The 144,179-nt window shown below is 33.5% G+C and overlaps 3 protein-coding genes and 1 long non-coding RNA gene across 4 annotated transcripts; 3 read left to right on the top strand and 1 right to left on the bottom strand.

The window, feature by feature from the left end:
- The first annotated feature begins 13,645 nt into the window (after positions 1–13,645).
- Positions 13,646–33,023, top strand: LOC124364083. Its single transcript, XM_046819265.1, has 2 exons — positions 13,646–13,907; positions 29,539–33,023. Exon 2 carries the CDS (start codon positions 29,550–29,552, stop codon positions 30,966–30,968), a length of 1,419 nt encoding a protein of 472 aa, XP_046675221.1. The 5' UTR covers positions 13,646–13,907; positions 29,539–29,549; the 3' UTR covers positions 30,969–33,023.
- A 7,244-nt stretch (positions 33,024–40,267) lies between these two features.
- LOC124364085 lies at positions 40,268–44,874 on the bottom strand. The gene is made up of 2 exons (XR_006922575.1): positions 44,748–44,874; positions 40,268–42,289 (listed from the first exon to the last, which is right to left on the bottom strand). It is a non-coding gene; the product is annotated as an uncharacterized LOC124364085 (long non-coding RNA).
- Positions 44,875–62,272: 17,398 nt separating this feature from the next.
- On the top strand, positions 62,273–102,154 carry LOC124364084. The gene is made up of 2 exons (XM_046819266.1): positions 62,273–62,415; positions 100,924–102,154. The coding sequence occupies exon 2, from the start codon at positions 100,935–100,937 to the stop codon at positions 101,940–101,942; it is 1,008 nt and encodes a 335-aa protein (XP_046675222.1). The 5' UTR covers positions 62,273–62,415; positions 100,924–100,934; the 3' UTR covers positions 101,943–102,154.
- On the top strand, positions 83,452–120,776 carry LOC124365136. Its single transcript, XM_046821088.1, has 2 exons — positions 83,452–83,706; positions 119,923–120,776. Exon 2 carries the CDS (start codon positions 119,934–119,936, stop codon positions 120,774–120,776), a length of 843 nt encoding a protein of 280 aa, XP_046677044.1. The 5' UTR covers positions 83,452–83,706; positions 119,923–119,933.
- Positions 120,777–144,179: the final 23,403 nt, after the last annotated feature.

Here is a 144,179-nt window from a genome sequence, read left to right as displayed (position 1 = left end):
TATTGTTCCCTGGTAGCATATTATCTTGCAATTGATTAGAATTACAAACTTGGGGGTTCAGCCGCTGCTTGAAAGCATTATCATAGCCATTTGCCCTTACTTGGCCCTGCCTAGAATTATTGGGTTTGAGAATGAAAGTTCTGGTAAGGTCTACTATTATTGTAAGGCCCGCTTCCTTGCCTTTGGTTACCTCCAAAACGAATGGTTTGGATAAAATGTGCTATAGGGGGTTCTCTTAGCGGCGTCTCGGTCGAAGTTTGTACCCGAACCACGGTAAAATGTTCTGTTATTATAACGATTATTTTGGAAAAGATGTCCAGCGTATTGTAAATTAGTATTATCATAAGTGACATTTTTATTAGAATCTATTGCAGCTTCCTGAGATTCAGAATTGCCATACCCCTAACGGAGCTTGAACAGTGTTGACCGTCAAACTCTCAATCATGGAAACCATGTTTTTTCAGTTGTTGTACTGTGGTAGGGGGTTGAAGACCTGCAAAAGCTGCCCTAGTATGAGGGTTGAGACCGGTAAAAATAGTTGTAAAAATCTCGCCATCACTTATTTCTGGTCCAAGAATTTGGAAAATGCTAACAATGTCAGTAAGATAATCAGCATAAGGTTTCTGACAGTCGTTGTTGTCTATACATGAGTTTAGACTGAATGTCTCTAATGGCCCTAGATGAGAAAAAAGGTAAACCTAATTGTCTGCAGAGCATTCGGCCAGGTAGAGTCAGCACTCACGAGACCCATCCACACATCACGAAGTCTGCCTTCAGTGCGTGCCACAGCGTTTTAATAGAATAGTTTTATCTGAACCTAAATTTAACTCTACTATTTTTTGGATTTTTACGAGAAATTCTGTTAGCTGAAATAAATCTGTACCCAGAAGTAATGGGTACCTCTCTAAGCATATCCCGCAAAATGTTAGGAATGAGACATCGTCCCCTGTTATATGGCCTATTTTGGGTTGCAATTTCTTGGGCTACCGTCTTAGCAGTCGCTTCAATAGCATTTAAGGTCATTGTATGCAGACTCTTCACTAAACCACCAAGATCCACCGGCACTACAGGGGGCAGCACAGTACAAGTTCCTACTTCGTCTCCTGTTTTAAAGTGGGATTATCCACTAAATCATCCGTTACGGGTACCCTTGGTTCATCCGCAGATTCCTCCAAGTCACTCACGACCCCTTCGCTAGACCGAGCCACAAATTCACTTAGCTGCACACGCATGGCATCAAGCTTATCCTTGGGTTTAATTCCCCATAGCTTGCATTGTTCGCGGGCTTCCTCAATAGTCAACTTTTTAATCCAAGACACAGTCTTTGGAACATTATTTAAATCGAAGAACTTCATCTCGTAAAAGGTTCAATAATCAACAATAAATAAACACAAATCACAACAAACAAGTTAAACAATAAATTAATCAAAGACACATGAGAGCGGTGGACAGATATTCCACACAAACTAGAGAGCAGTAAAAAAAATTCAGAAAAACATTAGGGCAATTTTACTGGTGGTGTGTGAAAAAGTACAAGTTGTAAAAAAAACTATTATAAATTTATAGTATTACAAATAAATAAAAGCATAAGTACATTTCCTTATTATTACCATGAAACCAACTTCCAGTATCACTGACAGGTGTAGGCAGAAAAAAAAATCAAAAGTTTGGCTTTCAGAGCAAAAAAAAAAGTCGGTTGCCATCAGTCGGGGTAGACTCAATTTGTTTCCTCTCAAAAGGTTGAGAAAGTTCAAAGTATTCAAAAAAACCTAACAACACCTTTCAAAACCTAAAAGAATAAGAGAGGGAAACAAAGTAAACAAAAATTAATCAAAAGCAAGAGCAACTGTACCGTAGAAGAGCAAAAAAAAATATATATGTGGAGCGAGTCGTAAAGTAGCGCTACCGGTAACTACTACATAAAGTTCAACAAGGCCCAAGTGAACAAGACACAAGCCTAAATAGTAAACTCTCCCTTAAAACTGTAAAAAATTTAGAACACCCCCAAAAAAAAAATCTCTTTTGAGGCCAAGAATCCAAAAAAAAAACCCCAGTGAAAAATTAAAAATTAAGAAATTAAAGACCAAAGGAAAAAAAAATTATTTAACCACTTAAGGCTTAAATTAGGCTAAACTGAAATTTAGGTAAGTTAAACACCCGAAGCTGAATCAAGCAAGCTGACATATCAATCAATCCAAAAGAGTCCACTAGGGTTGGTATATTATAAAATAGTGAACCCTCAAGGTGGCAAACTATAGTTTTAAAAGTTTGTAAAAGAAAGGATGTTTCAACATTTTGGAAAGAAAGTTTAGTTTTGTAAGTAATTAAATCACTTATATGTATGTCAGCACGTCAAATCCAACCCCAAGCTGCAACTTCATAAAAATTACAAAACAAGCCTAGGCCTATGTTACTTTCAATACTAGTTGAAACTAAAGGTGTACTCCATATTAACTTTAACTGTTTTAATTTAAACAGGCACTAGTCAAAAGAAACAAAGGGCTTTTAATAATAGACTATGAAAGAATCATTATTTTTTACAATAACATTAAAGTTTTGAAGAAGGTTTTAGAAAAAAAATTGCAAACTGTTAGACTAAATCAACCCTTAAGCTTGAACTGGCCCCGAACAATCAAATAGCATAGGCCTACATAAAAAGTTTGACATGTTTCTAAGTAGAAAAAATATCAGATAAATTTAACAGTAACACTTCACTTACCTTGTGTATAGACTAAGATTAATTAACAAAATTGTGTAAGACTCGAATAAATTCAACGCAGTAAGACAAAATCATCAAATTAGAGCTATTAAAAATTTAAACTCTTATCAACTTAAAACAAGTACAAGTGGAGTAAATCCGCTGGAAGAATAAATAAATAACTAAATAAAATAATTAAATCCTAGAATAACAACAATTAATTGCATTTGGAACTAAAGGTAGGTGTGGAAGGTTAAAAATTTTAATTAAATCAGAAGTAGAGATGAAATATCAGAAGGAAAGCAAGTTATATAAAAAAGAACACTTTTAATTATAAGCCAAACCCAAAGTAAATAATTCTGGTGAAACTGAATGGGGGTTTTCAAATATTAACCAGAAAGCTAAGAACTTTAAAAACAAAAGGTAGGCTATACATAGGCGGCAGTACAATACGCAGTCACCAACAGCATCTATGAAATCCTTCGACTTTACTTGCACAGATCTGAGCCAAAGTTTAAATTTAAAATACTAAAAGGTGCTAATTAAAGTTTAGAAAGCACAAGTAATTAAGTACCAGGTATGTTTAAGGCAACAGGCTACACTGTAGGTGAAAGTAAAAGTTAGGTTAAAGTTAACTTGGTGAGAGAAAAAAAAAAATTTATTAAAATTGGTTTAAAGTAAAATTTTTAAGCTAGAAAAAAATCAACCAAATACCTATGCCTAAATAATTAGTGAGAATAAGTTACTAAAGTTTAAGAAATACTGCCACTCACATGTTCAATTATTACACAACTAGGCTTAGGTAGCAGTTGGTTGCAAGAACTGCTTGCTCAGACTTGCACATTAAAAACAAGCTACTTCGAAAAAGTTTAACATTTTGAGTAAAAAGAAAAGGCAGTGTAAGGAAAATTTAGAAAAACTAAAAAAAATTTAGAAAAACGTCTACTCCTTTAAAAAAACTTAAAACTAGGACTTAGCTCTCATAGCTGTGTAGAATTCCTCCGCTCCCACCGGCAAGCCTAGCCTTCCATTTCAAACCACGCTCTGCTACAATATGCGACGATATTCGAAAACTGAATTTGGAAAGACTGGGTCCTAAATATTAAACGAGGTCGTGAAACGTTGATTGGAAGGTAGGCATACGATATTAACACCAAAACACCGTGCCGGTTCGTAGAGGGAGGAGCGGGCAGCCAGCTTTGATTTTGTAACTCCGACCACAGAAAACTCCAAGATGTCCTTGCCCTATGGAAGTCAGAAGAGAAGAGGACAAGAAACCTAATTCCAGATATCTAGAAAACCTGAAAAAACTAGAACCAATCAAAAAGCCAGAAAGCCACAGAAACATCTAGAAAGAGAACAACCATCTGTAAAACAGATGGCTCGACCAGCTGTAAGGAAACAGCTCCCGGTCCGTCCAAAGACCAACAAAATAAAGTGGCAAACGCCACAAGGTTCTCAGGGAAGTATTCTAGATGTGAGTGGAGAAAATGAACTTTAATGCTCATGTTGCAGCCCAGCTTCTTAAAGTTGTCAATCATGTCTGCGACGATTGTCTTGTATTTTGGATCTTTTTTGTTTCCTAAGAAACCAGTAACAACTAATTTAAAAGATGTCCATGCTGCCTTCTCTTTTGTTTCCATTTTGTCACCAAAATTGGGATCTCTCATGAGTTTTCTAATATCTGGTCAGACAAAGATTCCTTCTTTTAGCTTTGCCTCGGATAAACCAGGAAACTGCTCACAAAGATGTTTAAACACTTCCCTTCTTTTGGCAGTGCCTTAACGAATTGTTTCATCACTGCCTACTTAATGTGAAGTGGTGGGAGTAACACCTTTTTGGGATCCACAAGGTTTTTTCTCTCAACATTTTTAACCCCTACCTGTAAGGTTTTTCTTAGTGGCCAAACTTTTTTTTAAGTAGTGTTGTTTTCTGTCCCATTCACAGAGAAAGCAAGGGAACTTTGTATAGCCACTTTGTTGACTAAGTAGCATTGAAATCACTTTTAAATCACCACATAGTGTCCATTTATGGTCCGGATAGCAGAGTTTATTTAAAACCAGTTTAAGGTTTACATAACATTCTTTTAAGTGCACCGAGTGTCCAACTGGCACAGACGCATACTTATAGCCATTGTGTACAAGTACTGCTTTAAGGCTTCTTTTTGAAGAATCAATTAAAAGTCTCCACTCATCAGGAGCATATTCTATTTTGAAACATGCCATGAGGCATGTAGTTTTCGTTTGAAAGCTACAAAATTAATAAATTTCATACCAAGTTACTTTTTAAATGTCTATACCATATCCAGTATTTGCTTAAAATTGTCGCCTTTAGGTAATATGTGGCGATAATTTTAAATACATTATAGCCATTCACTTTAATTTTCTATTGTTTTTACATATTTAAATGTAAACATTGCAAAAGTATGCTCACTTTTAGGAATACTCAACTACGTATCTTTACATATGATGGTAAAACACTGGTCAACACATCATCCATTACATTTTAATACTACAATTAGTCTGTATTTCTAATTTATGGGTCATATGTGACTTGGAGAACGTAGGAGGAAAAGGGATGTTCAATGCATCTCCAGGGGTGATCTGAGAGGTAGATCAAGGAAAGAACTAATTTTGTTCGCATTATCCCTCATCTTACGGGAATGGGAATCGTCTGGAATGGAGACTCTTTAGAACCAGCTCCTACTATTCCAACGGTATACCTTTATATATAATAGTGATTTTAGATTATAACAGTGGATATTCTTTTATAAATAAATATACCCAATACTCTGTTTTTTGTACTTTATGCTATATTCAGTACTATATGCTCTTCAATGCTATATTCAGTATTTATTTATTTCGCATAGTTTGAATTGTGTTTATAGTTATATACTAATAAAAAAACATGTTACAAATACTAAATGATGCCATACTTTGTATAGTCAGTATACATCCTTGTATCGTTGCAATGTTATACATATACAAATGTGGGTGTATTTGCAGATATTGCTCTTGAGAACTTGTAATATTTTGCAGATATTGCTTAATTGTTTAACGGCAAGAGATAAAGGAATTAGCCATTAGATTAAAACTTTCTAAGGTAGTAAGCCCCTTCAAAAATGATGAAATATTTATCCATGAATTAGTTGGTTAAAAAAAATAAAATCATTTATATTGTAACACAAATTTCGTTTATTATAAAAACACAGCTGAAAATACGTAATGTTGATTAAATATGAAAAACTGTAAACAGTCAAATTTGTTAGACCACTGGCTTGACACCTAGACTACAGTAGATAAGGAAATACCACGTGGTTTTTAAAATACATGACATAATTATTAACAACATCTCTAAATAAAATAATAGCATATCGTTTCAGAACTAGGTATATTTATTTCACTTCATTTATTGCATAGTTACCCAAGAATAATAAGGAGTTATTTTAATTCCAATTATTATACAATACATTACGAGATTCTTCAAAAAATAAATCAACACACAACATCTTCCAATGGATTATTTTGACGATTTCGCCTGGCAAAATAACACATACCTTATTTAGTTTTTATTTTATATTACCTTACCTTACTTTACTTTGTTTTAATCTCCTTTGCTTTAATTTACATTTCTTTTTACATTTTTACGTGTGATGTTCTGACTGACTGATTCTTCGATTCCCAGCATAAACCATAGATGAAGGATGTATACAGTAGATTTAGTACATTGGTCTATCTTGTGTCCTGAAGGCGGACGAAAGAATGATTTTTCTGACCTCAGACCACTAGCCCACTAGCTTTTTAGGTTGCAAAAATTTCCATAAGAAAGAAATGTATTGCAACAAACATATGGTATTAAATGAAATTCCCTGTTAAACATAATTATTATAATTAAACGTTTTATTATGGCAGCTCAACCATGTGTTTAACAATTATAATTACTGTTGTTGAGCACGGAGTTTATCCAGAAACGTTAAAAAAAGCGTTGGTAAAATTGTACATTTCACTCTATTTTACTTTTAGTAAATATTCAGTATGCAATGCTTGATTAGTACTGTAATGAAGATATAAAAGATAAAGTTACTGTCGCAATTGTACAAGAGATTTAAAAACTTTTTTCTTTTTTTTTTGACAGAAGTAAACCCGAAACGGACATATACTTTCTTTACCGTTGAGACAAGGCAAACAACTACGGTACCAGATATACAAAGACCGGAATACATTATAATGACCATAAATACACACTGTGTGATATATTCTTGGCCAGAGTAACGAAGCAAACTAATTTTGGTGTCGGAGGTATGTTACAAGTAGCGCCTATACACGTTCAAAGCCTAACATTATAATCATCGCCCCACGTCTGAAGCTGTTGACCACGAGCACTGATAACACGTACCTAAAATATACGTACTTTTCTTTCCAAACTACTTAGAGCCCCATAATATATTACAACAAAATCACACTAACTGAAACGCTAATAACTGAGTCATTATAATTCCTCCAGTGGTCTGAATAATTAAAATTTTCTGTAATCATTGGAGCTATTCAATAAAATAACATGGAATGCTAGAGAGAAATTCAAGTTATTCCACAGGTACTTATCTCCAACTTCTTTCAACTTAAATCTAAAATGGATGAGGAGATTAAAATATCCTACAGTGACTATCACTTATCTCTGGAGTGTTTAGAATGTTTTTTTATTTGCTTTTGTTAACTCTTTTTTATAACAAGAAATTTCGCGGGAAGCCGCACGTAATAATAAATAACATCTTTGATAATTATTATGGGTCCATTAACCAGAAGTAACAAATAATCAAACTCGCTAATCACTGCTTGGTATATAATCGTAACGTAATCAAAATAATGGTAATAAACATTTTATTTGTATTTGTTATTGTAATGCTATAATTCGTTATTTACTTTAATTATTATCAGTACTTAACAATGTCGTAATTTATATATATATTATATATTTCAAAAACTTAATAGTACTAAGTAAAATTTATTGCAAATAACATTCACAAATTATGCGCATAGCGTAAATAGCAAAATATTGTCATACAGTTATAATTCAATGCACTTCTACACAATATTTAATTTTTTCACCTCATAATTTCCAGTGGCATAGTTGACAACTCTGAAGCTTTGGAGTGAGTTACATCGCCCCACGCACACGACACAGTCTTTTGAACACTTTTGTTTCATCGAGTGTGCTTTTGGTAGTTGAACTGCTCAGATAGGTTATCTAATCCTAGTTAAACTTCTGCGTGTTTCAGCTTTCAGCCATACTATTTTTCTTGTGGTAACTTAAATTAGTTGTAATGTAGTCTATGTGCACATTTGTATTTTAAAATTAATTTTAATTACACTAAGAAGATAAATTTAACTTAACTTTTGAATTAACACGTAAAATATCCATACAGTTAATTGTAATACAAACATGTTCAGGCTGGACCTGTCATGTCAACGACAGGTTTAGCCATAGAAACTAACGATGTGAGTGAGATTGAAATACAACAAGCGATACGTTCAATACTTCCTCCAAATATGGATCATGACTATTCCAAACATAAACCAACCAGTAGTGAAATAGATAATAAAAGAAAATACCTCGAAGATGACACTCATAATAATTTACTGACATTTGAAACAAACCACCACTACTAAAAAATCCACATTCAAAGACTGTGCACAGCAGAAAATTCAGGACCCTTTGAGGTGATCATACAGGACAAAGAAAGAAATAAAATCAACCCTTTCTCAGTAGGAAAAATACTAAAACAACACTATTCAGACATAGATCATATTACTCGAGCTGGTAGATATCTATCGGTTATTTGTAAAAACTATTCATCTGCCAACATTTAGTTAACTCACAACATCTCCTTGGATTCAACGTATTCATCCCCTCCATTCAAATGCATACCATAGGTGTTGTATATGCGGAACCTGAGGTAAGTGAACTTGATTTACTATCGGAAGCATTATCTAACTACCCTATTATCCAGGCTGAAAGAATTAAGCGTAGAGTTAATGATCAATAATTGATAAACACTCATTTTGTTAAGGTTACATTTGAATCTAAAAAATGCCTAACTATATCTATTTAAACTATTTATGCATGCAGGTTGACCCCTACATGATAAGGGTCAAACAATGTTATCGATGTTTTGCTTATGGTCACGTGGCAGGTTCATCCTGCAATAAGGAAATAATTTGTAGGGATTGTACTGGCCCGTATTATACTGATGCTTGACAATCTCTCCGTTAATGTGTTCACTGTGGTGACCAACATAGCAGTAATTCCAAATATTGCCCGGAATACATAAGACAAAAAAACATTGAAGACCGTATGAGTCTTATGAAAGAAAGCTATCATGTCGCATCGCAATACTTCTCTACAACATATAAAAAACGTAGTAAGTATGGTTTAAAAAAAATAACTTACTCTCAGGCCACTAAATTTGACGCAGACAATGAGGACATTTATCCAAGCCTGCCGAGCTCACAAGTCTCAACACCTAGCAACCAGGTAAATATAAGTAACAGATACACTCCACTTCAAACTGTCACAGAACCAAACTCAATTCACTACTCAACACCCATAGAGAGAAAAACCAGCGGAACTAGCTACCGTAAGCCTAGCATGGATGCTTAATCCAACACAAAACATCAGAGAAGTAAGTAGACCTATTATAATAAACCTAAACCTACGTCTAAGCCAAATTAGGTAGACAGACTTAGTACTCAGGAAAAAGCTCACCTGTCCACACTCCTTAAGATAAAGCTTGAGGAGATTCGAGGTAGGTTGCATTCTGCAAATGTAACGTCACTTAGTGAAATAGATGACATTATAATTAGGTACATGAATGAAGGTACAACTGTTCAACAAAAACTTAATTCTCCTAGTAACAGTATTAAATCAAACCTAGGTAAATCGTCAGCCAGCAAACAATCGTTGAATAAAACTAAACCAATTATAAGAAATGTCAACAAATAAACTAAATATAATACAAGATGCTAGATCTCTAAAACCTAAATGGCCGGAGATCATGCATTTATTTGCTATTAAAGATATTCACATAGGCATTATACAGGAAACATGGCCACAATAAAGTGATATATTACTAGATAATAACTATGAAATACATCATCTAGACAGATCTGATACTTATGGTGGAACCGCTTTTATTATCCATAAATAAATTGCCTTTAATACTATTTTAGAATACAATAATAATGTAATCCAACTACAAGGAATACAGGTAACTAATTTTAGTTGACCTATCAACATTTATAATATATATTGTACAGTTAAAAAAGTAGAAAATAGTTTTTGGCGAAATAAATTATTTAGCAAAGACCAAGGCTATACTTTGTTATGTGGTGATTTGAATGCTCACCATCCTTTTTGAAATTCTAACAAGGCAGATCGTAGAGGAAATGTAATATTTAAAGAATATAATGATTCTCAATTTATATTATTGAATAACAACAAATGTACGACCTTACCTTCCCTGTATCACCAAGCATCAACCCTAGATCTTACCTTTGCCACGCCCAGTCTACACGATCTACTAGAGAAATGGGAGGTAGGTAACACATTAGGCAGTAACCACTTACCAATCTACATGCAATTTAATAATAATTGTTTATCAAAAAATTATAACATTAATGATAAGATTAACAATATAAGTAACATACCTACATGGAACTTCAAGAAAGCAGATTGGTCACTATTTACTAAAAATATTGTCAAATATATCAATATCATACCAATAATCTGCCAGATTTACCATTGGAGGAACAGTGGGAAAAGATATACAACATTATTATTCTAGCAGCTGATAAATCAATACCAAGGTATAAGTTTGCAAGTAACTGTACAAAATTTACACCTAAAAGTTGTGGAATGAAGCATGGGGAAAAAATATGTCAGGAAATAAGTGACAAGAATAATTCCACATTTGCATGGAAGATAATTAAAAAGCTTAAATCAATCAAACACTAGAGTTAACACATCATCTACAATCTTAAATAATGAAGAATTATGCGAAAAATTCATGTGTCACATCCATAATACCAGACCAAGTTCCTATGGAATATGAGATTAATATTTCAACTAACATTTATTGTAACAATATAGTTGTAGGCTCAACTATAGAAAATAACTATAGCATTAAAGAGTTAAATATAGCCATAGAGAGTAAAAGTAAGGATACCACTCCAGGTTTAGATGGGATATCTTACAGCATGCTATTTCACCTACCAGAGAATGCACGTTTATGTATACTTAATATATATATATATATAATAATATATGGAACGGGAACATATATATACCAAGTAAGTGGAAAAATTTTAGAATAATAGTCTTATTAAAACCAGAAAGAGATAAGTTGTTGCAAATCTCATACAGACATATAGCATTGATACCATGTATATTAAAAATATTCAATACTATGGTCAAAAATATGCTAGAATGGTTCATTGAAAAATCAAACATGTCACCGAACACCCAATATGGGTTTAGGAAAGGAAGAGGCTGTAACAATTATTTAATAAACTTGTTGCTGAAATGTATACATCATTAACATACAATGAGACAACTATTGCAACTTCCTTAGATTTATCCAATGCAACTCATGGTTAATTAATAGACAGTTAACATTAGTTGGTTCTAGGTTCAACATAACTAGACACACTAATACAGGATTACCACACGGAAGTGTGTTGAGCCCTTTATTATTTGCTCTATACATAGCACACATTAACTCTCTTATTCCAAATAACGTCAAATCTCTGCAGTTTGCTGATGATATTATGATATATGCATCAGGTAAGCATATCGAGACAACTCAATCCATTATACAGGAGACCCTCAACAATGTATGCAACGATTTTACCAAACTCCACTTGGTGTTCAACGCATCGAAAAGTAAGGTAATAATATTTTCACGAAAAAGAAACATTAACATTCAAAGACAAATAACCATTGATGATCATCAAGATCCTGTGGCAAGCTACATCAAACTATTAGGTGTAGTTATAGACAGTAAGTTAGATTTCAAAAACCATATTAACAATATTAGCTTAAAATGTCAAAGAGACATAGGAATAATAAAAGCAATAGTTTGTGGGTCAAAGGGCCCTACTCCTGAATTCACACTCAAGATTTATAAAGTTTTAATAAGATCAAAACTGGATTATGGTTCCTTTTTATACGGACATGTCAGTAAAAAAAGAACTAAAAAAATTAGACTCTATACAAAACCAAGCACTTAGATTATCATTGGGAGCTTTTAAAACTACTCCTATTACAGCTCTACAAACTGAAGGCAACATAATGCCCCTTAGTAGTAGAAGGCAGTTACTAACTGACAAGCTTATTTATAAAATTATCACAGATAAAAACCATCCAGCATTTCAATGCTTGATATTCCTCAAAATGCTCACTGAATGTCATCCATACTGGACAAACGAAAACAAATCAATTAATACACATCAAATCATTGACAAAAATTAACAATCTGGATCCTAATATCTCAATAAAAGAAAATAATAAAACCTTTTGGGATTTTAATATACCAATACTAATGACTGAAAATGACATAAAGTTTAGTTACAATTTAGAGAGCCTAAGTTGTCCAAAAAATGCATGCAATAGTACAGTTATAAAACAACATTTTTTACATTTACTAAATACTAACTACAGTAACTCATTACACAGCTATACAGATGGATCTAGATCCAGATCTGGTACAGGTGCTGCCTACTATATCCCAGAACTGAACATCACTGGTAAGTTTTCACTGGATAAACATTTCTCAAGCTACACAACAGAACTTCTGGCTATTTTAAAAGTAACACAAATATTTCACCTCATAAAACAACAAGATAGGCCTATAGTAATTTTTACGGACTCGCAAGCAGCAATACAAGCACTCAGCAAGGTCTACAATAAATGCAGTGGAAACGGAATTCCTGTGAGTATTATCAATGAATTATTAAAAAGTGATACAAAGGTAACCTTTCATTGGATTCCAGGTCACACAAATATTAACTACAATGAGTACGTAGATAACCTAGCAAAGGAAGCAGTAAACAACGGGAGTGAGGTAACAGATATTTACATCCCATCAGCTGCAAATGAACAGGTATACCAACGCACAGAGAAAGGTAAATGGTATAAACAAATTTAGACTACAAGCATCCACAACAAATAGTATGAAATGACAAACTTCAAGAGATGGGAAATAGTTAATATAATTATTAGATTAAGATTTGGACACGCCAGGGTGAACTCTAGACTATTTAATATTAAGCAATATTTTACTCCACTATGTTTAAGTTGTACTCGGGCTCAGCGAGAGACGCTCGATCACGTTATTCTACATTGTCCAGCTTACGAATTCGCGAGAAATAATCACTTCAAAATCATAAAAAACTTAATCACACCTACTCAGACGCCAAATTTAATAAAATTTTTGAAACTTGAAGACATAGAAATATATAAAGAAATAAACAAGTTTCTAGTTAATATTAAGAAACACATATAATAAAATATAGCATCAACCAGCACATAAAACATATATGTATTCCTGGTGTTGGGCTGTATATCCGTGGTCCATATTTCGGATTAGGAATTCCTGATGGACCCCTGGCGGGAAGACCAACTGATACCCCTAAATTTCAATTATTAGAATCCATGATCGATCAGTCTGAAAACTAACCAACACAAACAGATTAGATTTTACAAACATATTTGTTTATCCCACTAATAATATATAAAGATATATTAAACAATATAATTTACATAAATAGTATGGTTGAAGGTTAATTAAACCAGTGAACAATGAGATTGCATAGGAATGTACCTAAGCCTGTTTTTTTAATAAACGAATAGAAAAAAGAGTAAAAAAATAGAAAAAAGAGCAGGCTCCGCCGACCGCCCTACTCACGACAGTCTTTTGGTCTCCTTGTTGATGCAGTAGACATTATTGTAGTGGGTGGGTTTGTTTGAGTAGTACGTTCTAGTGTTTGGAGAATGTCCACATTAACATCCTATTGCATTTCGTTTTGTTATCTTTGCGACGTCTGAGTGTAAACTTATTGAAGTATAACAACTAAGTGTTCTTTCTCGTCGGTGCTGTTGTCTGTTGTCATCTACAAATGTATCTATAAAGTCGGAGTTGACATCTTCAAGTACGGTATGTATAACTGTATACGTACCACTTTATTAAATGTCAAATTGTATAATCAATTGATTAGGGAAAACCTCATCTAGGTAGTTTTATTCTCACACTCGCACATAACCTCACCCACACTGGTTTGAAACCGCCCGTACATTCCATCGAGAGAAAGAGCTCCTCTGACACAAATCCTAACCTAGTTCATGAACTAATCCGGACCTAGTTCCTTGGCTATCATTAACCTAGTTCCTGAACCAGTTCAGTTAACTAAAGTAAATTAATTTCATTATTTGAAACAAAATTAAAAAAACAATCTATAAAATCTAATTCATTGGCATTATAAAACTAAAATTACCGCTTTCCTACAGTATAAAATCCTAAAATACTTCCTACTTGTTAGCTATCTAGTGCACCTTCAAAATCAAACCAAAATGTTTTGTATTTGTAATTTTAGGCTAATGATATATAGTATGGTCACACATGATCTCCACCTTGGTGTGAGTGCCGACGTGAAACTGGCTATAGATTCCATAAAAAGAACGAGTACCCGGATATAGTTCATCACTGTATCCTAACCTAGTTCATCAACTTAAACCATACAAAATAGCCTAAGAATGAGGTTTATATGTATGTGTATGTATATATATATATATACATATTTTTATATACAATATTTTATATAGACTAAATAAAACTTGAATTAAAATGTTAGCAATTAAGGTATAAAATAAAAGAAATGTAAACGAAACACAACAGTATTGTTTGTGGGTGTATATGTGATAATCAAGCTGAGTTCACTTATTTCACGTTATATGTATGTTTACGAATTTTCCAGGTGTTTGCCTAGGTATTTTAAATAAAAGGTGGCATATTTTATCTTACTCCGCTCCTGATTTAGACATTATCTATTTATTTAATCATTTGTCTGATTCCAAATTAATTGTTTCTATGTAAATTCTTTCATTTTCAACACATTTTATAGTTACGTGTAATAGTTAAGTTAACTGACGGCCCAGCAAATACGGGTTTCCGGTTATTAACCTATTGCTATTGTCCTCATGAACTAAACAATTATAGGTTTCTATGGGCGGAAATGACAAACAACAAAGTTAGAGTACATAAAATGAAGAACTACTTTTCCTGCTCGGAGTAATATTTTATTGTTATACTGGCATCAAGTGGTTTGTGATGATTGTAATACAACCTCCTATTGGTTGATGCTGACGTCATCCTTTATACCATCCTTGGATGCGTAGAATGACTATAATTTTGAAATTGGGGAGTTTTACTCAAATAAAAACGTTTTTCTTAATTTACACCTTCTAAGAATAAATCTTCATATAAGCATGACATGAGTGCCTCCAGCCATCAGCGCTGGATGCGACATACGATAAATAACCCTCGACGTTGTACTTATCAGTAAAAAATAAAATTCTAAATGGTATGATCGCGAATGTCTCCAGCCATAGCTGAGTTAGAGTAAAATGCTACTTTAAAAAAATAATAATAATGTAAATTCACCTAACCGTAACTTCCTGCTATCTAGAAAGAAAGTTAGTTTCACTTTGAATGTTCTAAAATTCATTATTTGTCTTTTTATCGACCTAAAACCTTTTATTTTTTCAAAACGTCAATAGCAATAGGTTAATAACGCGATCTCGTTTCTAGTGTGATAAAAATAAAGTTAATAAAGTAAAAAAATGCATACAAATTGAATCAAACTTTGAACAAATCAATAAGTAGTGTTATAAACTAACATAAGTTTAATAAATAAACAAAGCTAATGTAACTATAACTTCGGACAGCAGTATAATATCAGTGACTTTGGACTTTAAGACAGTGATTGATATCAGAGAAATTAGGCCTTCTTCAAGACCATTGTGTTCTTGATGTAGGCTTTGAAACCGTATTTCAGAGTTTTATTCCAAAAGAATAAAATAATCCGGCGTTCAAATCGTAACAATCATTTTTGCATTTAGTTCTTTGTATTTCGTAGTATATGACAACAACCCTAGAACAATTATTGAAATCAAGGTTATGCGCATGCGCTAGATCAGGCCGTGAATGTTATTCACAATGTACGGCGCCACGCCGCCGCCAGTCCACGATACGCTGTGTGGACTAGACATATGGCCGGCGCGACATACAAATCGAGGACATTACCGGCGCGCGTGGTCTTTAGTGTGTGGTATTGGCGGGAGGGTGGCATGGTAGACTTATGCGCTCCGTCTCTGAACATTGCCATTCCCTATGACTAATCATTAGGAGGCGATAGTCTCCTTCTCGGAATCGTATTGACGTAAATATCTTATCTCACTTTTCAGGGAACCTTTTGATTAGCCTTACAACAACTTGAGATAGCAAGTATTCAAAAACAGTAGTTCCGTATTAGTGTACGTCGTTACCTTGAAGTGAGACACACTTAAATGGGCATTTTAGCACGACGTCGAGAATATAGAGTCTAGGCAAAGTCAGCAATCCAAGTTCCCCGAAGGCCACTTTACACGATTCTTTTTTATTTGATTTGTAAATGATTCTGACATTTTCTTTTGCATTCTAAACAATCTAATTAATTTGTATCTAGAACAGCCACCCCATGATCTCAGTCCATAAGCTAAATTTAGATATATTAGGTTATATATTAGCTTCAAAGTAAGCTGTCTTTAGAATGTCCTATGAACAGAATTTTGACAAATTGCGTGAGAAATAAATGCTTGAACCATCCTTTGAACAGACACTATCAATATGATCGTTCCATGTCAGCCCTCGATGAAGGTATTCCAAGAAAATTGGTGGATTATTCTTCTTAAAAAGATTTTAGCCCCTTCATATCAGTGGCGAGAGGGTAAACGCAACCCGTAGAACAGATAGCGTTTATTTGGTGAAAGGGTAGTATTTAGTATCCGTGCGCGCAGCTAAATTCATCCATCAGTACCATGGCGGCGGCACGCACCAGTCGGTCAAGGTCAAGGTCACTGAACCGCGCTGTGATAGTGCACATACGCAGACGAACGCACAGTAAAACGGGGAACCTCCTCAAAAGTTGCGGTAGTTTTGGCTGCAGCCAGACAACGGTTGCAAAGAACCGTTGCGCTGCAACTGTTCCACAATCGCAACTGTCCCGTCAAAAAGCCCAAAATGTTACCATGTTATTTAATCAGCCAAAACACCCCAAATAATTACAACTCGTTATTCAACAATCATTTGAGTTTTTTCCAACATATATTCTTTTTTTACATAAAATATCTCTTAACAGGGTGTCTCGTTCAAACTGCCCAAATTATGACTATATTATTTAATAGCCCAAAACAAATCATTTATGCAATTTATATTCCTATCTTGCTTAGTTGTCCGTCTGTCTCTCTTTTTGTTGTTTTCATGATTTTTTATCTGTCTAACGGTTTGAGATATTAAATTAAAAATTCGTAGGTTTGTTTATGTTATTTTACGAATTTGAATAAAGTTGCAGAATGTTTGTATTGAAAGGGCTATATTTTATGTACTTTTTCAGTTTTAAAAACATATGCTGACGTATATCGATACGACTGCTGTGCGTCAGTGGAAGTCGGATATGCGTACGTGTATGCGTGTACAGGGACAAGGATGTAAGGATGCTTCCAAGTATCACGATAAGATCTGACCTGCTATTTCCCGCCATGCCACGTCAGCTTTGCCGCTAAAGCGACCGGTATTACGTCCACACATTGTGTGGAATAACAATATTTCTAGGAATGCCTTTATATTGCGTCAACGTCCTGCGGTGCAAGATTATAGGTTATTTAACAGACGACATATTTGGAGTGATTAGTTGGACTTCAATCCAGGCTTAGTTTTAACAGCTCTTAAGAAATTTACATTAGTATTGTAATTGGTTGTAAAGTTACTAATTTAACTTAATCACTACATTTAGAACAGACACGCCAATACTTAATAAAGTTTGTGTATTTCCTTAAAGCTCAGTAATAATTAATTGATCATGTATAGCTTAGTATAGATAATTTTATATTTTATTTTCCAATTATACAGCATGGAGCTGTCATGGTTGATCTTGTTTTCTGTTATTTCTCTAAGTTTAAACTGAAGTAGAAAAGAGATAATAATATTCTTGGAGCGTTATATTATGTCCGTAACATTCATACTTAAAGTCACGTTAACTACAACTAGACGGTAGGGCTCACGCGCATCTGGCTATGAGGCCGTGATGTCACCTGCACCAAGTCGGCCGTGCCGTCCACTATGTATGCCTAGCTTCTCTGCTCTAATCCTAACAGGAAGCGATTTTATCAAGCTTATGGTTGGCTTTTCGTGTTGCCTTACTTTAACACTGACTCGCATGTCAAGAAATTTGTTTTTGTGAAATTAATTATTATATTTTATTTAAGTTTTGTAGGCTAAGGTAGTTACTACTGAAGAACTACTTAGGGTAATTGATTTTAAAATCTTTATGAATTTTACAAGTACAATCAAACTTTAATTAATTTTCATTTCAAATTTTCCGAAAAGGTTCAGGGGTTAAATAATAATTTCGTTAAATGAGATTTTTTCATATGCAGTATTTTATTATTGAAAAAAATCTTCTACATAGGCTACACTATAAAACATTGAATAAAAAAAAAGTCAAAACAGTTGTAAAGACCAATTTCATAAATAGAATTTTAAAAGGATTCTGTATAAGCAAACGTAATTAATATATATTTAAGTTAATCATTTAGAAATGTTACAAAACTAAAATTATTGAACAATAGTGCCTTGTGTTTGGCGTAAATCATTACATAAATTCTTTATTTTGTTCATCTTCTTAGACTTTTTTCTCGCAGTGTCAGAAATTTCGTCTTTCTTCATTGCTCTTTTGAGTTCTTTCTTCTTGTTCAGTTCTTTCATTCTTATAAAAGATCGCGTTCTTATACTTTACCTGTACGTCTCTCAATTGCTGTTATTTTTATATTGTGCTTGTTAATTTTTGTCTATTCTTGTTTATTCATGGTTTTATTCTCATTGTTTCGTGCTAATTTATTGCTGTTATTGTTCGTTGTTTTCCATAGTTCAAATCACGGTACACTAATAATTTATTAATTACGTTATTGTCATTCATAGTTTGTATCCGTTTCGTCACTTAAATAGTTTATTAATCGTTATTGCTCTATTTGTCACTGTGGTTGTTTACTTTCATTATTTAATTATTGTTAAAAACTGTAAAAATGGAGATGTTCGTTGAAATGTAAAATAAAATAAAAATAGCAAAAACGTCCACATCACAGAACTTTCCTTTGATTATATCAATCAGCTTCTTCATCTCTTGAGGACTTTTATTTAAGTTATCACCGTGAAATCGTTGGAAATCGTTTTTAAATTCTAAAACAATGCTTAACTATTTTGGTGACGGATTTATTAGAGCACCCTTTGACAAAACCGAAACCCAGTCAGAATTGTTTGAGTTTCCAGTCCTTTCTCCATATTGAAAATCACTCTTAAGGCCTTTTTTATTAACACGGTATGCTACATAACCAGCTAACATTTTGATTAAATCATGTGTTCTCTTCAGGGTAAACTAGTTTATTATTAGTTATTTCAGTCAACTTTTCAATCAGTGATTCTGCAATGGAAATAAATTCTTCATTATAAATATCGTTCGCTTCCAACTTGCCTTCTGTCAAGACTGTATTTTCACAATCTAGTACTGGTTCTACCAAGTCTATATTTTTAAGAACGTCCACACTTAAAGTTTCACACTGCTCAGCAATACAATTGTCTGTTTTTAATATGTCACACGTACTTTTGCTGAATAACGGGTATTTTATTCTATGTGTCACCGCTGAGGAGAGAGGGTAGTCGTAAAATTTCCCAAATCCTCTAATTAGTGAAAAATACGACTCAAGAACATCTTGATTACACTTTACTGATAGTAAATATTTATAACCTTCGGTTACGTATACGAAACCCTGACTCTTCAATCAACTTGACACATTCAAAAAATGTTTCAACCGTTACACTTTGGTTGAATTTCCCATTAATACTTAGGCTTCTAATAATAATTACTTGAACACTTACATGTGGCCCTCTAAACATGTCTTGAGCGGCGTCGTAGTAAACATCGGATTTACCTTCATCTCGTCAAAGCTCATAACAACGTCTTTGTGAAAAATCATCGCTCAAAACTGCCGATTGCCCTTTGAGTAAATTTTTTAACTTATATCTAAAAATCCAGGAGGAGTAGAGAACTGTGACAACCTTCTTCCTATAGTAGCCTCGCTTGGTAAGGGGTATTTTAAAGTATCTTTAACATACGCAAAGGCTTTTATTGAAATACACCTAATCACGACAGCTTTTGCAACATCTTCACTAGACCAATTTGTATATTTTGCTTTTAAAAGTTTTTGGTGTTGACTTTTAGAAAATAACTGTTCAAATTTCATTAAATCATGTTTTGATTTAGTTATAACTTGTTGGGCACATTTTAGTTATTCTGTTTAAAAATGATTTTTTTTCTTTTAGTTCTTTGTTTTCGTTTATTAATTGGACGTTCTGCACGTCATTATTACATAAATGTTGATTTTCAGACTCTAGGTCGTCCAAGGCTCCTGTAATTTCGCTGCTTCTTTCTTCTGCCAAATTTTCTATTAACGATTTTAAAGTTTTCTTACAATTACGTTTATCTGCACGAATTTGTCTTTCAATGGATCCCAAAGTGTCGGTTGAAGTTGGAACTGTTGGTATTTTTTGTGTTGGTACAGAGGATTCTTTCAGTTTACGTCTGGGTGGTAGGCCTATCCGAATGGTTACGCATTATCCGAATGGTTTGTACAACCGGTAACGGCACAACACAGCATTTTAAAGAGAGATAAATTCTCAGTCTATCAATAAAACTCAGTAAAAACAGTCCAAAACTACAAACACAACCGTCGTGGCGAAAGACTGCACTACAAACAACTAACAACACTAGAGCGCTGTATCTAGTGCAAGGCGGTCGGTCCTCGTGACGTCATCTGCCCGCTGAGCGCTACCATCTTGTTCCATTTACCGTGCTTAAAAGTCCTTTCAAACCATCCATCGTCAATATCCTGAATTTAACCCATTATAAATTGCGAATTGTTAGAAAACAAAGTAAATTATATACGGGGCCTAACTGTAAATAGTAGCGCAATTCCCGGGGTTTTTCTGTTTACTACAATTCTGTAGTATTTACTTAATTGGCCTCAGTGATTGAAATGATTTCATCTATGTAAAGTTTTAATCCCTTTTTTTCAATTGCTGAGTTTTATTCATTCAAGGGTCATATTTAGTATTTTTTTAAGTTTGAGGTTACCTTCGACTAAAAAAGAAAGAACATATAAATATGCTCAGAACTGTATGTTTAGGCTATTTTAATAACATTGAAAATGATAAATATCGGTAAAATTCATCTCTAAAGTCCATGTCTGTTCTGTACACTTTCAACACAAAAGGCACTGTAAAGATGGGCCTAAAAAGTAAATAACACTCTAAGGTCACGTGACCTTGAAACATTCAGTCTGGGACACAAAGTCGTTGAGGTAGTTAGTTAATATTACACCATAACTCATGACTTTTCATTTCTTTCTGATCATATAAATAATGTCTTATCACTTCTGGTTTTCCCACACTTTTATTTGAGTATTTTTAAACCAGCCGGGTACATTCTTGATGTAGGAATGTTTATAATTTAATCGTCTTAGTTTAGCACTATGAAATAAATCATTTCCCGAAATTTAATAGAAACTATGCAATGTTAATGGTGTTCATTTATGTATATTTCTTTACAATTTTTATAATTGGGGAAGTTTTTGGTAGTGCAATGGTAAAACTAATATAGTGAAAGGGGAATGTTTTGTTTTGGTGGATATATTTTACAATTAGGACTACAAAGCTAGATGACTTCTCTCGCAAAAATAAACGTCCCCTAGAACTTCTGGTCATATAGCATTATAATTAAATTCAGTACATGTTGATCATGTTGATGATGATTTCTACAAAGAGCTTTATACATTTCAAGGCATTTTATACCATCTTATATTAGGCCAATGGTGTCAATCTAAACTTGACTTCATCTTCACAAAAAAAATGCGTTTCTTATAAAAAGCAGAATGAAAATTTTAGCTTAATCCATTTCAATGCTCGGAGTATTTGTAATAAAATTGATCAAATAAATGTTTTTTTGGACGACACGAATCCCGATATAGTTTGCATCTCTGAAACATGGTTACATGATGATAACTTAAATAATGCTTTTTTTCATAGTTATAAATTAGTTTCTTTTGAAAATAGAAGGAACCATGTACGTGGAGGCGTTGCAATTTTTTCAAAAAACTTTCTGTGCACAGAAATCATGGAAAATGTAAAAAGCTTGAGTATGGAATCACATATAGAGTTGACAGGTGTATCAATCTCTTTTCTTAGAATTAATGTAGTTGTTATCTACTGACCTCCAACTGGTAATTTTTCAATTTTTATAAATAGACTAAATGAATTATTTCTTTATCTTGAGTCTTCTAGTTATAGCACAATTTTATGTGGAAATTTTAATACACCCTTTCACAATCTGACTAATCAAGAGTGTGTAACTGTTAATGACCTGTTTCATTTATATAGATTTGTAGCTCTTATAAAAGATTTCACAAGAATAACATCCACTGGTAGCAGTATTATTGACAATATTGTGACTAATATGGACTCTAATCAAATCTTGCTGATAAAAAATCTTGACATATCTTTTTCAGACCATAGAGCTCAAGTAGTATATTTTAATATTTCACCAGGTGTGCCATTTAAAAAACACATTCTAATAAAAAAACGTTATTTTACAGACAATGCTTTTGCTACATTTACAAATTTAATGCAGACGGAGAGATGGGACAAAGTTTATAATGCTACTGACACAAATGAAAAATTTGCTACATTCTCAAGAATTTTTAAGTATTATTTTGATATAGCTTTCCCGCTTAAAACAAAAAAAATCAATGTTAGAAAGAAACAGCCACAGAGATGGATAACTCCGGATTTAAAACGTGACCATGAGAACATTCGTTTTTTACTCTCCTTATCACGGACACCTGAAATCGAACAAACAATTAATGAGAGGAAACGTGAGTACAAAATTGAGGTTGACAAAGCAAAGCGATCTTTTCATGATAATCGAATCATAGATCATAGATTCAAAAAATCGTTCAAAATCAATTTGGAAAACAGTCAATGATACCTTGAAATTGAGGCCACAAAAAGATAAGAAAAATATTGAACTAAGTGTCAATGACAAACAAATAAGGAATTGCAATGATGTTGCAGAGTATTTTAACAGTTTTTTTTTCAGGTCTGGGGCGGCAATCCCTATCACAGCCCAGTGGGGCTTACAACCCTGTGGATGGTATCACCGCACGCTTGAATAGTATGTATCTTTCTGAGGTGTCAGTTTCAGAGGTTGAGACGGCGGTGAGACGGCTGAGGAGTACAAATGCCACTGGAGTGGATGAGATTCCTTGCACAGTGTTAAAGAAAACTTTTCCTTCTATAAGTGTTGTATTCTCTCACATTTGTAATTCCAGTTTATCTTCAGGTATATTTCCAAACCTCTTAAAAATCAGTAAAATCATTCCAGTCTACAAATCTCACAGTAAACAACTACCAGAAAACTATAGACCGATTTCAATTCTATCGTCCTTCTCAAAAATTCTTGAATCAATAGTCTGTCAAAAACTTGTGGCTTTCCTAGAAATCAACAACATTCTCTCTACTCAGCAGCATGGCTTCCGCCAAGGGAAATCCACTACATCAGCCATCTTCAATTTTATAAACGAACTATCGCTTTCTTTGGACAATAGACTTCATTCCCTTGGTGTTTTCTGTGATTTAAGCAAAGCGTTTGATTCCGTTGATCATAATATTCTCCTTGGAAAACTAGAAAAATATGGAGTTAGAGGTCACTCTCTTCAATTCATGAAGTCGTATTTGTCTGATAGGAATCAAACCGTCCAAATCCATGATGGCCAAAATAAAGTTTTCTCATCATATAGAGCCGTTACTTGTGGTGTTCCTTAAGGCTCATATTCTTGGTCCTGTATTATTTCTCATTTATGTAAACGATCTTCCAAAAATTTCAACAGACCTCAAAGTTACGATGTTTGCTGATGAATGTTCTTTTCTTGTTTCCAATAAATCCCCACATTTGGCTATATCGAATTCAAACATCCAGTTGCAAAGTTTAAATCAGTGGTTCAATTTAAATAAACTTAAATTAAACATCAGCAAAACTAATATCATCCAGTTTCATCTAGGGAACACAAACCAGTTTAACATCCAGGGTCTTATCAAACTAGGATGCGAGGAAGCCAAGCAAGAAATCTCAGTTAAATTTCTGGGTTTATATATCGATAATAGGCTCACATGGGGCGGCCACGTGGAACATGTCTGCAAAAGGCTTCGAACCATGGGATTTGCTCTCAGCCGTCTCGCCAAGGTCTGTAGCCAAGAGGTTCTACGAACAGTATATTTTTCTCACGTTCAATCGATTTTGGGGTACGGGTTAATGTTCTGGGGTCCATCCAGTGTAGTAAATTTTAATAGAGTATTTGTCCTCCAGAAATGGTGTTTGCGAATCATCTCAGGACGTAGGAGATTCGAAACATGTAAACCTCTTTTCGATGAATTAAAAATACTTACTCTGGCGGGTCTGGTGGGGTACGAGCTATGCTCTTTTGTTAAGGGCAATCCAAAGCTTTTTGTAAGCAATGGACACTACCATCAGTATCCGACCAGATCAAGAGGGCTGATATCTGTGGCTGCACATAGTACTACCGCATTTGAGAGGGGTCCATACCACTTGGGTGCAAAAGCTTTCAATGCATTGCCATTAAATACTAAAAATTAGCAAAATCTACGTTTATTTAAAAAAAAACTAAAGACACACTTTCTTGATAAATGGTTTTACTGTGTAAGAGATTTGTTAAGTTAGATATAGTTTTAGTATTTTGACGTGTAATGTAAAAATGTATTTTGCATTTACGAATAAAGATCTTCAATCTTGAGTCAATGTATTTAAACCTCTTTCGGGGTTTACAAGTATTTGCTCAACAATAATTTTAACCAATGCCTCCTATTTTGGTATTTTATCCTTTGAGTCCTGACAGTTCTAAACTATAAGGGAAACAGTGATAGTACAGATGTTTTCTCGTTACCTTTGGCATTTCGGACGCTCCGCAACTAGCTTAACGTGATTTAAATGTGTTATTAATATGTTATAAAATGATTGACTATGTTAACAAACCACCAGGGTATTTGATTTTGATGTTCCTTGTGCCTCCACCGACGTATTCTACAATGTGTATTGTAGGTTCTATCTAATAGCACTTTGTAAGTTGAATTCGTTTTCCGTAGCCAAGGCCAAATACTTTGATAGATTATAATGAACCTTAAGCCTGACTTCCAAGGTCGTGTATAATCCAGAGTCTGCCTATAAATGAAATCTTCTCACCAATGTCTCCCTTCTGGAATGAATGTTTAAGAAGGACAGCCATTGTTAGATCTCCACTGATAGCGACAAGAAAGTCCTTAACGATTTGCACGGCGTAGTAATTAATAAAAAGATTTCACGAAGAGTGGAACCACATATGGTAAAAATATTAAATAGCAGTCTATATAATTGTTGTTAAACTTATACTTTCAGAAATTCCTCGGAGAATACTTAAATCTGTATTCTCATACAAAAAACTGTTTCTTCTGCCAAAAGAAATGAACCAAATAAACTAAGTTCTACCATTGTGGACAAGAGTGGGCCCAGGCCTAATGTATCAAATAGGCCTAGGCCTAATGTGTCTAATAGGCCTAGGCCTATAATTGGTAAAAGAACTGACTGCTTAATTAAAACTGTGCCTTGTAAAAAATGGCTCTTTGTGTCTCGGCTTTCCGTAGAAGTAGGTAAAGAGGATCTTTCGTCCTATCTGAAAGATATATTTGAGTGTGAAATTGAATGTGAAGAATGGAAAACTAAGTATGACTCTTACAGATCTTTTAAAGTGTGTGTGCCAGAAAACAAAATTGATATTGCACTGGAAGCTGACACTTGGCCAGATGGTGTCCTTGTCAAAATGTTTCGAGTTCCTCGAAGACCAGTTGGCGATGAGTCTTTTTTGCCCAAGACCTCCTTGGAAAAGAACCCAACATAAGATTACCCGTGTCGTGTGGTGTAGATGATTCGTATAGTAGTGATCTGACTGGGCCTATTGATAGTTTAAATAATGTATCTAGACGTTGTAAAATATTGTCGGTCAATGCTCAATCTCTTGCGGATAAACAGTTTGAAGTCGAAATTTTACTTTCACAAAATGGTTGTTCTGTCTTTTGCGTTTGTGAACACTGGTTAAATGAAGATAATAAGAACTGCGTCAATATAAATGGCTATTTGTGTGCAACAATGTACTGTCGGAACACTAAGTCAAGAGGTGGTGTTGCAGTGTATGTTAAAGAAGGTGTCAGTTTCCAAAAAATAGACGTTAGCCACATGTGCCAGGAAAGTGACCTTGAGATTGTGTGTGCAAAGGTAAGGTTGGATAACTTAGAAGTCCTCTTAGTCTCTCTTTATCGTGTTCCTGATGGAAACCATGAATCATTCCTTGAAGGACTGGATAGGCTAATGATCCATTTACTAGATTGTTATAGCCTACCAATTATTGTGTGCGGGGACTTGAACATTGATATAAGGTTACCTCGAAACTTTTCGTTACAGTTTTTGGATATGCTTCGTTCGCACAACTGTTACTGCCTTAACCTCGAACCTACAAGAGGTACAGCATGTATTGACAATGTTTTTTCAAATTTGCCAAAGCTAACAATTAAAACAGTGGTGCTTTACCCACCACTATCAGATCACAGTGCTCTTTTGACTACTGTACTCTTGCCTGACTCCTGCACCAGTGCGCAGAATGTGCGTTTGTTGAGAAATTTTAATAACCATAACCTTGAAATTTTTGAACAGTCTCTTGGAGGCATAAACTGGGAGGAAGAATTTCAGCAAAATTTCAGTAAGTTTGATATTTTTTTCTACTTATTCATAGAAAAAATGGACAAATGTTTTCCTTTTAAGACTGTTAAATTCAGTGGTCATACGCATAAGAAATCGGTTCCTAAAAATTGGTATACGGTTGACCTCTTTATGAAGAAAAGACATGTTGAAATGTGCTATGACATCTACTTATGGGCCCAACGTTACAATATTTACATTGAAGCTACAAGACGTTCGTATCTCAATGCGAAGAATGACTATAAAAAATGTGTTCTTCAGATAAAGTTTAAGGCAAACGCAGATTCTATCGCTGCTGCTCCAAATCAGTGTAAAAGAGCTTGGGAATTAATATCCAATTCTCTACAGAGAAGAAAGCCAATGTCGCCTGAAGTCGACCAGCTAACTCCTGAGATCTTCAGCAATTTCTTTGCGTCTTCGGTGGAAGAGATCCGCAGCTCCACTGGTTCATCTGTTACAACTGCTATGCTCTACCTACAAAATATGCCTCGAACTGTTTCAGCTAATTTCAAGCTAAAGAAAGTGTCTTATGATGATGTGAGTGATAAAAATAGTAAAAAATCTTAAGCCTAGCAAGTGTAGAGATATCTTTGATATCAGCTGTGATCTTGTAAAAAAAGTACTGTTAGTAATAGTACAGCCTTTGACAGTCTGTATAAACGAGTGTCTAGATAAGGGATTATTCCCCGATGTACTTAAGTTATCCAGAGTTGTCCCCATTTTTAAGAAAGGTGACCCGTCTAGTCCTTCCAGTTATCGACCGATCTCTGTGGTGCCTGTTTTCTCCAAAATTATTGAGAAAGTGGTGATACACCAGGTTAGTCACTATTTTGAGTCTAACCGATTGTTTTCAGAATCTCAATTTGGCTTCAGGGGTGGCTTGTCGACAGTGGATGCGGTCGGGGGTCTGGTGGAGGCCGTCCTTGGTGGATTTGAAAATCGCGCGGGTACGGTCGCCACCATGTGTGATCTGACAAAGGCCTTCGATTGTGTTCCGCATGACATTCTTCTCATGAAGCTAGAACATTATGGCGTTGATGGTGCCGAGCTTAACTTATTTCGTAGCTACCTTAAAAATCGCACTCAGCAAGTTAGCTTTGGAAACAAACTTTCTGAGGTGGCAGGGGTAGAGAGTGGAGTACCACAGGGCTCGGTCCTTGGCCCTTTTCTCTTTCTAGTCATGATAAACGACCTCCCAAAAAACATTTCTATATGTAAGTCAATTATGTATGCTGACGATACAACATTGTTTTGTAGTAATTCTAATGTAAGTACTCTTTTTAACCAAATTGACAACAGTCTTAAGGAATGTGAAAACTGGTTTGATAATAATGGCCTTTTGTTAAATGGTAATAAAACGCAATCTGTTCTTTTCACTCTTAGCTCTCTAGAACTTGGATCACTAGATATAAGCTTTAGCAATAATGTCAAGCTATTAGGAATCAACATTGATTCAAAACTCTCATGGGTTCCTCACATTCAGGGTGTGTGTAGCAGGCTTTCTAGAGTAATATATCTTTTGCGTAATTTGAAAAAGTGTATCCCAAAAATATATTTAAGAATGGCCTATTTTTCCTTTTTTCATTGTATAATCTCTTATGGTATACTGCTCTGGGGTTGTAGTACCAGTACAAAAAACATTTTGTTACTCCAAAAAAAAGCAATCAGAATAATTACTTACTCTAATTATAGAGCTCACTGTAGACCATTGTTTATAAGTGAACAAATACCCACAGTTTTTAATTTGTACATATTTCATTGTCTAGTTAGAGTTAAGTTGAGGATTGATTCTTCCTTATTTAGGAGTGACATTCACAACTACAACACCAGATACAGAGATTTACTTGATTTACCACATGTTAGGCTTAGCAAGACACAAAACTCTTATTCTTACGTAGGCTTAAATATGTTCAACAAACTTCCTAGAAATGCTTGTGATATTGATTTTAAATGTTTTAAAACAAAACTGTACAGCTGGCTACTAAGGAATCCTTTTTACAGTGTAAATGAGTTTTTAGATCTTTCAACCATTGACATTAGCTTTAATTGATGACCTTGCCTTATCTGTGATATAACTGTTTTAACAATTTTGAATGTTTTGTATATAATGGAATTTTTACTTTTATTAACTGATGACCTTGCCTTATTTGACATATTAATCAACTATTTTAAATTTTGTGTATATCAAGGATCTTTTAAATGTATGTTTTTACTTTATATTATCATTGTGCATTACCTTAAATGGAATTTTAAGTCTTAATTAGTTTTGTCCATCAAATATTGACTAACTTTAATTGTTGTACTCCGCTTTATCTATGCTCCCATTTGTTAATTGTTAGTTTTAATTTTATATGAAGAATTGATTTCATTACTTGAACTCTATTTTAACACTAAGTGAAGATGTACCTGTAAAGACATAAGTAGTATTAACTATTATTTGTTTTGTAATGCCTTGTGGCAACTTGACGTCAACTGTATGAGTTACCAACTTGTTTTTTGTTGCAATAAAGACTTTGACTTTGACTTTGACTTCATACATTCTTATGCTGGCGTGGAACAGTGCCAAGAAACCTATACGTAACCAATAAAACTTTCTGTAATTTATAGAGAATTTATGATTTTCAGGAGAAACCGCAATGGACTCACTCCCACTAGAAGTTCTTGATAAAATTGCAGAGCACCTGACACCCTACGAGCTGGCAGCGTGTTCTGGCGTTAGTGTGGGATGGAGAGATGCCTTCAACCAGGACAGTCTGTGGAGGCCACACTGCAACAAGGACACGGCAGAGTACCTGGAGACTACGGAGAGTAGAGTGGAGCCAAGTTTTGAGTGTCCGGAGTTCGAGGACAGCACCCTGAGTCCTGTCTGTCGCTGGCGGATATGTTACATGCGTGAGACTCACCTGCACAACAACTGGAGACATGGCAGATCCGTCAAGGAAAATATAAGCATTGTAGAGAACTTCCGAGACAAGTTCTGCATGTTTGTCTCTGACGATTATGTGCTACTGTCAAGTGGAAAAACGTTAATGTTGTGGGACGTTAGAGGCTCTCCAGTTTATATAGGAGAACCAATACGTTTACTCTTTGTATCAGAAGAAAACATGTTCGGACAATTGATCAACTCCAACATGATGTTGATTCTTCAAGAATTATCTGTACAAGTTTACTGTTTTAAATCCATTTTAGACGAATCTTGGGAATTAAAACACGTTTTCTTTCTTGATGGAACTCAAAGTGTTTCTCCTAGTGAGGCGTTCAGTGTTATGGCCGTTACAACTGAAGATTCTTTTGTTAATGAAGATCCGATTGTCATAGGCAATCTTTTCGTTCATTACTCCTTAACGTACCTAACAGTTTTACACATTTGGAATGTTGAGGAAGGGAAAAAGTTAAAGACGGTTGAATGTAAGATTACATCAGGAAAGTGTTACAAGATATGTACCATTGTTAAATCTGACAAACCATCTCTAGACATTGTAGTGGTTTACTGGAATTGGAGAAATTTAAAAGATGAATTTCACGTATACATTTACAGTTTAAAACATTTGGACTTCCTCCCTTTCCACGAAACCTATGACATGAATAACTATGTACAAATTGGTTGTGTGTTACAAGACAGATTTCTCGGTGTTACAGTTAATGAACATCTCTACATCTATAATTATGTGACGTCACAGTTACTACATACAATACCAACTATAACCAACTCTGTTACGGTCGACAATCACATTTTGTTCTCTGAACAACAAATGTTTTACAAGAGTTTCAATACAACTACTCTAGAAATTAAAAACGTAAGAGTGACCAATAACACAGAAGTTCCTTCGGAATGTTATTTGGGAAAACATTTATTCGGCAATTTTTTTTACACTTCGGATAATCTCATACATGCAAAAGTATGGGAGATAGGAAGAAACCCAATGGCAGAAGAAGTAACATGGCTAGAACATTTAGACTATATCCCACATAGTGACATTAACAGATCAAATACTAAATTAATCGTAAAACCATATGTACATAAAAATGATTTTATTTGTGAATATTTTTGGTAATATCTTCAATTATAAAATACAGACTCAATTTCCCCGTAAATAGTCTTATTTTTAATAGACGTTAATGATTTAATCTAATCATGACAGTTCATTTTTCGAGAATATTTTGTCTTTAAAGTGTATAAAATATGTTGTTTTATAGTATTATGGTTGTATAATCTATCATACTTGAAGTTGTCTAAACAGTAATCCTGTGTTTTAACTGCTGTGTTACTTTGACCCAGTTCTTTAGTATAGGAGACCAAAATGTACAGTGGTCTAACGTTTTACCACATAAAACTTTTTAATTTATATGTCACGCTTTAACTAGACTTACTTGTTGCTCTTACTTATTGATTTACATTACGTTACTTAATTAAATATAATTCTTAACTTTAAAGAACACAACAAACTTATGAACTGATTCTTATGTTTATCTTAAGTATTTTAAACATCCCTAGAAATTTCGCCATTTCATAATAAGACAATAACAAGATACTACACATTGGTATTTTATTACGAATTCTCTTATTTTACTGATATGAGTTCTTTGGGTGAACATAGCTTAAACGCTAGTAGTACCATATCAGTAATGTGGTACTACCAACTGTCTCACGTTTCACTCATGGTTCCTCTGGGTGTTCTAAGCGTAAACGTTGTAAGTAATCAGGTACTACCATTACAGATTCCATCGATATCGGTTCTCTGGGTGACCATAGCCTAAACATTACCAGTAATGAGGTACTACCAACTGTCTCAAGTTTCACTCATATGGGTCCTCTGGGTGTTCTAAGCGTAAACGTTGTCAGTAACCGGGTACTACCATTACAGATTCCATCGATATCGGTTCTGTGGGTGACCATAGCCTAAGAATTACCAGTAATCAGGTACTACCAACTGTCTCACGTTTCACTCATATGGGTCCTCTGAGTGTTCTAAGCGTAGACGTTGTCAGTAATCAGGTACTACCATTACAGATTCCATCGATATCGGTTCACTGGGTGAACAAAGCCTAAACATTACCAGTAATTAGGTACTACCAACTGTCTCACGTTTCACTGAAATTTGTCCTCTGGGTGTTCTAAGCGTAGTGATTTGTGAAGAAGGGATAATGCAAGCAAATTTCGATTGTCGTACTTTAAAAGTAGAGCCATTACCAGTTACCGACTTAAATGAAAGCACGTCGAAGTATCAATTCGAGGAATTCTTGTTGGATAGGTTTCTCTATGCAATTAGTACAGGCAACATACTGGAGTTTTCGGAGGATGGAAAGAATTCTGTTCCGGAACATGTAATATGGATTTCAGGAGCAATGCATACGTTTGTAAGCTACAAATTTAATAACTCTCTTACTAAGTTTGTTTTTAAATGTTTTAGCAATAACCAGTACAAGCTTAAAGTTATCACCTTTTGGTAATTTGTAGCAATAATTTTAAATATAATATAGACATACACTTTCATTTTCGATAGTTTTCGCATATTTAAATGTAAACATTGTAACATTATGCTTACCCTCAGGAATACCCCACTAAGTATCTTTACATATGATGGTCAACACATCATCCATTACATTTTAATACTACAATTAGTCTGTATTTCTAATTTATAGCTTACGTTTGACTTGGAGAAAGTAGGAGGGAAAGGGATGTTCAAATCCGGAGGTTATCTGAGAGGTAGTTCAAGGAAAGAACTAATTTTGTTCGCATGATCCCTCATCTTACGCGAATGGGAATAATCTGGAATGGAGACTCTTTAGAACCAGTGAACATTCAAACTTATGATAGTGATTTTAGACTATGACAGTGGATATTCTTTTTATACATGAATATACTTAATACTACTGTTTTTTGTTCTTTATAAAAACAATAATTTACTGGATGTTGTCATCCTGTGCCATATTAATTCGTTTACAATTATTTATCATCGAAGCATTCTTTTTATTTTATCTTTTATTAGAAATGTAACATAAAATGTACATATATGTCTGTTATTTTACTTCATGTACTTCTTAATTTTATCTTTAAATAATGGTGTGTTGTACATTCTTTGATAATAAATCTTTTTACTTTACTGTTTTGTCTTTGTATTAGTCGTGTTTACTACCAAATCTATCTATGATAATTGTTTGAGTTTTACATAAATATGAAACTAATTTAAATTTAATTCACAAATTTCTTAGACCACTGGTTTGTTGAACACCTACAGTAGATAAGGAAATACCACGTGGTTTTTAAAATACCTGCTATGATTTCAGGACTAGGTATATTTTATTTAACTTTTTTGCATAGTTACCCTACAATAATAAGGATTTTCTTTTAGTTCTAATTGTTATACAATACATTACGAGATTATTTAACAAATAAATCAACACACATCTTCCAATTGATTATTTTGACGATTTCGCCTGGCAAAATAACACATACCTTACTTTGTTTTTATTTTACATTACCTTCCCTTACTTTATTTCGTTTTATCTGCTTTGCTTTATTTTACTTTGATTTGGTTTACTTTTCTTTGATTTGTTTTGCTTTAATTTACGTTTTTTTTACATTCTTACGTGTGATATTCTGACTGATTGATTCTTCGATTCCCAGCATAAATCATAGAAGAAAGATGTATACAGTAGATTTAGTAAATTGGTCTATCTTGTGTCCTGAAGGCGCACGAAAGAATGATTTTTCTGACCTCAGACTCCGACCACTAGCCCACTATCTTTTTAAGTTGCAAAATTCCCATAAGAAAGAAATGCATTACAAAAAACGGTACTTTGGGATTATACCGACCACACCCAGACATGAATCGTTATTTGACATTTTGCTTCTACTGATTACTAGATTAGTGTAGAACAATATTTCGTCAATATAAAACAGGAATTGTCTTATCGCAAACCCCTCCTTATTCTCAGACAGAGGTCAAAGTCGAGCGGTCTAGTAGATAACGTGATTGCAGAGTCTCGCCGCCCGTTCAGCTGGTGCGTCGCTTTGTTGTATTTCCGTGTTTTACCCCTACATTTCTCCAAACACAGAAATTCTACAGAAACAAACATTACCAAACAAAAACTAAACTCTTTCTTGAAAAAAAAAAAAACACTCAAAACTGGTTTTATTCTTGATCCCACTCTGCCACCCAAAATGCGAGTGCGGTGCTGCGCCGCACTGATGTCAATGGAAGAAAAACATCCCTCGAGATAGTACTATCAGTAAAATATCAAATTCTAGGTGGCTGATCAGAAATATAAATTGAATTGTAATGGAAAGGCAATTATGTACCGTGCAAAAAACTTAAATAATCACGTGATGCCGCGCGGCCTGCCGTAATCGGGATTCTCGAGAAAGATAAGATAAAAGCGACAACAATACCGATCACAATACCTGGAAATGCTTGTAATTTTGTAATTAAAGAGTTGTTTTTTCGTTCTATCATGTTTGTTTCTATAAATTGATATTTTTGTGTTCTTCATACTGGTGTGGTCGGTATAATCCCAAAGTACCCAAAAAACATATGGTATGAAATGGAACACTATGTTAAACATAACTGTTATAATTAAACGTTATATTATTACAGCTCAACTATTTGATTGATTAATTTAATTATTGCTGTAGAGCACAGAGTTTATCAGGATCAAACATTTTAAAAAGCGTTGGTAATGTCATACATTTAACTCCATTTTACTTTTAGCTAATATTAAGTATGCAATGCATGGTTAGTACTGTGACGAAGATATCAAAGATAAAGTTACTGTCGCAATTTTACAATATATTTAAAAACATAGCCTATAAATCCCGCATTAGATGTTTTTATGACAGAAGTAAGCCCGAAACGGACATATACTTGCTTTACTGTAGAGACAAGACGAACGCAACTACGGTACCAGATATACCAAGACCGGAATACATTATAATGACTATAAATACACACTGTTTGATATATTCTTGGCCAGAGTAACACAGGAAACTCAATTTTGGTGTCGGAGATTTGTTACAAGTAGCGCCTATACACGTGCAAAGCCTAACATTATAATCATCGCCCCACGTCTGAAGCTGTTGACCACGAGCACTGAAACACGTACCTAAAATATACGTACTTTTCTTTCCAAACTACTTAGAGCCCCATAATTTATTACAACATAAGCGCACTAACTGAAACTCTAATAGCTAAATCATTAGAATTCCTCCAGTGCTCTGAATAATTCAAATTGTCCTGTAATCATTGGAGCTATTCAATAAAATAACATAGAATGCTGAAGAGAAATTTAAGTGAATCCACAGGTACTTATCTCCAACTTAAATCTAAAATAGATGAGGAGATTAGAATATCCTACAGTGACTATCACTTATCTATGGAGTGTTTAGAATGTATTTTTTTATTTGTTTTTGTTGCCTCTTGTTTTAGAACAAGAAATTTCGCGGGAATCCGCACGTAACTAGTAGTTAAATTAATATAACAAATGTAAGGTTCTAATTATGTTTAAGTGTTTAAATTGTTCTTAAGAGGATAAATCAAGATTGAGCTTTAAGTCTATATAGTCAAGTTTAATACGAGTAGCTTCAGCTTTTGTTCAAAATTTCGTTAGTAGAAAACTAATTTTAACTATTGTATTATTAAAGTTAGGATTGTCTCCTATTACACCAACAACAAAACTTCTAATGCTTGTTTAAAATAACGGATTTCCATAAGGGATTTATATTTCAAAACTCGAAAGTATTTTGCTTTTTTTCATTTTGTTCAATAGTGAAATTCAACATGATGAGGGTAGACATCCAAATTTTTCATTACCATCTCGTTTTCGGTCATCACCAATTGATGGACGTAATAAAGCAATTGTAGACAGCGACTGCTGTATTTTACAGCGAGAGGTAATTTAATTCATGATCACGTTTTGCAAAACTTCTTCAAACAACGTGTATGGTCTTACTCCACCCTGTTCAACAAAGTAGTCTCCTATAGCCTTGAAAAACGTGATAAAATAAATGTTGCAGCAAGCGGATAAAAAGTGCCTGAACAAAACCTACTAGTGAATTGGCAAACTGCAGATACAACTTTTCAGGATTATGTCAAAGACACAAATGCCCGGCTCAGATCCGTTCCTCTTATTTTTCCAAACTGTTACTCGCGATACCGCCATAAACACAGCAAGACCCGCTTGGCATCTCTACTCGTGATTTAAATCTCTGTTGGGTCTTTATTATCACTTAAACGTGTCTCCTTGCAATGAATAAATAAATTTGATACGTTGCTTAAATCAAATAATATGTTTAGTCAATATTTCTAAAATTGGATTTTTGAAGATATTAGTTTGTGTGTTTTTTTACATAATGTAAATAAATAATAACATTAATCACTTATAAACATATTCTAACCCGGAATCATGTTTCTTACAAACTAATTGTCACTCCCGACAACGCACGCAATTTTCAAAGCGATTGTAAAAGTTGGAATAGGAATGGCATTTCGTGATAGTATCTAAACATAGTAAGACAATTAAACCATACAAGGAAATCAATTTAATTTTACTACAAGAGTGAGTTAAGTAGGTTAGCTATTACTAGAAAGAATAATGTCTTAGGACTCGTCAAGTTGCATCCCTGTATGAGATGGACTGTATGCAAACAAATGTGTTAATTTCGTTATCTTTACATGTATTAGACGTTAAAGGTCAAATAGATAGGTTCGGTGTTCCAATTTAATTACGGTGACAGCTGCTCAAATGTTGGTAAATTATGGGCTATTTTGTTTGCATGTTTAATGAGAGACCTACCTAATAAATTCTATTTCTTAACCGATTTTTACGAACGAGATATCCTTGAAGAGAAAATTCTCTTAAAAACTTTTTTGTGTAGTAAAAAATATTGGATGAAAACAAATTTATTTAATATTTTATAAAACAAATATTAAATTGCTTCCACTTTGAAAACACTAAAGCATTTTGTTCTGATATAGTCTAATACCTTCTGACATAGACGCTTTTACCAAGTCTTATGGAACATTTTTTGTATAGTTACTAAGCGATGTGGAGTTTTTTCTTAATTTTTGTTCCGAATTACACATAAAATCTTAATATACATAGTCAGTGCAAACGTTTTTTTACATCGTGTATAAATCTTCAGGTTCTACAACAGTTGATCATGTTACATTTGTAGCTATGACAACTCTTTAATAGTTTATTTAAATTCAACAAATACTAAAAAAATCTATAAAATAAACTTAACTGGCATTCTAAAACTAAAAATACCGGTTTTCATGAACAAAGTGTACTCAATTTTTAGGCCAAATAAAGAAAAAAACAAATCTATAAATGACCGTACCTCAAAAACGTACGTAAAATACAGTATTATATTAGTACCTCCATTCTTAGGCTGCGCTTATTTTCCGAAATTTACATGCCAAATACTGAACAACGGAATCTATGGATAGCTATACCTCAAAAACGTACTAGACGATTTTGACAAAAGTTTTTATACACATTCGAGACACAGTCTACTATACTACAATGTAAGCCTCATTCATACGCCGAGTCTATTTTTGGAGAACATTGATTTTATCTGTGAAATACTGGACAACGAAATCTATGGATAGATGTACCTCAAAAACGTACGAGCCCATTTTTATAGAACTTTCTATACACATTTGAGACACAGTCTTCTATAATACGATGTAAACCTCATTCATAGGCGGCTTCTGTTTTCGAAGATACATCGATTTTACACGTGGAATACTGGGAAAAAAATATGGATGGCCATACCTCAAGAAAGTACAAGCCGATTTAGATAGAGCTTTCTATAGGCCTACACATTAAATACATGGTCTACTATACTACAATATAAGCCTCATTCTTAGGCTAGGCCTATTTTTGTTATAAAATTATTATTGATTTTATATGGTTTAATATGATGAACTAGGTTAGGATTCAGTTGGGAACTAGGTCCGTTTCCATCTGCTCGTTCTTTTTACTGATGGAATCTATGGCCAGTTTCACGTCGGGAGTCACACCAAGGTGGAGATATGTCTTTATACTTCCTACTTGTTACATATAGTGCACTTTCCCAACTAAACCAAAATGTTTTATATTTGTAATTTTGGGCTTAGGTGAATAATATATACAGACTTTAAATAACAACGGAATAAAACTTATACCAATTAACGTATACAATATGAAATAAAGGAAACAAGATTATTGTTTGTGGGTGTATATATAATAATCAAGATGATTTCATGTTATATACGTTTAAGAATTTTACTGGTCTTGTCCTAGGTATTTTGAATAATAGATGGCATATTTCATCTTACATCTATCCCACTTTAAACATTATATATTTCTTTAATCATTTGTCTGATTTCAATTAAATTGTTTCTAAGTAATTTTTTTTCGTTCTCGACAAATTGTATAGTTATGTATAATAGTGAAGTTAACTGCCGGCCCAGCAAATACGAGTTTCGTGTTTCTATTGTCCTTCTGAACAAAACAATGAAAAGTTTCAATTAGCGGAAATGACAAATAACAAAGTTATTAAACATAAATTGTAGAACTACTTTTCTCGCGCGGAGTAATATTTCATTGTTCTACGTGCATCACGTGATAGGTGATGATCGTAAGTTAACCTACTATTGGTTGTTGCTGACGTCATCCTTTACACTGTCTATGGATGCGTATATTCACAATAATGTTGAAATTGAGGAATTGTAAAAAAATAAAAAGATTTTCTTAATTTAATTTATTTACACCATTTAAGAATAAAATTTCACATAAGCATGACATAAATTCCGACAAAAGATGCGAAATATCCCTCGAGGTAGTACCTATAAGTAAAAAATAAAATTCTAAATGGTCAGATCACGAATGTCAGCTGCGTTATAGGAAAATGCAAGTTGAAAAAATACAAATATTTTAAATTCACCTAACTATAACTTCATGCTTTATTGAAAGAAAATTAGTTCCACTTTGAATGTAATAAAAAAACGTTATTTGTCATTTTAATGACCTAAAAATCTTTTATTTTTTCAGAGAAACAATACAAATTGAATGAAACTTTGAACAAACCAATAACTAGTGTAAAAAACAAGTTTAATAACTAAGCAAAGCTAATGTAACTATAACTTCGGACTGTAGTGTTATAAGCTTTCAACAATACCGTCCAATCGAATATCTATAGTTTTGAATACAACATTTGAACTGACTTAAATATTGTAGAATATATCTTGTTTTCTCCACTTTAAGATAAGATCATAATTAATAAGCTCTGCTATCCACATCTCATCAACAACCGCCTCCCCACTATACAGCGTAATCTAATCTACACCTTAGTTTCTCCTTCTTCCTGGAATTTCATCTATAACCTTCCATTGTTTAGAAATGTCGTTGCCACCATTAATTAGTCTATTTGCCAAATAGTTGTTTTTTATTAAAAATTTAATTTTTCAATATTTTACAATATCTATGGTAATTTTTAAAAACATCGTCATAAGATCTTTTTTATAAATTTGTTTCTTAGTGTTAATTTTACTTAAGAGATCTTTAGTTATCCATGGACTAATCTGTTTAGCTTTATTTAAATAATTATTATCAATTATTTCCTTTATAACTAAATTATAATGCATTTTGTATTTACAACTTTCTATATATTTTGTACACTTTCTCTACTTTTATTACCTAGGCCTAGTATTACAAGTCCTAATAGGCAATGTTTCTTTAATTTAAATGATCCTAAAAAATGCAAACTTCGATTAAGAAACCTAGTGGTAAATATTTTTTCACTTCATAATTTCCGGCGGCATAGTTGGCAACACTGGAGCTTTGGAGTGAGTCATCCTTCGAACAGGAAACGCTCCGCCCCACACACACGTAACACGAAAGGTGTTTTGTTCACGTTGTAGATGCAATAGGCAGTATTGTAGTAGGTGGTTTGTTTGAGTAATACGTTCTTAGTACACATTCCCGCTCTGGTTGTTGAAGTGCTCAGATCGTTGACTTGTAATTTTAGGTTAAACCTCTGTGCATACGTCCAGATCAATTACTCTGGTAGTGGTAACTACTTTGTGTATAACTGTTTGTCTAACATCACACTGACCTCTAACTCAAACTAGAAATATTTAATACTTTATATATTTTGTAAATATCTTAACATATAAGCTATTAACTTTGAGCCTGTTCAGGCTGGACCTGTCATGTCGACAGGTTCAGCCTCGCCCATGGAAGCTCATGTCGAGAGCGACATGGAAATACAAAAGGCAGTAAGTACTATTTTGCCCACAGATCATGACTATTCTAACCTAAATCTAAATAACAGGGGAAACAAAAGGGTACAAGAAAATAATGACACAGATTGTTCAGAACAAATTCAATCTACCAATGATTTTAATCCACCACTTAAAAAGCCTCACATACAACGTCTCTATAAACCTGAAAATTCAGGACCTTTTGAGGTAATCATACAGGATAAAAAAAAGAACAAAATAAACCCATTTACAGTAGGAAAAATACTTAAAAAACATCATATGGACATTGACCACATTACACGAGCTGGTAAGAATATATCTGTTATTTGTAAAAACTATATAGCAGCCAATAATTTAGTAAATTCACCACATCTGTTAGAATTTAATGTATTTGTACCCTCAATTAGAGTACACACTCTCGGTGTAGTCTATGCAGAGCCCGAGGTAAGTGAATTAGAAATTTTATCTGAGGCATCGTCAATATACCCAATCATTCAGGCTGAAAGGATCAGACGTAGAGTGTATGGTAATGACCAACTCACTAACACTCATTTTGTTAAAATAACCTTCGAGGCTGAAAAATTACCAGATTTTGTGTACCTTAATTATGTTCGTATGAAGGTAGACCCCTACATGATCAGAGTGAAACAATGTTATCGTTGTTTTGCCTATGGACACGTAGCGAACTCACCTTGTAATAAACCTAGAATATGTAGGGACTGTGCTGGACCCTTCCACACAGATCCTTGTCAGGCTCCCCGCAAGTGTGTTCACTGCGGTGATTCACATAGCAGTAACTCTAAATATTGCCCAGAGTATATAAGGCAAAAAAATATTAAAGATCGGATGAGTCTCATGAAAGAAGGTTATCATGTGGCAGCACAGTATTTTCCTATTACTTATAAAAAACAAGGTAAACCATCTCGATTACTAGGCCTATCTTATTCACAGGTCGCCCAATTAGACTTCACTGATGATGAAATCTACCCAACACTACCAAGCTCACAGGCATCAACACCTATCAGTCAATTAAATGTAAGTAATAGGTATACACCACTGCTTGCAGTCTCAGAACCAAGTTCATCCAGCCAGCAACCGTTTTCTTCACAGTTTAAGGTTAGTAGAACTAGCTATCGTAGGCCCATCAGAAATAGTAGTTTATATAAACCTAAAGAAATAAGTAGGCCTATTGTAGATAAAACCAATCCGCCTACCAAACCAGTTCAGGATGATAGACTTAGTGTTCAGGATAAGTCCCACCTCACATCACTTCTGAAAATAAAAATTGAGGAAATTAGAAATAAATTGAACTCTACAAACATCACCAATCTCAAACAAGTTGATGAAATCTTACTAAGCTATTTAAAGACTGGTACAACAGTTCAACAGAAAATAAATTCACCAAATATCAAAATAAAATCTACTCCTGGAACATCGCCAGGTAACAAACAGTTAGGCCTATCTCAACAAACGAAATTAGTAAATAAGAATGGTAACAAATAAACTTAACATAGTACAGTGGAATGCAAGGTCTCTTAAGCCTAAATGGCCTGAGGTCATGCATTTATTTACAAAAAAGGAGATCCACATAGGTATTATCCAAGAATCTTGGTTACAAAATAATGATAACCTATTAGATAATAATTACATTGTACATAACCTTAACAGACCTGATGGATATGGAGGAACCTCCTTCATTATACATAAGTCAATTTCATATAATGTTGTTACAGAATACAACGATAACTATACACAAATGCAAGCAATACAGGTAAATAATTACAAGAGACCTATTATCATTTATAATATTTACTGCACAAATAATAAGATTAGGAATAGTTTTTGGCACGAACTATTTAACCAAGATGAAGGTTATACTTTGTTATGTGGTGATTTTAATGCCCATCACCCTTATTGGAATTCGAGCAAAGCAAATCACAGAGGTAATATAATTTTCAATGAGTATAATGAATCAAAATTCATACTATTAAATAATAAAAACCATACAACATTACCAACCCTTCACCACCAAGCATCTACAATAGATCTGACCTTCGCCACACCCAATCTTCATGCCTTAGTAGACGTATGGGAGGTAGGTAATGATTCGTTAGGCAGCAATCACCTGCCTATATTCATGCAATTTAATATTAATTCCCTATCTAATGACTCCAATGTACATACAAGTTATTTTAATACTAATAATAAATGGAACTTTAAAAAGGCAAATTGGTCTCTATATACAGAGACTGTTGAAAAATTGACTAATGAACTGCCAGACATCCCATTGGAAAAACAATGGGATGAAATGTTTAGTATAATTAAATTAGCAGCAGACAAAGCAATACCAAAGTACAATACAGCAATTAATAGGCCTAAATTTACACCAAAACAATGGTGGAATGAAGCTTGCTCTCAAGCTGTTGCCAGCAGAAGGCTTGCATTTAGTAAATTTAAAAACTGTATGACTGCTCTCAATTATCAAAACTATCAAGCTGCACAAATTAAAGCTAGGGAAGTAATTAGAATAGCTAAAAAACAAGGTTGGGAAAATTTATGTCAAAAAATTAATGACAAAAATAACTCCTCATTTGCATGGAAAATAATTAAAAAACTTAAAACTAATAATAAGGCAAATACAATTTCTTCAATCTTTGAAGACAACGATCTTTGTGACAAATTCATGTGCCATATAGTTCCGGATTCAGTTCCCATGGAAAGCGAGATAATTATTCCCAGGTACACCTTCTATGAAAATGCTTCTCCTATAGAAACTAATTTTAGTATTAAAGAACTAAATGTAGCCATAGATTTTAAGAGGAAAGATACAACACCTGGTTTAGATGGAGTATCTTACAGCATGTTAAGACATCTACCACTCGTTGCTCGATTATATATCCTAAATATATTCAATAATATATGGAATGGAAGTATAGAATTACCAAGTAAGTGGAAACAAAGCAGAATTATAGCCATCTTGAAACCGGAAAAAAATAAACATTTGGAGACTTCATATAGGCCTATATCGTTAATACCCTGCATACTAAAATTATTTAATAGAATTATTAAAAGTAGACTGGAATGGTTTGTTGAAAACTCTAACATTCTACCAAATACCCAATATGGATTTAGGAAAAGAATAGGATGTAATGATTATTTAATTAATTTTGTTTCAGAAATTCAAACTGCACTGACTTACAATGAAACTACTATTGCTGCCTCTTTAGATTTATCAAATGCTTATGATACAGTACACATACCAGAATTAATAGAAAAGCTGAAGTGTTATAATATTCCATGTAAATTTATTTCCCATATTAATTCATGGCTAATCAATAGACAATTAATTTTAATTAGCTCTAAGTCAACTATAACTAGGGTCACTAATAAAGGATTACCGCAAGGTAGTGTTCTAAGTCCCTTGTTGTTCGCACTGTACATAGCACACATTAATGATTATATTCCTAATTATGTAAAATCACTTCAATTTGCAGATGACATTGTGTTATACTCCTCTGGAAAACATATCGAGGCAGTCTACACAAACATGCAACACACCCTCAGCACTGTACAATCAAACTTCAGTCAACTCCATCTAGAATTCAATGCAACCAAAAGTAAGGTAATAATATTCACACGAAAAAAAAACATTAACACCGATAAACTAATTACAATTAATAATCAAATAATACCTGTAGTAAGTTCTATTAAACTATTAGGTATGATTATAGACAATAAGTTAGATTTCAAAATTCATATTAATAAATTGTTTGTAAAATGCCAAAAAGACATTGATATAATAAAGTCTGTAGTTTGTGGCATTAACGGTGCAACACCTGAGTTTGCACTAATTATATATAAAAGCTTAATAAGAGCAAAATTAGATTATGGAGCATTTCTTTATGGACATGCATGTAGAAAAGAATTAAAAAAACTAGATTCAATCCAAAACCAAGCCATAAGAATATCATTAGGCGCTTTTAAAACAACACCAATTATTGCTCTACAAGCAGAAGCCGGTATTCAATCCTTAAGCAACAGAAGAAAGTTTCTGTGTGATAAATTGATTTATAAAATCATAACTCATGAAAATCATCCAGCATACAGAAGTTTAATGTTTCTTAAAATGTTGACAGACTGTATGCCATACTGGAAGAAAAAAAATCAGCCACTGTACATACAATCTATATCAAAAATTCATTCCTTAGATTTAAATATATTAAAAAAGGAAAGTTACAAAACCTTTTGGGATTTCAACTATCCAATATTAATGATGACCAACAATATTAAATTTAAGCACAACATAGACAATCCACATACTTCAAAAAAGGTAAGCAATAGCACAATTACCAAACAAACCTTTTTGGAACTAATCAATACCAACTATGAACAACATTTGCACTTCTACACTGATGGATCAAAATCCACATTGGGGACAGGTGCAGCTTACTATGTCCCAGAGCTGGACATCATAGGTAAGTTTTCATTAGAAAATCAGGTTTCCAGTTACTCAGCTGAACTACTTGCTATTTTAAAAGCAACACAAACCTTTAATTCAATAGAACAACAAGATATAGTAATATTTACCGATTCACAAGCAGCTATACAAGCACTCGATAAAGTCTATAACAGCTATAAAGGAGAAGGCATACCAGTAAGTATTATCTATGAAGTTATTAAAAGTGGTAAAAATGTAACATTCCAATGGATCCCGGGACACTCAGGTATTTATTGTAATGAATACGTAGATAGCCTAGCCAAAGACTCAATAATAAACGGCAACAAGATAACAAATATTTACATTCCACCAGATGATTTCAAAGCCTACCAACGGAGAAAGTCTGCAGCAGAAAATGAACAGGAGTACCAACTATCACAAAAAGCGCAATGGTATAAGCAAATTCAGACAACGACTATTCATAATCGATGGTATAGTATTGCAGACTTCAACAGAAGAGAAGTGGTAAATATAATAAGATTAAGGTTTGGACATGCTAAGGTAAACGCTAGACTATATAATATAAAAAAATATTTCACACCATTGTGTCTAAGCTGCACTCAAGCTCAACGAGAAACACTAGACCATGTAATTTTACAATGCCCAGCCTACGAATATGCAAGAGATCGGTGCTTTAAGGTAATTAAAAATGTAACATCAATATCTAATATTAACTTAACGTATTTAATGAAATTAGAAGACACAAAAGTATATAAAGAAATAAATAACTTTCTCAGGACCATAAACAAATACATTTAATAACAAAACACAATACATATATGTATCCTGGTTTTGGCCTTTATATCCGTGGTCCATATTTCGGATTAGGAATGCCTGAAGGACCCCTGGCGGGAAGACTCCCCAAATCCATAATATCCATCTATAGAATCCCATAGTAATCCCGCTATGTATTAACAAACACAAACAGTATAGGTACACAAAACATATATGTCCAATACATTAAACCATAAACTTATAAAAATAACTAATTCTTCCCAATTAAATTACCACAGAGGTTTAACAACACAGTGAACCACGAGGCTGCATGGGAGTATACCCGAGCCTTTATTATAAACAGAAAAAAAAAAAAAAAAAAAAAAAAAAAAAAAAAAAAAAAAAAAAAAAAAAAAAAACGTTCTTAGTGTTTGAAGAATCTCTACAGTCACTTCACATTGCACTTCGGTTTAGTTATCTTTGTGACATTTGAGTGTAAACTTACTGAATTATAACAAATAAGTGATCTTTATCTTCGGTGTTGTCATCTATAAAGTCTGAGTTGAAATCTTCAAGTGCGTTATGTATAACTATAGATAGTACCACTTTATTAAATTTCAAATTGTATAATCAATTGATAAGGGAAAACCCCACTTAGGTAGTTTTATTGTCACACTCCCACATAACCTCACTCACACCAGCAGTTTAAAACCGGCCATAGATTCCATAGATAGAAGAGGTAATCCTCTGACACGAATCAAAACCTGGTTCATGAACTACTCCTGACCAAGTTCCTTAACTATCATTAACCTAGTTCCTGAACCAGTTCAGTAAAACTAAATTAAATTTTAAAAAATGAACAAATACAAAAATAATCAATAGAATCTACTTAACGGGAATTCTAAAACTAATAATCCACTTTTCATGAACAAACTGTACTTAATTTCACAGGCCTAATAAAGAAAAAACAAATTTATAATTAACCGTAGGCCTACCTCAAAAACGTAGCTGCAGAATTCGATAAAATATTCTATACAAATTTGTATATCATATTACATTACCAACCTCATTCTTAGGCCGCACCTATTTTTGGTATATCAATTTTACATACGTCATATACTGGGGGAAAAATTGATGGCTGGGGTAGGGTACAATAAGCGAACGACCCGGTTTTTTATATCGAAGAATATAATCATCGATACCTAATATTCGCATCTCAAATCCTAGACTATCAATCGATATAAAAGTATCTATAGTCCTCAACAACAATCATATGTTTTCAATTAGAATATGGATTTTATATTTACAGTGATGAAAAAAATTATTATAAGCAAAATTAGGAAAACTGAAGATGACAATATTTGCTCCTCTCACAGTTACAGTTGTTCTTTCCCACAAATTTCACATAATGGATTTTTTGGTACGAGTTAACGTTGGACAGACCAATTAATAGTGTTAAAAACAAACATAGGTTTAATAAACAAGCAGAGTTAACGTAACCATAACTTTGGGTATCAGTATAATAAGCGCCCACCAACACAATTGAATCGATTATAAATATCCATACTATTAAATACAACATTTGAACTGACTTGAGATATTTTAGAATATGTCTTGTTTCCTTCACATTAAGACAGTTGATGCGCATTCGCTAGATCAGGCCGTGACTGTTATTCACAATGTACTGCTACAGCGCCATGCCACCGACAGTCCAAGATGCAATGTGTGTGAACTAGACATATGGTTGGTGCGACACAAAAATCGAGGACTTTCCCGGCACATGTGGCATCGCTAACCATAACTTCGGGCTTCAGTATAATAAGCGCCCACCAACAAAATTGAATCGATTATAGCTATCCATACAATTGAATACAACAATCTTTAGTTATCCATTGACTAATTTTATTTAAATTTATTATCAATAATTTCTTATTAACTAAATTATAATACATTTTCAATTTACAACTGTGTTTATATTTTGTACACTTTCTCTACTTTCTTTACCTATTATTACAAGTCATAATAGACAATGAACCTTCAAACCAATATCAAAAGGGAAAATTCTGAATACATCTACACCGAATACACCCATATGTTTAATAAAATTTTGGTCGATACAAGTTTGCAAGTTTACACTACTTTTAGTAGGTGTATTTAAAAAGGATAAGACACTTTTGTTAATCATTACACTATTATAACTATTATTATTTTATTTAACAAATTAATTCACATCTTCAATGAATATTATGGGTCCGTTAATCAGAGGTAACAAATCATCTAACTCGCTAATCACTGCTTGGGATATAATCGTACCGTAATAAAAATAATGATAATAAACATTTTATTTTTATTTGATATTATAATGCTACAATTCATTATTTACTGTAATTATTATCAATACTTAACAATAACGCTATATATATATATATATATATATATATATATATATATATACATTCATTAAATTTGTATAAATGGCAATAGCCGAATTTAATTTATTTCAATAAACATTGAATCGCAAAAAGTACTTGCTCCGCCGGGACTCGAACCCGGATCTCTCACTTGCCGGGTGAATGTGCTACCATTACACCACAGAGCGCTTACCTTTTATGATTCAATTATTTTGTATTTGGCCGTTTCTTTCACATATGTGTTTAAATAACCAAACTAACATATGATCGGAAGACCAAATACGTGTCAAATGACTTCTATTTACATTCATTAAATTTGTATAAATGGCAATAGCCGAATTTAATTTATTTCAATAAACATTGAATCGCAAAAAGTACTTGCTCCGCCGGGACTCGAACCCGGATCTCTCACTTGCCGGGTGAATGTGCTACCATTACACCACAGAGCGCTTACCTTTTACGATTCAATTATTTTGTATTTGGCCGTTTCTTTCACATATGTGTTTAAATAACCAAACTAACATATGATCGGAAGACCAAATACGTGTCAAATGACTTCTATTTACATTCATTAAATTTGTATAAATGGCAATAGCCGAATTTAATTTATTTCAATAAACATTGAATCGCAAAAAGTACTTGCTCCGCCGGGACTCGAACCCGGATCTCTCACTTGCCGGGTGAATGTGCTACCATTACACCACAGAGCGCTTACCTTTTACGATTCAATTATTTTGTATTTGGCCGTTTCTTTCACATATGTGTTTAAATAACCAAACTAACATATGATCGGAAGACCAAATACGTGTCAAATGACTTCTATTTACATTCATTAAATTTGTATAAATGGCAATAGCCGAATTTAATTTATTTCAATAAACATTGAATCGCAAAAAGTACTTGCTCCGCCGGGACTCGAACCCGGATCTCTCACTTGCCGGGTGAATGTGCTACCATTACACCACAGAGCGCTTACCTTTTACGATTCAATTATTTTGTATTTGGCCGTTTCTTTCACATATGTGTTTAAATAACCAAACTAACATATGATCGGAAGACCAAATACGTGTCAAATGACTTCTATTTACATTCATTAAATTTGTATAAATGGCAATAGCCGAATTTAATTTATTTCAATAAACATTGAATCGCAAAAAGTACTTGCTCCGCCGGGACTCGAACCCGGATCTCTCACTTGCCGGGTGAATGTGCTACCATTACACCACAGAGCGCTTACCTTTTACGATTCAATTATTTTGTATTTGGCCGTTTCTTTCACATATGTGTTTAAATAACCAAACTAACATATGATCGGAAGACCAAATACGTGTTAAATGACTTCTATTTACATTCATTAAATTTGTATAAATGGCAATAGCCGAATTTAATTTATTTCAATAAACATTGAATCGCAAAAAGTACTTGCTCCGCCGGGACTCGAACCCGGATCTCTCACTTGCCGGGTGAATGTGCTACCATTACACCACAGAGCGCTTACCTTTTACGATTCAATTATTTTGTATTTGGCCGTTTCTTTCACATATGTGTTTAAATAACCAAACCAACATATGATCGGAAGACCAAATACGTGTCAAATGACTTCTATTTACATTCATTAAATTTGTATAAATGGCAATAGCCGAATTTAATTTATTTCAATAAACATTGAATCGCAAAAAGTACTTGCTCCGCCGGGACTCGAACCCGGATCTCTCACTTGCCGGGTGAATGTGCTACCATTACACCACAGAGCGCTTACCTTTTACGATTCAATTATTTTGTATTTGGCCGTTTCTTTCACATATGTGTTTAAATAACCAAACTAACATATGATCGGAAGACCAAATACGTGTCAAATGACTTCTATTTACATTCATTAAATTTGTATAAATGGCAATAGCCGAATTTAATTTATTTCAATAAACATTGAATCGCAAAAAGTACTTGCTCCGCCGGGACTCGAACCCGGATCTCTCACTTGCCGGGTGAATGTTTATATATATATGTTTACGAATTATCCAGGTGTTTACCTAGGGTATTTTAAATAAAGGATGGCATATTTTACCTTACACCTCTCCCGCTTGAGGCATCATCTATTTCTTTAATCTGTCGTATGATTTCAATTAAATGGTTTTTATGCAAATTCTTTTATTTTCTACAAATTGTATAGTTATGCGTAATAGTAAAGTTAACTGCCGGCCCAGCCAATACGAGTTTCGTGTTATGAACCTTTTGCTATCGTCCTCCTAAACGAAACAGTAAAAGATTTCAATGGGCGGAAATGACAAATAACGAAGTTATAGAACATAAATGTGGAACTACTTTTCTTGCGCGTAGTAATATTTGTTGTTTTACGGGCATCATGTGGTCTTGTGATGATTGTAAAGTAACCTCCTATTTGTTGCTGCTGGCGTCATCCTTTACGCCATCTTGGGATGCGTAGAATAACTATAATTTTGAAATTGGGGAGTTTGACTCAAATAAAAACGTATTTCTTAATTTACACCTTCTAAGAATAAAATTTCATACAAGCATGACATAACTGCCTCCAGCCATCAGCGCTGGATGTGACATACGATAAATATCACTCGACGTTTTGTACCTATCAGTAAAAATTGAAATTCTTAATGGTATGATCACAAATGTCTCTAGCCAGTGCTGCGTTGTAGGAAAATGCAACTTGAAAAATGCAAATATTGTAAATTCACCTAACCATAACGTCCTGCTATCTTGAAAAAAGTTAGTTCCCAATTGAATGTTCTAAAAATTTGTTATTTGTCATTTTAATGAGCTTAAACCTTTTATTTTTTTTGAGAAAGACAATAGCAATAGGTTAATAACGCGACCTCGTTTATAGTGTGGTACAAATAAAGTTGAAAATAATACATACAATTTTAATTAGACTTTGAATAACTGTAACTTCGGACAGCAGTATAATAAGCAGCCACTAACACAATCGAATTTTGTATAAATATCTCTATACTGTTGAATACAACACTTGAACTGACTGAAATATTGTAGTATATGTCTAGTTTTCCTCCTTTTAAGACAGTTATCAATATCGGGATAGTTAAGTCTTGTTCACCCACATCAATGTTTTGTGTAGGCTTTGAAGCCGTATTTCACAGTCTTATTCTAAAAGAGTAAATACTGGTGCGTTCAAATCGTAACAATCATTTTTACATTTAGTTCTTTGATTTCGTAGTATATTCGAACAACCCTGGAACAATAAAAAAAGGTTATGTGCATGCGCTAGATCAGGCCGTAACTGTTATTCACAATGTACGGCGCCACGCCACCGCCAGTCCACGATACGATGTATGTGAACTAGACATAGGGCTGGCGCGACATACTTCGTCTCTGAACATTTCCTATGCGCTATCGGCGACAGTCTCCTTTCTCAGAATCATATTGACGCAAATAAATTATCTTATTCTTTCAATCAATCTGTTTTGTGCTTTGGCTTTGTTTTTACTGATATCTGGTGAGTTAATGTCGTAGAATAGTCGGTCCCGCGAAATCATGAGTAACCTTTATAAATTTATGAAGGAAGAGGCAGACTGTTAACTGTTGATATTTGAAGTTTTGTGACTCGAAATAAACTGCATGTCTTATAATTAACTAAATATTGTTGAATTCACTCTGAAATAATTAATGAGAGAAACCCAAATAATATCAATAAAGGACACATACTTGTATTTTTTCTAATTGTTACAGTGCCGTTTGACGTGTTTTTTGTTCGAAACAACTTATTTGTCGATACTAATCAGCAAATCGAAATTGTTAGTTTAAACTGATAATGACAACAATAATCTTTATTGCAGGAAAAACTAACAATAATTGTATATCAAGCGTTACATAAAAATAAAAGTCATAATCTAATAACTACCTTATTTTAATTACAAGTAAATATAATGGAGAAATATCAAATTAAGATTAATTTTTGGGTACGTAACACATGTTGCTGCTTCTTAGATTGTTGCCAATTTGGATTAAATATCAGAAGGGGAGTTAGAAAAATAATATTTTTCATTGTTACTAAAGACTATCCCAGCGGTCAACTGAGTAAAATGCCCTAGGCACTAGGAAGTGTTTTAATTGAGATTTAAATTGTGTGTGGTTATTGTCGCGTTCGATCGTTTCAGAGAGCCTATTGATTAGCCTTTCATCAACTTGAGATAGCAAGTATTCAAAAACAGTAGTTCTGTGCTGTGCCATACGAAAGTAGTCCTGGCTTCTAGTTCCGTATAGGTGTATGTCGCTACCTCGAAGAGAGACACATTTGAATGGGTAGTAGGCCTATAGCACGACGTCGGGAATATAGAGGCTAGGCATAGTCAGCAATTCAAGTTCCCCAAAGGCCACTTTACACGACTCTCTTTGTTTTAATTTTTAATGGTTCTGACAGCTTTCCTTTGCATTCTAAACGCTCTAATTAATTCGTATATAGAACAGCCACCCCCCGATCTCAGACCATAAGCTAAATTTAGATGTATTAGGTCATATATTAGCTCCAAAGTAAGCTGTCTTCAGAATGTCCTATGAACGGAATTTTTCCAAATTGCGTAATAAATAAATGCCTGAACCATCCTTTGAACAGACACTATCAATGTGATCGTTCCATGTTAGCCCTCGATCAAGGTGCATCCCGAGAAAATTGGTGGATTCTTCTTCTTAAAGAGATTATTGCGCCTTCATATCAGCGGCGAGTACGTAAACGCAACCCGCAGAACAAATAGCGTTTCATATATACATACATATATGTTTTGGTATCCGTGCGCGCAGCTAAATTCATCCATCTGTACCATGGCGGCGGCACGCACCAGTCAGTCGAGGTCCAGGTCACTGAATGGGGGGGTGGGGGGGGGGGGGGGTGGGGGGGGGGGGGGGTGGGGGGGGGGGGGGGTGGGGGGGGGGGGGGGTGGGGGGGGGGGGGGGTGGGGGGGGGGGGTGTACCACAAATATTTTTATTTATAAATCACATAAAGCACAATCATTTATTTCCTTAAGGCTGTTATAAAAAAATTTTACACACTTTGGGAATAGGTTTCTCATACCGGAATAAGATAAAATTTCTATTGAAGATATTTCCGAGACGTTTTTTTCGAGTTGTTCATTGAGTAAAGAGAAAAATAATGGAAGGTCAATGTTAAAACTCTGTGTTGACAAAATTTAATTACAGTGCATTCGGTGTTGTAGTACCATCCTTAGTTTTATTTGAATATCGTTATAATAATGTTCTAGTCTCTCATAAATAAAAATCGAATACGCTCCATGTATTTCGTACAAGTAAGAATGTGTAGTTTGAACATGTTTACGCTCAAGACAGTTTCATATCGATCATTTACATATTGATCAAACAGATGGTGTCAGTTAGAGATGGATTACCTAATTTCCGTTTCTCGGGCTCTCCATTTCCGGTTGAGGATTAAGACGCCAAGGCTCTTTTACCAAATACATCATTTCTCAATAGATTAACATTTCAACTAATACCAGTCCAGGCTTTAAGTATTGATGTTTAAAAATTTGACACCTGAATATTTTAACATTTCAAACTTACATGACATTTACGGATCAAATATAACTCATACATTAAAATATACAGACCCTAAGTTGTTTTATGCTACAATAATAATATGAATACAATACAATAATAGAATGTCATGTTTATAAAAAACAGTGTCAAGCTATTTGTAATGTTTTTAGAACCGTGTTATTGGCTAGCAGTGCAACATAACCTATAACCCTGCTTTAAACCTTTTTCTTTTACCAGGCGTTCTGATTCGAAAATCACTGGTAGGGGAAGGTAGTTCTTTTAGAGTTTCCGAAGTGTCTGATCTAAGTATATAAGTTATATTGCTACTGTTAAACGACTTTCCACATTTTTTTTATTGTAGATATATTTTAGATTAAACAATGTTTATTCATAAACGGATTCTGAGGATATTTAATTAATTAATCTTGAGCAGACTTATATACTCATAGTGATAGGGACCTAATAAGTGCTTCTGCTTAACATATTGATGATGAATTAATTTAATTAGTAGGTTTTAGGGAATTGTTTATATGAAAGCATTACCAGTAGTTTATTTGTTAGTTTTTGTACAATAGCTACATGCATATTATACCAAAACAGTTATGTTGGCAGCACGAGTTGATAATAAAAATTAACAATATAATGTGTGAGTGCATGAAAAGGTTTAGTTTACTAAATCACTATTAAGCTGTGTACAAATTAACTGTTTATATTACAGAACTAGAAAACATACAAATAGTATAATATATAACTATATTAAACTTTAACATCGGTTACAACCTTAAGTTAGCTTATTTACGAATGAATTAAAATTATTATTAAATATATCCAATTCATTGTATTTTTTTGTGTAATAGAGAGGCCGATCCCCCTTTAAGCGATCCCCCTCATGGGTCACTGGCCTGTGCGAGGATCTTATCAAACAGAATTAAGGGGACAATCGATACAGTACAAGGTCGATTGGTACTGATAAAAAGTGCAAGGGTCACAAACAGGATTTGAATCTGTGCTGTCTCTAACTCAGATCCAAAGTTTAATGTCAGACCACTCGGGCTATCGGCACTCTCATGGGTTGTTATACATTTAAAAAAATCCAATACCTTTAAAAATGAAAATTTGTAAAACTGCTCTGTCTGACAACGTGGTGTACAAAACCAAGAAATTTCTAAGATTACTTCTTGGAACATACAGAAACATCTTTCCAACTAAAAAAGCTAAGTTATGTAGAATGTTATGAATGAATAAAACAATGGATCTTGTTTGTAGATAAAGAATTTATCTTGAGATAGCTGTTGAGAGTTTTTTCTTTTAAAATCTTTTAAAATACAAATATCATTAAAAATATCGTTTTGAAATTAGTTTCATAGAAGCGATGCTAATGTAATAAATAAGCCCTCCAAATTATTGCACAATATTCCACCCTACTTCTCATGAATGCATTTATAGTTTATTGATATAATGCATTGAATAGAAAAAAACCATTTTGTTTCTCATGACAAAATCCAACATCCTCTGGCATCCATTTATAGGAACATGTAGGTGACTTTTGAGCGTTAAAAGCAGAGTTTGCTCCGTTTTTTAGTTACGCCAAGATCTTTAATGTGAGCCATGGTAGAGTATTCTGGTAGAGTAAAACGTTTTTTCCCTGGTATATGTCATCGCAAAAACACATCTTTCCTTTTAAAAAATAAGGTTTTATCTATTTACCAAGGTCTAAGAAGATTTAGCGTTGATTGCAGATCAGCAACGTCGTTATTGTCTCGAATTTATCTATATAGTTTGAAATCATCAGCATACAAAAGACATTACCGTGTTTCATAATTATGAAGATCAATAATGAATATTAGAATACCAATGATCCTAAATTGAATCCCTGAAGAACACCTGAAGTGCTTACGTAGCTTTTTGACCTAATGTTAGATCTAATAACAAACCTACTGTGAAGTTTAAAATAAGTTTTAAGAAACTTATTAATGATAAAAAAAGATTGACTCACTTTGCCAAAACACCGTGATCAACTTTATAAAACTCCTTAGGAAAATCTTTATACACTACATCAACCCTACCAGCAATATGCAATTCAGATGATTATATCAAAAGAAAATTCCATTAGATTGGAAACTGTTGATTTACAAGAAAGAAAGCCATGCTGCTAAGGAGAAGGTAATATTTTACATTTAAACAGTATAGTCATAAAGAAGGGGTTCAAATATTTTAGCCAATGTAATTTAAATAATGAAATCGGATGGTAAAATGATCCATATCGAAATGTTTCCTGGTATGAAGATAGGAACAACCTTAGCTCCCATCCATTTCTCCGGTAAAAAAATACAGGTTGGTAAAGACAAATGGCACTAAGGCAACACATAATACCTCCTCAGTGCAACCATTTACTACATATTTAGGAATACTGTCAGGTTCAGAAGATTTTTTTGGTTTCACTTTTAACACGCCGCTAGAACTGTAAACAAAAACCCTTTAAATGTTTTCACTATATAAGTTTTTCAGTACACGAAGTCACAGGTTTTTTACTTCCGGAGTTTAACCGAGAAAACTGTAGAAAACAGTCTGAAAACGAATCGAAAATGTGATTAACTGGAACCACTTTGTCTTTGAATTTTATTTCAAAAGAGCACAACTCGAAATTAGAAGAAGAGCGTCTAGACTTTATAAAACTTCAGACAAATGGATAGTCTACATTATGCAAAACTCAATGTATCGTATATATTCTCGATAAGCCAAATGTAATTTTCAGTTTGACACCTCTATGAGATTCTTGAACCAAGTGTCATGAAATTTAAAAAATTCCTTTTTTAGCACATTTATTCTTTATCTTTATAGAAATATTACTTTGTAAACTAAAACTGATTTTTACTTTTAAAGAGTAGCTACTTTTTAGGCAAAAATGGATTAAAAACGTTAAGAATTGTTTTATAGACCACATCCACTGCTCTATTTACGTTATCTACACTATAAACTTCATTCCACTTACATTATTTAAATTTATTAACAAGCTGCAAAAATCAGTTTTTATAAAAACAGTAATATGTGTTAAGTATTTGATTTATTGTTAATTAAATTATTAACAAGGAAGGTTTTTTTCAAGGAAACCTACACACAACGGATGGATAGTGCTCGTCTATGGTCAATAAAGGACCAGCTACAGTAATCAACAGACAGTGATTTCTTAATTAATTATTAAATCAAAAAGTAATACTGTTTCAGTTAAAATCGTTCATTGTGAGATTCAAGATCGTGCATTGCCATAAAGTCATATAATTTTTCAACACAGTGCTTTCAAACAACGTATTACAGTTCAATCCATTAATTTCGGGTAGATTAATACCACCTAGTATTACTAAACTATCAAACAGACATACTTTTAAAATCCTGAAAAGAAAGATAATAGTCATCACAGAAAGTACGATTACTGTTACGTGTAAACTAAACAATGTTTACACAGAGATGACGTTTGAGCGAGGCAGCCAAATAGATTCAAGGTCGCGGGGAATCAGCTGATCGCCAACTGTCAGAGACAGCTCGCATACTTTTGTACTCGGCAGTTCAAACTGCTAGCGATACCCCTTCCCATCACTCTTCCCAGTTATAAGCGGAATTCTGTCTTGTCTAAATGCAACATAACGATCATCAAATAGCTCCCTATCATATATGCTTTCTGTCAACCACGTTTATGTTATACCAATAATGTCGCTTTCACAAACTCAAATAATTCATGTGTTTCGGTACTGAAACCTCTAAAATTTCGATAGTAAATTATGACTTTATCAACAGGATTCGTTCTAATTTATGGTTAAAATCCAAATAAATGTGATAACCAAAAGTTGTACCGTGCTGAAACATATTTACTTTAGTTTGAATGTAAGATACAACCGGAAAATACCCTCACAACATAAAGTAGTACTAATAATATTGTCTAGAAAATACGTTTATTTCAATTTTCGAGAGTACCAATCTACATAATACATAACGTTTCAAATTCGAACAATGTACGAGAGTGTAATGATTTGTTCTATCACTTTTTTGTTTTGAATGAAGTAAATAAACCTTGTTGTTGGAAGTTGAGAAATAGGTGCAATCGGATGAGGAATAATACTACAGTAATTAACATTGAAAATTTGTCGAAACGTGATGATTTCTTAGTTTTTAATGAAGTAAACATTCCTTGTTGTTGAAATTTTTGAAAACAGGCGCAATTCGATGAGGGATAATAACACAATAAATAATAACATTGAATTTTTTTTCAATACGTGCTGATTACTTATTTTATTATTTGGTCGACCATTATAATTATCTCCTCGTCCGTAACTGACAATAAGAAGAAGGAATGCGTGTAGGCAGTGCCGGGCTGCGGTGCCAGTAACAGCTGTACGGCAACTGATAAGATAATTATTGATAAGCTCTAGGACCGAAAACCCAATACCAACAATAATTTTATTTCCGTATTGGTTCCTCCTTCTTCCTGTAATTTCATTTATAACCCATCCATTGATTAGAAATGTCGTTGCCATAATGAATTAGTCTACTTGCCTAATAGTTGTTTTCAGTAAATATTTGATTTTTCAGTTTTTTTACAATATATATACTATATATATATATATAATATATATATATATATATATATATATATATATATAATATATATAGTAATAATCAGGGCCGTGCGCAGAATTTTATTTTGGGGGGATTCTGTACTTATTTTATGAAATAAAAAAGAAGAAAACTTAAATAAGTAATAGATTAAAAATTAATACGTATGGAAAATGAGTTTATTATAAAATTTAATTTATTATAAAGTTTATTATAATAAATTCAACTGATATATGGAAAACAATATGATATATCCCAATCTTCAAGGGGGGGGGGTTTGAACCCCCAAAACCCCTCCCCCATGCGCACGGGCCTGGTAATAATTCTTTAAAACATCTTTATAAGGTCTTTTTTATAAGTTTTTTTCCTAGTATTAATTTTACTTTAGAGTTTTTTAGTTATCCATGGATTAATTCATTAATACAACTACATGAGATTACTATATGTGATCAAATTGTATGAAAATCATTATAACTTATATTAACATCATCAGTAGATAAATAACCAGACCATTTTACTAAAGCTAATTTCTCCTTAACTAAATTATAATCAATTTTTAATTCACAACTTTCAATATATTTTGTACTTTAATTCACCACTTTCTCTATTTTCTTTACCTACTATTACAAGTCCTAATAGACAATAATCCTTTAAACCAATATCAAATCGGACAATTCCGAATACATATAAAACCCCTATTTATAATAAAAATATGGTCCATACAAGTTTGCGAGTTTTACAACACTTCTAGTACGTATATTTAAAAAGGATAAAAAACCGTTTGTTAATCATTAAATTATTATAACCTATTACTTCTTGGTTATCTTTTATCAAATTAATTCACATCTCCGATGAATATTATGGATCCATTAATCACAAGTAAGAAATCAGCCAACTCACTAATAACTGCTTGGGATATAATCGTACCGTTATCAAAGTACAGTAATATCAATAAACATTATATTTTTATTTGTTGTTATAATGATATAATTCATTATTTACTTGAATTATTATCAATACCTAAGCAATAACATAATATATATCTCAGAAACTTAATAGTGCTAAGTAAAATTTATTACAAATAAACATTTACAAATTATGCCCATAGCGTACAGAGCAAAATATTGTCATACAGCTATTATTCCAATGCAACTTCTACACGATTTTTATTTTTTCACTCCATAATTTCCGGCGGCATAGTTGGCAACTCTGAATCTTTGGAGTGAGTCATACTCCGTACAGGCTCCGCCCCACACGAGCTCCTCCCGTTTGTTTTCAATGGGGTGATCGTGACAGGGCGGAGAGAAAAGAGTGGGGGCAGAGCCGAGCAGTACCGATAAATCCCGAACATTCCTGAACAAACCCTGTACATGCGGCTAGATAGCGACCTCAGTTCGGAACGGTTCTGATTTCTATTATCTTACGAATTAATGAGTCGTTTTATATCCGAATTAATGAGTCGTTTTATATCCGAACTTAATGAGTCGTTTTATATCCGAACATATCTGCAAACAACATAGAAAATTATATCGAATTAATTATATTAATATTGAACTTTCTTTATAACTCCAAAGATACTTTACAAAATGTGAGATGGTGCACAACGAATAAAATGTCATAATCTAGAATAGAATAGAAAAATTATTTATTTCTTGAAAATATGTACAATAGTAAAATTATATAAACATCATTAACCTTAAGCACAAACACAAACATTGCTCCTTAGTTGTAGACACAATTGACATGAGAATAAAAATAAAACAATGTTACTTTTTATTAAAGAAATATGAACATGTCTTTTTTTAATTTTAATACAGCTAGGGTACATCAATAACAAAATTCAAGAAAACAAAATAGGACCTCAAAAGGCAAGGAACTGCCTGTGTAGAGGCTCCAACTTTCTTAGAAAAACAAAAGAAAACAACACTCAAGCAAATGAAATTAACAAATAAATTCAAATACGATAAATCTACCCATTTAAAACTAAGCTTTTATAAAACAATTTGAATAAAAAACACATTATATAATTTTCAAAGTCTAAAGCTAATTCAGTATACATAAAATGCCATAAATATAAATTATAACCATATCCAGTTTTATCTTTTTGTGATATTGGAATATATTCAAAATTAATAGGACAAAAGCAACATATTATAATGTGGAGTCCTTAATTTGTAGTAAATAAATTAATAATTACTTAACCAAAAACATAATTATAGAAATATGACAAAATCAATGACAACTACCTGACTTAAATACCTAACATAGCACGTGACATAATTAATAAATACAAAATTTATCCTAATTAATATTATATTACTGTACAGATTTATGATACAATTATACAAATTTATACAATTTATTGAAGTCTGCCATTGTCACTCAGAAGGCTTTAAAGTCCAGGCAAATCTCCAACTTTTTCTCCTCTGTGAGGCTTCTCTGCGAGGATTTTTTTTTCTTCTTCGTGGAAACATAACTCCTTTGTTTGGTAAATATTGCTATTACCTGGTTGCCTGTTACACTCTTCTTCCTAAAACATAAATTCGATAAATTTGACAGAATTTTCCGTGGCATAGTTTTGAGCTACTATTACTTGTTTTAAATTTAATTCAATTTAAATTTTACTACTAAACAATAAATAGTGGTTTAATTAAAACTGGTCATAAAGTGATTGGACTTACCTTAACTGGTATCTGCGCAGTAGTGGCCATTGCCTCTAGTGTAGTTAACATTTGTGTGAAATGTTTATCAATATATTCTTTTTGGTCTGAAGTAGTTGTTTTTCTTGTCATATATTCCATCAGGATGTCATTTTTTTCGTATATTCTCTTTGTGCGGGCCTCGTCATTAGGAGTGTTGATTTTGTCACATGAAATTTCCTTTAATACTTCCTCTTTTAAGTTTGTATTATCATCGATGTCTATTTTCAAATCCCCAGTCTCATACATTTCCAAAGGTGAGTCATAGGTTTTGCTACAGAGTGAGCGAGCCACCAAATGGATATGCTTGCACATGTTGTTTTTTATACTATTGTCCCATACACGAGCATATGTATTCATGAAAACAGATTAACATTACATTTAATGAGAAACACTTCAAATTATTTAGTTTAAATATATATATATATATATATATATATATATATATATATATAATATATATATATATATATGTGATAAACTAGTGATAAGTCAAGCCAGCGTTTCTACGCCAGGTGCAGGGTTGCAGTATTGGTTGACTCATATCTCCTTTCTGTGGCATGTCCTTTGATATCTTATCGTATTTTCTTTTGAGAACTTTAGTATTTGAAACACTTTGTTAAGTATTCATATTTTAATAACCTCAAATTATTACGATCAAGTTTTAACTTATAGCAATAGCAATATATTTCTCTGTCTGTTTGTTGGATATATAGAGAATGAGAAATAAGCTATAGACTTGAAATTGTGCATGCAACTTCGACCAAGCCTGATAAGTGTCATTTTGTGTCGTCTGGCGTACGCGATTATAATGCTGATCTGATCTATGAGTACATGGAAATTATCGAATAATTTCTAACTAATAGTAATGTAACCTACAAATTATATTTATTTGATTAAGGCAGTTGGAAAATGCAATGAACCAAATATAATGTTACGAAACAATTTTATTGGTTTACATTTTAATACGAAAGATGCAATTAAAAAACTCAACATAATTGTTGATTTTGTGTTTGGAGACCCTGAAGATAAATTCTTTAACTACTATGCTAAGTAGGGCTCTTTTAAATCCTCCTGGATGTTTAATCCACCCTCGAATGTTTTATAGCTACGCCACTGAATGTAACGAAGTTACTTTGTTACATTAGACTTCCTTACGTCTTTTTTGGTATTTCGATACTCCGTTGTATTGGTTTATTTGTATGTAGACAAGAGTAATTGCCTGCCATTAATTACGTTGTAAAATCACGGTTCAATGAAATAAATTTAATTGCGCTGCATCCTGCAGCATCCAGCTTTGAAAATGTAATATATATATTACATTTATACATATACATACATATACATATTACACCACCAGGCTCTAATAAATTCAGAAGAGTACAGAGCGAGAACGCGCGGACTGCTTATTCCACTATTCTAATACGCGGGCTATCTCTAGTTGGCAGGAGGGCCCCTCCATCCCCACTTTTTCTCTCCGCCTGTCACGATCACCCCATTGAAAACAAACGGGAGGAGCTCGTCCGCCCCACGGCCCACTCCCACAGTCCCACACACAATATGCGGTCTTTTGCTTTTGTTCGCGTTGTTGATGCAATAGGCAGTACTGTAGTTCCTTTTTTTATTACGTTCATAGTGTTTGAAGAATTTCCACATTACACTGCGGTTAGGTTATCTTTGTGACATTTGAGTGTAAACTTACTAAAGTATAACAAATAAGTGATCTTTCTCATCGGTGCTGTTGTCTGTGTTGTCATCTATAAAGTCGGAGTTGAAATCTTCAAGTGCGGTATGTATAATTATAGATAGTACCACTTTATTAAATGTCAAATAGTATAATCAATTGATTAGGGAAAACCCCACTTAGGTAGTTTTATTGTCACACTCCCACATAACCTCACTCACACCAGCAGTTTAAAACTGGCCATAGATTCCATAGATAGAAGAGCTAATCCTCTGACAGGAATCCTAACCTGGTTCATTAACTACTCCTGACCAAGTTCCTTAACTATCATTAACCTAGTTCCTGAACCAGTTCAGTTAACAAAACTAAATTAAATTAAACAAAACGAACAATAGAATCTACCCAACGGGCATTCCAAAACTAAAAATCCGCTTTTCATGAACAACTGTACTTAATTTCACAGGCCTAATGAAGAAAAAAAAACAATTCTGTAAATGACCGTAGGCCTACCTCAAAAAAGTAACTGCAGAATTCGATAAAATATTCTATACACATTCAATACATTGTATACTGTATTATATTACCAACCTCATTCTTAGGCTGTACATATTTTTGGTATATCAATTATACATGTCATATACTGGGGGAAAATTGATGGCTGGGGTACAGTACAATAAGCGGACCCGGTTTTTTTATATCGAATGTAATCATCGATACCTAATATTCCCATCTCAAATCCTAGACTATCAATCGATATAAAAAGTATCTATAGTCCTCAATAAAAATGATATGTTTTAAATTGAAATATGGATTTAATATTTACAGTGATGAAAAAAAATTATTATAAGCAAAATTAGGAAAACTGAAGACCATATTTGCTCCTCTCACAGTTACAGTTGTTTTTTTTTTCCCACAAATTTCACATTTTTCGGTACGAGTCCAACAGGGTAGGGTACGATAAGAGAACCTGGTTTTTTATATCGAAATTGGCCAGTCCTCAATAAAAATCATATGTTTTAAATTGCATTAATGATTTAGTATTTACAGTGATGAAAAAAATTATTATAAGCAAAATTAGGAAAACTGAACACCACATTTGCTCCTCTCACAGTTACAGTTGTTCTTTCCCCACAAATTTCACATAATGGATTTTTTCGGTACGAGTCCAACAGGTAGGGTACGATAAGAGGACCTGGTTTTATATATCGAAATTGGCAAACTATATTACTTTAATCATAACCATCGATATAATCAATCGATACTGATTAATTATTTTTAATGATTAATTAATAATCTATATCAATAGCTATAAACACTTTAAAATAATACTCTTAATGTAATATTTCAATTTCATATAAGTAACATTTGATTATTAAAAATGACAGTCAATTTTAGAAAAACTGCGCGACATTGCTTTTGGAAGGTGATAAGACATGTTTTTCATGACTTCAACATGTTGGACTCGTGAGGAAAAATCCTATTATGTGAAATTCGTGGAAAAGAAACAACTGTAACTGTAGGTGGAGCAAATATGGTCTTCTTCAGTTTTCCTAATTTTAGTTATAATAATTTGTTTGATCACTGTAAATAATAGATTTCATATTTTAATTTAAAAACTTATGATTGTTAGTTTTCAACTTTATATCTATTGATAGTCTAGGATTTGAGATTCGAATATTAGGTATTGATGATTACATTCTTTGATATAAAAAAAGCGGGTCCGCTTATCATCTTTCAAAGCAATGTCGTGTAGTTTTCTAAAATTGACTGCCATTTTTAATAATCAAATGTTACTTATATGTAAAATTGAAATATTACCTTACATGTATTATTTGAATGACAGCTGTAGATATAGATTATCTAAGTTATTTGTTCAAAATAATTAATCAGTATCGATTGATTATATCGATGGTTATGATTAAGTAATATAGTTTGCCAATTTCGATATAAAAAACCAGGTCCTCTTATCGTACCCTACCCTGTTGGACTCGTACCGAAAAATCCATTATGTGAAATTTGTGGGAAAGAACAACTGTAACTGTGAGAGGAGCAAATATGGTCTTCAGTTTTCCTAATTTTGCTTATAATAATTTTTTTCATCACTGTAAATATTAAATCATTATTGCAATTTAAAACATATGATTTTTATTGAGGACTGGCCAATTTCGATATAAAAAACCAGTTCTCTTATCGTATACCCTACCCTGTTGGACTCGTACCGAAAAATCCATTATGTGAAATTTGTGGGAAAGAACAACTGTAACTGTGAGAGGAGCAAATATGGTCTTCAGTTTTCCTAATTTTGCTTATAATAATTTTTTTTCATCACTGTAAATATTAAATCATTATTGCAATTTAAAACATATGATTTTTATTGAGGACTGGCCAATTTCGATATATAAACCGGGGTCCGCTTATCGTACCCTACCGGATAGTTGTACCTCAAAAACATACGAGGTGATTTTGATAAAAGTTCTTGTACGCATTTAAGACACAGTCTACTATACTACAATGTAAGCCTCATTCACAGGCCGTGTCTGTTTTTGGAGATACATCGATTTTACATATCGAATACTGGAAAAACATGTGGATAGCCATACCTCTAAAACGTACTAGCCGATTTTGATAAAACCCACATTCTTAGGCTCTGTCTATTTTTGGAGCCACACCGATTTTTCAGGTTACGTGTTCTAAAATCTAATATATGGATGGCTTTACCTCAAAAACGTACAAGCCGACGTTGATAAAACTTTCTATACGCACTCATTATATGGTTACTATACTACAATATAAACCTCATTCTTAGGGTGCGCTTATTTTCTAAGGTGCGCCTAGGGTGAACTAGGTTAGGATACAGTAAGGAACTAAGACTGGGTACTCGTCCTTTATAAATGGAATCTATGGCCAATTTCACGTCGGCACTCACACCAAGGTGGAGATCATGTGTGACCATACTTCCGTACTTGTTAGTCTTATTTAGTGCACTTTCTAAATCTAAAATGTTTTGTATTTGTAATTTTAAGCTAAGGATATACACATATATATAATTATATTATATATTAAATAAGAGAAATATAAATATAAAATAAAGGAAACACAACAGTATTGTTTGTGGGTGTATATGTGATAATCAAGCTGAGTTCATTTATTTCACGTTATATGTACAGTATGTTTACGAATTTTCCAGGTGTTTGCCTTGGTGTTTTAAATAAACGGTGGCATATTTTACCTTACTCCTCTCCCGCTTTAGACATCATCTATTTATTTAATCATTTGTCTGATTTCAATTAAATTGTTTCTATGTAAATTCTTTTATTTTCAACACATTTTATAATTATGTGTAATAGTTAAGTTAACTGCCGGCCCAGCAAATACGGGTTTTCTGTTAATAACCTATTGCTATCGACCTCCTGAACAAAACAATTAAAGGTTTCTATGGGCGGAAATGACAAATAACAAAAATATAAAACATAAATTGAGGAGATATTTTTCTTGTGCGGAGTAATATTTTGTTGTTGTACAGGCATCATGTGGTCTTGTGATGATTGTAAGACAACCTCTTATTGGTTCCTGCTGACGTCATCCTTTACAACGATCTTTTGATGCGTAGAATAACTATAATTTTGAAATTGGGAAGGTTGACCTTTTAAGAATAAAATTTCATATAAGTGTGACATAAGTGCCTCCAGCCATCAGCGCTGGATGGGACGTACAATAAATATCCCTCAACTTTGTAACTATCAGTAAAAACTTAAATTCTAACTGGTATGATTACGAATGTCTCCAGCCATTGCTGGGTTGTAGAAAAATGCAACTTGAAAAAAATACAAATATTGGAAATTCACCTGACCATAACTTTCTGCTATTTTGCAAGAAAGTTAGTTCCATTTTGAATGTTCTAAAATTCATTACTTGTCATTTTAATAACCTAAAACTTTTTTATTTTTTCAGAAAGTCAATAGCAATAGGTTAATAACGCGATCTCATTTTTAGGGTGGTAAAAATAAAGTTGAAAACAATGCATACAAATTGAATAAAACATAACAAACTAATTAATAGTGTTAACAAGTAACATATATTTAATAAATAAGCAAAGCTAACGTAACTATAACTTCGGACAGCAGTATAATAAGCGGCCACTACCACAATCGAATCGAATATTCATATCTATACTTTTGAATACAACATTTTAACGGAAATATTGTAGAATATGCCATGTTTTCTTTATTTTGAGACAGTTTTCAATATCAGGGAAATTAGGCCTTCTTCACACGACATCGATTTCACAGTCTTATTCCAAAAGAGTAAATACTCCGGCGTTCAAATCTTACCAATCATTTTTACATTTAGTTCTTTGTATTTCTTTGTATATTCCAACAACTCTGGAACAATTGAAAAAAAGGTTATGTGCATGCGCTAGCTGATCAGGTCGTGACTGTTATTCACAATGTATGGCGCCACGCCGCCGCTAGTCCACGATAACGATGTGTGTGACCTAGACATTGGGCTGGCGCGACATACAAATCGAGGACTTGACCGGCGCGCGTGGCCTTGAGAGTGTGGTATTGGCGGGAGGGCGGCGCGGTAGACTTATACACTCCGTCTCTGAACATTTCCTATGACTCATCGGCGACAGCCTCCTTCTCGTAATCATATTGACGCTAATAACTTATCTGACTCTCTCAATCAATCTGTTTAGTGATTGTGGTGAGTGTAGTGGTTGGTTTGTTTTTATAGATGTCTGGTGATTTAAAGTCGTAGAATAGTCAGTCCCGCGAAATTGTGAGTAACGTTTATAAATTTATGGAAGAAGAGGTTAGACCGTTAACTGTTGATATTACGTTGTTCGTCAAAGAACTTCTGCAACAACTAGTGTAATCTGAACAAGTGTTGTCACTCAAAATAATTGCCTTAATAACAAGTGCCTTATGATTAACTAAATATCATTGAAGTTCCTGTGAATTAAATAGTTAGAGAACGCAAATAATAGCAATAACGGACATACACTTGTCATTTAATATGTTTTTCAAAATAACTTATTTGCTGTCTACACTAATTGGCACATAACCGAGAACCTCCTCAACAGTTACGATAGTTTCAGTTGCAACCAGATAACGGTGGCAAAGAACCGTTACGCCGCAAGTGTTCCACAAAACGACGGATCGCAACTGTGGAGAAGAAACAGTTCTCTTCGGTGGTATACTTTCATATTCTCTCAACGTTGCTAGATGTGTTCATTTGCAGAAACCGTCTACAAAGGATGGTAATGTTTCGAAACTGTTTGAAGTTGAACTTAGCGTACTGCGTTAGTACTCAACGGGTGAAAACCAATTACAGTAGTGGGTAAATTAGTAACGGTAGTGCCATTAAAACAAAGTAGCCCTAAATAAAAAAAAGCACGAAGAAATTGGTAAATCAATAGGTTTATTTTATAGTTTAACTTATTGTCATAAAATTTTGTTTTCTCTTAGTTTGCGATGGTTTGCAAAATTAGTCACTGTTTGTTAATAACATGGATGTTTTAAGTACTTCATGTACCGGGTGTCCCGCAATAACTGCCAAAAACTTACAATGTTATTCGATAGGCAAAAACAACTAAAATATTATCTTATTATTCAACAATCACTACACATAATTTGAGTTTTTGCCGATATATTCTGTTTTTTTACGTCTCTAAACAGAGTATCTCGTAAAAACTGCGCAAATTTTACCATGTTATTCAATAGGCCAAAACAAATAATTTATATAATTATTTTATAATACCATCTTGCTTAGTTGTCGGTCTGTCTCTCTTTTTGTTGTTTAATGAATATATTTATCCGTGTAACGGTTTTAAGAAATTAATTAAAGGGTCTTAGGTTTGTTAATGTTACTTTACGAATTTGAAATAAAGTACCAGAATGCTTGTATTTCAAAAGGTCTACCTTTTATGTACTTTTACAGTTTTAAAAAACATCTGCTGACGTATATCGACATGACTGATGTGCTTCAGTGAAAGTCGGACTAAAACAAGACGGTAGGGATGACGATGTGCTTCCAAGTAACACGATAAGATCTGACACGGGATTTCACGCCATGCCACGTTAGCTGTGCCGCTGAAGAGACCAGTGTTTTGTCTATTCTGTATACGACGGTAGGGATGACGATGTGCTTCCAAGTAACACTATACGATCTGACACGCGATTCCCCGTCATGCCACGTTAGCTGTGCCGCTAAAGCGACCAGTGTTTTGTCTATTCTGTATACGACGGTAGGGATGACGATGTGCTTCCAAGTAACACGATACGATCTGACACGCGATTCCCCGTCATGCCACGTTAGCTGTACCACTAAAGCGACCAGTGTTTTGTCTATTGTGTATACGACGGTAGGGATGACGATGTGCTTCCAAGTAACACGATAAGATCTGACACGCGATTCCCTGTTCATGCCACGTTAGCTGTGCCGCTAAAGCGACCAGTGTTTTGTCTATTGTGTATACGACGGTAGGGATGACGATGTGCTTCCAAGTAACACGATACGATCTGACACGCGATTCCCCGTCATGGCCACGTTAGCTGTACCACTAAAGCGACCAGTGTTTTGTCTATTGTGTATACGACGGTAGGAATGACGATGTGCTTCCAAGTAACACGATAAGATCTGACACGCGATTCCCTGTCATGCCACGTTAGCTGTGCCGCTAAAGCGACCAGTGTTTTGTCTATTGTGTATACGACGGTAGGGATGACGATGTGCTTCCAAGTAACACGATACGATCTGACACGTGCCGCGATTCCCCGTCATGCCACGTTAGCTGTACCACTAAAGCGACCAGTGTTTTGTCTATTCTGTATACGACGGTAGGGATGACGATGTGCTTCCAAGTAACACGATACGATCTGACACGCGATTCCCCGTCATGCCACGTTAGCTGTACCACTAAAGCGACCAGTGTTTTGTCTATTCTGTATACGACGGTAGGGATGACGATGTGCTTCCAAGTAATACGATACGATCTGACACGCGATTGCCCGTCATGCCACATTAGCTGTGTCACTAAAGCGACCAGTGCTTTGTCCATTCTGTATACGACGGTAGGGATGACGATGTGCTTCCAAGTAATACGATACGATCTGACACGCGATTGCCCGTCATGCCACGTTAGCTGTACCACTAAAGCGACCAGTGCTTTGTCCATTCTGTATACGACGGTAGGGATGACGATGTGCTTCCAAGTAACACGATACGATCTGACACGCGATTGCCCGTCATGCCACGTTAGCTGTACCACTAAAGCGACCAGTGTTTTGTCTATTCTGTATACGACGGTAGGGATGACGATGTGCTTCCAAGTAATACGATACGATCTGACACGCGATTGCCCGTCATGCCACGTTAGCTGTACCACTAAAGCGACCAGTGCTTTGTCCATTCTGTATACGACGGTAGGGATGACGATGTGCTTCCAAGTAACACGATACGATCTGACACGCGATTCCCCGTCATGCCACGTTAGCTGTACCACTAAAGCGACCAGTGCTTTGTCCATTCTGTATACGACGGTAGGGATGACGATGTGCTTCCAAGTAACACGATACGATCTGACACGCGATTCCCCGTCATGCCACGTTAGCTGTACCACTAAAGCGACCAGTGTTTTGTCTATTCTGTATACGACGGTAGGGATGACGATGTGCTTCCAAGTAACACGATACGATCTGACACGCGATTCCCCGTCATGCCACGTTAGCTGTACCACTAAAGCGACCAGTGTTTTGTCTATTCTGTATACGACGGTAGAGATGACGATGTGCTTCCAAGTAATACGATACGATCTGACACGCGATTGCCCGTCATGCCACATTAGCTGTGCCACTAAAGCGACCAGTGTTTTTGTCCATTCTGAACACGACGGTAGGGATGACAACGTGCTTCCAAGTAACACGATAAGATCTGACACGCGATTCCCCATCATGCCACTTTAGCGGTGCCGCTGAGGAGACCGGGGTTTCGTCAATACATCGCTTGGAATAATACTATATCTTGGAACGCCTGTCTTTTGTGTTAACGTCCTGAGGTGCAAGATTATAGGTTTTTTAACGTCACATATTTAATGTCACAATTATTGGTCGTGTTTAGTACCTAATATATCTATAACATTAGTTTGATTTTTACTTCAATGTACATTAAATGTCCATTTTAGTCCGAAATATATAGATTTAAAAAGGAAAAGCATTGAATTCGTTGTCACATGCTATAATTTTGTCTTTATTTATTTCGCTTAGTTTGAATCATTGTGTTTAAAATTATGTACTAATAAAAATGACATGTTAGCAATACTGAATGATACGATACTTTGTATACTAAATATATATATGTATATATTTTATCGAATTTAATGTTATACAAATGTGGATGCGTTTGCAGATATTGCTTAATTGTTTAACGACAGGAGATAAAGTATTCAGGTATTGAAGTCAACCTTTATAAGGTAGAAGATCTCTTTAAAAATGATTAAATGCATATATGGACGGATTGGATGAATCAGTTTTTTTTTATTAAAACATCTATATTATACAATTTTCGTTTGTTATAAAAACACTATGTATGCTACTTCATGTTCATGTATTACGAAAAGTTTTAAATACGTAACAGACAAATCTTTTAGACCACTGCTGTACACTTACAGTACATGAGGAAATACTATACAAATTTTACCAAAAGGCGTGAAGTTTTCAACATTGTATGTGCCATGAATGCTACCAACATATTCAAATGACCTAATAACATGAGGTTTCAGAACTAGGAATATTTATTTAACCTAAATGTTTACATAATTGCCCACATGAAAACATCCAACAATCACAGGTCTACAAAAAAATATTTTTGCGAGTTGTAAGTTTGGTAGCTGATTTTTATTTATTTCTTTGCGCTGATTTCAAAAATGCAATCCATTTTTTTCTATCACGCCAGGTTTTTTCTCACTACAAGAAACTACTTTTGGGGAAAAAAAAACAAAAACCAATTTTTCACACTTTTTCTAAAGTTACATAATTTTATTTTATACTTAAATCATGTTCTAAGCTATACATTCCAATACACTTTCATTTAGTTTTAAGTTCATAAGTCTTTATAGTAACGCTTTCGCTTTCCGTCGAAGCTTCTTTTAGTGGTTTGCCGGCTGTGGACTCGTTGAGGATCGTCCCTTTTCAACATCCAGCAGTAGTCCGCTATCATGTTAACGTACCATCTTCCTTGGTATCTTCTTTCCATTTCCTTGATGTCTTGGTGGAATCTTTCGCCCTGCTCTTCACTTACATCACCAAGGTTCTCAGGGAAGTATTCTAGATGTGAGTGGAGAAAATGAACTTTAATGCTCATGTTGCAGCCCAGCTTCTTAAAGTTGTCAATCATGTCTGCGACGATTGTCTTGTAGTTTGGATCTTTTTTGTTTCCTAACAAACCAGTAACAACTAATTTAAAAGATGTCCATGCTGCCTTCTCTTTTGTTTCCATTTTGTCACCAAAATTGGGATCTCTCATGAGTTTTCTAATATCTGGTCAGACAAAGATTCCTTCCTTTAGCTTTGCCTCGGATAAACCAGGAAACTGCTCACAAAGATGTTTAAACACTTCCCTTCTTTTGTCAGTGCCTTAACGAATTGTTTCATCACTGCCAACTTAATGTGAAGTGGTGGGAGTAACACCTTTTTGGGATCCACAAGGTTTTTTCTCGCAACATTTTTAACCCCTACCTGTAAGGTTTTTCTTAGTGGCCAAACTTTTTTTTTAAGTAGTGTTGTTTTCTGTCCCATTCACAGAGAAAGCAAGGGAACTTTGTATAGCCACTTTGTTGACTAAGTAGTATTGAAATCACTTTTAAATCACCACATAGTGTCCATTTATGGTCCGGATAGCAGAGTTTATTTAAAACCAGTTTAAGGTTTACATAACATTCTTTTAAGTGCACCGAGTGTCCAACTGGCACAGACGCATACTTATAGCCATTGTGTACAAGTACTGCTTTAAGGGGAGCACTTCGTAAAAAATCTCAAAAATTACAGAAATTTTTTTTTTTTTTTTTTATTAAAGTTTGGAATTTCCCGATAACAATGGTGGTATTAAATTTTTTTTTATGATGACAAAGAAGTGTCCGAAATATTTTTTTTTAAATAGGCCTGCAGGCAGTTTCGGGCCTGTAGCAGTCACACTTTGTATGGTGCTGTTATAGTACTACTTCGTTTGCAGTCCATGTTCATGATTTGGTTGGCAGTGACAGTTTGTTATGTCAACAACTTACACTAACCAACAAAACATCTGTTTTTATAACCATTGCTTATAACCTAGGTAGCATACATGTTTTGGTTACTGACATTTCTGTTTTAGAGAGTGAAAAATTACGTAAATGATTATGGTTTTTTTGTGAGTTTAGTGGAGAGTTCTGAGTATTTTTTTTGTTATAAGTGTAGTGAATTTTATAATGCCACGTTCAAAGCCTGCTTTCAAGAAACGCGTTTTTCAAAGGAAATCAACATAACCCTCCAACTAGTCCTAGGCCTAGTTTCTCAGGATCAAGTAACAATCGAGGTAACCAATACTCCAAATGTGGATAGGCCAAGACCTCAAAGTGCATCTTCTAAGAAGGTCAGTCCTTTTTTGAAACAGTACCAATTGAATGAAAATGATGAGTCTGAAAACTGTATAGTTAATATAGGATTGTTGAATGAGGCTCTTAGTAACGTTTCAGTGTGTAAAAATTGCCATGGCCAACTTGTTTACAAAGTAAAACACATTGTAGGCCTAGCATCAAAAATTATAGTCAGCTGTTCTGATTGTGAAAACACTATTACTGTGACAAACTCTGAATTAGTCAGGCCTAACACTAATCAGAATGAAGCAAAGTCTGATAGGCCTAACACAATTTTATGACCTAAATCTTCGTTTGGTTTATGCTATGCGTAACATAGGCAAAGGTAGAGTGGCTGCGGAGAAAATTTGCGCTTTTATGAATCTTACACCTCCGCCTTTGAGATATCATGAACATGAGCATTACTTGGGTTCAATTGCTGAGTTAGTGTGTAAGAAGTCAATGCAAAGTGCTGTGCAAGAAGCTGTATCGGATAATGATGGTTGCAGAGACCTCGCTATAGCTGCTGATGGGCTCATGGCAGAAGCGGGGTCACCTTTCACTAAATGGAGTGGTATCAGTGACATCTTTATCAACCGGTAAGGTCCTAGACATCGAGATTTTATCTAAATATTGCAGATGCACTAACTAGACTAAACAACACGCATGGTGATGGCTGTATCGCAAACTTTGAAGGTTTCTAGTGGAGCCATGGAAGTTGCTGGAGCAGTCGCAATTTTTCAGCGCTCCGCAGGCATTGTATGAGGCTCGTTACCTTGAATACCTTGGTGATGGAGAACAGCAAGGCGTACTCCAGTGTATGCGAAGCCAAGCCCTATGGTGATACTGCCATAACAAAGATAGAATGCATAGGCCATGTCCAGAAACGGATGGGATCGAGATTAAAAAAATCTAAAAGCTAAGACTAAAAACACTCCCTGACGGCTCACGACTTGGCGGCAAGAACAAGCTAACAGATTCTGCCATTATTCAGCTCCAAAAATACTACGGATTGGCAATTAGACGCAACACAAACTCTGTTGAAGACATGAAAAAAAGCCATTTGGGCAGAGTTTTTTCCATGTGATGTCTTCTAATGAAAGGCCTCAACATGGACTATGTCCAGATGATGAAGAAACCTGGTGTAAGTACCGCAAAGCCGTAAAAATCCAATGAAAACTATGATCATGGCAGCCATTTTCACTTGCCTGAAAAACCTAATGACATTTATTAAACCTATTTTTCAAGATCTAGCCAATCCAACTCTACTGGGCAAATGTACTAAGGGAAAAACTCAAAATCCCAATGAGTCCCTCAACAATGTCATTTGGACCTACATACCTAAAAGAACATTTGTGGAGATTAAAACTTTGAAATTTTGGCATATATGAAGCTGTTACAGCTTTTAATGATGGCTACATTGGCAAATGCAAAGTATTTCAAGAAATAGGAGTGTCACCAGGGCAGCATTTTATTACAGCAATGAAAAAGCTTGACCGGCGGCGAATTTGGAAAGGCAGAGAAAGCTCAAGAAGATATAGAGAAAAAAAATTAGACAGAAGAAAAACTTACTAAAAAGAAGTCTGGAGGATGAATATGAGGAGCAGGAAGGAGATCAGCCAGCCTATGCACCTGGAATGTACTGAAAAAGGTAATAAAGCATATTTTTTTTCCGTTTTTTTGTGTTTTTCCGAAAGTTGCGGTTTTCAATACAAAAGTACATTTTTCTCAAAAACTACAAATGGTAGGAAATATGAAATTTTTTTTGTATGTTTGTAGCACTGTTTTTACATATGTGGAACCACTAAAAACATCACATTTCACTGAGTTCAATATTTATATACATACATATACACATATTTATATAGGTTTTTGACAAGCGTTTAAAACAAAAATATATAACTTTTAGGGTATATGCCAAAAAAAATTTTTTTTTGGTTCCACGTGTTCCCCTAGAAGCCCTCTTTAAATGAAAAAAAGAATTATGAAGATACCTCAAGTAGTTCTTGAGATAAGTGTACCTATGTTAACATTACGAAGATAGGGCGAAGTGCTCCCCTTAAGGCTTCTTTTTGAAGAATCAATTAAAAGTCTCCACTCATCAGGAGCATATTCTATTTTGAAACATGCCATGAGGCATGTAGTTTTCGTTTGAAAGCTACAAAATTAATAAATTTCATACCAAGTTACTTTTTAAATGTCTATACCATATCCAGTATTTGCTTAAAATTGTCGCCTTTTGGTAATATGTGGCGATAATTTTAAATACATTATAGCCATTCACTTTAATTTTCTATTGTTTTTACATATTTAAATGTAAACATTGCAAAAGTATGCTCACTTTTAGGAATACTCAACTACGTATCTTTACATATGATGGTAAAACGCTGGTAAACACATCATCCATTACATTTTAATACTACAATTAGTATGTATTTCTAATTTATGGCTTACGTGTTACTTGGAGAAAGTAGGAGGAAAAGGGATGTTCAAAGGGTCTCCAGGGGTGATCTGAGAGGTAAATCAAGGAAAGAACTAATTTTGTTCGCATTATCCCTCATCTTACGGGAATGGGAATCGTCTGGAATGGAGACTCTTTAGAACCAGCTCCTACTATTCAAACGGTATACCTTTATATATAATAGTGATTTTAGATTATAACAGTGGATATTCTTTTATAAATAAATATACCCAATACTCTGTTTTTTGTACTTTATGCTATATTCAGTACTATATGCTCTTCAATGCTCTATTCAGTATTTATTTATTTCGCATAGTTTGAATTGTGTTTATAGTTATATACTAATAAAAAAACATGTTACAAATACTAAATGATGCCATACTTTGTATAGTCAGTATACATCCTTGTATCGTTGCAATGTTATACATATACAAATGTGGGTGTATTTGCAGATATTGCTCTTGAGAACTTGTAATATTTTGCAGATATTGCTTAATTGTTTAACGGCAAGAGATAAAGGAATTAGCCATTAGATTAAAACTTTCTAAGGTAGTAAGCCCCTTCAAAAATGATGAAATATTTATCCATGAATTAGTTGGTTAAAAAAAATAAAATCATTTATATTGTAACACAAATTTCGTTTATTATAAAAACACAGCTGAAAATAGTAATGTTGATTAAATATGAAAAACTGTAAACAGTCAAATTTGTTAGACCACTGGCTTGACACCTAGACTACAGTAGATAAGGAAATACCACGTGGTTTTTAAAATACATGACATAATTATTAACAACATCTCTAAATAAAATAATAGCATATCGTTTCAGAACTAGGTATATTTATTTCACTTCATTTATTGCATAGTTACCCAAGAATAATAAGGAGTTATTTTAATTCCAATTATTATACAATACATTACGAGATTCTTCAAAAAATAAATCAACACACAACATCTTCCAATGGATTATTTTGACAATTTCGCCTGGCAAAATAACACATACCTTATTTTGTTTTTATTTTATATTACCTTACCTTACTTTACTTTGTTTTAATCTCCTTTGCTTTAATTTACATTTTCTTTTTACATTTTTTTTTACGTGTGATGTTCTGACTGACTGATTCTTCGATTCCCAGCATAAACCATAGATGAAGGATGTATACAGTAGATTTAGTACATTGGTCTATCTTGTGTCCTGAAGGCGGACGAAAGAATGATTTTTCTGACCTCAGACCACTAGCCCACTAGCTTTTTAGGTTGCAAAAATTTCCATAAGAAAGAAATGTATTGCAACAAACATATGGTATTAAATTAAATTCCCTGTTAAACATAATTATTATAATTAAACGTTTTATTATGACAGCTCAACCATGTGTTTAACAATTATAATTACTGTTGTTGAGCACGGAGTTTATCCAGAAACGTAAAAAAAAGCGTTGGTAAAATTGTACATTTCACTCTATTTTACTTTTAGTAAATATTCAGTATGCAATGCTTGATTAGTACTGTAATGAAGATATCAAAGATAAAGTTACTGTCGCAATTGTACAAGAGATTTAAAAACCTTTTTCTTTTTTTTTTTGACAGAAGTAAACCCGAAACGGACATATACTTTCTTTACCGTTGAGACAAGGCAAACAACTACGGTACCAGATATACAAAGACCGGAATACATTATAATGACCATAAATACACACTGTTTGATATATTCTTGGCCAGAGTAACGAAGCAAACTAATTTTAGAGTCGGAGGTATGTTACAAGTAGCGCCTATACACGTTCAAAGCCTAACATTATAATCATCGCCCCACGTCTGAAGCTGTTGACCACGAGCACTGATAACACGTACCTAAAATATACGTACTTTTCTTTCCAAACTACTTAGAGCCCCATAATATATTACAACAAAATCACACTAACTGAAACGCTAATAACTGAGTCATTATAATTCCTCCAGTGGTCTGAATAATTAAAATTTTCTGTAATCATTGGAGCTATTCAATAAAATAACATGGAATGCTAGAGAGAAATTCAAGTTATTCCACAGGTACTTATCTCCAACTTCTTTCAACTTAAATCTAAAATGGATGAGGAGATTAAAATATCCTACAGTGACTATCACTTATCTCTGGAGTGTTTAGAATGTTTTTTTATTTGCTTTTGTTGCCTCTTTTTTATAACAAGAAATTTCGCGGGAAGCCGCACGTAATAATAAATAACATCTTTGATGAATATTATGGGTCCATTAACCAGAAGTAACAAATAATCAAACTCGCTAATCACTGCTTGGTATATAATCGTAACGTAATCAAAATAATGGTAATAAACATTTTATTTGTATTTGTTATTGTAATGCTATAATTCGTTATTTACTTTAATTATTATCAGTACTTAACAATATCGTAATTTATATATATATTATATATTTCAAAAACTTAATAGTACTAAGTAAAATTTATTGCAAATAACATTCACAAATTATGCGCATAGCGTAAATAGCAAAATATTGTCATACAGTTATAATTCAATGCACTTCTACACAATATTTAATTTTTTCACCTCATAATTTCCAGTGGCATAGTTGACAACTCTGAAGCTTTGGAGTGAGTTACATCGCCCCACGCACACGACACAGTCTTTTGAACACTTTTGTTTCATCGAGTGTGCTTTTGGTAGTTGAACTGCTCAGATAGGTTATCTAATCCTAGTTAAACTTCTGCGTGATTCAGCTTTCAGCCATACTATTTTTCTTGTGGTAACTTAAATTAGTTGTAATGTAGTCTATGTGCACATTTGTATTTTAAAAGTAATTTTAATTACACTAAGAAGATAAATTTAACTTAACTTTTGAATTAACACGTAAAATATCCATACAGTTAATTGTAATACAAACATGTTCAGGCTGGACCTGTCATGTCAACGACAGGTTTAGCCATAGAAACTAACGATGTGAGTGAGATTGAAATACAACAAGCGATACGTTCAATACTTCCTCCAAATATGGATCATGACTATTCCAAACATAAACCAACCAGTAGTGAAATAGATAATAAAAGAAAATACCTCGAAGATGACACTCATAATAATTTACTGACATTTGAAACAAATCCACCACTACTAAAAAATCCACATTCAAAGACTGTGCACAGCAGAAAATTCAGGACCCTTTGAGGTGATCATACAGGACAAACAAAGAAATAAAATCAACCCTTTCTCAGTAGGAAAAATACTAAAACAACACTATTGAGACATAGATCATATTACTCGAGCTGGTAGATATCTATCGGTTATTTGTAAAAAACTATTCATCTGCCAACATTTAGTTAACTCACAACATCTCCTTGGATTCAACGTATTCATCCCCTCCATTCAAATGCATACCATAGGTGTTGTATATGCGGAACCTGAGGTAAGTGAACTTGATTTACTATCGGAAGCATTATCTAACTACCCTATTATCCAGGCTGAAAGAATTAAGCGTAGAGTTAATGATCAATAATTGATAAACACTCATTTTGTTAAGGTTACATTTGAATCTAAAAAATGCCTAACTATATCTATTTAAACTATTTATGTATGCAGGTTGACCCCTACATGATAAGGGTCAAACAATGTTATCGATGTTTTGCTTATGGTCACGTGGCAGGTTCATCCTGCAATAAAGAAATAATTTGTAGGGATTGTACTGGCCCGTATTATACTGATGCTTGACAATCTCTCCGTTAATGTGTTCACTGTGGTGACCAACATAGCAGTAATTCCAAATATTGCCCGGAATACATAAGACAAAAAAACATTGAAGACCGTATGAGTCTTATGAAAGAAAGCTATCATGTCGCATCGCAATACTTCTCTACAACATATAAAAAACGTAGTAAGTATGGTTTTAAAAAAATAACTTACTCTCAGGCCACTAAATTTGACGCAAACAATGAGAACATTTATCCAAGCCTGCCGAGCTCACAAGTCTCAACACCTAGCAACCAGGTAAATATAAGTAACAGATACACTCCACTTCAAACTGTCACAGAACCAAACTCAATTCACTACTCAACACCCATAGAGAGAAAAACCAGCGGAACTAGCTACCGTAAGCCTAGCATGGATGCTTAATCCAACACAAAACATCAGAGAAGTAAGTAGACCTATTATAATAAACCTAAACCTACGTCTAAGCCAAATTAGGTAGACAGACTTAGTACTCAGGAAAAAGCTCACCTGTCCACACTCCTTAAGATAAAGCTTGAGGAGATTCGAGGTAGGTTGCATTCTGCAAATGTAACGTCACTTAGTGAAATAGATGACATTATAATTAGGTACATGAATGAAGGTACAACTGTTCAACAAAAACTTAATTCTCCTAGTAAACAGTATTAAATCAAACCTAGGTAAATCGTCAGCCAGCAAACAATCGTTGAATAAAACTAAACCAATTATAAGAAATGTCAACAAATAAACTAAATATAATACAAGATGCTAGATCTCTAAAACCTAAATGGCCGGAAATCATGCATTTATTTGCTATTAATGATATTCACATAGGCATTATACAGGAAACATGGCCACAATAAAGTGATATATTACTAGATAATAACTATGAAATACATCATCTAGACAGATCTGATACTTATGGCGGAACCGCTTTTATTATCCATAAATAAATTGCCTTTAATACTATTTTAGAATACAATAATAATGTAATCCAACTACAAGGAATACAGGTAACTAATTTTAGTTGACCTATCAACATTTATAATATATATTGTACAGTTAAAAAAGTAGAAAATAGTTTTTGGCGAAATAAATTATTTAGCAAAGACCAAGGCTATACTATGTTATGTGGTGATTTGAATGCTCACCATCCCTTTTGGAATTCTAACAAGGCAGATCGTAGAGGAAATGTAATATTTAAAGAATATAATGATTCTCAATTTATATTATTGAATAATAACAAATGTACGACCTTACCTTCCCTGTATCACCAAGCATCAACCCTAGATCTTACCTTTGCCACGCCCAGTCTACACGATCTACTAGAGAAATGGGAGGTAGGTAACACATTAGGCAGTAACCACTTACCAATCTACATGCAATTTAATAATAATTGTTTATCAAAGAATTATAACATTAATGATAAGATTAACAATATAAGTAACAGGCCTACATGGAACTTCAAGAAAGCAGATTGGTCACTATTTACTAAAAATATTGTCAAATATATCAATATCATACCAATAATCTGCCAGATTTACCATTGGAGGAACAGTGGGAAAATATACACAACATTATTATTCTAGCAGCTGATAAACCAATACCAAGGTATAAGTTTGCAAGTAACTGTACAAAATTTACACCTAAAAATTGTGGGGGAAAAGATATGTCAGGAAATAAGTGACAAGAATAATTCCACATTTGCATGGAAGATAATTAAAAAGCTTAAATCAATCAAACACTAGAGTTAACACATCATCTACAATCTTAAATAATGAAGAATTATGCGAAAAATTCATATGTCACATCCATAATACCAGACCAAGTTTCTATGGAATGTGAGATTAATATTTCAACTAGCATTTATTGTAACAATATAGTTGTAGGCTCAACTATAGAAAATAACTATAGCATTAAAGAGTTAAATATAGCCATAGAGATTAAAAATAAGGATACCACTCCAGGTTTAGATGGGATATCTTACAGCATGCTTTTTCACCTACCAGAGAATGCATGTTTATGTATACTTCATATATATAATAATATATGGAACGGGAACATAGATATACCAAGTAAGTGGAAAAAATGTAGAATAATAGTCTTATTAAAACCAGAAAGAGATAAGTTGTTGGAAATCTCATACAGACATATAGCATTGATACCATGTATATTAAAAATATTCAATACTATGGTCAAAAATATGCTAGAATGGTTCATTGAAAAATCAAACATGTTACCGAACACCCAATATGGGTTTAGGAAAGGAAGAGGCTGTAACAATTATTTAATAAACTTGTTGCTGAAATTTATACATCATTAACATACAATGAGACAACCATTGCAACTTCCTTAGATTTATCCAATGCAACTCATGGTTAATTAATAGACAGTTAACATTAGTAGGTTCTAAGTTCAACATAACCAGGTACACTAATAGAGGATTACCACAGGGAAGTGTGTTGAGCCCTTTATTATTTGCTCTATACATAGCACACATTAACTCTCTTATTCCAAATAACGTCAAATCTCTGCAGTTTGCTGATGATATTATGATATATGCATCAGGTAAGCATATCGAGACAATTAAATTACATTAAAATACAAAACCAATATTTAATACATATTATTGTGAGGCCTTTCGATATCCAAGATACCTTCATCAGACACATCACAAAATAAATATTTATTACTTAGATTATCACTGGGAGCTTTTAAAACTACTCCTATTACAGCTCTACAAACTGAAGGTAACATAATGCCCCTTAGTAGTAGAAGGCAGTTACTAACTGACAAGCTTATTTATAAAATTATCACAGATAAAAAACCATCCAGCATTTCAATGCTTGATATTCCTCAAAATGCTCACTAAATGTCATCCATACTGGACAAACGAAAACAAATCAATTAATACACATCAAATCATTGACAAAAATTAACAATCTGCATCCTAATATCTCAATAAAAGAAAATAATAAAACTTTTTGGGATTTTAATATACCAATACTAATGACTGAAAATAACATAAAGTTTAGTTACAATTTAGAGAGCCTAAGTTGTCCAAAAAATGCATGCAATAGTACAGTTATAAAACAACATTTTTTACATTTATTAAATACTAACTACAGTAACTCATTACACAGCTATACAGATGGATCTAGATCCAGATCTGGTACAGGTGCTGCCTACTATATCCCAGAACTGAACATCACTGGTAAGTTTTCACTGGATAAACATTTCTCAAGCTACACAACAGAACTTCTGGCTATTTTAAAAGTAACACAAATATTTCACCTCATAAAACAACAAGATAGGCCTATAGTAATTTTTACGGACTCTCAAGCAGCAATACAAGCACTCAGCAAGGTCTACAATAAATGCAGTGGAAACGGAATTCCTGTGAGTATTATCAATGAATTATTAAAAAGTGATACAAAGGTAACCTTTCATTGGATTCCAGGTCACACAAATATTAACTACAATGAGTACGTAGATAACTTAGCAAAGGAAGCAGTAAACAACGGGAGTGAGGTAACAGATATTTACATCCCATCAGCTGCAAATGACCAGGTATACCAACGCACAGAGAAAGGTAAATGGTATAAACAAATTCAGACTACAAGCATCCACAACAGATAGTATGAAATGACAAACTTCAAGAGATGGGAAATAGTTAATATAATTAGATTAAGATTTGGACACGCCAGGGTGAACTCTAGACTATTTAATATTAAGCAATATTTTACTCCACTATGTTTAAGTTGTACTCGGGCTCAGCGAGAGACGCTCGATCACGTTATTCTACATTGTCCAGCTTACGAATTCGCGAGAAATAATCACTTCAAAGTCATAAAAAACTTAATCACACCTACTCAGACGGTAAATTTAATAAAATTGTTGAAACTTGACGACATAGAAATATATAAAGAAATAAACAAGTTTCTAGTTAATATTAAGAAACACATATAATAAAATAGAGAATCAACCAGCACATAAAACATATATGTATTCCTGGTGTTGGGCTGTATATCCGTGGTCCATATTTCGGATTAGGAATGCCTGATGGACCCATGGCGGGAAGACCACCTGATACCCCTAAATTTCAATTATTAGAATCCTTGATCGATCACTCTGAAAACTAACCAACACAAACAGATTAGATTTTACAAACATATTTTTTTATCTTACTAATAAAAATAAAGATATATTAAACAATATAATTTACTTAAATAGTATGGTTGAAGTTTAATTAAACCAGTGAACAATGAGGTTGCATAGGAATATACCTAAGCCTGCTTTTTTAATAAACGAATAGAAAAAAAGAATAAAAAAATAGAAAAAAGGGCAGGCTCCGCCGACCGCCCTACTCACGACAGTCTTTTGGTCTCCTTGTTGATGCAGTAGACATTATTGTAGTGGGTGGGTTTGTTTGAGTAGTACGTTCTAGTGTTTGGAGAATGTCCACATTAACATCCTATTGCATTTCGTTTTGTTATCTTTGCGACGTCTGAGTGTAAACTTATTGAAGTATAACAACTAAGTGTTCTTTCTCGTCGGTGCTGTTGTCTGTTGTCATCTACAAATGTATCTATAAAGTCGGAGTTGACATCTTCAAGTACGGTATGTATAACTGTATACGTACCACTTTATTAAATGTCAAATTGTATAATCAATTGATTAGGGAAAACCTCATCTAGGTAGTTTTATTCTCACACTCGCACATAACCTCACCCACACTGGTTTGAAACCGCCCGTACATTCCATCGAGAGAAAGAGCTCCTCTGACACAAATCCTAACCTAGTTCATGAACTAATCCGGACCTAGTTCCTTGGCTATCATTAACCTAGTTCCTGAACCAGTTCAGTTAACTAAAGTAAATTAATTTCATTATTTGAAACAAAATTAAAAAAAAACAATCTATAAAATCTAATTCATTGGCATTATAAAACTAAAATTACCGCTTTCCTACAGTATAAAATCCTAAAATACTTCCTACTTGTTAGCTATCTAGTGCACCTTCAAAATCAAACCAAAATGTTTTGTACCTATTTGTAATTTTAGGCTAATGATATATAGTATGGTCACACATGATCTCCACCTTGGTGTGAGTGCCGACGTGAAACTGGCTATAGATTCCATAAAAAGAACGAGTACCCGGATATAGTTCATCACTGTATCCTAACCTAGTTCATCAACTTAAACCATACAAAATATATATTAAATTTAATAACGAAAATAGGCGCAGCCTAAGAATGAGGTTTATATGTATGTATGTATGTGTGTGTATATATATATATACATATTTTTATATACAATATTTTATATAGACTAAATAACACTTGAATTAAAATGTTAGCAATTAAGGTATAAAATAAAAGAAATGTAAACGAAACACAACAGTATTGTTTGTGGGTGTATATGTGTTTGCCTTGGTATTTTAAATAAACGGTGGCATATTTTATCTTACTCCGCTCCTGATTTAGACATTATCTATTTATTTAATCATTTGTCTGATTCCAAATTAATTGTTTCTATGTAAATTCTTTCATTTTCAACACATTTTATAGTTACGTGTAATAGTTAAGTTAACCCTTAAATCGAAATACCGGTCTTGGAGACCGCTAGGGTATTTTGACTTGGTGAATGTTGGTCAGTACTACTTGACTGAGGCGTACAGGCGTGTACGCTTCCCCCACCTTCCATCTCCCTCGACACTCTTCCGCTCATTTCGATCAACACTTCTTCCCTCTCAGTGAAGCCTTTGTGAAGCCAAGTTAGTTGTGTCTTTTAAAAGTCTGGCGGTCTCTTATACCGGTATTTCTCTTACGCGCCTGCCCGTTTTAGCGGTCTTACATACTGATATTTCTGGAATGAGCTCAAAATACATTTTGAACTTTTCTTATTTCTTTGTTTATCTTTACTTGACATGTATTAATAGAGTGAACATTTGTAAAACTACTTGTAAATTGACTTGTATAGTGGGTGTGGAAATAGTGAAATAGGGTCTGGAAGTAGTGGAAAAAGGTCTGGTCTGGTTCAATCACTAAATATCAACAACCTTCATCAAGTTGTGACCAAGGATTTATAGCAAGTGATTGGACTTCGATACCAGGATCCAGAGACTCTGAAACGATGATGATAACCTTTCTGATGTTAGTTCAGAAGCTGACGATTCGGATCAAGGATCCCACAGACAGCTCCAACAGTGACTACAGCGACAGCTCCAATTGTGACTAATGATGAGTGATGATATAATGCTGGAGGATGCGGTAGGTGTTGTCACTGTAGATAACTACCTAGATTCGCAGCCACAAGTTTTACATGGAAAAAACGGATATGAGTGGAGCACTGTTGAGCTCCAAAGAAATCGGCGAACGCCAGCTCACAATATTATTAGGGGGCTGTTCTGGTCTTACTGCTGAGGCTAAAGCTGTGGGCGAAAATCCAACCAAAAAGGACTTTGGACGTTTGGAAATGATCTTCACAGATATGATTAAGATACTATAGTGAAGGAAACCAATAGAAAGCTGACGAGCTTAGAGGAAGAATAAGTGACCACACATCAAAGAATAAGTATAATTGACAAGTAGAGGTATCAAGAGCTCTTTAGGGTTGTTTCTTATACCTAATATTTAATCTGGACATGAAGATATGATCTCTGTTCAACATGAAGATATAGTATCTCGATCTACAAAGACCAATATTTTTTAGCTACAATGTCGTGTAAAAGGTTTGAGATTTTAATATCTTGTCCTACGATTTGACGACTCCACGACAAGAGAACAGCGCAAGGCAGAAGATAAGGCAGCAGCAATATCTGATTTATTCAATCAACTAATCTCAAATGGCAGGGGGTTGTTTTGTCCAAAAGCAAATGTAACTGTGGAAGATGCTTGTGCCTTTTAGGGGCAAATTGCCGTTTCAAACAGTATATGCCCAAAAAACCAGCAAAATATGGCATAAAAATCTTTTGTATGGCCGATTCAGGTAGTTCGTATCTCTGTAAATGCTTCTTTTATTTACACTGGTAAAAACTGTTACAGTGTTGGTCTCACCAGAGATGAACAACAACTACTGAAGAGTACGCAGACTGTCATAAAATTAACAAAGCATATAGAAAGAACCAATCGTAATTTACTGCTGACAATTGGTTCACTTCCATCGAGCTAGTTGACCAATTGAAACTAAGGGATTAACATTTGTTGTGGCACTATTAAAAAAAACAAAAAAGAGATTCCTCCAGAAATTTTTACCTCACAGGCAAAGACGTGTGGGATCTTCGCTGTAATGCTTTCCACAATAACACAACGTTACTTTCTGTTGTGCCGAAGAAAAATAAGGCCGTACTTCTTATTTCCTCGATGCACCACGATATTGAACAAATTCTGAAATAAATAAGCCTGAAATTGTAGGAAACTACAATAAGACTAAGGGTGGCGTTGATACCCTAGATATGAAGACATCTATCTATGGGAGTAATCGAAGACTCGTCGTTGGCCAATGCAGTATTTTATGCCAGTAATTAATATTGCCAGTGTTAACGCGTTCATATTGTTTCTTTGCTATCGGGGAAGTCCAGTTTTGACAAGATTTCAGTTTATAAAGCAGCTGGCTTTTGAACTAGTATTAGATCCTCATATTAGACGACTAGAAATGCCTAACTTGAGAGCAGACCTGAAAAGAGACCATTCTTTCTGTTCTTGGACAAGAACAGGAGCGAGAAGTGCGTGACGATCGCCTACAAAAGAGGAAAACCTGCAGCATATGCCCTTATGAAAAGAAGAGAAAACCCAATACAAATGCATTGAATGAGAACGCCATTTGTTTGGAATGCTCCCGCAAAGTGTGCCTAAATTGGTGCAAGGTAGAAATGATGTTCATCATTCATCCAGGAATTAAGTTTTTCGTGCTGATTACTCTTATTTAAGACTACTTTTTATTACGTATACCATGTTCAATAAACCAAACTGTAAATGTGAAAAAGTCATTTTTTTCCTTATTCCTTTGTCCCCAACAAAAAATACCCTTGATGATATGATAAGTATAACATTCTTTAACTTATCTAAGCTTTGCATTAATGATGCTTTGATAAGCATTTAACTTAAAGGCTTTTCCAAACTGTAAAAAAAAAAACAAATTAAAAAAAAAAACAAATAGCGGTCTGACAGACCGTATTTCTCTGGCGAAAACATCGCGGCGGTCCTGACATACCGCTATTTCCCTGCGAGTCAAAAGTGTCCTATTTCGGTTTAAGGTTTAAGGTCCTTAAATCGAAATACCGGTCTTGGAGACGCTAGGGTATTTTGACTTGTGAATGTTGGTAGTACTGAACTTTGAACCTTGAGGCGTACGCGCCTGTGTACCTTCCCCCCACTCTTTTTTCGGTCGATCAACACTCTTCCCGCTCAGTTTCCAGTCCAGTTAGTGAAGTAGTCTTTTAAAAGTCGCTTTTAAAAGTCTCTTATACCGGTATTTTCTCTTACGCGCTGCCCGTTTTAGCGTCTTACATACTGATATTTCTGGAATGAGCTCAAAAATACATTTTGAACTTTTCTTATTTCTTTGTTTATCTTTACTTGACATGTATTAATAGAGTGAACATTTGTAAATACTTGTAAATTGACTTGTATAGTGGGTGTGGAAATAGTGAAATAGTGGAAAGTAGTGGAAAAAGGTCGATCAAGTTGGACATTCACTAGCAATCAACCTTCACAAGGTTGTGACCAAAGTTTTTAGCAAGTGATGTGGACTTTCGATAACCAGATCCAGAGACTCTTGAACGATGATTCTGATGTTAGTTCAGAAGCTGACGATTCGGATCAAGATCCCAACTATGTTCCATCAGACAGCGACAGCTTACCAATTGTGAGACTACAATGACTCCAGTGATGATGAAGATATAATGCTGGAGGATGCGGTAGGTGTTGTCACTGTAGATAACTACCTAGATTCGCAGCCACAAGTTTTTACATGGAAAAAACGGATATGAGTGGAGCACTGTTGAGCCTCCAAAAAAAGAAATCGGCGAACGCCAGCTCACAATATTATTAGGGGGCTGTCTGGTCTTTACTGCTGAGGCTAAAGCTGTGGGCGAAAATCCAACCAAAAAGGACGTTTGAAATTGATCTTCACAGATAGTATGATGAGATACTATAGTGAAGGAAACCAATAGAAAGCTGACGGAGCTTAGAGGAAGAATAAGTGACCACACATCAAAGTATAATTACAATCCGTGTGATCAAGTAAAGAGTAAGAGCTCTTTTAGGGTTGTTTCTTTATACCTCAATATTTAAATCTGGACATGAAGATATGAGATCTCTGTTCAACAAAGATCCTACTGGGCGACCAATATTTTTAGCTACAATGTCGTGTAAAAGGTTTGAGATTTTAATATCTTGTCTACGATTTGACGACTCCACGACAAGAGAACAGCGCAAGGCAGAAGATAAGGCAGCAGCAATATCTGATTTATTCAATCAACTAATCTCAAATGGCAGGGGGTTGTTTTGTCCAAAAGCAAATGTAACTGTGGATGAGATGCTTGTGCCTTTTAGGGGCAAATGCCGTTTCAAACAGTATATGCCCAAAAAACCAGCAAAATATGGCATAAAAATCTTTGTATGGCCGATTCAGGTAGTTTCGTATCTCTGTAATGCTTTTATTTACACTGGTAAAAAACTGTTACAGTGTTGGTCTCACCAGAGATGAACAACAACTACTGAAGAGTACGCAGGACTGTCATAAAATTAACAAAGCATATAGAAAGAACCAATCGTAATGTTACTGCTGACAATTGGTTCACTTCCATCGAGCTAGTTGACCAATTGAAAACTAAGGGGATTAACATTTGTTGGCACTATTAAAAAAAACAAAAAAGAGATTCCCTCCAGAATTTTTACCTCACAGGCAAAGACGTGTGGGATCTTCGCTGTATGCTTTCCACAATAACACAACGTTACTTTCTGTTGTGCCGAAGAAAAATAAAGGCCGTACTTCTTATTTCCTCGATGCACCACGATATTGAGACAAATTCTGAAATAAATAAGCCTGAAAATTGTAGGATACTACAATAAGACTAAGGGTGGCGTTGATACCCTAGATATGAAGACATCTATCTATGGGAGTAATCGAAAGACTCGTCCGTTGGCCAATGGCAGTATTTTATGCCATAATTAATATTGCCAGTGTTAACGCGTTGTCATATTGTTTCTTTGCTATCGGGGAAGTCCAGTTTTGACAAGATTTTCAGTTTATAAAGCAGCTGGCTTTTGAACTAGTAGAGCCTCATATTAGAAGACGACTAGAAATGCCTAACTTGAGAGCAGACCTGAAAAAGACCCATTCTTTCTGTTCTTGGACAAGAACAGGAGCGAGGAGAAGTGCGTGACGATCGCCTACAAAAGAGGAAAACCTGCAGCATATGCCCTTATGAAAAGAAGAGAAAAACCCAATACAAATGCATTGAATGTGAGAAACGCCCATTTGTTTGGAATGCTCCCGCAAAGTGTGCCTAAATTGTGCAAGGTAGAAATGATGTGTTCATCATTCATCCAGGAATATTAAGTTTTCGTGCTGATTACTCTTATTTAAGCTACTTTTTATTACGTATACCATGTTCAATAAACCAAACTTAATGTGAAAAAGTGTCATTTTTCATTATTCCTTTGTTCAAATCCAACAAAAATAACCCTTGATGATAATAAGTATAACATTCTTTAATTATCTAAGCTTTGCATTTTTAATGATAGATTTAACTTTAAAGGCTTTTCCAATGTAAAAAAAAAAACAAATACTAGCGGTCTGACAGACCGGTATTTCTCTGGCGAAAACATCGGGCGGTCTGACATACCGCTATTTCCCTGGCGAGTCAAAAGTGTCCCTATTTCGGTTTAAGGGTTAACTGACGGCCCAGCAAATACGGGTTTCCGGTTATTAACCTATTGCTATTGTCCTCCTGAACTAAACAATTATAGGTTTCTATGGGCGGAAATGGCAAACAACAAAGTTAGAGTACATAAAATGAAGAACTACTTTTCCTGCTCGGAGTAATATTTTATTGTTATACTGGCATCAAGTGGTTTGTGATGATTGTAATACAACCTCCTATTGGTTGATGCTGACGTCATCCTTTATACCATCCTTGGATGCGTAGAATGACTATAATTTTGAAATTGGGGAGTTTTACTCAAATAAAAACGTTTTTCTTAATTTACACCTTCTAAGAATAAAATTTCATATAAGCATGACATGAGTGCCTCCAGCCATCAGCGCTGGATGCGACATACGATAAATAACCCTCGACGTTGTACTTATCAGTAAAAAATAAAATTCTAAATGGTATGATCGCGAATGTCTCCAGCCATAGCTGAGTTAGAGTAAAATGCTACTTTAAAAAAATAATAATAATGTAAATTCACCTAACCGTAACTTCCTGCTATCTAGAAAGAAAGTTAGTTTCACTTTGAATGTTCTAAAATTCATTATTTGTCTTTTTATCGACCTAAAACCTTTTATTTTTTCAAAACGTCAATAGCAATAGGTTAATAACGCGATCTCGTTTCTAGTGTGATAAAAATAAAGTTAATAAAGTAAAAAAATGCATACAAATTGAATCAAACTTTGAACAAATCAATAAGTAGTGTTATAAACTAACATAAGTTTAATAAATAAACAAAGCTAATGTAACTATAACTTCGGACAGCAGTATAATATGCGGCCCCTACCAATTGAATCTAATATAAATATCCATATTTTTGAATACAACGTTTAAACTGACTGAAATATTGTAGAATATGTCTTGTTTTCTTCACTTTAAGACAGTGATTGATATCAGAGAAATTAGGCCTTCTTCAAGACCATTGTGTTCTTGATGTAGGCTTTGAAACCGTATTTCAGAGTTTTATTCCAAAAGAATAAAATAATCCGGCGTTCAAATCGTAACAATCATTTTTGCATTTAGTTCTTTGTATTTCGTAGTATATGACAACAACCCTAGAACAATTATTGAAATCAAGGTTATGCGCATGCGCTAGATCAGGCCGTGAATGTTATTCACAATGTACGGCGCCACGCCGCCGCCAGTCCACGATACGCTGTGTGGACTAGACATATGGCCGGCGCGACATACAAATCGAGGACATTACCGGCGCGCGTGGTCTTTAGTGTGTGGTATTGGCGGGAGGGTGGCATGGTAGACTTATGCGCTCCGTCTCTGAACATTGCCATTCCCTATGACTAATCATTAGGAGGCGATAGTCTCCTTCTCGGAATCGTATTGACGTAAATATCTTATCTCACTTTTCAGGGAACCTTTTGATTAGCCTTACAACAACTTGAGATAGCAAGTATTCAAAAACAGTAGTTCCGTATTGGTGTACGTCGTTACCTTGAAGTGAGACACACTTAAATGGGCATTATAGCACGACGTCGAGAATATAGAGTCTAGGCAAAGTCAGCAATCCAAGTTCCCCGAAGGCCACTTTACACGATTCTTTTTTATTTGATTTGTAAATGATTCTGACATTTTCTTTTGCATTCTAAACAATCTAATTAATTTGTATCTAGAACAGCCACCCCATGATCTCAGTCCATAAGCTAAATTTAGATATATTAGGTTATATATTAGCTTCAAAGTAAGCTGTCTTTAGAATGTCCTATGAACAGAATTTTGACAAATTGCGTGAGAAATAAATGCTTGAACCATCCTTTGAACAGACACTATCAATATGATCGTTCCATGTCAGCCCTCGATGAAGGTATTCCAAGAAAATTGGTGGATTATTCTTCTTAAAAAGATTTTAGCCCCTTCATATCAGTGGCGAGAGGGTAAACGCAACCCGTAGAACAGATAGCGTTTATTTGGTGAAAGGGTAGTATTTAGTATCCGTGCGCGCAGCTAAATTCATCCATCAGTACCATGGCGGCGGCACGCACCAGTCGGTCAAGGTCAAGGTCACTGAACCGCGCTGTGATAGTGCACATACGCAGACGAACGCACAGTAAAACCGGGAACCTCCTCAAAAGTTGCGGTAGTTTTGGCTGCAGCCAGACAACGGTTGCAAAGAACCTTTGCGCTGCAACTGTTCCACAATCGCAACTGTCCCGTCAAAAAGCCCAAAATGTTACCATGTTATTTAATCAGCCAAAACACCCCAAATAATTACAACTCGTTATTCAACAATCATTTGAGTTTTTTCCAACATATATTCTTTTTTTACATAAAATATCTCTTAACAGGGTGTCTCGTTCAAACTGCCCAAATTATGACTATATTATTTAATAGCCCAAAACAAATCATTTATGCAATTTATATTCCTATCTTGCTTAGTTGTCCGTCTGTCTCTCTTTTTGTTGTTTTCATGATTTTTTAATCTGTCTAACGGTTTGAGATATTAAATTAAAAATTCGTAGGTTTGTTTATGTTATTTTACGAATTTGAATAAAGTTGCAGAATGTTTGTATTGAAAGGGCTATATTTTATGTACTTTTTCAGTTTTAAAAACATATGCTGACGTATATCGATACGACTGCTGTGCGTCAGTGGAAGTCGGATATGCGTACGTGTATGCGTGTACCACTCTACCAGGCCATACCACGGATACTAAAAAGACGGTAGGGATAAGGATGTAAGGATGCTTCCAAGTATCACGATAAGATCTGACCTGCTATTTCCCGCCATGCCACGTCAGCTTTGCCGCTAAAGCGACCGGTATTACGTCCACACATTGTGTGGAATAACAATATTTCTAGGAATGCCTTTATATTGCGTCAACGTCCTGCGGTGCAAGATTATAGGTTATTTAACAGACGACATATTTGGAGTGATTAGTTGGACTTCAATCCAGGCTTAGTTTTAACAGCTCTTAAGAAATTTACATTAGTATTGTAATTGGTTGTAAAGTTACTAATTTAACTTAATCACTACATTTAGAACAGACACGCCAATACTTAATAAAGTTTGTGTATTTCCTTAAAGCTCAGTAATAATTAATTGATCATGTATAGCTTAGTATAGATAATTTTATATTTTATTTTCCAATTATACAGCATGGAGCTGTCATGGTTGATCTTGTTTTCTGTTATTTCTCTAAGTTTAAATTGAAGTAGAAAAGAGATAATAATATTCTTGGAGCGTTATATTATGTCCGTAACATTCATACTTAAAGTCACGTTAACTACAACTAGACGGTAGGGCTCACGCGCATCCTGTTGTCCTGGGCTGTGAGGCCGTGATGTCACCTGCACCAAGTCGGCCGTGCCGTCCACTATGTATGCCTAGCTTCTCTGCTCTAATCCTAACAGGAAGCGATTTTATCAAGCTTATGGTTGGCTTTTCGTGTTGCCTTACTTTAACACTGACTCGCATGTCAAGAAATTTGTTTTTGTGAAATTAATTATTATATTTTATTTAAGTTTTGTAGGCTAAGGTAGTTAGTTACTACTGAAGAACTACTTAGGGTAATTGATTTTAAAATCTTTATGAATTTTACAAGTACAATCAAACTTTAATTATTTTTCATTTCAAATTTTCCGAAAAGGTTCAGGGGTTAAATAATAATTTCGTTAAATGAGATTTTTTCATATGCAGTATTTTATTATTGAAAAAAATCTTCTACATAGGCTACACTATAAAACATTGAATAAAATAAAAGTCAAAACAGTTGTAAAGACCAATTTAATAAATAGAATTTTAAAAGGATTCTGTATAAGCAAACGTAATTAATATATATTTAAGTTAATCATTTAGAAATGTTACAAAACTAAAATTATTGAACAATAGTGCCTTGTGTTTGGCGTAAATCATTACATAAATTCTTTATTTTGTTCATCTTCTTTGACTTTTTTCTCGCAGTGTCAGAAATTTCGTCTTTCTTCATTGCTCTTTTGAGTTCTTTCTTCTTGTTCAGTTCTTTCATTCTTATAAAGGATCGCGTTCTTATACTTTACCTGTACGTCTCTCAATTGCTGTTATTTTTATATTGTGCTTGTTAATTTTTGTCTATTCTTGTTTATTCATGGTTTTATTCTCATTGTTTCGTGCTAATTTATTGCTGTTATTGTTCGTTGTTTTCCATAGTTCAAATCACGGTACACTAATAATTAATTACGTTATTGTCATTCATAGTTTGTATCCGTTTCGTCACTTAAATAGTTTATTAATCGTTATTGCTCTATTTGTCACTGTGGTTGTTTACTTTCATTATTTAATTATTGTTAAAAACTGTAAAAATGGAGATGTCCGTTGAAATGTAAAATAAAATAAAAATAGCAAAAACGTCCACATCACAGAACTTTCCTTTGATTATATCAATCAGCTTCTTCATCTCTTGAGGACTTTTATTTAAGTTATCACCGTGAAATCGTTGGAAATCGTTTTTAAATTCTAAAACAATGCTTAACTATTTTGGTGACGGATTTATTAGAGCACCCTTTGACAAAACCGAAACCCAGTCAGAATTGTTTGAGTTTCCAGTCCTTTCTCCATATTGAAAATCACTCTTAAGGCCTTTTTTATTAACACGGTATGCTACATAACCAGCTAACATTTTGATTAAATCATGTGTTCTCTTCAGGGTAAACTAGTTTATTATTAGTTATTTCAGTCAACTTTTCAATCAGTGATTCTGCAATGGAAATAAATTCTTCATTATAAATATCGTTCGCTTCCAACTTGCCTTCTGTCAAGACTGTATTTTCACAATCTAGTACTGGTTCTACCAAGTCTATATTTTTAAGAACGTCCACACTTAAAGTTTCACACTGCTCAGCAATACAATTGTCTGTTTTTAATATGTCACACGTACTTTTGCTGAATAACGGGTATTTTATTCTATGTGTCACCGCTGAGGAGAGAGGGTAGTCGTAAAATTTCCCAAATCCTCTAATTAGTGAAAAATACGACTCCAGAACATCTTGATTACACTTCACTGATAGTAAATATTTATAACCTTCGGTTACGTATACGAAACCCTGACTCTTCAATCAACTTGACACATTCAAAAAATGTTTCAACCGTTACACTTTGGTCGAATTTCCCATTAATACTTAGGCTTCTAATAATAATTACTTGAACACTTACATGTGGCCCTCTAAACATGTCTTGAGCGGCGTCGTAGTAAACATCGGATTTACCTTCATCTCGTCAAAGCTCATAACAACGTCTTTGTGAAAAATCATCGCTCAAAACTGCCGATTGCCCTTTGAGTAAATTTTTTAACTTATATCTAAAAATCCAGGAGGAGTAGAGAACTGTGACAACCTTCTTCCTATAGTAGCCTCGCTTGGTAAGGGGTATTTTAAAGTATCTTTAACATACGCAAAGGCTTTTATTGAAATACACCTAATCACGACAGCTTTTGCAACATCTTCACTAGACCAATTTGTACATTTTGCTTTTAAAAGTTTTTGGTGTTGACTTTTAGAAAATAACTGTTCAAATTTCATTAAATCATGTTTTGATTTAGTTATAACTTGTTGGGCACATTTTAGTTATTCTGTTTAAAAATGATTTTTTTTCTTTTAGTTCTTTGTTTTCGTTTATTAATTGGACGTTCTGCACGTCATTATTACATAAATGTTGATTTTCAGACTCTAGGTCGTCCAAGGCTCCTGTAATTTCGCTGCTTCTTTCTTCTGCCAAATTTTCTATTAACGATTTTAAAGTTTTCTTACAATTACGTTTATCTGCACGAATTTGTCTTTCAATGGATCCCAAAGTGTCGGTTGAAGTTGGAACTGTTGGTATTTTTTGTGTTGGTACATAGGATTCTTTCAGTTTACGTCTGGGTGGTAGGCCTATCCGAATGGTTACGCATTATCCGAATGGTTTGTACAACCGGTAACGGCACAACACAGCATTTTAAAGAGAGATAAATTCTCAGTCTATCAATAAAACTCAGTAAAAACAGTCCAAAACTACAAACACAACCGTCGTGGCGAAAGACTGCACTACAAACAACTAACAACACTAGAGCGCTGTATCTAGTGCAAGGCGGTCGGTCCTCGTGACGTCATCTGCCCGCTGAGCGCTACCATCTTGTTCCATTTACCGTGCTTAAAAGTCCTTTCAAACCATCCATCGTCAATATCCTGAATTTAACCCATTATAAATTGCGAATTGTTAGAAAACAAAGTAAATTATATACGGGGCCTAACTGTAAATAGTAGCGCAATTCCCGGGGTTTTTCTGTTTACTACAATTCTGTAGTATTTACTTAATTGGCCTCAGTGATTGAAATGATTTCATCTATGTAAAGTTTTAATCACTTTTTTTTCAATTGCTGAGTTTTATTCATTCAAGGGTCATATTTAGTATTTTTTTAAGTTTGAGGTTACCTTCGACTAAAAAAGAAAGAACATATTAATATGCTCAGAACTGTATGTTTAGGCTATTTTAATAACATTGAAAATGATAAATATCGGTAAAATTCATCTCTAAAGTCCATGTCTGTTCTGTACACTTTCAACACAAAAGGCACTGTAAAGATGGGCCTAAAAAGTAAATAAACACTCTAAGGTCACGTGACCTTGAAACATTCAGTCTGGGACACAAAGTCGTTGAGGTAGTTAGTTAATATTACACCATAACTCATGACTTTTCATTTCTTTCTGATCATATAAATAATGTCTTATCACTTCTGGTTTTCCCACACTTTTATTTGAGTATTTTTAAACCAGCCGGGTACATTCTTGATGTAGGAATGTTTATAATTTAATCGTCTTAGTTTAGCACTATGAAATAAATCATTTCCCGAAATTTAATAGAAACTATGCAATGTTAATGGTGTTCATTTATGTATATTTCTTTACAATTTTTATAATTGGGGAAGTTTTTGGTAGTGCAATGGTAAAACTAATATAGTGAAAGGGGAATGTTTTGTTTTGGTGGATATATTTTACAATTAGGACTACAAAGCTATAGCTTGATGACTTCTCTCGCAAAAATAAACGTCCCCTAGAACTTCTGGTCATATAGCATTATAATTAAATTCAGTACATGTTGATCATGTTGATGATGATTTCTACAAAGAGCTTTATACATTTCAAGGCATTTTATACCATCTTATATTAGGCCAATGGTGTCAATCTAAACTTGACTTCATCTTCACAAAAAAAATGCGTTTCTTATAAAAAGCAGAATGAAAATTTTAGCTTAATCCATTTCAATGCTCGGAATATTTATAATAAAATTGATCAAATAAATGTTTTTTTGGACGACACGAATCCCGATATAGTTTGCATCTCTGAAACATGGTTACATGATGATAACTTAAATAATGCTTTTTTTCATAGTTATAAATTAGTTTCTTTTGAAAATAGAAGGAACCATGTACGTGGAGGCGTTGCAATTTTTTCAAAAAATTTTCTGTGCACAGAAATCATGGAAAATGTAAAAAGCTTGAGTGTGGAATCACATATAGAGTTGACAGGTGTATCAATCTCTTTTCTTAGAATTAATGTAGTTGTTATCTACTGACCTCCAACTGGTAATTTTTCAATTTTTATAAATAGACTAAATGAATTATTTCTTTATCTTGAGTCTTCTAGTTATAGCACAATTTTATGTGGAGATTTTAATACACCCTTTCACAATCTGACTAATCAAGAGTGTGTAACTGTTAATGACCTGTTTCATTTATATAGATTTGTAGCTCTTATAAAAGATTTCACAAGAATAACATCCACTGGTAGCAGTATTATTGACAATATTGTGACTAATATGGACTCTAATCAAATCTTGCTGATAAAAAATCTTGACATATCTTTTTCAGACCATAGAGCTCAAGTAGTATATTTTAATATTTCACCAGGTGTGCCATTTAAAAAACACATTCTAATAAAAAAACGTTATTTTACAGACAATGCTTTTGCTACATTTACAAATTTAATGCAGGCGGAGAGATGGGACAAAGTTTATAATGCTACTGACACAAATGAAAAATTTGCTACATTCTCAAGAATTTTTAAGTATTATTTTGATATAGCTTTCCCGCTTAAAACAAAAAAAATCAATGTTAGAAAGAAACAGCCACAGAGATGGATAACTCCGGATTTAAAACGTGACCATGAGAACATTCGTTTTTTACTCTCCTTATCACGGACACCTGAAATCGAACAAACAATTAATGAGAGGAAACGTGAGTACAAAATTGAGGTTGACAAAGCAAAGCGATCTTTTCATGATAATCGAATCATAGATCATAGATTCAAAAAATCGTTCAAAATCAATTTGGAAAACAGTCAATGATACCTTGAAATTGAGGCCACAAAAAGATAAGAAAAATATTGAACTAAGTGTCAATGACAAACAAATAAGGAATTGCAATGATGTTGCAGAGTATTTTAACAGTTTTTTTTCAGGTCTGGGGCGGCAATCCCTATCACAGCCCAGTGGGGCTTACAACCCTGTGGATGGTATCACCGCACGCTTGAATAGTATGTATCTTTCTGAGGTGTCAGTTTCAGAGGTTGAGACGGCGGTGAGACGGCTGAGGAGTACAAATGCCACTGGAGTGGATGAGATTCCTTGCACAGTGTTAAAGAAAATTTTTCCTTCTATAAGTGTTGTATTCTCTCACATTTGTAATTCCAGTTTATCTTCAGGTATATTTCCAAACCTCTTAAAAATCAGTAAAATCATTCCAGTCTACAAATCTCACAGTAAACAACTACCAGAAAACTATAGACCGATTTCAATTCTATCGTCCTTCTCAAAAATTCTTGAATCAATAGTCTGTCAAAAACTTGTGGCTTTCCTAGAAATCAACAACATTCTCTCTACTCAGCAGCATGGCTTCCGCCAAGGGAAATCCACTACATCAGCCATCTTCAATTTTATAAACGAACTATCGCTTTCTTTGGACAATAGACTTCATTCCCTTGGTGTTTTCTGTGATTTAAGCAAAGCGTTTGATTCCGTTGATCATAATATTCTCCTTGGAAAACTAGAAAAATATGGAGTTAGAGGTCACTCTCTTCAATTCATGAAGTCGTATTTGTCTGATAGGAATCAAACCGTCCAAATCCATGATGGCCAAAATAAAGTTTTCTCATCATATAGAGCCGTTACTTGTGGTGTTCCTTAAGGCTCATATTCTTGGTCCTGTATTATTTCTCATTTATGTAAACGATCTTCCAAAAATTTCAACAGACCTCAAAGTTACGATGTTTGCTGATGAATGTTCTTTTCTTGTTTCCAATAAATCCCCACATTTGGCTATATCGAATTCAAACATCCAGTTGCAAAGTTTAAATCAGTGGTTCAATTTAAATAAACTTAAATTAAACATCAGCAAAACTAATATCATCCAGTTTCATCTAGGGAACACAAACCAGTTTAACATCCAGGGTCTTATCAAACTAGGATGCGAGGAAGCCAAGCAAGAAATCTCAGTTAAATTTCTGGGTTTATATATCGATAATAGGCTCACATGGGGCGGCCACGTGGAACATGTCTGCAAAAGGCTTCGAACCATGGGATTTGCTCTCAGCCGTCTCGCCAAGGTCTGTAGCCAAGAGGTTCTACGAACAGTATATTTTTCTCACGTTCAATCGATTTTGAGGTACGGGTTAATGTTCTGGGGTCCATCCAGTGTAGTAAATTTTAATAGAGTATTTGTCCTCCAGAAATGGTGTTTGCGAATCATCTCAGGACGTAGGAGATTCGAAACTTGTAAACCTCTTTTCGATGAATTAAAAATACTTACTCTGGCGGGTCTGGTGGGGTACGAGCTATGCTCTTTTGTTAAGGGCAATCCAAAGCTTTTTGTAAGCAATGGACACTACCATCAGTATCCGACCAGATCAAGAGGGCTGATATCTGTGGCTGCACATAGTACTACCGCATTTGAGAGGGGTCCATACCACTTGGGTGCAAAAGCTTTCAATGCATTGCCATTAAATATTAAAAATTAGCAAAATCTACGTTTATTAAAAAAAAAAAACTAAAGACACACTTTCTTGATAAATGGTTTTACTGTGTAAGAGATTTGTTAAGTTAGATATAGTTTTAGTATTTTGACGTGTAATGTAAAAATGTATTTTGCATTTACGAATAAAGATCTTGAATCTTGAGTCAATGTATTTAAACCTCTTTCGGGGTTTACAAGTATTTGCTCAACAATAATTTTAACCAATGCCTCCTATTTTGGTATTTTATCCTTTGAGTCCTGACAGTTCTAAACTATAAGGGAAACAGTGATAGTACAGATGTTTTCTCGTTACCTTTGGCATTTCGGACGCTCCGCAACTAGCTTAACGTGATTTAAATGTGTTATTAATATGTTATAAAATGATTGACTATGTTAACAAACCACCAGGGTATTTGATGTTGATGTTCCTTGTGCCTCCACCGACGTATTCTACAATGTGTATTGTAGGTTCTATCTAATAGCACTTTGTAAGTTGAATTCGTTTTCCGTAGCCAAGGCCAAATACTTTGATAGATTATAATGAACCTTAAGCCTGACTTCCAAGGTCGTGTATAATCCAGAGTCTGCCTATAAATGAAATCTTCTCACCAATGTCTCCCTTCTGGAATGAATGTTTAAGAAGGACAGCCATTGTTAGATCTCCATTGATAGCGACAAGAAAGTCCTTAACGATTTGCACGGCGTAGTAATAAATAAAAAGATTTCACGAAGAGTGGAACCACATATGGTAAAAATATTAAATAGCAGTCTATATAATTGTTGTTAAACTTATACTTTCAGAAATTCCTCGGAGAATACTTAAATCTGTATTCTCATACATTCTTATGCTGGCGTGGAACAGTGCCAAGAAACCTATACGTAACCAATAAAACTTTCTGTAATTTATAGAGAATTTATGATTTTCAGGAGAAACCGCAATGGACTCACTCCCACTAGAAGTTCTTGATAAAATTGCAGAGCACCTGACACCCTACGAGCTGGCAGCGTGTTCTGGCGTTAGTGTAGGATGGAGAGATGCCTTCAACCAGGACAGTCTGTGGAGGCCACACTGCAACAAGGACACGGCAGAGTACCTGGAGACTGCGGAGAGTAGAGTGGAGCCAAGTTTTGAGTGTCCGGAGTTCGAGGACAGCACCCTGAGTCCTGTCTGTCGCTGGCGGATATGTTACATGCGTGAGACTCACCTGCACAACAACTGGAGACATGGCAGATCCGTCAAGGAAAATATAAGCATTGTAGAGAACTTCCGAGACAAGTTCTGCATGTTTGTCTCTGACGATTATGTGCTACTGTCAAGTGGAAAAACGTTAATGTTGTGGGACGTTAGAGGCTCTCCAGTTTATATAGGAGAACCAATACGTTTACTCTTTGTATCAGAAGAAAACATGTTCGGACAATTGATCAACTCCAACATGATGTTGATTCTTCAAGAATTATCTGTACAAGTTTACTGTTTTAAATCCATTTTAGACGAATCTTGGGAATTAAAACACGTTTTCTTTCTTGATGGAACTCAAAGTGTTTCTCCTAGTGAGGCGTTCAGTGTTATGGCCGTTACAACTGAAGATTCTTTTGTTAATGAAGATCCGATTGTCATAGGCAATCTTTTCGTTCATTACTCCTTAACGTACCTAACAGTTTTACACATTTGGAATGTTGAGGAAGGGAAAAAGTTAAAGACGGTTGAATGTAAGATTACATCAGGAAAGTGTTACAAGATATGTACCATTGTTAAATCTGACAAACCATCTCTAGACATTGTAGTGGTTTACTGGAATTGGAGAAATTTAAAAGATGAATTTCACGTATACATTTACAGTTTAAAACATTTGGACTTCCTCCCTTTCCACGAAACCTATGACATGAATAACTATGTACAAATTGGATTGTGTGTTACAAGACAGATTTCTCGGTGTTACAGTTAATGAACATCTCTACATCTATAATTATGTGACGTCACAGTTACTACATACAATACCAACTATAACCAACTGTGTTACGGTCAACAATCACATTTTGTTCTCTGAACAACAAATGTTTTACAAGAGTTTCAATACAACTACTCTAGAAATTAAAAACGTAAGAGTGACCAATAACACAGAAGTTCCTTCGGAATGTTATTTGGGAAAAACTTTTATTCGGCAATTTTTTTTACACTTCGGATAATCTCATACATGCAAAAGTATGGGAGATAGGAAGAAACCCAATGGCAGAAGAAGTAACATGGCTAGAACATTTAGACTATATCCCACATAGTGACATTAACAGATCAAATACTAAATTAATCGTAAAACCATATGTACATAAAAATGATTTTATTTGTGAATATTTTTGGTAATATCCTCAATTATAAAATACAGACTCAATTTCCGCGTAAATAGTCTTATTTTTAATAGACGTTAATGATTTAATCTAATCATGACAGTTCATTTTTCGAGAATATTTTGTCTTTAAAGTGTATAAAATATGTTGTTTTATAGTATTATGGTTGTATAATCTATCATACTTGAAGTTGTCTAAACAGTAATCCTGTGTTTTAACTGCTGTGTTACTTTGACCCAGTTCTTTAGTATAGGAGACCAAAATGTACAGTGGTCTAACGTTTTACCACATAAAACTTTTTAATTTATATGTCACGCTTTAACTAGACTTACTTGTTGCTCTTACTTATTGATTTACATTACGTTACTTAATTAAATATAATTCTTAACTTTAAAGAACACAACAAACTTATGAACTGATTCTTATGTTTATCTTAAGTATTTTATAAACATCCCTAGAAATTTCGCCATTTCATAATAAGACAATAACAAGATACTACACATTGGTATTTTATTACGAATTCTCTTATTTTACTGATATGAGTTCTTTGGGTGAACATAGCTTAAACGCTAGTAGTACCATATCAGTAATGTGGTACTACCAACTGTCTCACGTTTCACTCATATGGTTCCTCTGGGTGTTCTAAGCGTAGGCTAAACGTTGTCAGTAATCAGGTACTACCATTACAGATTCCATTGATATAGGGCCCTGGGGGAACATTACCAGTAATAAAAGACTAACTCTGTCACGTTTCACTCATGGTTCCTCTGGGTGTTCTAAGCGTAAACGTTGTAAGTAATCAGGTACTACCATTACAGATTCCATTGATATAGGTCCCTGGGGGAACATTACCAGTAATGAGGTACTACCAACTGTCTCACGTTTCACTCATATGGGTCCTCTGGGTGTTCTAAGCGTAAACGTTGTCAGTAACCGGGTACTACCATTACAGATTCCATCGATATCGGTTCTGTGGGTGACCATAGCCTAAGAATTACCAGTAATCAGGTACTACCAACTGTCTCACGTTTCACTCATATGGGTCCTCTGGGTGTTCTAAGCGTAGACGTTGTCAGTAATCAGGTACTACCATTACAGATTCCATCGATATCGGTTCACTGGGTGAACAAAGCCTAAACATTACCAGTAATTAGGTACTACCAACTGTCTCACGTTTCACTGAAATGGGTTTTCTGGGTGTTCTAAGCGTAAACGTTGTAAGTAATCAGGTACTACCATTACAGATTCCATCGATATCGGTTCACTGGGTGAACAAAGCCTAATCATTACCAGTAATGAGGTACTACCAACTGTCTCACGTTTCACTGAAATGGGTTTTCTGGGTGTTCTAAGCGTAAACGTTGTAAGTAATCAGGTACTACCATTACAGATTCCATCGATATCGGTTCTGTGGGTGACCATAGCCTAAGCATTACCAGTAATCAGGTACTACCAACTGTCTCACGTTTCACTAAAATGGGTCCTCTGGGTGTTCTAAGCGTAGTGATTTGTGAAGAAGGGATAATGTAAGCAAATTTCGATTGTCGCACTTTAAAAGTAGAGCCATTACCAGTTACCGACTTAAATGAAAGCACGTCGAAGTATCAATTCGAGGAATACTTGTTGGATAGGGTTCTCCATGCAATTAGTACAGGCAATATACTGGAGTTTTCGGAGGATGGAGAGATTTCTGTTTCGGAACATGTAATATGGATTTCAGGAGCAATGCATACGGTTGTAAGTTACAAATTTAATAACTCTCTTACTAAGTTTGTTTTTAAATGTTTTGGCAATAACCAGTATTTGCTTAAAGTTATCACCTTTTGGTAATTTGTAGCAATAATTTTAAGTACACTATAAACATACACTTTCATTTTCAATAGTTTTCGCATATTTAAATGTAAACATTACAACAGTATGCTCACCCTCAGGAATACTCAACTACGTATCTTTAAAATAATATGTTAGTGAAATGCTGGTGAACACATCATCCATTACATTTTAATACTACAAAATTAGTCTATATTTCTAATTTATGGCTTACATGTGACTTTGAGAAAGTAGGAGGAAAAGGGATGTTCAAATCCAGTGGTTATCTGAGAGGTAGTTCATGGAAAGAACTAATTTTGTTCGCATGATCCCTCATCTTACGCGAATGGGAATAATCTGAAATGGAGACTCTTTAGAACCAGTTCTGAGCATTCCAACTTATGATAGTGATTTTAGATTATAAAAGTGGATATTCTTTTTTACGTGAATATACTCAATACTACAGTTTATTGTTCTTTATAAAAATTAATTTACCGTATTTTGTCATCTCGCGCCATATTAATTCGTTCACAATTTATCATCCAAGCATTGTTTTTACTTTATATTTTATTAGAAATATAACATAAAATGTACACATGTGTCTATTATTTTAGTTAATTTTCTTCTTAGTCATGTCAATAAATATATGTGTGTTATGTTCTTTGATTTATTTTAAAATCATTTTTATTATTTCACCGTTTTGTCTCTGTATCATCATGTTTAATCTTTGTTCTATCTACAGTAATTGTTTTTTATTTATCATCTGGAATGGAGACTCTAGAACCAGCTCCTACTGTTCCAACGATATACTTTTATATATAATAGTAATTTTAGATTATAACAGTGGATATTATTTTATACATGAATATACCCAATACTACTGATATTTGTTCTTTATAAAAAAATAATTTAATGAATTTTTTTCATCCCGTGCTAAATTAATTCGTTCACAATTTATCATCCAAGCATTGTTTTTACTTTATATTTTATTAGAAATATAACATAAAATGTACGTATGTGTCTGTTATTTTACTTCATGTACTTCTTATTTATATATATAAATAGTGGTGTTTTGTATTGTTTAAAAATAAATCTTTATATTTTACTGTTTTGTCTCTGTGTCAGTCTTGTTTAGTACCTATATATATATATTTATTAGGTTAATTTAGGTGTTTTGTATTGTTTAAAAATAAATCTTTATATTTTACTGTTTTGTCTCTGTGTCAGTCTTGTTTAGTACCTAATATATATTTATTAGGTTAATTTAGGTATATATATATATATATATATATATATATATATATATATATATATATATTACAATTGTTTGAGTTTTACTTCAATGTACATTAAATGTCCATTTTAGTCCGAAATACATAGATTAAAAAAATAGTATTGAATTCCTTGTTACATGCTATAATTAGTCTTTATTTATTTCGCATAGTTTGAATCATTGTGTTTAAAATTATGTACTAATAAAAAACATGTTAGCAATACTGAATGATACGATACTTTGTGTACTCAGTATATATATATATATATATAATATATATATATATATATATATATATATATATATATATTAACGTTTTTAATGTTATACAAATAATGGATGTATTTGCAGATATTGCTCTTAAGAACGTTGTGATATTTTGCAGATATTGCTCTTGAGAACTTTGCGATATTTTGCAGGTATTGCTTAATTGTTTAACGACAGGAAATAAAGTATTTAGCTATTGAAGTCAACCCTTATAAGGTAGAAGATCCCTTTAAAATGATTAAATGCATATGTGGATGGATTGGATGAATCAGTTTTTTTTTTTTAAATTGAAACATCTATATTATAATACTGTTTATTATAAAAACACTATGTATCCTACGTCGTGTTGATTTATTACGAAAACATTTTAAGTACGTAACAGACAATTCTTTTAGACCATTGCTGTACACTTACAGTAGATGAGGATATACTATACAAATTTTACCAAAAGGCATGAAGTTTTCAACATTGTATGTGCCATGAATAATACACATATTCAAATGACCTAATAACATGAGGTTTCAGGACTAGGAATGTTTATTTAACCTAAAGTTTTACATAATTTCCCATATGGGAACACCCAACAATAATGACAAGGCGTTTTAGTAAATTCAAATAAATTCAATTGTTATATTCTCCAACTACTAAATTAACTCACAACATATCGAACACAATTTTCAGTGGATTATTTTGACCATTTCGAATGGTAAAATAAGACATACCTTACTTTATCTTTGTCTGATTTCCTTTATTTTACTATTATACATTGTTTTACTGTGCTCTGCTCCGCTATACTTTTCTCTGATTTGCTTTGCTTTACGTTTCTTTCTAAAATTTTTAGGTGTGATGCTATGACTGACTGATTGATCAATTCCCAGCATAACCTATAGATTAAAGGTATAATAGATACTGTAAATTTAGTACATAGGTATATCATGTGCCCTGGAGGCGCAAGAAAGAAAGATTTTTCTGACTCCAGATCACCACCCCACATAGCACCCATTAGTATCTAATACGTATCAAAAATATTTCATTGAAACAGTTAATGTTTCAGATGCATTTTGAAACGTATCTGCTTAGTTTCATACAAGTATCTAATTGACCAGAATGTCCTCTCATGTTTCGTAACTAATATATGTATATGTTACATTTCAAAGTAACATATCTGATACGGTTCAAAGTAACTTATACAATACGTTTCAAAATAACATAACTTATATATTTCAAAGAAACATTGGTTACGATATATGAACAAATACGTAACTAGCACGTTTCTGGTGCATTTATTTACCATTATTAGTCTCTGAAATGTACATTATATTAGAATTTTATGTGAAAAGCAAGAATGAACACAGAACAAATTAAAAGTTGTTTTTTGTTTAATTACTTGTATAATACAGTTTTTGGCTATTCTAGAACTAAACTAAACTGTGTTTATTACAAAATACCGTTCATTTCATAGTTAGGAATAAGATTATCAGTATATTTTTTATCAGAGGAAAAGTTTTAACTAATTGAACCTAAAGAAGAATTGTTGAATAGAAATAATACAGTTGATCCACACACACAACAAGGGACAAAATTGGTTGAAATTAAAAAAAACAACAAAAACATGTTATTAAAGTTTATTTTGTACAAAAAACACAGTTAAACATATACGTACTATAAACAAATATAGATATTTTAAATAACCACGTGAAGACATAAACTATATACATTAAAAGTTGTACACTTACGTAAATCAATAACATTACAATATAGACCTTTTAAACTAACCTAACTTAGAGCGAACTAAAGAAAACTGAAAAATTAAAACTTAAAATAAAACTGTAGAACATTTCTCTACAAGTGTGAAAATATCGGAAAGTTGGTCTTATGTCAAACTAATAATTTTGTTTTTTATTAATAATACAATTCGTAACTAAAAAGTTAACAACAAACTACACTTAATGAAATTAACTTTTAAAAATACAACAAATATAAACTATCTGATGTAAAGTCATGAAAAAATAACATTTAAAAAACAAACAAGTCATTTTAATATTTACTATGACATTTTTAATTTCATATTTTAAAATATGTATGATTAACAAAAAAATTAACACATTAAAAAAACAACCACGAATATAAAAAATCGTTTTAAACATAATTTAACTTCTGGTTTTACAATAAATAACTAGATTAAAACATGTATTCCACTTTCCACGTAATTGAATTAATGCTTTCCTTGTAGATGCTGCTATTGGTCCTCTCCTTTCTGTAACCAAACGTTCAAGCATATTAAGAGGCTATCATGATAGGTACTTTCATTCAATGAGTAGTTTTTCTCACTATCTCAGACACATTTGGTTTAATCAAATAAAATAATTTTAGTTAAATTAGCATCTGACTACTTTTATGCGTATAAGCTGATTGAGAGTATTTGGTCAGGATAACATCAAATGTAATCAATATTCACAACTCCTCTAAAGTATTGCGTCACAGAAGAACAACATCCAGAGGTGATATTTTTAGTTGCAAAGAGTGTACAAAGTAGTGAAATCCATGAAAGAATGTTGAAAGTGTACACGATTAATTATACTCCATATTAGCTGATCTTATAAGGTCAATCCTTGGTTCCTTATGGCTAATGGAAGAAGCATTATATGTAATACCATAATTCAAACTTATCAGACAGAACATATCGCACATTTAAAGTAAATACATGAATTAGTAAACAGATTATACTTAGATGTTATGATACTAAAATTAATGAAGCAGCCAAAAGATTTTATAGAAGTCTCTGTATTATTGGAGTTATAAAATATTTTTTTTGTTATTGTGAATCGGAAATGTGTGTGTTTTACCGAACGAATTATCAAAATAAATTTATACAACACTCTCCCATACTCCTTAATCTTTAAAGTGTTATGTTGGATATAGTGTCCTATAAAACTGCAATATGATTCCGGATTATCATACAAAAATTTGTAGTTATCTGTTTAGTGGTTTTTGAGATTTCTGCAAAGATACGAAATTTTACCAATTTCTCATATCTGGATTGTTTAACATTGAATTTGTTAACTGATTATATAAAGAGAACTACTGTATTATTATTGTTAGCTAAATTATAAAATAAATATTAAGTGATCCAAAGGAGAAATTCAATTTTAAAATTTAATTCCGCCAATTTTTATTACTGAACATTGTTTTTGTGTGTGTCTGTATACATGAAAACGAGCAAAATACATATGAAAACAGATAAAATAACAACCAAGCTAGTAAATAATTGTAACTTTGTAAGGCTTGATACTCTTTGAAAAAAAATCTGCCACAAAAAAATAACTGCTGTTGTGCCAGCTAGCAAGATAAAGAGAAGGGATATTACTGTATACCTTATGTTTGATATTTATTACCCTTTCTCCACAATCAGATTTGTATCCTCTTCTAAAAAATACAGCTTACCATGTTTTTCTATCTTAAAAATTATTCCGCTGTCGATTTTACTAAAGTCTGGATTTGTTCAGAAAAAGTGGAAATAGTAAATGAAAATTATACATGATGTTAATAATATGATATATAATTTGCCAAAATACTATTAAAATATGAGGTATGTTAACGCTTCTTATCTCGAGTGCCTCAGTTTGCCTTGTACAAGCCATTTGGTGATGACCTTTCCTTCAGCGGCCTTGGTTATATTATCAATAAGAGCTCTAGACCAATGGAACTGTAAAATTATTTAAAAAATCAGATGACGTTAGCAAATATTTGTCACCAAAGGTCTGGCATGGTTGGTAATAATAAGTATTTTATCACCAAAGCCGACTTCTATATTTTTTAAGTTTAAATTTATATAAAAATACTTTATGGAAAAGTATTACCTAAAGTATTGATTTATTGTAATTAGTTTTGTCTTTTTCTCTGTAAGAATCTTTTTCTATGTACAGCAGCTGACATCTAACAAAAACAATTATATTTCTTTTTTTGATCTCATTTAAGCCTCAGCGTCAGCTTCGAAGTGCACTAGTTTTTTATTAAAGTACAAAGTACATGATTGAACCTCCCCGGGATTTGAACCCGTGATCTCTCGGTTAGAGTGCCGAGACTATAACCATTAGTCCACGGTGTAGGACAATTATATTTCTTACTTATGAAGTTGTTTGTATTTATAAACAAGATTGAAAAACTTTAATGGGTTTTTTGTAGGGCAATTTTATGGTGTGTAACGTAAACTACTTGATAGCTAATAATATACAAAGGCAATAACATATATTATGTTACTTAAGTTATATGAGTTTGTAAAAACATGGTTTAAGTTTATTGCAGATTATTTGCCAAGACAGGTTAATTTTTGAATAATAATAATACACGTTATTATGAACAGACAATGCACACGTCGTATCACTTTCTTGTAGAAACAGTCTTATTCTAATTTCGCGGATTATTTGCAAAATAGCCAAGATATGTTATAGGTTAGTCACTTGAAAAAGTTTTAGTTAATTATTTTAAGCCATATTTCGAGAAACAGAAGCATATATATTATAATATCAAAGGGGTATGTTTAAAATTACTGTTAAATTCGATTTAATAAAGCTTTAAACTCTAGAAAAAGTCTGGTAATAATAGGTAAACAAATAGTGATTAATATTGGATGGGTGAACTATAACAATATTAGTCTACTAGAAAAAATTACTGATACTTGAACTTACCTCCAATTCCTAATAAATCTTAGATGAAAGTTAGCTTTTTGAGTCTTGAACCAACTAGAACACAACAAATAAAATAAACGCGGAAATATCGGTTAAGGAAGTGAATGCAAACAGAAACTTTACAACGGCGCAAAGTGACAGTGACATTACCAAACTCAAAATTGCCATGATACGCATGCGCAATAGGCCGTTGCATTGTGGTATGTAGTCTAATACGAAATTTCTGATACGTATATGACACGAGGCAGGTGTTTTAATGGCATTGTCATAGTCTTAGATACGTATATGAAATCTACTCATTAATATGTAACGTAAATGTACAAGAATTTATTTTTCCAACCTCATAATTTCCGGCAGCATAGTTGGCAACTCTGACGCTTTGGACTGAGTCATCTTTCCTTTAGACTACGGCTGTCGGCTACATAGTCATTTGGTCGCGTTTTTTAATGCAATAAACAGTTTTGTAGTGGGTGAAGTTTTGTCTTGAGTTCTACGTTCTAGTGTTTAAAGAATTTCCACACTCACTTCAGATTGCACTTCGTTTGTCTTATCTTGGGTTATCTTTCCGACGTTCGAGTGTAAACTTACTGAAATGTAACAACTAAATGTTCTTTCTCTCGTTGGTGCAGTTGTCTGTTGTCTAGAACTGTAGGCTATAGGTACGGAGTTGACATCTTAAAGTACGGTATGTATAACTATGGATACATACTACTTTATTATTATAGATCAAATTGTATTAACTATTGATTAGAGAAAATCCCACCCAGGTAGTTGTATTCACATGCATACACATAACATCACTTACAACAGGGCTGGGATTACATAATGGCCATACTTCCTGTTTGTTAGCTATCCAGTGCAATTTCCGAATCAAACCAAATTGTTTTTTGAAGTGAAAACTTCTTTAGGCGCGTTGAGCGTTTTGGTAGAGGGTAAAATCCTCGGTTCGCGTCACCGACATGCTAATGATACTAACCTGCATGAAAAAGTCAGTCTCGCTGTGTTTTTTAACCGTAGACTTGGCCGCGGACTACTAACCTGCATGAAAAAGTCAGTCTCGCTGTGTTAAAACTGTCCCGGCGGAGTATGAAAACAGACTGCGAAAATCAGTGACCTTTACGGCTTCCTCTCGCGATTTAAAAGTGAAGCCAATGTCGCACAATTCTGTAAGATGCGTCAAATTAAAGCTCTTAATATTGGCAATCTATTGGTTACATTTTTAAATATTAAAAAAAATTTCGAAATAATTTTGATTATTGTTTACATTTTACATAGCGTTTACAATGACAAGAAAAAAGTAGTAAGCGAGGATTTTTTTTTATTTTTTGGTCAGACAAAATTTGTCAGCGAGAAAGTTGTGTGAAAATAGATGAATATTTTTTTGTAATTTATCATTTTTTTATTGGAAGTTTAGTTTAGCCTGTAGTAGCGTATGAAGTGATGAGTGAACGTTTCTGCCGGAACTGTAGTTGGCGCATTGGCTCACTGATACCGTATTAACTCAATAAATTAGTTTATTGTGCAATAAAAATACCTTTACGAAAGAACCAAGTTAATTTAACTAATTTATTAGTTTTAAAAATATATTGTGGGTTTAATTGTTATTGCAATTATATACTTTATCCGTAGCAATAACTGTATTATTTACATAAAAGTGAGTATGAAACATATTAATATTTTTATACAGATAAATGAATAATGAAAACAACGAATATATTTTTAAACATTTTTAATATTTGTACGGATATTTGTATTTAAAATTTAGCATTATTCATTTTAATTATATTTTTAATATTTAACCTCTTCATCATGAAATGAGTATTATTACGGTATAAGATTTATGTTACTAGCGTGGTAAAATAGATTTCTAGTTATTTGATAATATTTTTTCGTGGATTTTAAAATTGGAAAGTTAAAAAATGTTATAATAATTTTAGATTTTATGAAATATGTTCATTTATTGTTTTTATTAAGATATTGTTAAGATAATTGTATATTAATTATTTTTTCAACCACTTTGTATTTATATTTTGTTCATGATTTGTTTAACCCATCATATGTAACTAATAAATAAAACATAAAAAATTTCATATAATTTTTGCATATAGTTTTAATTACTCTCAACTTAATAGTTCCGTTTTCACTTCTATCGGCAGTCCCACGACTGCTACTTTTTTTATTTGTAATTGTATGCTAAGGTGATTAGTAATTTATCCATATAAACTATATATATATATATATATATATATATATATATATATAATTAATTAGGGGTAAGTTAATTTTAAACATACCCCTTTGATATTATTATATGTATGCTTCTGTTTCTCGAAATATGGCTTAAAATAATTAACTAAAACTTTATCAAGTGACTAACCTATAACATATCTTGGCTATTTTGCAAATAATCCGCGGAATTAGAATAAGAATGTTTCTAAAAGGATGTGATACGACGTGTGCATTGTCTGTTCACAATAAAGTTTATTATTATTTTAAATTTAACCTGTCTTAGGAAATAATCTGTAATAAACTTAAATCGTGTTTTTACAAACTCATATAACTTAAGTAACATAATATATGTTGTTGTTGCCTTTGTATTTTCTGTATACAATTTTAATATCACTCCATGAAACATTATAGCTATTAACGTGTAACTTGCGTGCAATCAGCAGTCCTTTTTAACTCTCGATGGGGTGACACTACCAACTTCTACACCGGGTGCTACCCAAGGTTGCTATGCCACTGACAGAGTAGCAAGTTTTATAATGGATAAATACTCAGTTTCTTGAAGTGGGTTTAAAGCAAAGGTTTTCCACAGATTATAGGATTTCCAAGACGGATTAGAATAAAAATTAATTGATTTATCTACTATAATTTATAAAATCAGAATGATTGTTGATTATAATGTTTGCCAAAATAAGTAATTTAAGAATAATTGATTTAAAATATAATTTTAACTGTACACTACACAAAATAAAACTTACTCCACATAAATATGCAGACATATTTTTGACATATTTGTACAGTATTTAATGTTTAATAAAAACCATACTAGGATTATAAAAACAGTATACATATTAGTTTATGTGTAGCATTTAAATTACCATACAATCGTACAAAAATATGGATTCTATAGCCATAAGTTGAGTTTCTCAATCTATATCTATAGAGCATTCGGCCAGAAATATTTTGTAATGTTTTTAGATTCTATATCAATAATAATTGTTCTATTATAAATATTTTTACAATTACTAAAATTTTGTTTTTTTTTCTACTGAACCACGGAGAATATTGAATTACGTTGATAAATATTGATATTTACAAAACGTCTCTAGTAAGTGAATAATTAAGTGTAATATAATGAAAATATTGATAAATTCTAAAATAAATCGTACGTAATAAATTGGTGAAAATCTCTCAATGTTTGTTTTTCTACTTTACTTTCTATATATTTTGGAAATGGGTTAAATATGTTTAATCAAATACAAGTATCTTACCGTAATGTTTTTTTTTGTGTAAATGGATCTAAAAGAAGTTTTTCATTTAAAGAAGTCTCGAAGAAGATAGCAAAATGTGTTGAAATAGTAGGTTATTCCTTGAACACTTCAATTCTTTACTTTGATATTTTCAGCGTTTGTTTACACAGTGATGAGTCAGCGCTAAGATAAGACGTATCGACGAGCGATAGTGTTCCTGCCTAATCTATAGAGCGTTTTATGTTTTCATTATTTCAAATTTAATTGACTTTGTTTCATATTGAAATGACCAGTTGTGATATTTGTACAAAGTCTATCACTTCTAAACAACTCAAGCTTGTATGCAATGTTTGTTCGAAAGAGTTTTCATGGGGCCTGCATGCGAATTAACCAGGCTGATCTAGATTCCATCACCGCCGATGGATTAACTTTGAGGTTTTAGCCGTGTATTGAAACACGGAGAAAGAGCTCGAGGTTTGACTCCGCAGCTCAGGATGGGAAACTTTCACTCGAAGATATTATGAACCAAATCGAGGAAATAGCTGAAGTCCAAAAATACCAAGAAAATAATTGTAACAGTTCCTATGAATCCCTAACTGAAATAACTCAAGAATTCACAAAAACCATGAAGCAGCAACATTTATACATGAAAAATGCTAAAAAATCATTGACAACTTTATGCAACCAAACAAAATTTTAAATAAGAAAGTTGTTGACCTGGAACAGCGGATTGATGATATGGAACCATAATCCAGGGCAAATGCCATAGAAATATAGGCAATTCCTGTGCAGCCAAAGAAAGACGTGTTCACAGTTGTAAAGAGGGTGGGAAAATCTCTGTACCTAACTGTTACGGACTCCACGATTGATGCCTGCCATCGTCTATCATTGTCATCATTTCCATCGTGGTACATCATTGTCAAGTTTGTGAGGCGTTTTGACAAGGAGTTCATGAGGAAGCGTCGAGTCAAACGGAACCTGTCTACCAGACACCAGATGGTGACGTCGACGAGTTTCAATACTTCGAGATTTTGTTTCACACATTAAAATAAGCAAAACAGTTCGTATAAAGGTATGTCCCCTAACGTTTAGTTTTCCGTATGTCTGTATGTGTTTTTTTATTTTAAAAATTATATCTTTCTAAGAACCAGTTACGATGAACTTATGAAACTTGAGAATTGTATTAAACTTTCGTTGATCTTTTTGAAAATAACGTATTGACAAAGTCCTTTTCCAGTTTCAAAATGGCGCCTCTTTAAAGTGTTTAAAGTCAAATAACAAAAATACCATTATAGTTGTAAAAATATGCATAGGATACTAACTATTTAGTCATTTTAATGTTTTTTGTTTTAGTGGATTTATTTTACAAATAGGACTACAACACTCTCTAAAGCTTTACGAGCTTTCTAGCAAAATAAATATCCTCTAGAACTCCCGATCAGAGTGCATCGTAAAGAAGTTGATGATGGTTGATGATGATGATGATGATTTCTACAAAGAGCATACATTTCAAGGTGTTTTACACAATTCTATATTAGGCCTATTTTTTAATTTATTGAAAGTCCTTTGAGTTATCAGTCAACTTTTGCAATGAAATATTGATAGGAATGGTAGATTATAACAAACCTTAAGCTTGACTTCCAAGGTCGTGTATGATCCAAGGTCGGCCTATAAATGAGCTCTTCCCATCAATGTCTCTCTTCTGGAATGAATGTTTAAGAAGGACAGCCATTGTTAAATTCCCACAGATAGCAACAAGAAAGTCGTTAATGGTATGGATTGGCACGGCTTAGTAATAGATAAACTGAGTTCCACAAATTTAGCAGAGCCACATATGGTAGAAGATTTCATATAGTATATAATTAATTGTTGTTGTCAAACTTTACAAAGAGACTTATTAAAATTCCACAAATTCCTCAGAGAATATTTTATAGGAGAAATCTGTATTCTCACAGATATGAGCACATTCTACGTAATTATGGAGTGGAATAGTACCAATAACCATATACGTAACTGTTACAACATTTCGTAATAGGTTACTGATCTTTTGGTCGGTCAAAAAAACATCAGCAATAATCGAATGACTATAATACATAGAATAGAATAGAATATAAAATAGAATAAACATTATTATTCTCATGAATATGCACACATTATAACATATTCAATACAAATAATATACAACAAATATAACTGCAAGCACATACATAGCAAAATAATCTTCTGCATTGCACGCGATTACAGAGTATATCAGTACTGGCTGACCTTGACACATTAACATTCATGCCACACATACATACATACATATACCGAGAAACAAAGTATTGGCCTCCAAGGCAAAGCCTGTTTTGAGGCATTTACATAATTCATAGAAATAAAAGAACTAGCAGTGATAGAACAACAATTATACATTTCCAAATATTATAACATAATCCTAAAACCCTCTTTCCAACAAAATTCATTCAGATTCATACTTGCAAGATAAACAGATAAATCACACATACACTAATTATATAAAATAAATTGTAAATTATAATCCTCATTATGTCTGCATCTATTTTTGGTAGTTAATACAAATGAAAATCATCGGTCAGCAAGAGTAGAGGTATTTATTAGGGATAATTGTGTGAATATAGTAGAACAGGAAATTCCTCAGTTTAGGTCAGCAGATATAATAAGAATTAAGTTTAGTTTTTTAAGTAATGAGTTTTTAGCTATTTATAGAATATTGCAATCGACAATAAATCAGTTTTTTGGCGAATTATTTGGTTATTTAAATAGGGAAAGTGTTAATAAACCTGCAATAAATGTATTAATTCTTGGTGATCACAACGTGGATATACTAAGTGGGGATATTTATGATTTAGATTACTACAAAATAAAGCTGGCAAGTTTAGGTCTAGAATCATTAGTAAACGAACCAACACGAGTAACACATATTTCTCAGACTTGCATTGATCACGTGTTTGTTAGATTAGCCAGTAAACGTAAATTTGAGTGTAAAGCTTATGTATTGCAGACACAAATAACAGATCACTACATGACGGGCCTGCGGTTGTGGGGTCTGATGGAAGGTATGAGGGGGGACCGGTCACCTGACTGCGCTGCCTCCGCCCCTCCCCGCGTCACCTTCGCTCGGGTCTGTTATGATAGACTGATAAGCTTACTTGAGACTGTAGACTGGTCTATAGTAAAAACACAAGGTGATGCGTCAATTGCTTATGATGTCTTTGAAGCGCAACTTTTTACTTGTATTTCTGCCTGTACGTTCGAAGTTGTGAGTGACAGTAATGTTGACAAAAACCTTAAGCCTTGGATAGCAAATAACGTATGTAGACGTATTAAAAAAATAAATGAGTTATTTAATAAAGTTAAGTATAGATCTAGTGATGATAAGTTTAAGCAGTATTACCTACGTTTTAGAAATAAACTAAAGAAAGATATAAAGCTAGCGAAAATTAATTATTATACAGTACTGATAAGTTTTGTACAAATAACAGTAATCTGAGAAAAATATGGAATACTGTTAACGAAATAGCCGGCCAAAGAAAAACGACAAAACACGTTTCTTTAAATATTAATGGTAATATAATAAATGACTCAGAGGCGGTAGCTGAAGAATTTAATAAATACTTTTTAGCTGTAGTAAAAGATGTGGTAGGTAATTATTCTATTGATACTACAATCACAAACTTGGTTTACAGTAATACCTTTACTGAGTGTCATGAAGTTAATTCTATATTCCTGGGGGCAGTTTTGAGCCGGGATGTAGAAAAAGCAATCTATTCTCTAAAAAACGGCAAATCGCCAGGTCTGGATGGCATTAATAGAGTGATGCTAAAGAAAATCTACCCCACAATTTTGGACCTTCTGACTTTTTTAATAGATTAAAGTTTTAAAACAGGAGTTTTTCCAGAAAAATTAAAAAATACAGTAGTAATACCAATACACAAGAGTGGCTCAGCAAGCAATTGTTCCAATTTTAGGCCTGACTCATTAATTTCAACATTTTCAAAGATATATGAGAAGGTCATGAAAGAAAAAATGTTAACTTTCTTAAACAAAACAAATTTTTTTTCTGAAATTCAGTTTGGATTTAGGTTGGGTTTGAGTACAGAGCTCGCTTTCTATAAGTTAATGGAATCAATAAATGAAGGTATAAATACAGGAGATAATGTGAGGGGACTTTTTTGGATATTAAAAAACCTTTCGATAAGGTAGATCATGGTAGCGTATAAAAAACAACTCCTAAATAAATTATTTAATTGTGGTTTTAGAGGTGTAGCTCAGAATTGGTTTAAAAGTTACTTGAATAAGAGGCAGCAGTGTGTTAAAGTAAATGGTAAGATAAGTCAAATGGGAGAAATATGCTGTGGAGTCCCACAGGGATCATTTCTTGGAGCGGTCCTGTTTATATAATATTTATTAATGACTTATGCAATGGCACGTTTAAGGGTAAATTAACAGCATTTGCTGACGACCTGCTCTTTGCTATGTTGGGGGGTCGTGGGACTTAATTAATTATAATATGAATGAGGATTTAAATTCATAAAATTGGTGGTTTTTAAACAATAAGTTAGTATTAAATATAGAAAAAACCATGTATGTTGATTTTTCATTACGAAAGAATGTTAAACTGCAATAATATTGTTTTTTTCAAATGTATTGATTGTTTGCAAAATTAAAAAACCCGCACTCAGTGTTCAAAAATTAACCAAATTTCAAAAACGAAATACGTGGGAATCATTTTGGATTGTGAATTAAACTGGAAAACTCATATAGACAGGTTGAAAAACAAAGTAATTACCAGTGTGCGTTTGTTTTATTTTTTTAAAGATATTTGTCCATTAGCTGTTTTAAGATCATTATATTTCGCTTTGATTAATAGCAGGTTATAGTATGGGATAATGTGCTGGGGAGGAACTTATTTTACGAGCTTAAAACCACTTGTTACATTGCAAAAATTATTTGTGAGATTGATTTTAAAGAAGGGAAAATTGTATTCGTCTTTTCCATGTTTTCAACAGCTAAATATTTTACCACTAAGATCTCTATTTCTATATAAAGTAATAAAAATGTTTTTTATTGGTGGCAGACTCTTAGTTCAGGAGAATATTTACACATTAAGATTAAGAAATGCAAATTAATGTCAAGTTCCGAAACCTAATTCAACATTTTATGCTAAAACGTTAAATTTTATAGCACCAAGATTATTTAAAAAAATTGCCAAGCAACATAAAAAGTGAGACAAGTTGTATAAAGTTTTTGAGGTTATTGAGGGAATGGTTAATGATTCAGCATAACACGGAGGCATTTTTACAAATAATAGCAAGTTAGGTATATTTAATTATTGTTCAATTTATATTTCAAAACTGCGTTTAAAGTTGGTTGATTAGTTTTTGACTAAAAGTAGTATTATCTGATTTTATTTTGTTTATTAATAGTAATTTTGTTATTATCTGAAATTTAACAATAGGCAGTAACCACACGTATTGATTGTGATGTTAGATGATTTTTAATTTCTATTTCTATTTCAAATTACCTGTTTCGATCTGAGCTCTGAAAACTTTAAGTTTATTTCTGGTTTAATTTTAATGAAGGAACCCCTAATCAGATTATTTATAATCTTAGGGGCCCTATATTTTTCTCAAAGTTGTATTATATTTTTAGTAAAAATGTTATCATAAGTTTAAAAGTTAAGTTAGTATATAGGTCAGCCTGGGAAAAAAAGTATATTTTGTAAAGTGATAATTGTTGACTTGATATGCATAATATTGTTTTTCATAATATTGCTATGTACAATTATGTTTCTTGAGAAAAATAAATAATATGATTTGATTTTAAACAAATACTATCCATTGTACAATTTCCTACACCCACACATACATTTCCCTATCAACCAACACATATACTATAACGTTTGTCTACTAAATTAATTCTGTCCCACGGCGATATTTAAAGAAGGACTATACCTTCTAATAACAAAAATAGTCCTCTTGAAAATGGATCTTCCAAATTCGACACGCAATGTACTATTGCATTAAGTACATAGAGAATTTATGATTTTCAGGAGAAACCGCAATGGACTCACTCCCATTGTTAGTACTGGATAAAATCGCAGAGCACCTGACACCCTACGAGCTGGCAGCGTGTTCTGCCGTTAGTGTGGGCTGGAGGGATGCCTTCAACCAGGACAGTCTGTGGAGGCCACACTGCAACGAGGACACGGCAGAGTACCTAGAGACTGCGGAGTGTAGAGTGGAGCCGAGGTTTGAGTCTCCGGAGTCGGAGGACGGCACGCTGAGTCCTGTCTGTCGCTGGCGGATGTGTTACATGCGTGAGACCCACCTGCGGAAAAACTGGAGGCAGTGGAACTGTATCAAAGATGACATACCGGTCAAGGATTTATATCTTAATGATATGTATAATTTCGTTTCTAATGACTTGGTCATTAACACACAAGAAGATTCCAATCACAAAGTGAATGTTTCACTCTGGAACGTCAAAAGCGTTCCAGTAAGATTAGGAAACCCATTTAGTATCTCGTTCAATGGAGGTGATATTATAATGGTCAACGAAAAATGTTTAGTGATTGTGAAGATACATCACGTGGAAGTTTACAACTGTGAGGCATCCTGTGACCTCGAGTGGCCCATGAGGTATTTTTTCTTTGTTGGTGGGACTGAGACGTATCTATCTGGTGACAAAGACAAGATTTTGACTAACGATAATGTGCACGAATGTATTAAATCTTATTATTTTACAGGAACATATTTTGTTTACGTTACAACAAACAACAGTGATCTTCACATATGGGATCTCAATGTTGGTACAGAATTAAATCGAGTGAAGTTTCCCGTGTATGACGAACTTGTTCCAGATGTTGAAAGTATTTACATACAACATTATCAAATCCGAGAATGATTCAAAAGATTTTGTCTTAGTTCAGAGCTATGAAGCGGAAAACGTAGTTGCCAACGTATTCCGTGTCTACAGCCTGAATAGATTACAGTTCCTCCCTTTCCAAGTGCGTCATGACTTCCCTTACCAAGATGTTAAATGTATTTTATCGGACCAATTCGTTGCTGTTGCTGATACATGTGGTCCTGTTCACTTATACAATTATATGACGTCGGAATTAATTGTGAAGGTATCAACTACTTCTTCTGACATTGTAGCGTTTGGAAGAAACATAGTGATTTATGAAGAAGGGAGAATGCATGCAAAGTTCGATTGTCGCACTTTAAAAGTAGAGCCATTTCCAGTTACCGATTTAAATGAAAGCACGTCAAAGTATCAATTCGAGGAATACTTGTTGGATAGGATTCTTTATGCAATTAGCAAAGTCAATATACTGAACTTTTCGGAGGGTGGATCGAGTTTTGAATCAGATGATGTAACATGGATTACAGAAGAAATGTATATGTTGGAAAACTACAAAACTAATAAATCTCATACCAAGTTTGTTTTTAAATGTTTTAGCAATAACCAGTACTTGCTTAAAGTTATTACCTTTTGGTAATTTGTAGCAATAATTTTAAATATAGGCCTACTATAGCCATACACTTTAACTTTCGATAGTTTTCGCATATTTAAATGTAAGCATTGTAACATTATGCTTACCCTCAGAAATACCCAACTACGAATCTTTACATATGATTGTGAAATGCTGGTGAACACATCATCCATTACATTTTAATATTACAACTAGTATGTATTTCTAATTTATGGCTTACGTATGCCCTGGAGAAAGTAGGTGGAAACGGATGTTCAAAGGATTTCTAGGGGTGATCTGAGAGGTAGATCAAGGAAAGAACTAATTGTTTTCGCATGATCTGTTATCTACGCCAATGGGAATCATCTGGAATGGAGACTCTTTAGAACCAGTTATGACTATTCCAACTTATGATAGTGATTTTAGATTATAACAATTATAGTGGATAGTCTTTTTATACATGAATATACTTAATACTACTGTTTTTTGTTCTTTATAAAAACAATAAATTACTGGATGTTGTCATCCTGTGCCATATTAATTCGTTCACAGTTATTTATCATCGAAGCATTCTTTTTATTTTATCTTTTATTAGAAATGTAACATAAAATGTACATATGTGTCTGTTATTTTACTTCATGTACTTCTTAATTTTATCTATAAATAGTGGTGTGTTGTATTCTTTGATAATGAATCTTTTTACTTTACTGTTTTGTCTTTGTATCAGTCGTGTTTACTACCAAATCTATCTATGATAATTGTTTGAGTTTTACTTAAATATGAAACTAATTTAAATTTAATTAACAACTTTTTTTACTTTTAGTAAATAATATTACTAAGTATGCAATACTTGATTAGTACTGTTATGAAGATGTCAAAGATAAAGTTCCTTGTCGCCATTTTACGACAGATTTAAAAACATATAAATCCCACATTCGTTGTTTTTTGACAGAAGTAAGCCCGAAACGGACATATACTTTCTTTACTGTAGAGACAAGGCAAACGCAACTACGCTACTAGATATACTAAGAACGAAATACATTTTAAATACACACTGTTTGATGTATTCTTGGCCAGGGTAACAAAGCAAAATTAATTTTGGTGTCGGAGATATGTTACAAGTAGCGCCTATACACGTGCAAAGCCTAACATTATAATTATTAGCAATTTCGCCCCACGTCTGAAGCTGTTGACCACGAGCACTGAAACACGTACCTAAAATATACGTACTTTTGTTTCTAAACTACTTAGTGCCCCATAATTTATTACAACATGAGCGCACCAACTGAAACGCTAATAACTGAGTCATTAGAATTCCTCCAGTGGTCTGAATAATTCAAATTGTCCTGTAATCTTTGGAGCTATTCAATAAAATACCATGGAATGCTAGAGAGAAATTCAAGTTATTCCACAGGTACTTATCTCCAACTTCTTCCAACTTAAATCTAAAATGGATGAGGAGATTAGAATATCCTACAATGACTATCACTTATCTCTGGAGTGTTTAGAATGTTTTTTTTCTTTTTCAATTTGCTTTTGTTGTCTCTTTTTAGAACAAGAAATTTCGCGGCAAGCCGCACCCGTATATAGTAGTTAAATTAATAAAACAAATGTAAGGTTCTAATTATGTTTAAGTGTTTAAATTGTTCTTAAGAGGATAAATCAAGATTGAGCTTGAAGTGTATATAGGCATGTTTAATACGAGTACCTTCAGCTTTTGTTCAAAATTTCGTTAGTAGAAAACTAATTTTAACTATTGTATTAATAAAGTTAGGATTGTCTCCTCTTACACCAACAACAAAACTTTTAATGCTTGTTAACGTAATTTCCATAAGGGATTTATATTTCAAAACTCGAAAGTATTTTGCTTGTTTTCATTTTGTTCAAAAGTGAATTCAACATGATGAGGGTAGACATCCTCATTTTTCATTACCATCTCGTTATCGTTCATCACCAATTAATTGATGAACGTACTAAAGAAATTGCAGACAGCTATATATTTACAGCGACAGTTAATTTAATTCATGGTCACGTTTTGCAAAACTTCAAATAACGTTTATGGTCTTACTCCACCCTGGCCAACAAAGTAGTCTCCTATAGCCTTGAAAAACTTCCAAATAAATGTTGCAGGAAGTGGATAAAATGTGCCTGAACAAAACCTAGTAGTGAATTGGCAAACTGCAGATACAACTTTTCAGGATTATGTCAAAGACACAAATGATCTGAATGATCAGATCTGTTCCTCTTATCTTTCCAAACTGTTACTCGCGATACCGCCATAAACACAACAAGATCCGCTTGGCATCTCTACTCGTGATTTAAATCTGTGTTGGATACTTTATTATCACTTAAACGTGTCTCCTTGCAATGAATAAATAAATTTGATACGTTGCTTAAATCAAATAATATGTTTAGTCAATATTTCTAAAATTTGACTTTTTAACATATTAGTTTGTGTGTTTTTTTACATACGGTAAATAAATAATAACATTAATCCCTTATAACCATGTTATAAGGCGGAATCGTGTTTCTTACAAACTAGTTGTTACTCGTGACAACGCACGCAATTTTAAAAGCGATTGTAAATGTTAGAATAGGAAAAGCATTTTGTGTTAGTATCTAAACATAGTAAGACAGTTAAACCATACAAGGTAAATCAATTTAATTTTACTACAAGAGTGAGTTAAGTAGGTTAGCTAATACTAGAATGAATAATGTCTTAGGACTCAACAAGTTTCTTCCCTGTATTAGATGGAATGTACGCAAAAAATGTGTTAATTTGGTTATCTTTAAATTTATTAGACGTTAAAGGTCAAGTAGTTAGGTTCGGTGTTCCAATTTAATTACGGTGACAGCTGATTTAAATAACAGCTGCTCAAATACTGGTAAATTATGGGCTATTTGGTTTGCATGTTTAATGAGAGACCTACCTAATAAATTCTATTTCTTAACCGATTTTTACAAATGAGATTTCCTTGAAGAGAAAATTATCTTAAAAACTTTTTTGTCTAGTAAAATATTGTATGAAAACAAATTTATTTAATATTTCATAAAACAAATATTAACTTGCTTCCACTTTGAAATCTAAAGCATTCTGTTCTGATATAGTCTAATACCTTCTGACATAGACGCTTTTACCAAGTCTTATAGAAAATTTGTGTATAGTTGCTAAGCGATGTGGAGTTTTCTCTCACTTTTTGTTCGGAATTACACATAAAATCTTAATATACATAGTCAGTGCAAACGTTTTCTTACATCGTGTATAAATCTTCAGATTATATAACAGTTGATCATGTTAAATTTGCAGCTATGACGACTCTTTAATAGTTTATTTAAATTCAACAAATACTAAAAAAATCTATAAAATTAACTTAACTGGCATTCTAAAACTAAAAGTACCGGTTTTCATGAACAAAGTATATTCAATTTTTAGGCCAAATAAAGAAAAAACAAATCTATAAATGACCGTACCTCAAAAACGTAGGTGCAGATTTCGATAAAACATTCAATATATAGAATACAGTATTATATTAGTACCTTCATTCTTAGGCTGCCCTTATTTTCCGAAATTTATCGAATTTACAAGCCAAATACTGAACACCGGAATCTATGGATAGCTGTACCTCAAAAACGTACTAGACGATTTTAACAAAAGTTTTTATACACATTTGAGACACAGTCTACTATACTAAAATGTAAGCTTCATTCATACGCCGTGTCTATTTTTGGAGATACATTGATTTTATCTGTGAAATATTGAACAACGAAATCTATGGATAGCTGTACCTCAAAAACGTACGAGCCCATTTTTATAGAACTTTCTATACACATTTGAGACACAGTTTATTATAATACAATATAAGCCTCATTCATAGGCGGCGTCTGTTTTCGGAGATACATCGATTTTACATGTGGAATACTGGGACAAAAATATGGGATGGTCATACCTCAAAAAAGTATAGAAAGCCGATTTTGATAGAGCTTTCTATAGGCGTACACATTAAATACATGGTCTACTATACTACAATATAAGCCTCATTCTTAGGCTAGGCCTATTTTTGTTATAAAATTAATATTGATTTTATATGGTTTAATATGATGAACTAGGTTTAGGATTCAGTTGGGAACTAGGTCCGTTTCCATCTGCTCGTTCTTTTTACTGATGGAATCTATGGCCAGTTTCACGTCGGCAAGTCACACCAAGGTGGAGATCATATGTCTTTATACTTCCTAATTGTTACATATAGTGCACTTTCCCAATTAAACCAAAATGTTTTATATTTGTAACTTTGGGCTTAGGTGAATAATATTATACAGACTTTAAATAACAACGGAATAAAAATTATAGCAATTAACGTAAAAAAATATGAAATAAAGGGAAACAAGATTATTGTTTGTGGGTGCATATATGATAATCAAGATGATTTCATGTTACATACGTTTAAGAATTTTTACTGGTCTTGTCCTAGGTATTTTGAATAATAGATGGCATATTTCATCTTACATCTATCCCACTTTAAACATTATATATTTCTTTAATCATTTGTCTGATTTCAATTGAATTGTTTCTAAGTAATTTTTTTTCGTTCTCGTCAAAATTGTATAGTTATGTATAATAGTGAAGTTAACTGCCGGCCCAGCAAATACGAGTTTCGTGTTATCAACCTATTTATATTGTCCTCCTGAACAAAACAATAAAAAGTTTCAATTAGCGGAAATGACAAATAACAAAGTTATTAAACATAAAATGTAGAACTACTTTTCTCGCGCGGAGTAATATTTCATTGCTCTACGGGCATCACGTGGTAGGTGATGATCGTAAGTTAACCTGCTATTGGTTGTTGCTTGACGTCATCCTTTACACTGCCTATGGATGCGTACATTCACAATAATATTGAAATTGAGGAATTGTAAAGAAATAAAAAGATTCTCTTAATTTAATTTACACAATTTAAGAATAAAATTTCACATAAGCATGACATAAATGCCGAAAAAAATGCGAAAATATCCCTCGAGGTAGTACCTATAAGTAAAAAATAAAATTCTAAATGGTCAGATCACGAATATCAGCTACGTTATAGGAAAATGCAAGTTGAAAAAAAATACAAATATTTTAAATTCACCTAACTATAACGTCATGCTTTATTGAAAGAAAATTAGTTCCACTTTGAATGTAATAAAAAAAACGTTATTTGTCATTTTAATTACCTAAAATCTTTTTATTTTTTTTTTCAGAGAGACAATAGCATTAGGTTAATAATGCAAATCTCGTTTCTAGTGTGGTAAAAATAAATTTGAAAATAATGCATACAAATTGAATGAAACTTTGAAACAAACCAATAACTAGTGTAAAAAACAAGTTTTAATAACTAAGCAAAGCTAACGTAACTATAACTTCGTAATGTAGTGTAATAAGCGACCAACAACACCGTCCAATCGAATATCTCTAGTTTTGAATACAACATTTGAAACTGACTTAAATATTGTAGAATATATCTTGTTTTCTCCACTTTAAGATAAGATCATAATTGATAAGCTCTGCTATCCACCTCTCATCAAACAACCGCCTCCCCACTATACAGCGTAATCTAATATACACATTGGTTTCTCCTTCTTCCTCGAATTTCATTTCTAACCTTCCATTGTTTAGAAATGTTGTTTTAAACAGTCTATTTGCCAAATAGTTGTTTTTTATTAAAAATTTAATTTTTCAGTAATTTACAATATCTATTTTTTTAAAACATCGTCATAAGATCTTTTTTATAAGTTTGTTTCTTAGTGTTAATTTTACTTAAGAGATTCTTTAGTTATCCATGGGACTAATCCGTTTAGCTTAATTTAATTTATTATCAATTATTTCCCTTATAACTAAATTATAATACATTTTAAATTTACAACTTTCTATGCATTTTGTACACTTTCTCTACTTTATTACCTAGGCCTAGTACTACAAGTCGTAATAGACAATGTTTCTTTAATTTAAATGATCCTAAAAAATGCAAAACCTCAATTGAGAAACCTATTGGTATATATTTTTTTCACTTCATAATTTCCGGCGGCATAGTTGGCAACACTGGAGCTTTGGAGTGAGTCATCCTCCGAACAGGCCCCGCTCCGCCCCACACACACGTGATACGACAGGTCTTTTTTTCACGTTGTAGATGCAATAGGCAGTATTGTAGTAGGTGAGTTTGTTTGAGTAATCGTTCTGAGTGTTCGAAGAATCTCCAAAGTCACTTCATATTGCACTTCGGTTTAGTTATCTTTGTGACATTTGAGTGTAAACTTACTGAAGTATACTGTTTTTTATGCGACAATAATAATAGAATACAATACAATAATAGAATTTCATGTTTATAAAAACAGTGTCAAGTGATTTGTAATGTTTTAAGACAGTATATTGGCTAGCAGTGCAACATAACCTATAAGCCTGCTTTAAAACATTTTCTTTTACCAGGCGTTCTGATTCGAAAATCACTGGTAGGGAAAAGTAGTTTTTTAGAGTTTCCAAAGTGTCTGATCTAAATATTTAAGTTATATTGCTACTGTTAAACGACTGTCCACAGTTTGTTTATTGTAGGTATATTTTGCATTAAACCATTTTTATCATAAACTAGCTGTTTCCCGCGGCTTCGCACGCGTCTCTTAAGCTTTGCCCGTATATTTCTTTGCCTTCAAATAGTGTGTGGCTATTTAATATACGTAACTGTGTCGTAATTGCAGTTTATAATGTGCAGGCGCTTTGATAACTTTTATATATATTGCAGTACAGCTTGGTGGTGAGTTACATCAATGGGCATTGCATATAAACGTTCTACATAGAAAAATACAAATAAATACAAATTTTCATAGTGATCGGTCCAATAGTTTCTGAGTCTATAAAGGACAAAACACACAAACATTCATTTTTATATATACCCGCGGCTTCGCACGCAATCTTTAGAACCGAAGTCCTTATATTACTTAGTAAAAGCAATTGTGATGTAATATGATGGGAGTCCTATAACGATTTTTTAAAACGTACGTAGGCATACATCAGGTAGATATTAATTAAGTTCATAGTAAATAGTATCAGAGTTTAAATTAATTATTATATCATGTTTGGCACGTGTAGGAGCATTTCTGGTTCTAATTAATTATATACATAACGTCACAGCTGAATCTTCCTTGTCATCCCGGCCTTTCAGTCCTTATCATATATTTCAGGTCTAAGATATTTCAGTTACCATAGTAGAGTTTGCCTTATTGTTCTGACGAAGAAAAAAATATATACTTACGTAGGACCGAGATGCCTACTTCGGTTAAAAAGTGCCTAGTTAAGACCGTTTCAAATTCACTTACCTACTATATCACAGTTTAGCTTGCCATATCGCCTCGATCAAAATACTATATACGTTCGATTATCTAGTTCTCGGAAGTCTATTTTGGTCAAAATCGTGTTGAAATAGTTGAGTTTGCCTTGTCCTGATGAAGAAAATTTACACACATAAGTAGGACCAAGAAGCCTATTACGGCATAGGGGGGAAGTCCTTCCTACTTCCTATGTACTTTCGGTAAGAGGAAAATCCGCATTAAGGTTGTGCAACGTTCCAAAATAATCATTATTAAAGTTTTGTGTCACATAAGTCTTGTTTTTTTTTGACCGAGTTAGGAAAGAATGAATTATTGAGGCATGTTATTATTCATTTATCTATTTTTTTCATAAGCCACTTTTAAAATTCAACATCACAATGTCAAGGAAGCCCACCAGTTTAAAGTACCCTATGTGAAAACATTCATGACTTTGTTCATTAAAGTTGGTTACATAACAGTGTTTAAATAATATTTAAAATGCATTAGATGATTTAAATTCGTCACTGGAGCAATCTGGAGTAAAATTTATATTTTAATATTTTTATATACTATCTGCATTACACTACTGATCAAGCACTATTAAATTTACTTAATATTTGATCAAATTTAAATGTAAACATATGTTTCAGCCAATTTGTCGAAATAAAACTGAAGGTATGAACAGCTGTTTTTAGTCCCAGTTTAATTTGTGTTATGAAACGTAAAACAACATTTATTCTGAATTTCAAAATGTTCCAGATAACTTTTCTTATATTTTGCTTCATAAAAACCTTCCTCGGATTTCAATGAACATTTTACAAAAAGAATTAACCGAATCCGTCCACCCGTTATCGAGTTTAGCCAACACATTTCGACATTCATTTTTATTTATAAGATGGATTCTGGGATATTTAGTTAATTAATTTTGAGCAGACTTATATATTGATAGTGATAGGGACCTAAAAGTGATTCTGCTTAACATATTGATGATGAATTTCATTAAATTAGTAGGCTTAATAGGAATTGTTTATATGAAAGCATTACCAGTAGTTTATTTGTTAGTTTTTATACAATAGCTACAGGAATATTATACCAAAACAGTTATGTTGGCAGCACAAGTTGATAATAAAAATTAACAATATAATGTGTGAGTGCATGAAAAGGTTTAATTACTAAATCACTATTAAGCTGTGTACAAATTAACTGTTTATATTACAGAACTAGAAAACATACAAATAGTATAATATATAAATATATTAAACTTTAACATCGGTTACAACCTTAAGTTAGCTTATTTACGAATGAATTAAAATTATTATTCAATATATCCAATTCATTGTATTTTTTTATGTAAAAGAGAGGCCGATCCCCCTTTAAGCGATCCCCCTCATGGGTCACTGGCCTGTGCGAGGATCTTATCAAACAGAATTAAGGGGACAGTCGATACAGTACAAGGTCGATGGTACTGATAAAAAGTGCAAGGGTCACAAACAGGATTTGAATCTGTGCTGTCTCTTACTCAGATCCAAAGTTTAATGTCAGACCACTCGGCTATCGGCACTCTCATGGGTTGTTATACATTTAAAAAAATCCAATACCTTTAAAAATTAAAATTTGTAAAACTACTCTGTCTGACAACGTGGTGTACAAAACCAAGAAATTTCTAAGATTACTTCTTGGAACATACAGAAACATCTTTCCAACTAAAAAAAGCTAAGTTATGTAGAATGTTATGAATGAATAAAACAATGGATCTTGTTTGTAGATAAAGAATTTATCTTGAGATAGCTGTTGACAGTTTTTTCTTTTAAATCTTTTAAAATACAAATATCTTAAAAATATCGTTTTGAATTAGTTTCATAGAAGCGATGCTAATGTAATAAATAAGGCCTCCAAATTATTGTACAATATTCCACCCTACTTCTCATGAATGCATTTATAGTTTATTGATATAATGCATTGAATAGAAAAACCATTTTGTTTCTTATGACAAAATCCAACATCCTATGGCATCCATTTATGGGAACATTTAGGTGACTGTCGAACGTAAAAGCCGAGTCAAAAGTTACGCCAAGATCTTTAATTTGAGCCATTAATGGAGTATTCTGGTAGATTTAAACGTTTTTCCGTGGTATATGTCATCGCAAAACACTTCTTTTTTTAAAAATAAGGTTTTATCTATTCACCAAGGTCTAAGAAGATTTAGCGTTGATTGCAGATCAGCAACGTCGTTATCGTCTCGAATTTATCTATATAGTTTGAAATCATCAGCATACAAAAGGCAGACCGTGTTTCATAATTATGAAGATCAATAATAAATATTAGAATAACAATGATCCTAAATAGAATCCTTGAGGAGCACCTGAAGTGCTAATGTAGCTTTTTGACATAAAGTTAAAAGTAATAACAAACCGACTGCGAAGTTTAAAATAAGTTTTAATGAAATTGATAAATTATAAAAAAGATGATTCACTTCCCAACACACCGTGATCAACTTTATAAAACTCCTTAGAAACATATTTATACACTAAATCAACCATACCAGCAATATGCAATTCAGATGCTATATCAAAAGAAAATTCCATTAGATTGGAGACTGTTGATTTACAAGAAAGAAAGCCATGCTGCTAAGGAGAAGGTAAGATTTTACAATTAAAAAATATAATCATAAAGAAGGGGTTCAAATATTTTAGCCAATGTATCTAATAATGAAATCAGATGGTAATGATCCATATCGAAATGTTTCCTGGTATAAAGAAGGAACAACCTTAGCTCCCATCCATTTCTCCGGAAAATAATACAGGTTGGTAAAGACAAATGGCACTAAGGCACACACAATACCTCAGTGCAACCATTTACTACATATTTAGGAATACAGTCAGGTTCAGAAGATTTCTTCGGTTTCATTTTTAACACGCCGCTAGAACTATAAACAAAATCCTTTAAATGTTTCCACTATATAAGTTTTCAGTACACGATGTCACAGGTTTACTTCCAGAGTTAACCGAGAAAACTGTAGAAAAAAGTCTGAAAACGAATCGAAAATGTGATTAACTGGAACCACTTTGTCTTTGAATTTTATTTCAAAAGAGCACAACTCGAAATTAGAAGAAGAGCGTCTAGACTTAATAAAACTCCAGACAAATGTATAGTCTACATTATGCAAAACTCAATGTATCGTATATATTCTCGATAAGCCAAATGTATTTTCAGTTTAACACCTCTATGAGATCCTTGAACTAACTGTCATGAAATTTAAAAAATTCTTTTTTAGCACATTTGTTTTTCATCTTTATAGAAATAATCTTTTGCAAACAAAAACTGATATTAACTTTTAAAAATTAATTCCTTTTTGGCAAAAATTGATTAAAAACGTTAAGAATTGTTTTATAGACCAAATCTACTGTTCCATTTACGTTATTTACACTATAAACTTCATTCCACTTACGTTATTTAAATTTATCAACAAGCTGCAAAAATCAGCTTTCTCAAAATAGTAATAGATGTTAAATATTAATTTATTGTTAGTTAAATTATTAACAAGGAAGGTTTTTCAAGGAACCTACACACAACGTTGGATAGTGCTCATCTATGGTCAATAAAGGACAGCTACAGTGATCAACAAACAGTGATTTCTTAAATTAATTATTAAATCAAAAGTAATACTGTTTCAGTTAATATCGTCATTGTGAGATTCAAGATCGTGCATTGCCATAAAGTCATATAATGTTTTCAACACAGTGTTTTCAAACAACATATTGCAGTTCAATCCATTAATTTCGGGTAGATTAATAACACCTAGTATTACTAAACTATCAAACAGAGACATACTTTAAAATCCTGAAAAGAAAGATAATAGTCATCACAGAAAGTATGATTACTGTTACGTGTAAAATAAACAATGTTTACACAGACAGAAAGATACGTTTGAGCGAGGCAGCCAAATAGATTCAAGGTCGCGGGGAATCAGCTGATCGCCAACTGTCAGAGACAGCTCGCATACTTTTGTACTCGGCAGTCAACTGCTAGCGATACCCCTCCCCATCACTCTTCCCAGTTATAAGCGGAATTCTGTCTTGTCTAAATGCAACATAACGATCATCAAATAGTTCCCTATCACATATGCTTTCTGTCAACCACGTTTCTGTTATACCAATAATGTCATACCGCTCGCTTAACACAAACTCAAATAATTCATGTGTTTCGATACGGAAACCTCTAACATTTAGATAGTAAATTATGATTCTATCAACAGGATTCGTTCTAATTTATGGGTCAAATCCAAATAAATGTGATAACCAAAGTTGTACCATGCTGAAATATATTTACTTTAGTTTGACTTTAAGATACAACCTGAAATACCCTCACAACAGAAAGTAGTACTAATAATTGTCTAGAAAATACGTTATTTCAATTTTCGAGAATACCAATCTACTAGGTACATAATACATAAAGTTTCAAAATCAGAATAATGAACGAGAGTGTAATGTTTTGTTCTATCTTTTTTTTGTTTTTAATGAAGTAAACAAACCTTGTTGTTGGAAGTTGAGAAATAGGTGCAATCGGATGAGGAATAATACTACAACAATTAACATTGCAAATTTGTCGAAACGTGATGATTTCTTAGTTTTTATTGAAGTAAACAAACCGTGTTGAAATTTTTGAAACAGGCGCAATTAGATGAGGAATAATAACACAATAAATAATAACATTGAAAATTTTTCAAAACGTGATTATTAGGTACCGGTACTTATTTATTATTTGGTCGACCATTGTAATTATCTCCTCGTCCGTAACTGGCAATAAGAAGAAGGAATGCGTGTAGGAAGTGCCGGGCTGCGGTGTCAGTAACAGCTGTAAGGCTACTGATAAGATAATTATTGATAAGCTCTACGACCGTCCTCGCATCGACAACCGTAAACCCAATATCCACAATAATTTTATTTACGTATTGGTTCCTCCTTCTTCCTGTAATTTCGTTTATAACCTTCCATTGATTAGAAATGTCGTTGCCACAATGAATTAGTCTACTTGCCTAATAGTTGTTTTTCAGTAAATATTTTATTTATCAGTTTCTTTTACAATATATATATATATAGATAGTAATAATTCTTTAAAACATCTTCATAAGGTCTTTTCTATAAGTTTTTTCCTAGTTTTAATCTTACGTAAGAGATCTTTCGTTATCCATGGACTAATCCGTTTAGCTTTCTTCAATTTTCCCTCTTCATTAATACAACTACATGAGCTTACTATATCTGATCAAATTGTATGAAAGTCATTATAACTTATATTAACATCATCAGTTGATAAACAACCAGACCATTTTACTAAAGCTAATTTCTCCTTAACTAAATTATAATCAATTTTTAATTCAAAACTTTCAATATATTTTGTACTTAATTCACTACTTTCTCTATTTTCTTTACCTAGTATTACAAGTCCTAATAGACAATAATCCTTTAAACCAATATCAAATCGGACAATTCCGAATACATATAAAACCCTATTTCTAATAAAAATATGGTCCATACAAATTTGCGAGTTTACAACAATTCTAGTACGTATATTTAGAAAGGATAAGAAACCGTTGTAAATCATTAAATTATTATAACCTATTAATTCTTGGTTATCTTTTTACAAATTGTTATTCACATCTCCGATGAATATTATGGATCCATTAATCACAAGTATGAAATCAGCCAACTCACTAATAACTGCTTGGGATATAATCGTACCGTTATCAAAATAATATCAATAAACATTATATTTTTATTTGTTGTTATAATGATATAATTCATTATTTACTTTAATTATTATCAATACCTAACTATAACACAATATATATCTCAGGAACTTAATAGTGCTAAGTAAAATTTATTACAAATAACATTCACAACTTATGCCCATAGCGTAAAGAACAAAATATTGTCATGAAGCTGCGACGATATTCGTACACTGAATTTGGAAAGACTGGGTCCTAAATATTAAACGAGGTCGTTGAAACGTTGATTGGAAGGTAGGCATACGATATTAACACCAAAACACCGTGCCGGTTCGTAGAGGGAGCGGGCAGCCAGCTTTGATTTTGTAACTCCGACCACAGAAAACTTCAAGAAGTCCTCGCCCTACGGAAGCCAGAAGAGAAGAAACAAGAAACCTAATTCCAGAAATCTAGAAAACCTGAAAAAACTAGAACCAATCAAAAAATGCAGAAAGCCACAGAAACATCTAGAAAGAGAACAACCATCTGGTAAAAAAAACAGATGGCTCGACCAGCTGTAAGGAAACAGCTCCCGGTCCGTTCCAAAGACCAACAAAATAAAGTGGCAAACGCCACATCCTCCCCCTCTACCCCGGGAGAGAAAAGAAAAAAAACTCAAAAAGGATAAGGGTAGGAAGACAAGGACGGAAGGATTAGAGACTACAACTGGTACTGCTGTCGTTAGCAAACTGCTAGAAAATAGCTCTAGTATGGATATCCTGCACGCTCGCGAGGCGCTCCAAAAAGCGTAACGGCTAGAATCCATTCCGACTGACCACACTACTCAAGATTAAATCTTTTTAGTTTAAAGAGGCTTGAGGAAAAAGCCTTGTAGTAGTAAAAAAAACTTGAACAATATTAAGTACTTTCTGTGGTAGCTACCAATAAATAAAGGTCTGAAGTGTTGACACAAGGATGGGTTTATTCGTTTGTTTCTACATCACTAATACGCTTGGTGGTCAAAAGGCTACAAGAGGGTGTTCCAGTAAGGTTGGGAAGGAAATTAAATAAGTGTACACTTAATTAGCCAAAGCTTATTAGCCAAAGCACTTCCTAAAGTCTCCACCATCCGGGTATCTCCACCCCGGAAACCCAAGGGCCACTTAAGCACCCGAATGGAAAACCCCGAAACGGCTGGCGGAACTTCCTTGGACCACCGGGAGAGTATTACTCCAGACATAAGGTCATGTATTTTTTTTTTCTTCAAAGATGGGAGGAACAGAAGGGATGAAGAGACCATTCCAAAGCGAAAATTAAAAAAATGAGAAAATTACACCCATCATAATATCAACAGACCCCAGTTCGTGTTGTAAAGGCTAATTAGGTAAAAACCTGGTACTGGCAAAATTTAGCAAAAGTGGGCTAGTACTCTCGTCCCCCTACGGGACGGCTGAGAAAAAAAAATTTGGTGGCCAGTGGAAAAGACAAAAATAAAGTTTTATTTTTCCATACTAGTTTTTTAAATTTAGAGACTTGGAGCAAATAAATTCAGGCTCTTAAAAGGCGTGAAAGAAAAACTGTAGAGCTACGGGAAGGGCTTAACGGAGTAAGGAAATCATTTGGTCGTGGTAAAGTGGTTTAATTAGGAACTTTAAAAACAAAAAGCAACTAGTTTCTTAAGTGTTGGCCAGGAAAGGCAAAAAAATACTCTGAAACCTACGAAAAAGAGACCTAAAAAAACTAACTGGGCCAAAACCCAACAAAATTTAGGTTAACAATCAATAAACCTCTAAAACAATAACAATAATAAAGCCTTCAAAGGATAACAGTAACAACAGTAAAAAAAAAAAAACACTTTCCAATATAAACACTAAACAGCAAACAATAAAAAATAGCCGCTGGGAACATCTAGCAGCTTCAGAGACAAAATTAAAGTCTTAAAAGACACAAAGAGACAACAAACAACAACTTAACTACAAAAATATAAAGACAAACTACAATCTTCAACAAAATTTTCAACAAAAAAACTACACCTATCCATCGCTGCTTAACTTAGCTGAATAAACAAAGAAGAATTCCACCTACTGCCAAGGGACTGACCCTACTAAACAAGAGAAAAACAAAAAGGAAAAGGGAAAGAAAAAGTAAGCTTGTGCTGCAAAATGTAATGGGTTGCGCTGAACCAAGGATAGCAGGCTGAGTGACTGCATTCGGGAATGTTAAAAATAAATAAACATAAAGTTCACTCCCAATTTACAGCCTAGAAAAATTGCCGAAGCAAAAAAAAAATTCTCTAAACAGCCAATGCTAACCCTGATCCCCCCGTGTATATGTACTGTAAAAGATGAGGAGGAAAAGTATCAGAATGTTAATGTGGTGTAAGGAAGAGAAGAAGAAGGCAGAAAAAAAAACTAAACTAACATCACTAAGCCCTAAACTATCCCTATAAACGTCCCGGCAGCGGCGCTTTGGTCTTAGATAGGCCCAAAATATTTCTTCAGGTGGGAAACATGGGCCCGACCTAATAAGTTTCCCTGACTTGGGACACCTCAAAGTCACAGCAAAAAGTATTCAGAAAATCATTAGAGCAATTTTTACTGTGGTGTGTGCAAAAAGTACAAGTTAAAAAAAAAACTATTTCAATTTATAGTATTACAAATAAATAAAAGCATAAAGTACATTGCCTTATTATTACCATGAAACCAACTTCCAGTATCACCAACAGGTGAAGGCAGAAAATAAAATCAACAAGTTTGGCTTTTCAGAGCAAAAAATGTCGGCTGCCATCAGTGGGGGGTAGACTCAATTTGTTTCCTCTCAAACAGGTTGAGAAAGTTCAAAGTATTCAAAAAACCTAACAACACCTTTCAAAACCTTAAAGATTAAGAGAGGGAAACAAAGTAAAGAAAAAAATTAATCAAAAGCAAGAGCAACAACTGTACCGTAGAAGAGCAAAAAAAAATATATGTGGAGCGAGTCATATAGCAGCGCTACCGGTAACTACTACATAAAGTTCAACAAGGCCTAAGTGAACAAGACACAAGCCTAAATAGTAAACTCTCCCTTTAAACTGTAAATAGTTTAGAACACCCCCCCAAAAAAATCTCTTTTGAGGCCAAGAATCCAAAAAAACCCCAGTGAAAAATTAAAAATTTAGAAATTAAATACCAAAGGAAAAAAAAAAATATTTAAACCACTTAAGGCTTAAAGTAGGCTAAACTGAAAAATTAGGTAAGTTAAAACACCCGAAGTTGAATCAAGCAAGCTGACATATCAATCAATCCAAAGAGTCCACTAGGGTTTGGTATATTATAAAACAGTGAACCCTCAAGGTGGCAAACTATAGTTTTAAAAGTTTGTAAAAGAAGGAAGTTTAAACACATTTTGGAAAGAAAAGTTTAACTTTGTAAGTAATTAAATCACTTATATGTATGTCAGCACGTCAAATCCAACCCCAAGCTGCAACTTCCTAATAATTACAAAACAAACTAGGCCTATGTTATTTTCAAAACTAGTTGAAACTAAAGGTGTACTCCATTAACTTTAACTGTTTTAACTTAAACAGGCACTAGTCCAAAAGAAGCAAAGGGCTTTTAATAATAGACTATGAAAGAATTATTATTTTTACAATAACATTAAAGTTTTGAAGAAGGTTTTAGAAGAAAAAAAAAATTGCAAACTGTTAGACTAAATCAACCCCTTAAGCTTGAACTGCCCTGAACAATCAAATAGCATAGCCCTACATAAAAGTTTGACATAGTTCTAAGTAGAAAAATTATCAGATAAATTTAACAGTAACACTTCACTTACCCCTTGTGTAAGACTAAGATTAATTAAGAAAATTTTGTAAGACTCGAATAAATTCAACACAGTAGACAAAAATCATCAAATTAGTGCTATTAAAAAATTTAAACTCTTATTAACTTATTACAAGTACAAATGGTGTAATCCGTTGGAAGAATAAATAAATAACTAAATAATTAATTAAATCCTAGAATAACAACAATTAATTGCATTTGGAACTAAGGGTTGGTGTGGAAAGGTTAATAATTTTAATTAAACCAGAAGTAGAGATGAAATATCAGAAGGAAAGCAATTTATATAAAAAAACAAGAACACTTTTAATTATAAGCCAACCCAAAGTAATTAATCTGGTGAAACTGAAGGGGGTTTCAAATATTAACCAGAAAGCTAATAACTTTAAAAACAAAAGGTAGGCTATACATATGCGGCAGTACAATACGCAGCCACCAACCGCATCTACGATTTCCTTCGACTTTACTTGCACAGATCTGAGCCAAAGTTTAAATTAAAATACTAAAAGGTGCTAATTAAAGTTTAAAAGCACAAGTAAATTAAGTACCAGGTATGTTTAAAGCAACAGGCTACACTGTAGGTGATAGTAAAAAGTTAGGTTATAGAGTTAACTTGGTGAGAGAAAAAAAATTTATTAAATTGGTTTAAAGTAAAATTTTAAGCTAGAAAAAAATCAACCAAATACCTATGCCTAAATAATTAGTGAGAATAAGTTACTAAAGTTTAAGAAATACTGCTACTCACATGTTCAATTATTACACAACTAGGCTTAGATAGCAGTTGGTTGCAAGAACTGCTTGGCTCAGACCTGCACATTAAAAAAACAAGCTACTTCGAAAAAGTTTAACATTTTGAGTAAAAAAGGCAGTGTAAGGAAAATTTAGAAAACTAAAAAAATTTAGAAAAAACGGGTAAATATTAAGATCAGCGACTACCGCTTTAATCGCCGTAATTTTTTGCATACTAACACAGGTTAACGTAATTTCATCGAAAAAAATTGTCCCGATTATCGCTAATATATAAAAACCAGTTTTTCGGCAGTACAAATGTTGGCAATACAAAACACTTAAATAAGTGTTCGACTATCAAAACTATAAACAATGGCCGACCATGGTCGTTTTGATGAGTTGACAGTAGTCACGTGACAAACAGAAAAGTTTCCGATTGGCCGGGCGGATCACGTGACCTGTAGGACGGCTTCGATAGACCGCCAGACGTAAACAAACAAACCCACATGGTCAAGGAATAATTAGTGAAGTTATTGAAATGGCGTGCGATGGTTCTTGTCACACGCTAAAAAGACCTAGCTTCCCTATTCAAAAACTCAGATCACGCGATGCTTGCCCGCTGCGCAGCGCTTTGCGCTGCTTGCTTCTTTTAGAAAAAAAAATTAACTCGAGCTTGCAAAGAAACAAGCCCAGATCACGCCATGACTGCTTACACACACAAAACTCAGACAGAACTAACGCAGGTTTCATTACAGGCAAAAGATAAGCGGCGCGCGTTTATCACTGATAAGATAAGACGAGTTTATACTAGAATTAGTACATGGACTACTGCCCTACGAACTAATAACACCAAAAAAAAAACGAATAAATGCATTGTCAGTCAGGTTTTTCAAATTTTGTTTTTTCCAAAACTTTTTTTTTGGGGGGGGGGGGAGTAAACGGCTACGGCGATAATCGGGACTACTTTTTTCGGTGAAATTACGTGCCCTGCGAACTAATAACACCCAAAAAAACGAATAAATGCACTGTCAGTCAGGTTTTATTAATTTTATTTTTTCCAAAAATTTTTTGGTGGGGGGTGAGTAAACGGCTTCGGCGATAATCGGGACTATTTTTTTCGGTGAAATTACGTTAACCTGTGCTTCGGCGATAATCGGGACTATTTTTTCGGTGAAATTACGTTAACCTGTGTTAGAATGCAAAAAATTACAGCGATCGGAGCGGTAGTCGCTGTTCTTAAGATTTGCCGAAAAACGTTCTACCCCTTTAAAAAAAACTTAAATCTAGTACTTAGCTCTCATAGCTGTGTAGAATTCTTCCGCTCCCACCGGCAAGCCTAGCCTTCCATTTCAAACCACGCTCTGCTACCAATTTGCGACGATATTCGTACACTGAATTTTGGAAAGACTGGGTCCTAAATATTAAACGAGGTCGTGAAACGTTGATTGGAAGGTAGGCATACGATATTAACACCAAAAACACCGTGCCGGTTCGTAGAGGGAGCGGGCAGCCAGCTTTGATTTTGTAACTCCGACCACAGAAAACTTCAAGAAGTCCTCGCCCTACGGAAGCCAGAAGAGAAGAGAACAAGAAAACCTAATTCCAGAAATCTAGAAAACCTGAAAAAACTAGAACCAATCAAAAAAGGCAGAAAGCCACAGAAACATCTAGAAAGAGAACAACCATCTGGTTAAAAAACAGATGGCTCGACCAGCTGTAAGGAAACAGCTCCCGGTCCGTCCATAAGACCAACAAAAATAAAGTGGCAAACGCCACAAAGCTATTATTCAATGCACTTCTACGATATTTATTTTTCACTCCATAATTTCCGGCGGCATAGTTGGCCACTCTGAAGCTTTGCAGTGAGTCATCCTCCGTACAGACTCCGGGGGCGGACGAGCTCCTCACGCCTGAGATTTAATGGGGTGATCAACCGAGGCGGAGAGAAAGAGTGGGGACAGAGCCGAGCAGTACCTATAAATCCCGAAAATTCCCTGACAAACTCTGTACATGCGGCTGATAGCGACCTCAGTTTCGGAACGATTCTGATTTCTATTATCTTACGAATTAATGAGTCGTTTTATATCCGAAATTAATGAGTCGTTTTATATCCGAACATATCTGCAAAACATAGAAATTATATCGAATTAATTATATTAATATTGAACTTTCTATATAACTCCAAAGACACTTTACAAAATGTGAGATGGTGCACAACGAATAAAATGTCCATAATCTTTTTGTACTATTGGAATATATTCAAATTAATAGGCAAAAGCAACATATTATAATGTGGAGTCCTTAAATTGGTAGTAAATAAATTAATAATTACACTACAAAATCTGTAATAAGAGTTATGTAATAGCTGTAATAAACTAAGGGTATTAAAAAAAGATTAAAAAAGAAACTTGCGAGTAAATATTCAACCAAAAACATAATTATAGAAATATGACAAAATCAATGACAACTACCTGACTTAAATACGTAACATAGCACGTGACATCATTAATAAATACAAAATTTTGCTAATTATATTATATTACTGTAACTGACAAATTCAGTTTAAAGATCATATATGAGTATATTTTTGGTTTACAATTTTTAAACACTTATATTTTATGTAAAGAAATATTACACTTATATTACAGAAATTTTATGTAATAATACGGATGATGAAAATAATTTAGTCCTACTGATCTCTAATGCTACGAATATAAAGATTTATGATACAATTACAATTTTCACAAATTTATATAATTTATTGAAGATCTGCCATTGTTACTCAGAAGGCTTAATTAAGTCTAGGCAAATTTCTAACTTTTCCTCCTCTGTGAGGCCTCTCTGCGAGGATTTTTGGTTCTTTTTCGTAGAAAAATAACTCCTCTGTTTGGTAATATTGTATTGCCTGGTTGCCTTCTGTTACACTCTTCTTCCTAAAACATAAATTCGATAAATTTGACAGAATTTTTCCGTGGCATAGTTTTGAGATACTATTACTTTGTTTTAAATTTAATTCAATTTAAATTTTACTACTAAACAATATATATTGGTTTAATTAAAACTGGCCATAAAGTGATTGGACTTACCTTAACTGGTATCTGCGAAGTAGTGGCCATTGCTTCTAATGTAGTTTAACATTTGTGTGAAATGTTTATCAATATATTCTTTTTGGTCTGAAGTAGTTGTTTGTCTTTTCATGTATTCCATCAGGATGTCATTTTTAACTAGGTTACTTTTGTTACATTAGACTTCCTTACGTCTTTTTGGGTCTTTCGATACTCCGTTGTATTGGTTTATTTGTATGTAGACAAGAGTAATTGCCTGCCATTCATTACGTTTGTAAAATCAAGGTTTAATGAAATAAATTTAATTGCGCTGAGTCCTGCAGCATCCAGCTTTAAAAATGTAATATATATATATATATATATATATGTATATATATATATATATATATATACATATACATATATATGTTGTTGTGCCAAATTACTGAAATGTGTTTAATTCAGAGTAGAAGCTAAAAACACAGTAGTACATTTTAAGAGGCTTGTCACATTGATTGCCTGCAATTAAATTGTACTGCATCCTGCAACATCCAGCTTTGAAGCTTTGAAATTTAAATATATGTATGCTGTACTAAACTACGGAAAGGGTTTGAAAATACAGTGATACATTTTAATAGGTTTGCCAGGTACTGAACTAAATTAAATTCAGATGAGTACAGAGCGAGAACGCGCGGACTGCCATTCCCACTATTCTAATACACGGGCTATCTGTAGTTGGCAGGAGGGGCCCCTCCATCCCCACTCTTTCTCTCCGCCTCGGTTGATCACCCCATTAAATCTCAGGCGTGAGGAGCTCGTGCTCCACTGCCCCTACACATACGAGACAGGCGTTTTGTTCACGTTGTAGATGGAATAGGCAGTATTAGTAGGTGGGTTTGTTTGAGTAAACGTTCTTAGTGTTTGAAGAATCTCTACAGTCTCTTCACATTGCACTTCGGTTTAGTTATCTTTGTGACATTTGAGTGTCAACTTACTGAAGTATAACAAATAAGTGATCTTTCTCATCGGTGCTGTTGTCTGTGTTGTCATCTATAAAGTCGGAGTTGAAATCTTCAAGTGCGGTATGTATAACTATAGATAGTACCACTTTATTAAATGTCAAATTGTATATCAATTGATGAGGGAAAACCCCACTTAGGTAGTTTTATTGTCACACTCCCACATAACCTCACTCATACCAGCAGTTTGAAACCGGCCATAGATTCCATAGATAGAAGAGCTAATCCTCTGACAGGAATCCTAACCTGGTTCATGAACTACTCCTGACCAAGTTCCTTAACTATCATTAACCTAGTTCCTGAACCAGTTCAGTTAACAAAACTAAATTAAATTAAACAAAATGAACAAATACAAAAACAATCAATAGAATCTACTTAACGGGCATTCTAAAACTAAAAATCCGCTTTTCATGAACAAACTGTACTTAATTTCACAGGCCTAATGAAGAAAAAAACAATTCTGTAAATGACCATAGGCCTATCTCAAAAAAGTAACTGCAGAATTCAATAAAATATTCTATACACATTCAATACATTGTATACTGTATTATATTACCAACCTCATTCTTAGGCCGCACCTATTTTTGGTATATCAATTTTACATGTCATATACTGGGGGGAAAATTGATGGCTGGAGTAGGGTACAGTAAGCGGACCCGGTTTTTTATATCGAAGAATGTAATCATCGATACCTAATATTCGCATCTCAAATCCTAGACTATCAATCGATATAAAAGGGTACTTTGGGATTATACTGATTACACCCAGACATGAATCGTTATTTGACATTTTGCTTTTACTGATTACTAGATTAGCGTTTAAAACAATATTTCGTCAATATAAAACAGGTCTAAAATTGTCTTATCGCAAACCACTCCCCATCCTCAGACAGAGGTCAAAGTCGAGCGGTCTAGTAGATAATGTGATTGCAGAGTCGCGTCGCTTTGTTGTACTTCCGTGTTTTACCTCTACATTTCTCCAAACACAAAAATTCAACAAAAACAAACATTACCAAACTAAAAACTAAACTCTTTATTGAAAAAACACTCAAAACTTGTTTTTATTCTTGATCACATTCCGCCACCCAAAATGCGAGTGCCTCCGGCCATCAGCGTGGGCTTCGGCAGCACCTTCTGTCAACGAAAGAAAAACATTCCTTGAGATAGTACCTATCAGTAAAATATCAAAT

This window comes from Homalodisca vitripennis, chromosome 6, assembly GCF_021130785.1.
Source record: "Homalodisca vitripennis isolate AUS2020 chromosome 6, UT_GWSS_2.1, whole genome shotgun sequence".
In the NCBI taxonomy this organism is placed as follows: domain Eukaryota; kingdom Metazoa; phylum Arthropoda; class Insecta; order Hemiptera; family Cicadellidae; genus Homalodisca; species Homalodisca vitripennis.
This window is presented reverse-complemented; position numbering and strand designations above follow the sequence as displayed.

What these genes read in the sequence shown, in the direction of transcription:
- LOC124364083 (XM_046819265.1), top strand. Translation starts at nt 29,550, where the DNA reads ATGGACTCACTCCCACTAGAAGTTCTTGATAAAATTGCAGAGCACCTG.
- LOC124365136 (XM_046821088.1), top strand. Translation starts at nt 119,934, where the DNA reads ATGGACTCACTCCCATTGTTAGTACTGGATAAAATCGCAGAGCACCTG.
- LOC124364084 (XM_046819266.1), top strand. Translation starts at nt 100,935, where the DNA reads ATGGACTCACTCCCACTAGAAGTTCTTGATAAAATTGCAGAGCACCTG.